General features: G+C 43.9%; 1 protein-coding gene across 1 annotated transcript; it reads right to left on the bottom strand.

Annotated features, from left to right (window-relative positions):
* Positions 1-72,846: 72,846 nt before the first annotated feature.
* LOC137374016 (cysteine-rich protein 2-like) lies at positions 72,847-126,321 on the bottom strand. Its single transcript, XM_068039785.1, has 8 exons — positions 126,201-126,321; positions 104,787-104,881; positions 93,136-93,193; positions 92,216-92,359; positions 89,277-89,345; positions 88,842-88,936; positions 75,261-75,318; positions 72,847-73,573 (listed from the first exon to the last, which is right to left on the bottom strand). Exons 1-8 carry the CDS (start codon positions 126,241-126,243, stop codon positions 73,509-73,511), a joined length of 627 nt encoding a protein of 208 aa, XP_067895886.1. The 5' UTR covers positions 126,244-126,321; the 3' UTR covers positions 72,847-73,508.
* Positions 126,322-144,179: the final 17,858 nt, after the last annotated feature.

The following is a 144,179-nucleotide window of genomic DNA, read 5'->3' as shown; positions in this document are numbered from 1 at the left end:
CACAAGTCTGTTGTGTGGCACTGTATCAAATGCTTTTTGAAAGTCCATGTACACCACATCAACAGCATTCCCTCATCAACCCTCTCTGTTACCTCCTCAAAAAACTCCATAAAGTTAGTTAAACATGATTTTCCCTCAAGAAATCCATGCTGGCTTTCCTTAATTAACTCGCATTTGTCAATGTGACAATTGATTTTGTCCTGAATTATTTTTTCTAGAGGTTTTCCCACCACTGAAGTTAAACTGGCTGGCCTGTCGTTGCTGGGCTTTACTTTGCACCCTTTTTTGAACAAGGGTGTAATGTTTGCAATTCTCCAGTCCTCTGGCACCACCCCCGAGTCTAAGGAAGACTGAAAAATTATGGCCAGTGCCTCTGTGATTTCCACTCTCACTTCCCTCAGTATACTTGGATGCATCTCATCCGGTCCTGGTGTTTTATCCACTTTAAGTACAGACAGCCTATCTAATACTTCCTCTTTATTAATGAGATAAATCTATATATATGAAAGCTCCTTATTCCCTCATCCTCATGCGCACACACATACATTAAAAACAGTTAACCAAGAAAACAGGGTTTTGGTTTACAGCTGTTTCTTAGGAATAGAAGGAATAATAACAATAAATCAGTTTGTCACGTTCTGGTAGGAAATTCTTTGGTTGTGTGAGCTGTCCCAGATTCTAATAGTCAGATGCCACTCGAAGCCTCTCCAGGCGAGGTTGATGAACTGTAGATGATGGGTAGGCATTCAAGACAATTCGACTACAGCAGGCGTCACTTAGGTCTTTCAGCAGGAGTGTAACAACAGGTCTGCTTTGGACTCACAGCAGCAGTATAGCAGCAGAAGCTTTCTTCAGATTCCAGGATTTCCCAAAACACAGGCGGAAACAAGAACCACACTGGATGCAGGAATTCTTCAGAGACAGGAAGCAATAGGAATCTGCCACCTTTCAAATACAGGGTTCCTTTTCAAGAGACGCAAATTTCCTATACAGAGAGAGGTCTTTTTCTCTAGTCTCCAGGCAGATCAGGTCTCAGTTTCAAAATTTCAAATGCCTGCTCTTTGTCCAATCACTGACATTTAAACGGTCCAAAAGAAGTAAATCTTCCCAAGCTGATCACATGACCAGACACAGAGCCTCCCCGTCATTCAAAGTGTTGCTCTGAGGAGGTCAAAAACCCCTGGCAGGCATCCTTGAAACTGCTTGCTTTCCTATTCTTGTCTACAAAGTCAACATCCAAAAAGCTCAGCTATTTGCAGGTGTCCATGTCCACTGAAAATTCTTTTTCCAGTGTTTTAAAACACACAGAATTGTTAGATTTAGTACAAAAATAAAACCCTTGCAACAAATATAAGAGGCATTAAAAGTTCAAGGTGTAAAAGTCTCCTGTTTTCAAGGATAAAAAACCTGTGGTATCCTCTTTGAAGGTAAGTTTTAAAGTTTCAGGTCTGTTAACTGGTTATTTTGCCCTTGCTGGGTTGCTGAAGTCTCCTGGCAGTTGACACTTCAGTTGAAGATGGTGCTGGTATCTCTTAGTTCAATTTTCACAGGTGGAGGAGTTGTTCAAAAGGCACTCTCTTACTTCTCTGCTGCAGTTGGTTTCCAACTCGTCTCAGCAGGGTTCAACTATCTTAGCTGGAATTGATCCCTCTCTCTCTCTCGTTCTCTCAGACTTGTGCTGGAATTCAAGATGGCTCTCAATGTTCTATCTCGAGATCCTATACTGATCTTGATGATTGATGGTCTGATGTTCTGAACTTGAATGACTTCTTTGTTCTCCAAAAAGGTTACCTTTAAAAGTAAATTCATAAATTGTTAGTTTTACCCATGTGACTTTAGGCTTTTAGTTCCTGAGGGGTTACATAATGACTTCTGATCTCAGCCCATTTTGATAAAATGAGGGATGTTCACACCTCATTGTAATGATTGTAGCCAGAAACAGAAAGTCTGCTAATGCCTTTGTTTTCGCTCACTTTGTGGATAACTCACATTCACATGTGATGAGCTGTTTAATGAGTTCCAGTTCTAATAGATGGATGTATATTTCAGCGCAGGAGGAGGTATGTTTCCTGTGATGTTTTCCTCCAACTTGTTGAAGGCAATAATGTACCAGTCTTTTTAAATTGTTCTTTTTTTCAATAACTATTCAGTTTATTTTTGTATTTTCATCACCACACTTCTCATGAGCATGACATGTGGGAGACAATAGGGATGGTTGCCCTTTTTTACCTCTCAACTGACCGAAGACAAAGGTTTTTTTTTAATGTGTTTTATTCTGAGCTCTTTAATAGTCAACAAACAGACAAATGATAGGTTTTCTCGTAAAGTTAAAAGATAAATGTTTATTATACAACACCCGAAAATGTTTGCAGCTTCACCCGCTCTCACATCATATAGATACATGCACAAGAAAAGATAGAGGCTAAAAGATAACATGCATTTAGGTCTGATGGTTTAAAAATGTCCGCTGTTTAACTTGTGTTTCTCCAGGCTGAAGATTGGGAATGGTGCAGGCCTGTATTCTTTTCCCTTTGTTCACTGAAGAAAGACTTGGGAGGTTTAGGAAGACAGACACGCTGCTGTGGACTGCTTTTATTATATTACAGCTGCAGGGTCCTGTTTCTTCGATGGCATAGATGGATCTCTCTCGCTTGTTCTCTGACTTTGTCTGCACAGAATGTCTCTTATTAAAACTCCTTATGAGAAATCTGGTTTCAGTCATGTAATCAGAGTTTCTCTCTCATTGCTCTCATAAATGCTGTCTGATGATGAGGCCATTGTTAGGCGATGGGTCTGGGTGTCACTCACCTTCATTCCGTCTAGATAAAGTGGAGTTTTTTCACACCCATTCACTTGAGTTTGAATTTGCATCGCCAAGTCTGCAATCACATTTTTAACCCAATTCATTGGAGAGAAATAGCCATTAACACCGAATGGGTCTTTTTAATTTAAATGCCTTCTCCAAAGCTTGTCCAGACATGAAGATTTGCTCAGGGCTCTTGCAGTTTCCATGTGTGTTCGTAGTACGGGATAAGGTCACCTGACCTCTCAACTCCATTTTGTTTTGTAGGAAATGTTTTGGATTTGTTTCATAAGTTCTTTATATAGTTCATAATTTCTACTTGCGTGAGCGTGACACAGTGCAGAGAGGCATTTTCAGTCTTAATGTATTGAATCAGCTCATTCTGGATACCTGTCACCATTGGAGGCTTTTTCTGAGCTCAGTTCTTTTGCTAAAAACTCAATGGAAATGCTCGCTGACCTAAATTGGCTCCTGGTCAAGCAACCTCTCGATTTTAAAATCCTCAGCCTTGTTTTCAAATCCCTCCTTGGCCTCACCCCTCCCTATCTCTGTAACCTCTCCAGCTCCACAAGCCTCAGATATCTGCACTGCTCTAATTCTGTCCTCTTGTGTATCCCCCACTCCCATCGCCCTACCATTGGTGGTTGTAACTTTAGCCGTCTCTGTCCTAAGCTCTGGAATTCCCTCCCTAAACCTCTTCAACACTCTGTCCTCCTTTAAAACCCTGCTTAAAACCTACCTCTCTGACCAAGACTTACTCTAATATCTCCTATTATATCCTAGTTAATTTTTACCTGCTTGTGTTCCTGTAAAGCACCTTGGGATGTTTTGCCACGTTAATGGCACTTTTACATATAATTGTGTTCAGCTGACATGAGGGAAGGTTAAAGTTCAGGATTGTTCCAGAAATGTATCATTGGAACTAGTCTGCTGAGAGGGAAAAGTTTACCCTGCAAATGCCCAAGGCAGAAAAAGTCTTGTTGTATAGTTGGCATGATCCCATTGCAAATATCAATTCTGTTTACACTATACCTTTAGGGAACACTCACAATAGATGAAATGTGAATATAATGCTGCATGACCAAGAGCCTGCGAGTAAATGGCCCATCCCATAACTCATCCCATGTAAGGTAAAGTGCAATTCCACGATTCCAAAGTTCTATGTAGTAATCCTAGTATTTACAGGGGTCACAGAGGGAGCTGGCAACTTTGGTTTTAAGGCTAAGTACTTATCCAGTATTTTAGATCAAAGGAACACATTCATTTTTGCACAGAATGACATCAAATTTACAGCACAGAAACAGGCCATTCGGCCCAACTGGTCTGTGCTGGTGTTTACACTCCACATAAGCCTCCTCTCATGCCACTTCATCTCACTTTATCAGCACATCCCTCTCTTCCTTACTCCCTCATGTGTTTATCTAGCTTCCCCTTAAATGCATCAATACAATTTGCCTCAACCACTCCCTGTGGTAATGAGTTTCACATTCTAATCACTCTGTGGGTAAACAGATTTCTCCTGAATCCCGATTCAATTTGTCAGTGACTATCTTATATTTATGGCCTCTAGTTTTGGTCTCCCCCACAAACAGAAGCGTCTTCTCTATACGTCTGCCCTATAAAACCCTTTCATAATTTTAAAGTCCTGAAGCACCTGAAGAGAGAAAATTTCAGGGAGGGGGATTGTGATATACTTAAATATATTAACATTGAAATGGAGGAAGTATTAGATGTTTTAGCCGGCTTAAAAGTAGATAAATCCCCAGGGCCAGATGAGATGTATCCCAGGCTGTTATGTGAGGCAAGGGAAGAGATTGCAGGAGCTCTAACACAAATTTTCAGATCCTTTATGGCCACGGGGGAGGTGCCAGAGGACTGGAGGACTGCAAATGTGGTACCATTATTCAAGAAGGGTAGCAGGGATAGACCAGGTAGTTACTGGCAGGTGGGTCTAACATCAGTGGTAGGGAAACTATTGGAAAGAATTCTGAGGGACAGGATTAATCTCCACTTAGAGAGGCAGGGAATAATCAAGAATAGTCAGCATGGCTTTGTCAGGGGGAGATCATGTCTAACTAACTTGATTGAATTTTTCGAGGTGGTGACTGGATGTGTCGATGAGGGTAAAGCAGTTGATGTAGTCCACATGGACTTCAGTATGGCTTTGGGTAAATTCCTGCATGGGAGATTGGTTAAGAAGGTAAGAACCCATGGGATCCAGGGCAATTTGCCAAATTGGATCCAAAATTGGCTTAATGGCAGGAAACAGAGGATAATGGTTGTTTTTGCGAGTGGAAGCCTGTGACCGGTGGTGTACCACAGGGATCGGTGCTGGGACCCATGCTGTTTGTAGTGTACATTAATGATTTCGACGTGAATATAGGAGGTATGATAAGAAAGTTCGCAGATGACATGAAAATTGGTGGTGTTGTAAATAGTGAGGAGGAAAGCCTTAGATTACAGGACGATATAGATGGGCTGGTAAGATGGGCAGAGCAGTGGCAAATGGAATTTAATCCTGAGAAGTGTGAGGTGATGCATTTTGGGAGGACTAATAAGGCAAGGGAATATACAATGGATGGTAGGACCCTCGGAAGTACAGAAGGTCAGAGGGACCTTGGTGTACTTGTCCATAGATCACTGAAGGCAGCAGCACAGGTAGATAAGGTGGTTAGGAAGGCTAACCTATAAGGCTATGGGATACTTGCCTTTATTAGCCGAGGCATAGAATATAAGAGCAGGGAGGTTATGATGGGGCTGTATAAAATGCTAGTTAGGCCACAGCTGTGTACAGTTCTGGTCACCACACTATAGGAAGGATGTGATTGCACTGGAGAGGGTGCAGAGGAGATTCAGCAGGATGTTGCTGGGCTGGAGCATTTCATCTATGAAGAGAGACTAAAAAGGCTAGGGTTGTTTTCTTTGGAACAGAGAGGGGGGGACATTATTGAGGTGTACAAAATTATGAGGGGCATTGATAGGTTAGGTAGGAAGAGACTTTTTCCCTTAGCGGAAGAGTCAATAACCAGGGGACATAGATTTAAGATAAGGAGCAGGAGATTTAGAGGGGATTTGAAGAAAATGTTTTTCACCCAGAGGGTGGTTGGAATCTGGAATACACTGCTTGAAGGGATGGTAGAGGCAGGAACCCTCACAACATTTAAGAAGTATTTAGATCAGCACTTGAAATGCCATAGCATACAAGGCTATGGGCTAAGTGCTGGAAAATGGGACTAGAATAGTTAGTGCTGGATGGCCGGCACAGACACGATGGGCTGAAGGGCCTGCTTCTGTGCTGTATAACTCTATGACTGTATGGCTCTATGAACTCTGATTGGTAGAGGCATTGCCATGGAGAATGCACCAGTTTATGGTGACTGACAGTTAACTGTCAAGCTTTATTTGAAATTTAAACCAGGCACCTTGACTCTTTTTGGTCAAGACATTGCCCTGAGGAATGAACCTTCGAATGGCTGTCACTTATTTTGCTTAGTTGAAACAGGCGCAATGTGTGTACATGTTCTTTCTGTCTGCTTCCAGTATGTGTAAATGTGCCACACTGCGAGCCCGACTGCCAATCTTAAATTGGTTGTCAGTGTAATTCTTAGCACACTGTGAATTATTTAGCAAATGTTGTCCAATCGCAGTATCACATCTAATGTTGGACACTGTGTTTTGAGTTTTTCAAGCACAGGCTGGTTTGGCACGACCTGTACCTTGACTATTGCGAATAGCGGAAGGGACATGTTGTTTGATACGATCTGCCAGTCTTTGGGACTTACGGCCTATATACCTAGCATCACACTGGCATTGAAATTCATATATCATGTTACTCATTTGTGTATTAGGCAGGATGCCTTTTAAGCTTGAAGGCAGCATCCTGTTAGTGCCTGTTCGCAACAGTCAAGGTACAGGCCACACCCAACCAGCTCATGCTTGCAAAAACTCAAAACACAGTGACCAACATTAGATATAATTCCTCTGTGTGCTAAGAATTATGCTGACAACCAATTTAAGATTGTCAGTAGGGCTCGCAGTGGGGCACATTTGTGCATACTGGAAGCTACATATGTTCATACACAGGGCTCTGTTCTTTGCAGACAGAAAGAACATGCACACACATTGCGGCTGTTTCAGCTGAACAATATAACTGACAGCCATTCGCAGGTTCATTCCTCAGGGCAATGTCTTGACCAAGCAAAGTCAAGCTGTCTGGTTTAAATTTCAAACAAAGCTTGACAGTTAACTGTTAGTTGCTATAAACTGGTGCATTCTCCATGGCAACACCTCTACCAATCAGAATTCACTTGCCAACCAATCATCACTCTCATACAGTGTAAAGTACCCTTACATTGGTATTCTTGCAGATTGTCCTGATGAGAGCAAGATGAAAAGCTTCGACAACATGTCTCTATTTTCAGCAATACTCAAGTTCTGTACTATCAAACAATGATTTAAATATATGTTGTGACCAGTGGAGTAGTGGAACTGGAGAAAGACAGTGCATTTCTCCAACCTCGGTCATAACAAGTTGAACTCCAAAGGTGAGATGAGAATGGTTGTCCTTGTGTAACAACCGACCATTCAAGTCAAAGCCCCCAATCAAAATATACAATTCTGATTGTGGTGGGAGAAATGCACTGTTGATTCAGTCCAGTCCCTCCACAGATCGCCTAATGTATCATTTTTAAACTTTCCAAACTAAAGAAAGACCCAGCCAAATTGTACCATCTATTAATCCCTGAATGAGGCTAACCAAACCAGGTGTCTTTAGATCAACAAATTAACTGTTTAATTAGAAAAACTAAATTCTTAAACACTACTAAGATATACACAACATTTAAAATAGAAAAAATTCGTAGTCCTTGCATATTTACACTCCTGCCAAAGTGAAATCTTCCAATGTGGAATCGTCCAAGGTTGCTTGAAGTCCTCACAGCATCCAATGGGGGAAAAAACGTTCTTCAACAATAGAACAGTCCATAGTCTAATTCAGCATTTGAATTGATACTCTTTTCCAGCAATGACTTTCAACAATTACAGTTCAGTAGTTAAAGGAATTGGCTAGTTTCTTTTCAGAAATTTATCTGGCTTGGCATCAGAATTTTGAGAATATAATAAATAGGGTTTAAATAAACCAAGAGAGAGCTCTCATTTCCTTAAGTATATGTTGGCTGACAGTCTGTGTATCTCTGTTAACTGTGTCTCAAAAGCCAGTTTTTCAACTAGTTTCCAATGTCAATTGGCAGCAATGTATCTCTCGATCCTCAGTCTCTGAGTGGCTGTATCCCAGGGCAACCAGAATGCACTCTTTGAATCACAGTCTCTGAGTCGCCGTATCCCACGGCAATGAGAATACATTCTTTGACTCAAATAAAAACAAGAAACGCTGGAATTACTCAGCAAGTCTGGCAGCATCTGTGGAGAGAGACGCTGGGTTAATGTTTCAGGTCAGTGACCCTTCCTCAGAACTGGTTCTGAAGCAGTTCTGAAGAAGGGTCACTGACCTGAAACGTTAACTCAGCTTCTCTCTCCACAGATGCTGCCAGACTTGCTGAGTATTTCCAGCATTTCTTGTTTTCATTTCAGATTTCCAGCAGCCACAGTATTTTGCTTTTATTTTGCTTGCATTCTATGATTCAGTCTCTGGAGCTTGTTGCCTTCAAGCAATACTGCTCCTTTTCCAACCTTAAAGGCACACTGCATTCTTCCTGGGGAAAAACCTCTACAGGATCCATAACACTTGACCTCAAGGCAGCATTTGACCGAATGTGGCAACAAGGAGCCCTAGCAAAACTGGAGTCAATGGGAATCCGGGAAAATTCTCCACTGGTTGGAGTCATACCGAGCACAAAGGAAGATGGTTGTGGTTGTTGGAGGTCAATCATCTCAGTCCCAGGACATTACTGCAGGAGTTCCTCAGGGTAGTGTCCTCGGCCCAACCATCTTCAGCTACTTCATCAATGACCTTCCTTCAATCATAAGGTCAGAAGTGGGCTGCTCGCTGATGATTGCAATGTGTTCAGCACCATTCACGACTCCTCAGATACTGAAGCTGTCTGTGCCCGTATGCAGCAAGATTTGGATAACACTCAGGCTTGGGCTGATAAGTGGCAAGTAACATTCACGCCACACAAGTGCCAGGCAATGACAATCTCTAACGAGAGAATCTAACCATCTCCCCTTGATGGTCAGTGGTGCTACCATCGCTGCAGCCCCCAAATACACCAGAAATGGTCCTAACACTTTCCGTCCCAGAGGAGGAGGACACAAAAACTGTTAAAATGATCAAAAAACAATCCAAGGGAAAGGTCCATGCTGCCCACAGTGAAGACTGTGGAGCGACACAGGTATGAATGAGCCACACCTAGCCTGAGTATCTGTGTCCACTTCAGTACAATAATTACAGTAAATCCTATGTAGTGGGAAAGAAAGGAAACTATTTGATTGATACTGGAGTATCTAGCACAGTGATACACTCACCCTCTCCAATGAGGTCACCTTGGTGCAGTGGCAAACCATATGCTTTGGGTGGATTTACAGACAATTTGGTGTCTGGGGCGGTGTCTAAACTCTGAAATTTTAAAGTAGGACCCCCCCAGACTAAGTGGAAATGAGTATTATTAAAATGGAATTAGCTGGGATTGGGAGCTCTGAGCTCAGATTGGACGTTAACTCATAATGTGATCATGGATGTGCACAACAAGTGTTTAAGCGGGGGAGTAGAAAGTAATGAAGAAGTAGCAGTAATAGCATTGAGGCATGGAGAAGCCTGGACTATAGCTCCGATAGGTCCCAGTGATTTGGAGACGCTGACAGCCAGAGTGTCGGAAAGCTAAGCGTCTGTAGTCCAGACTAATAAAGGTGTTTTTGCCACCCAGAAACGCGATTGTGGAAAGGTGACAAGAGTAGAGGTCAGAATAGGAGGACAGCCTATGTCCCATCCACAAAAACAATACACCTTCCCTAAGGAAGTAGAAAAGGACCTGGAGAAATCATCAACATCCCTCGTGGAACAAGGGGTCTTGAGAGTCTTGGCCACACACGTAAATTCCCCTATAAGGCCGATAAAGAAGCCAGACAGTTCCTGGCGAATGGTGTTGAATATGAATATTCCAGCTTGTGCCCCTATGATGGCTACTGTAATAGATCTGATTAGTAACATACCGAGGTCTGCCATGATATTTACAGTCTTAGATATATCAAATGGGTATCGGTATATCCCATTACACACAGATCAGTACCTTTACCTTTAAGGGACAGCAGTGAGCGTGGACTTGTTTGTCACAGGGATTTCACAATAGCCCAACCATTTTCCATCTAACAGAATTCAGTCAGCTAGTCAGCTCATACAATATGCGGATGATTTACTGTTGTTTTCAGATCGTAAAAGGGAGCATGAGGAATTACTGGAACTGCTTAAAACAGCAGGCTTTAAGGTTAAACCTGAAAAGGCTCAAGAAGAGGTTCAGTTTCTGGGGCTAACTATTCGACCAGGAGAGCCCGCAATAGATGAGACCAAGCACAAGGGATTGCACCGACCAGGCTCAATAACTGTTCTTCGATCATTTTTGGGTCTGACAGGTTACTGTAGGGAATTCATTGAGAACTATGCAGCCATGATAGCTCCTTTGTTGCGATTATTAAAGAAAGGAGTAGAATGGAAATGAAACAGAGAATGTGAGGCAGCTTACATCCAATTAAAACAAGACCTGCATACAGCTCCGGCTCTGGGAGCTACAGATCCTGGAAGTGGCAGTTACAGATAACTGTCTGAGTGCCATCTTCAAGCAGGAAGTGCGCCATCACATGAGACCGGTAGCTTATGCATCCAGAGTTCAGTCAGGGATGGAGAAAGGTTACTCTGTCTATGAGCGACATCTGCTGGCCATTGTTTGGGCTGTGAAACACTTTGTGGTGTTCATGGTGATCCAGTCCATCATCATATTAACCCATCACACTCCAATCCATCTGCTCTTAGATGGAAAAATTAAAGTGAGACCAGTGTCTATTGAATGCATAGTTAGATGAACAGTACTGTTAGAAGGCAGGGATCTGAAGGTTGGTGCAACGGGAGACTCTAAATTAGCTGCCAACATAAATTACGAGGGAGAACCTCATATTTGCACAGTTGAAGAAGTTTGGGAAACGGAAGGAAGTTTTAAATCAGTCATACATCCCAGAGGACGAGGCATCTATGTGGATCGCTCAAGTCTTGTGGAAAAGGGAGAAAGGAAAACTGAATGCGGAATTTATGATCCAGATTAGAATGTGGAGATGGCTCTGTTACTCCCCACTACACTTAGTGCTCAGCAGGCAGTATTAGCCGCAGTCACTTCTGTGGTTACACACCCCACTAAAGTCCCCCCTCCTTATATCATTTGCTCTGACTCTGATCACCTGTAATTACTGGACAGAATACTTGGCCATCTGTCCCAGACAAGGGTTTAAATCAGCAGAAAAAAAGACTTTGATCGCAGCCCAGAGTTTGGCCTCCATCTTAGATACTGTGAAGAAAGGGGAACATGATTACTACAAGATTAAAGCCACTTGAAAACCGAGCTCAAGTGGGAAGGCAATCAGAAAGCTGACAAATTAGCTCAGAGTGGTGTGAAGTAAAGTTTCCTATGGGATCCTTACCAGCAGGAGTGGTGGATACTGCTGCCCCTACTCAGAATGCGGTACCTCACCCGCCAGATCTTCAAACCATTCAGTTAAAAGATGTAGTACTAAAGGCAATCATGAAGGAAAAGGAAGAAGGCAAGGAAATAGAAGAACCCTATGGAGCTAGAGATGTAGAAATCAGAGAGGGAAATGCCATTTAAAGGTGACAAATGGATAGTTACAGATTGAGTGCAGCTCCAACAACACTCAAGAAGCTCAATACCATCCAGGACAAAGCAGCCAGCTTGATTGGCACCCCATCCACCACCTTCAACATTCACTCCATCCACCACCAATGCACAGTGACAGCAGTGTGTGCCATCTACAAGATGCACTGCAGCAACTCACCAAGCCTCCTTCAACAGCACCTTCCAAACCTGCAACCTCTACCACCTAGAAGGACAAGGGCAGCAAATGTATAGGAACACCACTACCTGCAAGTTCACCTCCAAACCACACACCATCCTGACTTGGAACTATATCGTCATTCCTTCATTGTTGCTGGGTCAAAATCCTTCCTAACAGCACTATAGGTGTATCTACACCACATGGACTGCAGCGGTTCAACAAGGCAGCCACCAACACATTCTCAAGGGCAGTTGGGGATGGGAAATAAGTGCTGGCCTAACCAGCGATCCCACATCCCATGAACGAATAAAAAAGGGACTTTGTGCGAGTGTGGTGTGGAAGTAGGAGGTTTTAGCTAAACTGGTATTTAATAAAGGTTTAGTGTAATTTCCTGGTTTTGCCCCAGGATTCCATATGTTCCACTGACTGTTTCATTAACCTGGCCTGCCAACTTTTAAAGATGTGTATTCAAACATCCCCAGGTCTCTCACTGTTCTTGCACCTCCTTTAAAATGGTTCCATTTAGTTTGTATTGTCTTTCCTTATTCTTCCTATCAAAATGCATTGCCTCACACTTTCTGTGTTGAATTTCATCTAATATGTATCCGCCCATTCCATCAGGTTCTCGATGTCCCCTTGAAGTCTATTCCTGTCTTCCTCATTGTGTATTACACTTCCAAGTTTTGTGTCATCTGCAAATTTCGATATTGTACCTTGTACCCCAAATCCAAATCATTAATGTATACCAAAATCAGCTGTGGTCCAAGTACTGAGCCCTGGGGAACTCCATTGTATTCTTCCCACCAGTGTGAAAAACAGCAATTCACCATTCTATCTCTTAGCCAATCTTGTATCCATGCTGCTATTTTCCTTTTCCCTAACACGCCTATTATTTGGTACTTTATCAAACATAGTTTGAAAGTTCATAAACACAACATCAACCATATTACCCTCATCTACCCTCTCTCTCACCTCATCAAAAAACTCAATCAAGTTAATCGAACATGATTTCCCCTGAACAAATCCTTGCTGGTTTTCCTTTAGTAATCCAGACTTGTTAAGAACAAAGCACAAAGAACAGTACAGCACAGGAACAGGCCATTCGGCCCTCCAAGCCTGCGCCGATCTTGATGCCTGCCTAAACTAAAACCTTCTGCACTTCCGGGGACCGTATCCCTCTATTCCCATCCTATTCTTGTATTTGTCAAGATGCCTCTTAAACGTCGCTATCGTACCTGCTTCCACCACCTCCCCCGGCAGCAAGTTCCAGTCACTCACCACCCTCTGTGTAAAGAACTTGCCTCGCACATCCCCTCTAAACTTTGCCCCTCTCACCTTAAACCTATGTCCCCTAGTAACTGACTCTTCCACCCTAGAAAAAGCTTCTGACTATCCACTCTGTCCATGCCACTCATAACTTTGTAAACCTCTATCATGTCGCCCCTCCAACTCCGTCGTTCCAGTGAAAACAATCCAAGTTTATCCAACCTCTCCTCATAGCTAATGCCCTCCAGACCATTAATTTTCTTCCTGCTCATTGTAAAAGCTTCCCATCACCGACAGGAAACTGACTGACCTGTAATCGCCAGGTTTATCCTACAAGGGTGTAACATTTGCTTCTGCACCATCCTCTCTAAGGAGAATTGGAAGATTGTGACCAACGCCTCTGCAACTTCTACCCTTATTTCCCTCAGCCACTTAGGATGTATCCCACCTGGATCGAGTGACAATATGCACTGCCAACCTTTCTCATACATTCTCTTTAACTATTTTTTTTATCTCATCCAATATCCTGGCAATCCGCTAATCTACCATAGCTTTGACAAAGTCCTCTTCCTTGGTAAACACAAAATCCAGGCTGACACTCTCTGTGCTGTACTGAGAGAGTGCTGCACTGTCAAAAGTGCCATCTTTCAGATGAGATGGTAAACTGAGGCCCCTTCTGCTGTCTTAGGTGGGCATAAAAGATCCCATGGTGCTATTTGAAGAGAGCAGGGGAGGTCTCCCTAGTGTCCAGGCCAATATTTATCCCTCAACCAACATCACTAAAACAGATGATATGGTCATTGTCATATTGCTGTTTGTGGGAGCTTGCTGTGCACAAATTGGCTGCCACATTTCCTACATTACAAGAGTGGCTACACTTCAAAAGTCCTTCATTGGCTGTGAGGCGCTCTGGAGTATCCCAAGGTGGTAAAAAGTGCTATATAAATACAAGGCTTGTTTTTTTCATTAGGACATTGATGGGACAAGTTCTGGCTCAGCTGGCATTCCCCTCCTCATGCTCAAATAGCTGGAGAACACTCACCGCCCAGGCTCAGACATGAAGAACAATGATTGTTTACCAGAGGGGCACCTGGCAACTGGACAATCATGGACCCGTAAGGATGCAGCACTTAAGGGAAGTAGAAAGATATATCAATAACAAGATAAAAGAAAGGCAAATGTCTGCAATTAGTTTCAAGTCATAAAACGATTTAGGCAAATCCTTATAAATGGGCTGCTTTGTACCCCAATTTTACATGAAATTAAATCTGCAACTTTACATAACATCCTGAGATCACAAGATTGTGATTTTGTCCTGACATGTTCTGAATTCAACAAAAGAGCGTTGTGCATGCAAGTATCTAAGAATGTGCTGAAAGTTCTTTGATGTGCTGACTTCAGAAGTACTTCAGTGGATTCCTACAGAAGAAAAGGAATTTTAAAAGTTGACAGGTGGGGTTGGAAAATGCTTGGGCATAATGCTTTGAGTGAATGGACATGCCAGGTATTCAAAGCCTTGACACAGGACAGCAGACTGAGCACTGGCAATGCAATGGCTCATTTAGATACAGTTATTTTGGCTGGATGTAGGAGGAGTTGAGCTCTGTTTACAGCACTAAACCATAGCAGATGTTGTCCTGTTTAGTTTAGTTTAGAGATACAGCACTGAAACAGGCCCTTCGGCCCACCGAGTCTGTGCCGACCATCAACCACCCATTTATACTAATCCTACACTAATCCCATATTCCTACCAAATCCCCACCTGTCCCTATGTTTCCCTATCACCTACCTATACTAGGGGCAATTTATAATGGCCAATTTACCTACCAATCTGCAAGTTGTGGGAGGAAACCGGAGCACCCGGAGAAAACCCACGCAGACACAGGGAGAACTTGCAAACTCCACACAGGCAGTACCCAGAATTCAACCCGGGTCGCTGGAGCTGTGAGGCTGCGGTGCTAACCACTGCGCCACTGTGCCGTCCTGTAAAAATGGTTGTGAAGAATTAGTTAATGAGGATGAAATTGGGGTCAGTGGCGCACATTTTTGGATGCTAAGGGGCCCCTTAAGGTCCACGCACATTTCTGATGCAAAGTGCCCTGGATGCCATCTTGGCAAAGGCATTATTACACATGTACTTAACGCCCAACTGTAACTTGCAGAGCAGATAGAACATGATGTCAATTAGCATGCAACACAATGATAAGCTGTGTTAAGATGAAGGGTCTCTCCCCCACCGGCTCTATTTAATGGGATTATTGACTACATACAGGTTAGTTGCTTATTTATTTCTTCTGGTTGTTGCTGCAATTCTACATGCTTTGAGCGCTTCCTACACATGTTTACAGTTACAGTAGTCCACAGGGAGTCGGTGGGGGGTGGTGGGGGGGGGGGGGGGGTGTTTCTGGCAGATGCTGAAGTAGCTTTTCTCCTGACTTCAAGGCTTCTGCACACACTAGTTGCTCCCAGACAATGGTACACTAGTATGCATTCATCTTTGAATCAAGCATGATTGAGAGAATTGACAGAGGTCACAGAAAGCAGGTCAAGCTGCCTGAAGAGGGAGGAGGAGGACAGAAGGGCTTTCAGCAGGAGGCCATATCTGTCCAAGGTATTCAGGGAGCAATTTTCTTACCTGAACGTCAGCAATGATCAATGCTTGAGACATCTGCACTTCAGTAAGGAGGTTGTCATTGAAATTTGCCACTGCTGCAGCCACATCTCCAACCCTAGGGCAAGGCAGGCTGCTGCTGGAGATATTAGCAACATCTCACAGTTTGTAGTGCAGTGCTGTAAAAGGGAGGTCACTGAGGCTCTCTATGCAAAGAGGCAGCTTCATCTCATTCCCTCATGATGGAGAAAAACAGGCGGAGTGAGTATGAGGGTTTGCTACAATTGCAGGCTTCTCCTTGGTTCAGGATGCCATTGACTGCACGCACATTGTTTTGTGGGCGCCGCATGTCAACTTTGCTGTGTACGGGAACCAAAAAGGTTCCACTCCCTCAAAATGCAGCCGTCATGTGACCTTAGGCAGTGCATCATGCAGGTCAATGCCTGGTCTCCTGGCAGCAGTCATGGTGCATTCATTCAGCGACACTTCTCTGTGCCAAGCTGTATTTCAACAGTAAGGACACTGGAGAGAGGACAGCAGGTTTGAGACACAGCCACTCCTCCAGGGAAACACCTTAGCAATCCTAGTAATCTGTTGGAGGACAGATTGCTGGACTGTTATGAGAGCCTGCAAGCCCCTGATATCCACAATCATGATGACAGCAGTCTGAGCTTCCACTGCAACACTCAGATGATGCATGGCTGCAGCTTGTGCTGCATTGGAAGCTGGGACATCGACCATCATACCCTGCATCATGGTTCAATCCACAAGAGCTCTCATGGCCACCATGCCCACGCTGGAAAGGATAGGCTCCAAGCTCTGTATCAAGCCTCTACCAAGTTGGTGCCAGACTCTTTCACGACTCTGGACAATATCAACAGGCTTTCCAGCAGGCCAGCCAATGCACCAAGAATTTTGGTGTCTAACCCATCAGCCTTCTTTTATAGCCTGACCCATCAAAGTCTTCATCTGAGTCCTCTACAGCAAAACCACTGTGCAACCTCGCTCTCTGGCAAGCTGATATCTGCACTTTCCTTTCTCCCTGCCCAGACTGCAGGCCTCTCAAGTAGATCCTCTATCCTGCCCTCTAATTTATGCACAATGTCAGTATCTGAGCTGGTGGCTGTGACTGTGAAATTGAGTGACAATGTGTCTTCATCTTCACTGCCTTCTTGTTCTTCCTCTGCTGTCTGGGCAGGTTCCACTTCTAGGGTACCTGAAAGGAGAAAGGTACAAAGCTTAGGGTAGTGATGAGGGGAGAGGAGAAAGTAAGAAGTGTATTCTTACACCATCTGGAGTGTGAAAAGCAGAGACATTGTGGGATAAGGGCAAAGTGAGATGACAGAAGGAGGATTAGGTAGGGGATAACCTCATCTTCAATTGATTCAGCCCCGTTGGTGGCCATGGGCTTAGCAATGGTCCTTCCCATAATGGCCAGCACCATCTTCCCCTTGGGGTTTAGAACATGCAGGAGTACTTCTCCCCACAGTTGGTTTCTGCTGCCTCTGGCTGTGCTCCACCTTCTCCTGTAAGAGAGAGGGAAGTGTGTCAGTGAATGTCATGCACAAAGTTTGCATGCTGCCTGCATTCTACTTAACGGATGCAGGTTAATCATGCATCAGAGTCCCTGTGCCCATTCTTAGCATTGATCAATTTAACCCCCAATATATTTTCAGCTCGTTAATAGATTGCTGCATCTGTGAAACGCCTGAAATGAATGACTTTGAGGGTGATTTATGAGTGGGGTTACCCTAATGTAACTTCACCCAGAGAAAGCATTGAACAGTCCCTCTAGTTTCCTTTCCATTCCTGAAGATGCTGGTTCTATCAGTCTTTGTAGTTTTCGTTCCTCCTCTCCTGAATGTGCTCTCAGCTTTGAAATTTCCAATTGCCTGTCGGTATCCACAGCCTTTTGTAGGAGAGAGTTCCAGATTTCCACTACCCTTTATGTGAAGGAGTGTTTCCTGAATTCACTCCTGAACGGCCAAGCTCTAATTTTAAGATTGAAGGGGTTAGCTCTTCCAGGTAAGTTATAAATGGTTTAAAAACAAGAAATGCTGGAACCACTCAGCAGGTCTGGCAGCATCTGTGAAAAGAGAAGCAGAGTTAACATTTCAGGTCAGTGACCCTTCTTCGGAACTTTTAAGTTGCTTTTAAGTTATAAATGGTGATGCTTTCATTGTGTATTACAGCCAAGTTCCTGTTTGGTACCCTGAGCTACTGTTAATGGAAGACCCCATTGTAAGAAGGGAAGACAGCACAGAATCAAAGAAAAGGCCATTTCAGCCCTTTCATTTCACTTGAACTGCACTGGTGAATCGTATACCTAGGGCTGTAGAGAGGGCTTTACACTAAATAGTTGGGGGGTGGGGGGGAGGAGGGTTCAGGTGAGGGAAAATTTGGAAAGTTAACAAGAAAGGACGAGGTAATAGTGCAAGGTAGCGATACGGGTAATGATAACCAAAGTGTGACAGAAAGGGACAAAGCGTACAAACATAAGAATGCGCCAGCAAATAAGGTCAGAGTAGGGGAAAATGGTTAAAAGACAGAATGAAAGGCTTTATATCTGAATGCACGTAACATTTGTAACAAGACGGATGAGTTAATAGCACAAATAGAAATAAATGGGTATATGATTGAAGGACAGAGTATAAATCAAGAAATAATGGGGGTTTGTAAGAAAGGTCTGCAATAGTCATGGGTGATTTTAATCTTTGTATCGATAGGACAAATCAAATTGACAAAGGTAGCATTGAGGATGAGTTCATAGAGTGTATTCGAGACAGTTTGTTAGAACAATACATTCAGGAACTAACCAGAGAACAGGCTATTTTAGACCTGGTAATGTGTAATGTGACAGGATTAATTAATGATCTCATAATTAAAGGATCCTCTAGGCAAGAGTTATCATAACATGATGCATTTCACGTTCCATTTGAGGGTGAGAAACCTGGGTCTGAAACCAGTGTCTTAAACTTAAATAAAGGCAATTACAAAGGTACAAAGACAGAGTTGGCTACAGTGGACTGGGAAAATAGGTTAAATGGTAACACAGTAGATAAGAAGTGGCAGAGATTTAAGGAGATATTTCATAACTCGCAACAAAAATATATACCATTGAGAAAGAAAGATACACCATCCATGGTGAACTAAAGAAGTTTTTTTTTAGTGATACAGCACTGAAACAGGCCCTTCGGCCCACCGAGTCTGTGCCGACCATCAACCACCCATCCATACTAATCCTACACTATTCCCATATTCCTACCACATCCCCACCCGCTCCCACATTTCCCTACCACCTACCTATACTAGGGGCAATTTATAATGGCCAATTTACCTACCAACCTGCAAGTCTTTTGGCTTGTGGGAGGAAACCAGAGCACCCGGAGAAAACCCACACAGACACAGGGAGAACTTGCAAACTCCACACAGGCAGTACCCAGAATTGAACCCGGGTCGCTGGAGCTGTGAGGCTGCGGTGCTAACCACTGCGCCACTGTGCCGCCATTAAGGAAGATATCCAATTGAAAGAAAGGCGTACAATGCTGCAAAGATTAGTGGTAGGCCAGAAGATTGGGAAAATCATAGAAATCAGCAAAGGATGACTAAAAAAAGGGAGAAATTAAAATATGAGAGTAAACACGCAAGAAATATAAAAACAGACTGTAAGAGCTTCTACAAGTATATAGATAGGAAGAGAGTAGCTAAAGTAAACGTTGGTCCCTTAGAGAATGAGACAGGGAATGGGAAACAAGGAAATGGCAAAAACTTTGAACAAGTATTTTCTCTCATTCTTCATGGAAGAAGACACAATAAATATCCGAAGAATAGTAGAAAATCAAAGGGCAAAAGGGAGGGAGAAACTCAAAACAATCACACGAGAGAAAAAGTACTTGGAAAACTAATGGGACTAAAGGCTGACAAATCCCCTGGACTTGATGGCCTGTAACCTCGGATCTTAAAAGACGAGGCAATAGAGATAGTGAATGCACTGGTTCTAACTGTAGTATAATGTGGTATACTGGACATTGGGTTATTACTGGGTTAATATGGTAAGCATACTATATATCTCATCACAAGAAGTGATGTAATACCACGTGTGTGGATCCCTCGTGTACAGTCTTGGAAGATGTAAGCTATAACAGTAAGATGTGTTTCTGTTAACCTATCCGACTCTTTAGGTATTTTGTATTAGACTAACAATATTTGCAGAATATTACAGTAATCTTCCAAAACTCCCTAGATTCTGGAAAGATCTCAGCAGTTTGGAAAACTGCAAATGTAACACCTCTATTCAATAAAGGTGGGAGACAGAAAGGACGAAACTATATGCCAGTTAGTCATTGGGAAAATGCTGTATTCATTGTGAAGGAAGTAGTAGCAGGACACTTAGAAAATCATAATGCAATCAAGCAGAATCAACATGGTTTTGTGAAAGGAAAATCATGTTTGACACATTTATTAGAGTTGTTTGAAGATGTAACAAGCAGGGTGAATAGAGGGGAACCAGTAGATGCAGTGTATTTATATTTCAAAAGGCATTCGATAAAGTTACTGAACAAGATAACGGCTCATGGTGTTGGGGGTAATATATTAACATGAATAGAGGATTGCCTAACTAATAGGAAGCAGAGATTGGGGACAAATAGGGGCGGCACAGTGGTGCAGTGGTTAGCACCGCAGCCTCACAGCTCCAGGGACCCGGGTTCAATTCTGGGTACTGCCTGTGCGGAGTTTGCAAGTTCTCCCTGTGACCACGTGGGTTTTCGCCGGGTGCTCCAGTTTCCTCCCACCACCAAAGACTTGCAGGTGATAGGTAAATTGGCCATTGTAAATTGCCCCGAGTATAGGTAGGTGGTAGGGAATATGGGATTACTGTAGGGTTAGTAGAAATGGGTGGTTCTTGGTCGGCACAGACTCGGTGGGCCGAAGGGCCTGTTTCAGTGCTGTATCTCTAAATAAAATAATAAAAATAGGAAATTTTCAAGTTGGTAAACAGTAACTAGTGGAGTGCCAGAGGGATCAATCCTGAGGCTCAACTGTTTACAATCTATATTAGTGACTAGGATGAAGGGACCGAGTGCATTGCAGCCAAATTTGCTAACAATATAAAGATAGGTTGGGAAAGCAAGTTGTGAGGAGGACACAAAGAGTCTGCAAAGGGATAAAGATAGTTAAGTAAGTGGGCAAAAAATTGAGATTGTCCACTTTGGTGGGAAGAATAGAAAAGCAGAATTTTATTTAAATGGAGAGACACTGCAGAATGCTGCGATACAGAGGGACCTGGTGTCCTTGTACATAAATCACAAAAATTTGGCATGCAGGTACAGCAAGTAATTAGGAAGGCAAGTGGAATGTTGGCCTTTATTGCAAGGGGGATGGAGTATAAAAGTAGGGAAGTCTTGCTACAACTGTACAGGTCATTGGTGAGAATGCAGGTAGAGCACTGTGTACAGTTTTGGTCTCCTTATTTAAAGAGGGATATACTTGCATTGGAGGCAGTTCAGAGAAGGTTGATTGGTTGATTCCTGGGGTGAAGTGGTTGTCTTATGAGGAAAGGTAGAGCAGATTGGGCCTGTACTCATTGGAGTTCAGAAGAATGAGACGTGATCTTATTGAAACATGTAAGATTCTGAGCGGGACTTGAGAGGATGCTTCCCCTCATCGGGGAATCTAGAACTAGGAGGCACAGTTTCAAAATAAGGGGTCTCCCATTGTAAAATGGAGATGAGGAGGAATTTCTTCTCTCAAAGGGTTGTTAATCTTCGGAATTCTCTTCCCCAGCGAGCAGTGGAGGCTGGGTCATTGAATATATCCAAGGTTGAGTTAGACAGATTTTTGATCTACAAGAGAATCAAGTCTTATGGGGGCAAGCAGCTAAGTGGAGCTAAGCCACAATCAGATCAGCCAAGACCTTATTGAATGGTGCAGTAGGCTGAAGGGGCCAAATGGCCTACTCCTGCTCCTATTTCTTATGTCCTTGCATAAATGCAGTACTACACTGTGTCGTTACTCAAACTTATACAAAGACTATCGTTCCCGAAGGGAAGTGGGTCAGCCGTTGTTGGCTGAGACAATCGACAAGGAATGTTTAACTGATAAATTGGAGAAATTTGGCAGGGGAAATGTTTTTTTACTGGCCCAACAACAATCAGGGCCTAGCAACAAAACTAAGCTTCTGACCAAAAGGAAAGAAAAATAACCAATGTAACTCTTTCGGTCTCAAATATATTTTCTCAACGAAAATATCATTTGATAAGATCCATGGAATGGAGAGGTGAGCTGTCAAGCATCACAACTTCAGGGCGACACAGTGGCGCAGTGGTTAGCACTGCAGCCTCACAACTCCAGCGACCCAGGTTCGATTCTGGGTACTGCCTGTGCGGAGTTTGCAAGTTCTCCCTGTGACCGCGTGGGTTTTCGCCGGGTGCTCCGGTTTCCTTCCACAGCCAAAGACTTGCAGGTTGATAGGTAAGTTGGCCATTATAAATTGCCCCTAGTATAGGTGTGGGAATGTGAAAGGGTAATGGGATTAATGTAAGATTAGTATAAATGGGTGGTTGATGGTTGGTTCAGACTCAGTGGGCCGAAGGGCCTGTTTCAGTGCTGTATCTCTAAATAAATAGGTTGGTCATTTTATTGCACCTTCTATCAGCTCCTAGGGTTGATTGCCTATTTGACTAACTGGAGTAGTTCCTGAATTGGAGTTAGGTTGTATCAAACCACATTGGATTGTGTGAAACCATTCTGCTCTAGCAGCACTGAGAGAAGCAATTAATTTGAAAGCCTGACCAATCCAGTTTCATCACAGTAGCCGCAGCTAATTATAATTAATGATTCCAGAACAAGGTAGCATAGCCTTAAAATTTGAGCCAGGCCATTCGGGGTGATGTCAGAAAGCACTTCATCCTACAAGGGGTAGTGGAAATCTGTAACTTTCTTCCCTAAAAAGCTGTTTAGGCTGGGGATCAACTGAGCATTTCAAGGTAGACAGACAGAGTTAAGATATGGATCAGCCGTGGAGAACATTTACCTGGAATGTTCGTCAGGCATATTCTACTAAAATTAGCGCTGTGGCTAAAATGAAGTTGTCACAGCAACACTGGTGGCTGTAGTCCAAGGGTCTTAGAGGGTTAATGTTTGAGACAGTGAGAGTAACACCTCCCACATGTAATGATGATGACATAGTAGTCATATGGGTATTAGGCTTGTGAAAAGCTCTAGCATCATGAGAGGTGTTAGCTGGATGGGTTTAATGAGAGTGTAAATAGTTATGTGTGTAAAATAAACGAGTTACTATTTAGTCATACAAAGACTCCGAGACACTTGTAAACAATGATCGAATTATGCTAACAACAATACACAATAGTGGCTAGTCGTGGGGAGATGGTGGCATAGTGGTAATGTCACTGGACTAGTAATACAGAGGCCCAGGTTAATGCCGTGGGGACATGGGTTCAAATCCCACCATCAGAGTAGTTGGTGAAATTTAAATTCAATTCTTAATAAAAAAAATCTGGAATGGCAAGCTAGTCTCAGTAATGGTGCCATGAAACCATCATCACTTGTTGTAAAAACCCATCTAGCTCACTAATGTCCTTTAGGAAAGGAAATCTGCCATCCTTACCTGGTCTGGCCTACATGGGACTCCTGACCCACAGCAATGTGGTTGACTCTCAACTGCCCTCTGAAATGGCCTAGCAAATCACTCAGTTGTCAAGGGCAATTAGGGATGGGCAACAAATGCTGGCTTTGCCAGCGATGGCCACATCCCATAAAGATTTTTTTTTAAATCTGCAATTTCCGATTGGACGACACTGTGGCAAATCAGCTTCTCTGGCCTGTCGATGTGAAAGAGCAACAACCCTGTGAAGTTAGCTGTGGAAAGTTCAGATATAGAACAGAAGGTAATGAACGTGATTTTTTTGATGTGAAGGAGTGTTAAAAATATTTACATTGTTGAGGTAGGAATTTGTTTTTCTATTAGAGGTTAGTTTAATTCATCAGAAGAATTTTTCTAATAAATGAGGCTGTGGACAGTTATCAAATTTGGGAATATCTTTATCTCTTCTAGAATCATAGAGTAATTTATGGAACAGAAAGACGCAATTCAGCCCATCATGTTCATGCCATCTCTCCACGGAGCTATGCAGTCAGTCCCACTCCCTGATCAATCCTCGTAGTCCTGCAAGGCTATTTCTCACAGATGGACATCCAACTGATATCCTCCGCTTCCACCACCCTTGTGGGCAGTGAGTTCCAGGTCATCACCACACACTGTATAAAAAGTGTTTCCTCATATTCTCCCTGCATCTTTTGCCCAAAACTTTCAATTGTGTCCCTAGTCCTTGCACCATTGGAACAGTTTATCCTTGTCTACTGTAACTATGCTTGTCATAATCTGGTACACCTCTATTAAATCTCCCCTCAATCTCTAAGGAGAACAAACTCAGCTTTTCCAACCGAACCTTGTAACTAAAATCCTCTATCCCTGGAACCATTCTGGTGAATGACGTGCCGGAGTTTGAAAACAAAGTCAGCAGTGACATCACAGGAAAGCTGCAAGGTGATTGGTTGGTGAGTAACTGCTGTTAGGGAGTATCAGTAAATAGCTGGGTTAGTACACTACTGTTAGGGTGTGTGTGTAAATAGTTGGGTTATAGCATCTCAACAACTGGCAGACTAATAAAAAGTAAAAAATTAAATATTAATAATAAGAAACAAGTGAGTAGCTGGTGAGTATTATTTTTTGAGTAAGGTTTATTTGAACTAGTGACCTGTACTCATTTTTAGTAGGATTTATCAGTACTAGTAAGGTTTTATTAATAATTCTAAGGTGTTTGTAGTATTGGTAAGTTTTTTTTTAGCAATAACAAAGAGTCAACTGGTAAATAAAGGAATGGCAGGTGTGCCTCAACCTTGAGAGTGCACCTCCTGTGCTATGTAGGAGCTCCAGGATACTTCCCGTATCCTGGAGAACCATTTGTGCAGGAAGTGTTGTCAAATGAAGCAGCTTGAGCTCCGGGTTTTGGAACATGAGCGGCAGCTGGTGACAATGTAGTGCATTCATAAGGATGAGAGCTACGTAGATAGCACATTTACAGATGTGGTCACCCCACAGTTTAAGAGTATGCAGGGAGAGAGGGACTGGGTGACCACCAGGAAGTCAAAAAGAATCAGGCAGGTAGTGCAGGAGACCCCTGAGTGCATCTCACTCTCCAACAGGTATTCAGTTCTGAATACTGAGGAAATTGATGCTTCACCTGGGGAGTGCAGCCAGAGTCTAGACCATGGCACCACAGCTGGCTCAGCTAGACAAGGGGCAGGTGGAAGATTGAAAAAGCAATCATGATGATTCAATAGTTAGCAGAGGTGAATTCAGGAAGGTATGTTGCCTCCCTGGTGCCAGGGTCAAGGATGTTACTGAGCGGCTGCAGAGCACCCTAAAGGGGGAGAGCCAGCAGGCGTGATCCACATCGGAACCAATGACATAGGTAGAAAGAGGGATGTGGTCCTGCAGTCAGAATTTAGGGAGTTAGGTAAGAAATTGGCAAGCAGGACCTCAAAAGTAGTAATCTCCGGATTACTCCCAGTGCCACGCGCAAGTGAGTATTGAAATAGAAGGATAAGACAGATGAATACGTGACTGGAAAGATGGTGCAAGAGGGAGGGCTTTAGATTCTTGGAACATTGGGACCGCCTCTGGGGGACATAGGACCTGTACAAGCTGTACAGGTTGCACCTGAACAGACCGGGACTGAGTGCCTTGCTGGACGTTTTGCTAGTGCTGTTGGGAAGGGTTCAAACTAGCTTGGCAGGGGGATGGGAACCTAAGGGCAGACTCAGTTGGGACAAAATCAGAAATGAAAATGGAAGGCAGAAAATTAATGGATGAGTCTGGAAGAGAGAGGAAATGATGGTTAGAAAATGAAACAAAGAATTTGGCAGTGCTCAAGGGAATCTATTTCAATGCAAGGAGTATAGCAAATAAAGCAGATGAGCTGAGGGCACAGATAGACACGTGGCAGTATGATATCATAGCTATTACAGAAACATGGCTTAAGGAGGAACAGGAATGGCAGCTCAACGTTCCTGGTTAAAGGGTTTTCAGATGTGACAGGGAGGGGGATAAGAAAGGAGGGGGAGTGGCAATGCTGATCAAGGAAACTATTACAGCTGTGAGGAGAGTTGAAATGTTGAAAGGTTCATTAAATGAGGTCATATGGATTCAGTCAGTTTTAACATAATTATGGAAAAGGACAGAGATAGAACAGGAGTTAGAGTTCTCAATTGGGGCAAGGCCAATTTTACTAAACTGAGGAGTAATTTAGCAAAAGTGGACTGGAAACAGCTACTTGAAGGTAAATCAGTGTCAGAACAGTGGGAGGCATTCAAAGGGGAGATTCAAGGGGTTCTGGGTAAACAAGTTCCCACAAAGAAAAAGGGTGAGACGTCCAAATCTAGAGCCCCATCGATGCCAAGGAACCTACAGGGTAAGATAAGGCAGAAAAGGAAAGCTGATGTCCGACACTGAGAACTCAATACTACAGAAAGCAGAGAGGAGTATAGAAAGTGGAGGGGTGAAATCAAAAATGAAATTAGGAAAGCAAAGAGAGGGCATGAAAGAATATTGGCAAGCAAAATCAAGGTGAACCCAAAGATGTTTTATCAATACATTAAGAGGATAAGTAAGGAGAGAGTAGGGCCCATAACAGACCAAAAAGGTAACTTATGTGTAGGGACGGAAGATGTTGATATGGCTCTTAATGAATACTTTACATCTGTCTTCACAAAAGAGGGGGATGATGCAGATATTGGAGTTAAGGAGGAGGAATGTGAAGTGATTGGATGTGATAAACATAGGGAGAGAGGAAGTATTAATGGGATTAGCATTCTTGAAAGTTGATAAATCACCAAGGCCAGATGAAATATACCCTAGTCTGTTAAAAGAAGCAAGAGAGGAATAGCAGAAGGTCTGACCATCATTTTCCAGCCTTCACTGGATACAGGTGATGTTGGAGGATTGGAGAACTGCTAACGTTGTACTTCTGTTTAAAAAGGGAGCAAATGATAGACCGAATAATTACAGGCCAGTCAGTCTTACCTCAGTATTGGGAAAATTATTGCAGAGACAGCATAAACTGTCACTTAGAAAGTCACAGGTTAATCAAGGATAGTCAGCATAGATTTGTTATGGGAAGATCTTATTTGACCAATGTGATCAAATTTTTTGAAGAAGTAACAAGGAAGATAGATGAAGTTAGTGCAGTTGATGTGGTCTACATAGATTTTAGCAAGGTTTTTGATAAAGTCCCACATGGCAGACTGGTTAAAAAAAAAATCCCATGGGATCCAGGGAAATGCAGCAAGGTGGATACAAGATTGGCTCAGTGGCATCAAACAAAGTGTATTTGTTGACGGCTGTTTTAGTGACTGAAGGGCTGTTTCCAGTGGCATTCCACAGGGCTCAGTACTAGGTCCCCTGCTTTTTGTGGTATATATTAACGATTTGGATGGAAATGTAGGGGGCATGACCAAGAAGTTTGCAGACAACACAAAGATTGGCCATGTGGTAGATAGTGAAGAGGATAGCTGTAGTCTGCAGGAAGATATTGATGGTCTGGTCAGATGGGCAGAAAAGTGGCAAATGGAATTCAACCTGAAAAAGTGTGAGGTGATGTATTTGGGGAGGTCGAATAAGGCAAAGGAATACACGATTGTTGGGAAAATACTGAGAAGTGTAGAGGAAGTGCCTTGGAGTGAATGTCCACAGATTCCTGAAGGTAGAAGGACAGGTCGATAAAGGTAAGAAGGCATAGCTGGCACAGACACGATGGGCCAAGTGGCCTCTTTCTGTACCTTAAACGTTCTATGATTCGAATCTCCTTTGCACCCTCTCATGGACCCTCACATACTTTCTGAAGTGTGATGACCAGAACTGGATGCAGTATTCCAGTTCGGGCCTTACCAGAGCTTTATAAAGGTTCAGCATAACTTTCCTGCTTTTGTACTCAATGTCTCTATTTATGAAGCCCAAGATCCCATATGCTTTACTAACCACTCTCTCAATATGTCTTGCAACCTTTAAAGATCGATGCAGATGAACAGCCAGTTCCCTCTGTTCCTGTACACTCTTTAGAACTGTGCCATTCAGTACATATTGCCTCACCCCAATGCTGCTGCCAAAATACATCACCTCATACTTGGCAGGATTAAATTCCATCTGCCACCACTGATTGGTCACTGCCCCTGAAAAACACTGATTGGCCCTTGTCCATGATAATTCCTGATTGGCCCCTTTTGCTGATAACTACTGATTGGCCCCAGTCTCTGACAACCATTGATTGGTCCTGGTGCCTGATAACCACTGAATCCCAATCACTGAAAGCCACTATCAGCTCATAGTTCCAGACAACCACTGATTGGCCCCTGTCCCTGGCAGTCCCTGATTGGCCCCTGCTCCCTGACAATCGCTGATTGGCTCATAGTTCCTGACAAGCACTAATTGGCCCCTGTTGCTGACAGTCACTGATTAGCCCCTTTTCCCTGACAACCACTGATTGGCCCCTGCTCTCTGTCAGTTACTGATTGCCCCCTGCTCTCTGACAGCTACTGGTTGGCCCCTGCTCCCTGACAACTACTGATTGGCCCCTGCTCCGTGACAAACACTGATTGGTCCCTGCTCTCTGACAGCTACTGGTTGGCCCCTGCTCCCTGACAACTACTGATTGGCCCCTGCTCCGTGACAAACACTGATTGGTCCCTGCTCTCTGACAGCTACTGATTGGCTCCTGCTCTCTGACAGCTACTGATTGGCCCCTGCTCCCTCACAACCACCAATTGTCCCCAGCTGCCTGGCAACCACTGATTGGTCCCTGCTCCCTGACATCACTGATTAGCCCCTGCTCCCTGACATCCACCAATTGGCCCCTACTGCCTGGCAATCACTGATTGGCCCCTGCTCCCTGACAGCTACTGATTAGCCCCTGCTCCCTGGCAACCACTGATTGGCCCCTGCTCCCTGACATCCACCAATTGGCCCCAGCTGCCTGGCAACCACTGATTGGCCCCTGCTCCCTGACATCACTGATTAGCCCCTGCTCCCTGACAACCACCGATTGGCCCCTGTCTCTGACAGCCACTGATTGGCCCCTGCTCCCTGGCAACCACTGATTAGCCCCTGCTCTCTGGCAACCACTGATTGGCACCTGTCTCTGACAACCACTGATTGGCCCCTGTGCTCCCTGACAACAACCAAATTAGCCCCTCTCTCTGACAGCCACTGATTGGCTTCTGGATCCTGGTAGCCAGTAGTTGATGTGGTGGTGGTGCGAAAATATCATCTCTTATTGCCAAAAAGATGTTAGGAATATAAATAGGCTTTTCAGCCCATATGTTCTTCCGAGTCCATGTGAGAATTGCTCAATCATGGAGCTACCCACGATCAGAGACTCAGAATACAACACGACAGCCTCTTGACCTGGGATTCGGGCTCCAACACTGCAGTTCCTGAAGTTGTTACTCAGAATCCAATGCTTCATTGTGAGACTAAACTGATCTTATTGGTAACTGCCCTTTCAGGTATTCTCTGTTTAGAACTAAAGGATGTTTCAGTCATTGCATCAATCAGGAACCTTCCATTCTTATGTGCACTGAGTTAGGTTAGGTCCCAGTGTGTCTGTAATGTGGGACTTTTGTTGAGGACAGGTGTGTTATGGACAGGTGGGAAATGGTGTGGCTGGTATCCACTGGTCACCTCCCAACTGACCACAGGTAGTGTTTTGTTTAAATTATTGTTTCTGCCCCTGTGGTTTGTTATTCTCGTGAGTTTAAAACAGAAGATTAAATATTTATTAAACAACAGTCACCTGAAATGTTCACAATACCATCCACGCATGCATTCACTCTTTCATTCACCCTCAAGAAAAGATAGATAGAGTGTAAAGGGTGTTGCAATGAAGGTAGGAGAAATGCACTGTTAATTCAGTCCCACTTCTCCATGGGTCACAGCATATCAATGAATTTTTCCCACCTATGGAAAAATAGCCTATTAGATGCCATTTGTCCCCCAGAATAAAGCACACCAACCATGTTTCTTTAATCAACAACAACATTAACTATTTATTGGGGAAAACAAAGTCTTAATCACTATCACAGAATTGTTACAGCACAGAAGGAGGTCATTTTGCCCATTGTGTCTGCACCGGCTCTCTGAAAGAGCAACTCCCTCAGTTCTATTCCCCTGCCTTCTCCCCATAACCCTGCAGATTCTTCCTTTTCATGTAACTGTCTAATTCCATTTTGAATGTTTCAATTGAACCTGCCTCCAGCGTTCTCAGACAGCGCATTCCAGACCTTAACCACTCGCTGCATGAAAAAGTTTTTCCTCATGTCACTTTTGCTTCTCTTACCAAATATTTTAAATCTGTGCCCTCTCATTCCCGATCCTTTCATGAGTGGGAACAGTTTCTCTCTATCTATCTGTTCCGATCCCTCATTATTTTGAATACCTCTATCAAGTCACCTCTCAGCCTTCTCTTCTCCGAGGAAAACAGTCTTAACTTCTCCAGTCTATCTTCATAACTGAAATTCCTCATCCCTGGAACCATTGTTGTGAATCTTTTCTGTACTCTCTCCAATGCCCTCATGTCTTTCCTCAAGTGCGGTGCCTAGAATTGGACGCAATACTCCAGCTGAGGCCAAACCAGTGTCTTGTACAAGTTCAATATAACTTCCTTGCTCCTGTACTCTATATCCCCATTAATAAAGCCCAGGACATTGTATGCTTTATTAACCACGCTCTCAACCTGACCTGCCACCTTCAATGACATATGCACATATACAACCAGCTCCCTGTGCTCCTGCAGCCCCTTTAGAATTGTACCCTTTATTCTATATTGTCTCTCCATGTTCTTCCTACCAAAATGAATCACTTCACATTTCCCTGCCCATTCCACCAACTTGTCTATGTCCTTTTGAGGTTCTACATCATCCTCCTCACAGTTTACAATGCTTGCAAGTTTTGTATCATTTGCAAACTTTGAAATTGTGCCCTGTGCACCAAGTTCTGGTCATTAATATATATTAGGAAAAACAAGGGTTCCAACACTGATCCCTGGGGAACGCCACCACAAACCTTCCTCCAGCCCGAAAAACATCCATTAACCACTACTCTTTGTTTTCTGTCACTCAGCCAATTTCTTATCCATGTTGCTACCATCCCTTTTATTCCATGAGCTACAGGTTTGCTCACAAGTCTGTTGTGTGGCACTGTATCAAATGCCTTTTGAAAGTCCATGTACACCACATCAACAGCATTGCCCTCATCAACCCTCTCTGTTACCTCCTCAGAAAAATCCAGCAAGTTAGTTAAACATGATTTTCCCTTAGTGAATCCATGCTGGCTTTCCTTAATTAACTCGCATTTGTCCATGAAACTATTGATTTTGTCCCGAATTATTTTTTCTGTAAGTTTTCCCACCACTGAAGTTAAACTGACTGGCCTGTAGTTGCTGGGCTTATCTTTACACCCTTTTTTGAACAAGGGTGTAACATTTGCAAATCTCCAGTCCTCTGGCACCACCCCTGAGTCTAAGGAAGACTGAAAAATTATGGCCAGTGTCTCTGTGATTTCCACCCCTCACTCAGTATCCTTGGATGCATCTCATCCGGTCCTGGTGTTTTATCGACTTTAAGTACAGATAGCCTATCTAATATTTCCTCTTTATTAATGAGATAAATCTGTAGATATGAAAGCTCCTTATTCCCTCATCCTCATGCGCACACACATGCATTAAAAAAATAAGTTAACCAAGAAAACAGGGTTTTGGTTTACAGCTGTTTCTTAGGAATAGAAGGAATAATAACAATAAATCAGTTTGTCACGTTCTGGTAGGAAATTCTTCAGTTGTGTGAGGTGTCCCAGATTCTAATAGTCAGATGCCACTCGAAGTCTCTCCAGGCGAGATTGATGAACTGTATATGATGGGTAGGCATTCAAGACAATTTGACTACAGCAGGCATCACATAGGTCTTTCAGCAGGAGTGTAACAACAGGTCTGCTTTGGACTCACAGCAGCAGTATAGCAGCAGAAGCTTTCTTCAGATTCCAGGATTTCCCAAAACACAGCAGGAAACAAGAACCACACTGGATGCAGGAATTCTTCAGAAACAGGAGGCAATAGGAATCTGCCACCTTTCAAATACAGGGTTCCTTTTCAAGAGATGCAAATTTCCTATACAGAGAGAGGTCTTTTTCTCTAGTCTCCAGGCAGATCAGGTCTCAGTTTCAAAATTTCAAATGCCTGCTCTTTGTCCAATCACTGACATTTAAACGGTCCAAAAGAAGTAAATCTTCCCAAGCTGATCACATGACCAGACAGTGCCTCCCCGTCATTCAAAGTGTTGCTCTGAGGAGGTCAAAAACCCCTGGCAGGCATCCTTGAAACTGCTTGCTTTCCTATTCTTGTCTACAAAGTCAACATCCAAAAAGCTCAGCTATTTGCAGGTGTCCATGTCCACTGAAAATTCTTTTTCCAGTGTTTTAAAACACACAGAATTGTTCGATTTAGTACAAAAATAAAACCCTTGCAACAAATATAAGAGGCATTAAAAGTTCAAGGTGTAAAAGTCTCCTGTTTTCAGGGGAAAAATCCTGTGGTAACCTCTTTGAAGGTAAGTTTTAAAGTTTCAGGTCTGTTAACTGGTTATTTTGCCCTTTCTGGGTTGCTGAAGTCTCCTGGCAGTTGACACTTCAGTTGAAGATGGTGCTGGTATCTCTTAGTTCAATTTTCACAGGTGGAGGAGTTGTTCAAAAGGCACTCTCTTACTTCTCTGCTGCAGTTGGTTTCCAACTCGTCTCAGCAGGGTTCAACTATCTTAGCTGGAATTGATCCCTCTCTCTCTCTCGTTCTCTCAGCCTTGTGCTGGAATTCAAGATGGCTCTCAATGTTCTATCTGTGTCTCGAGATCCTATACTGATCTTGATGATTGATGGTCTGATGTTCTGAACTTAAATGACTTCTTTGTTCTCCAAAAAGGTTACCTTTAAAAGTAAATTCATAAAGTGTTAGTTTTACCCATGTGACTTTAGGCTTTTGGATCCTGAGGGGTTACATAATGACTTCTGATCTCAGCCCATTTTGATAAAATGAGGGATGTTCACACCTTATTGTAATGATTGTAGCCAGAAACAGAAAGTCTGCTAATGCCTTTGTTTTAGCTCACTTTGTGGATAACTCACATTCACATGTGATGAGCTGTTTAATGAGTTCCAGTTCTAATAGATGGATGTATATTTCAGCGCAGGAGGAGGTATGTTTCCTGTGATGTTTTCCTCCAACTTGTTGAAGGCAATAATGTACCAGTCTTTTTAAATTGTTCTTTTTTTCAATAACTATTCAGTTTATTTTTGTATTTTGATCACCACACTTCTCATGAGCATGACATGTGGGAGACAATAGGGATGGTTGCCCTTTTTTACCTCTCAACTGACCGAAGACAAAGGATTTTTTTTAATGTGTTTTATTCTGAGCTCTTTAATAGTCAACAAACAGACAAATGATAGGTTTTCTCGTAAAGTTAAAAGATAAATGTTTATTATACAACACCCGAAAATGTTTGCAGCTTCACCCACTCTTACATCATATAGATACATGCACAAGAAAAGATAGAGGCTAAAAGATAACATGCATTTAGGTCTGATGGTTTAAAAATGTCCGCTGTTTAACTTGTGTTTCTCCAGGCTGAAGATTGGGAATGGTGCAGGCCTGTATTCTTTTCCCTTTGTTCACTGAAGAAAGACCTGGGAGGTTTAGGAAGACACACACGCTGCTGTGGACTGCTTTTATTATATTACAGCTGCAGGGTCCTGACTCTTCGATGGCATAGATGGATCTCTCTCGCTTGTTCTCTGACTTTGTCTGCACAGAATGTCTCTTATTAAAACTCCTTATGAGAAATCTGGTTTCAGTCATGTAATCAGAGTTTCTCTCTCATTGCTCTCATAAATGGTGTCTGATGATGAGGCCATTGTTAGGCGATGGGTCTGGGTGTCACTCACCTTCATTCCGTCTAGATAAAGTGGAGTTTTTTCACACCCATTCACTTGAGTTTGAATTTGCATCGCCAAGTCTGCAATCACATTTTTAACCCAATTCATTGGAGAGAAATAGCCATTAACACCGAATGGGTCTTTTTAATTTAAATGCCTTCTCCAAAGCTTGTCCAGACATGAAGATTTGCTCAGGGCTCTTGCAGTTTCCATGTGTGTTCGTAGTACGGGATAAGGTCACCTGACCTCTCAACTCCATTTTGTTTTGTAGGAAATGTTTTGGATTTGTTTCATAAGTTCTTTATATAGTTCATAATTTCTACTTGCGTGAGCGTGACACAGTGCAGAGAGGCATTTTCAGTCTTAATGCATTGAATCAGCTCATTCTGGATACCTGTCACCATTGGAGGCTTTTTCTGAGCTCAGTTCTTTTGCTAAAAACTCAATGGAAAATTTTCCATGCTCGCTGACCTAAATTGGCTCCTGGTCAAGCAACCTCTCGATTTTAAAATCCTCAGCCTTGTTTTCAAATCCCTCCTTGGCCTCACCCCTCCCTATCTCTGTAACCTCTCCAGCTCCACAAGCCTCAGATATCTGTACTGCTCTAATTCTGTCCTCTTGTGTATCCCCCACTCCCATCGCCCCATCATTGGTGGTTGTAACTTTAGCCGTCTCTGTCCTAAGCTCTGGAATCCCTCCCTAAACCTCTTCAACCCTCTGTCCTCCTTTAAAACCCTGCTTAAAACCTACCTCTCTGACCAAGACTTATTCTAATATCTCCTATTATATCCTAGTTAATTTTTATCTGCTTGTGTTCCTGTAAAGCACCTTGGGATGTTTTGCCACGTTAATGGCACTATTTACATGTAATTGTGTTCAGCTGACATGAGGGAAGGTTAAAGTTCAGGATTGTTCTAGAAATGTATCATTGGAACTAGTCTGCTGAGAGGGAAAAGTGTACCCTGCAAATGCCCAAGGCAGAAAAAGTCTTGTTGTATAGTTGGCATGATCCCATTGCAAATATCAATTCTGTTTACATTATACCTTGAGGGAGCGCTCACAATATGAAAACATACAATGTTTTGGCCTCAACTGCTTTCTGTGGTAGCGAATTCCACAAGGTCACCACTCTCTGGGTGAAGAAATTTCTCCTCATTTCAGTCCTGAATGGTTTACCCTGTATCCTGAGACTATGACCCCTGGTTCTGGACTCCCGCACCATCGGGAACATCCTTCCTGCATCTACCCTGTCAAGTCCTGTTAGAATTTTATAGGTTTCTATGAGATCTCCCCTCACTCTTCTGAACTCCAGCGAATATAATCGTAACCGACTCAATCTCTCATATGTCAGACCTGCCATCCCAGAAATCAGTCTGGTAAACCTTCACTGCACTCCCTCTATAGCAAGAACATCTTTCCTCAGATAAGGAGACCAAAACTGCACACAATATTCCAGGTGTGGCCTCACCAAGGCCCTTATGCCACATCCATTGCATTGAGTTATTTCACATACTTTTAAGTAAAGGATAAAGTTTGAGTTAAATTGTGTTAGGGATATGATGGCATAGCAATATTCCAAGTACTGGAGTACCAACTGAGATTGTGAGAATGAGTGAAGCATATATGATGTTTCACACCATTAAGTTGTCAATCTAAGCATAGAAAATACTTACTGGGTGTGTTTGTTTTCCTGTTTAGTGGACTTTGTTTGTAAAAGAAGGAAATGTGTATGTGTGGAGTATGAAATAGAGCAACTGATGCTGCACAGCAACATGCTGCATCATTTCATCGTCTGGCAAGAACCACCAAAACTTGTATAATGAAGGGAAAAAGTGTTAATCTCAGATAAATCTGGGTTTGAACTTAGTTGTCCAATTGAGATCCCTGTCATTTTACCAGGCCTGCTGGAGAGGAACTCATTTCTGGTTCAGCCTCTCATTTCTACACATAGTCGAAAAGGCAGCAGCTCCATTGCTATGTCCAGCAACAAAGATTAATTTGTACATCTTTGGCCAGCATCCAGCATTCGTGTCAAAAAGCCATGGTTAAAATCGGAATTAATCAAAATCTGTTTACCCACAGAGTGATTAGAATGTGAAACTCATTACCACAGGGAGTGGTTGAGGCAAATTGTATCGATGCATTTAAGGGGAAGCTAGATAAACACATGAGGGAGTAAGGAAGAGAGGGATGTGCTGATAAAGTGAGATGAAGTGGCATGAGAGGAGGCTTATGTGGAATATAAACACCAGCACAGACCAGTTGGGCCAAATGGCCTGTTTCTATGCTGCAAATTTGATGTCATTCTGTGCAATAATGAATGTGTTCCTTTGATCTAAAGTACTGGACAAATACTTAGCGTCAAAACCAAAGTTGTCAGCTCCCTCTGTGACCCCTGTAAATACTAGGATTACTACATAGAACTTTGGAATAGTGAAATTGCACTTTACCTTACATGGAAAGAGTTATTCCTGGGATGATGGGACTGACGTATGAGGAGAGATTGAGTCGGTTAGGATTATATTTGCTGGAGTTCAGAAGAGTGAGGGGGGATCTCATAGAAACCTATAAAATTCTAACAGGACTTGACAGGGTAGATGCAGGAAAGATGTTCCCAATGGTGGGGGAGTCCAGAACCGGGGGTCATAGTCTAAGGATACGGGGTAAACCTTTCAGGACTGAGATGAGGAGAAATTTCTTCACCCAGAGAGTGGTGAGCCTGTGGAATTCGCTACCACAGAAAGCAGTTGAGGCCAAAACATTGTATGTTTTCAAGAAGGAGTTCGACATAGCTCTTGGGTCTAAAGGAATCAAAGGGTATGGGGTGAAAGCAGGAACAGGAGTTGGATGATCAGCCATGATCATAATGAATGGCAGAACAGGCTCGAAGGGCCAAATGGCCTACTGCTGCTCCTATTTTCTATGTTTCTATATTTCTCCTGTATCCCAATTCAATTTGTCAGTGACTGTCGTATATTTATGGCCTTCAGTTTTGGTCTCCCCCACAAACAGAAGCGTCTTCTCTTTACGTCTGCCCTATAAAACCCTTTCATAATTTTGAAGACCTCTATCGGGTCCTGAAGCACCTGAAGAGAGAAAATTTGCAGAGCTATGGAGAAAGGGTTAGGGAATGGGACTAGCTGATTTGCTCTTGCAGGGAGCTGGCACGGACAAGACAGGCCAAATGGCCTCCGTCAGTGCTAATCACCCTTTTATGTTTCTATAATAGGCCACCCTCAGCCTTCTGTTTCCTGGAGAAGCATCAGGACCCTAGTCTCAGAATCAACTACGTCACTCTCCATCTGGATGAAGAATTCTATCATATTATGGTCGCTCATCCCCAAGAGGACTTGCACAATTAGATTGTCAATTATTCCTCTCTCATTACACAATACCATGTCTAGGATGGCCTGTTCTCTAGTTGGTTCCTCAATGTATTGGCCCAGAAAACCATCCCATATACACTCCAAGAATTCCTCCTTTACGGTATTGTGACTAATTTGATTTGCCCAATCTATATGCAGATTAAATTCACCCATAATTACAGATGTTCCTTTTTCGCATGCATCTCTAATTTCCTGTTTAATTCCATTCCCAACATCACCATTACAGTTTGGGGGTCTATGTGCAACTCCCACGAAAATTTTTTGCCCCTTAATGTTTCTCAGCTCTACCCATACAGATTCCACATCATCAGAGCTAATATCCTTCCTCACTATTGCGTTAATTTCCTCTTTAACCAGCAATGCAACTCCACCACCTTTTACTTTTGTCTGTCCTTCCTAAATACCGAATACCCCTAGATGTTCATTTCCCATCCCTGGTCACCTTGCGGCCATGTCTCCATAATCCCAACTATATCATACCCGTTTACATCTATTTGCGCATTAATTCATCCACTTTATTGCGAATGCTCCGCACTTTAAGGCATAAAGCCTTAAGACTTGTCTTTTTAATATTACTTGGCCCCTTCCCACTATTTTTCACTGTGGCCCTGTTTGATTCTGGCCCTTGATTTCTCCGCCTGTCACATTTCTTATTCCCCTTACTGTCTTTTGTTCTTGTCCTTGATCCCACCCTCCTCTGACTCCTTGCAAAGGTTCCCATCCCCCTGCCATTTTAGTTTAAACCCCCCCAACCACTCTCACAGATACTCCCCCTAGGACATCAGTTCCGGTACTGCCCAGGTGTAATCCATCCAGTTTGTACTGGCCCCACCTCTCCCAGAACCAGTCCCAATGTCCCAGGAATCTAAAACCCTCCCCCTCATACCATCACTTCAACCACGTATTCATCCGATATATCCTGCTATTTCTACTCTGATTAGCACGTGGTACTGGTAGTAATCCTGAGATCATTACCTTTGAGGTCCTACTTTTCAACTTACTTCCTAACTCCCTATATTCTGCTTTTAGGACCTCGTCCTTTTTTTACCTACGTCGTTTGTACCAATGTGTACCACAACCACTGGCTGTTCACCCTTCCCCTTCAGAATGTCCTGAGACATCCTTGACCCTAGCACCAGGGAGGTAACATACCATCCCGGAGTCTCGTTTGCACTCCCAGAAATGCTTATCTATTCCCCTTACAATTGAATCCCCTATAACTATTGCAGTCCCACACTTTTTACACCTCCCCTGTGCAGCAGAGCCAACCGTGGTGCAACGAATTGGGCTGTTGCTGCTTTCCCCTGAGAGGCCATTCCCCCCCAACAGTATCCAACTCAGTATATCTGTTTTGCAGGGGAATAGCTACGGGAGATTCCTGCACTGCCTGCCTAGCCCTCTTGCTCTGCCTGGTGGTCACCCATTCCCTTCCTGCCTGTGGAGTTTGAGCCTGCGGTATGACCACCTCTCTATACGTGCTATCCACGATACTGTCCTCCTCACGGATGCTCCACAGTGACCCCAGCCGCCACTCCAGCTCTGAAACCCAGGCTTCCAGGAGCTGCAGCTGGACTGCTCTCCCAGAAGGTAGCAGACTGGGCCTCGATCCTCGGGTTCAATTTATAGGCTCCGCTCTCAGCGTTCTCCCCACAGGTCCGCTCTGCTCCTCTCCACTCTACTTCCGGAAGGAGGAATAAGCTGGTCTTTTTCCGAGTGACAGGCAGTGACTAGTGGGGTACCGTAGGGTCCCAGGGTGCTTGGGCCCCAGCTATTCACAATATATGTTTTTGACTTGGGTGAGGGAACTAAATGTAACATTTCCAAGTTTGCAGATGACACAAAGCTGGGGGGGAATGTGAGCTGTGAGGAGGATGCAAAAAGGCTCCAATGTGATTTGGACAAGTTGGGTGAGTGGGCAAATGCATGGCAGATGCAGTTTGACATGGATAAATGTGAGGTTATCCACTTTGGTTGCGAAAACAGAAAGGCAGATTATTATCTGAATGGTGATAGATTGGGAAAGGGGGAGGTGCAACAAGACTTGGGTGTCCTTGTACACCAGTCGCTGAAAGCAAGCATTCAGGTGCAGCAAGCAATTAGGAAGGCAAATGGTGTGTTGGTCTTCATTGCAAGAGGATTTGAATACAGGAGCAAAGATGTCTTACTGCAGTTATACAGGACCTTGGTGAGACCACATCTGGAGTATTGTGTGCAGTTTTGGTCTCCTTATCTGAGGAAGGATGTTCTTGCCGTGTGCTGATTCCTGGGATGGCAGGATTGACGTATGAGGAGAGATTGGGTCGATTAGGCCTATATTCACTAGAGTTCAGAAGAATGAGAGGGGATCTCATCGAAACCTAGAAAATTCTAACTGGACTGGACAGGCTAGATGCAGGGAGGATGTTCCTGATGGCTGGGGAGCCCAGGACCAGGGATCACAGTCTCAGGATACAGGGTATCCTGCCATTTAGAACTGAGATGAGGAGAAATTTCTTCACTCAGAGGGTGGTGAACCCGTGGAATTCTCTACCGTAGAAGGCAGTGGAGGCCAAGTCATTATATATATTCAAGGAGATATATTTCTTAATGCCAAAGGGATCAAGGGATATGGGGAGAAAGCGGGAACAGGGTACTGAATTAGACGATCAGCCATAATCTTTTTTGAATGGTGGAGCAGGCCTGAAGGGCCGAATGGCCTACTCCTGCACCTATTTTCTGTGTTTATATGAGGAGAGAGAGCTGGAGAGGTTTAGGAGGGAATTCCAGAGCTTAGGACCTCAGCAACTGAAGGCAGGCAGCCAATGGAGGAGGTATGGTCAACTAGCCTGTAATTTCTTGTTTTATCTTTCTCCATACTTGGAGACAGATGTATCATTTGTCACTTTCTGGTCCTTTGGCACAATTTCCATTCTGGAAGGTATTGGAGAATGAAATGCCTCCTCCAGTATTCTGGAATGTGAGTCTGGGGACCTTTCCATTTGCAATCCATTCCTTTTTTAACAGTTTCCTTTTGAATATATATCTACAGCCGTAACTCTCCCACATCTTCCTCGCGTACTCCTATCATCCTAGTTCTACTTTCAATTGACTGCTCTCTCATCCTCTTTCACTTCCTTCATCACACTTCAGTGCAGTAGTGAGGGAGTTCTGATGAAGAGTCACTGACCTGAAACGTTAACTCTGATTCTCTCTCCACAGATGCTGCCAGACCTGCTGAGTTTTTCCAGCATTTCTTGTTTCTATTTCAGTACTGAGGGAGTGTTGCATTGTCGGAGGTGTTGTCTTTTAGATGAAACACGAAATCAAGGCCTCATTTCTCAAGGCCTCTCAGGTGGATGTAAAAGATCCCATGGCACTACTTCGAAGAAGAGCAGGGAAGTTCAATATTTATCCCTAATCCAATATGTCGAATTATCAGGCCATTATCACATTGTTGTTTGTGGGAGGTTGCTGTGCACAAATTAGATGTCACATTTCCCACATTACAACAGATATGTCGCAAGATCGTGAAAGGCACTATATAAACGCAAATTTGTTCTTACTTTTTTTTCTGTTTTCACTTTTTTTGTACTTAGGTCATTGTTTAGACCTGAAGTGCAAATTAATAAGGTTCAAGAGAGACTTGAGATCAGAGGGATGTCTTCTTCCTCCAGGTAAACAACATGTGGAATGGACTCCCAGCCAGAACAGTTAATACTGGATCAAGTAATGCTGGATTCTTTGGCTGAATGGCATTTGAGAGTTAGCAGCCCAAATACAGATTAGATGAGGTGCTGTGAGTGTGACAAAGTCAAACCACAGAAGGCAAATAGTTGGGGATACATAATAACTTAGATAAGAGTTCAGGAGCTTTCCGCCATGGTGGGGGAAGAGTTTATGGAGAAACCTGGCATTATTTGTCTGTAGTGTAATGAGTTGATTGGAGTCCATGATGGAGCAGATAGTATGTGATAGGGAGATGGACTGCTTCTTGCCAAGTCCAGTACAGCCTTAAATTACATACCAAATCAATCCCACATTATTTATCATCCCTGCATTCCTAGTCTGCTTTGATTACCAAATTCACCTCTGGCATTCCAGAATTACACAGGGAGGTGATGCAGTCAAAGCCCTACTGCTAAAAGGCTTACTTTCCCCATGGTTACCAAATGTGCTGGATTGAGACCAAATATTTGGTTTTTGAACTACAGGAAACAGCATTGACTGCCCTCCATTCACCTTTGAATAGATCTCTAGCTTTATATGAAGTAAGTTAGAAGGCTCAGTACTGGGGAGTTGTTTGACTTTAATAGGGATGAAGGAGCCAATCATCTTTGCCTTGACAAGACAATTATTTAGATGTAAACTCCCAGACTCTTATTCATCTCCCCGAACATCTAGACTTCCATGAAAACTCATTCCCGACTTTGAGCAATTCACTAATTTATGTGCTTCCCAGTATAATGAGTTCTTTTTATGTTTTCTGATGTAACCAGGGGACACATTTTCAAAATAAGGGGGAAGCCACTTAGGACAGAGATGAAGAAAAATTTAATTACTCAGAGGGTTGTGAATCTTTGGAATTCTCTACCCCGGAGGGCTGTGGAAGCTCAGCCATTGAGCATGCTTAAAGCAGAGATTGACAGATTTCAAAATACCAATGATGTAAAGGGATAGTGTGGCAAAAAGGCATTGAAGTAGAAGATCAGCCATAATCACATTGAATGGCAGGGCAGGCTCGAGAGGCTGAATGGCTTACTCCTGCTCCTATGTTCCTTTGTCCTAATATAAATGAGATGCATAGAGTCCAGGTTGTTGAAGATCTCAAACAGGTTTATTACAGCTAACTATTATATATAGTACAGAGCTAACTATTTACATAACCTTCCTCTAGGTGTTACAGTTACAGAGTGAGACTAGCTTGTAGTCATATGACTGCATCCTGGTACTTAGCTCATTAGCATACTAAGATCTTAAAGGTACATTACTCTTAAAGGCAATCACACATACCCAGATATGTTTGGTGAGCAGGAGATTGATGGATTGCTCATAGAAATTTTAATGATTAGAGGGATTGTTTGCTTTAAGGGGTATAATAATCGAAAATTTGTGTAAAAGATTTTGTTTAAAGGTGTTTAAAGATGGAGGGGGTTAAACTGGGCCATGTAGCCCCCAATCTTAGGCACTATTTGGCCAAATAAGACTCGAAAATGGGATCTGAGACCTGTGTAGCTCCAGCACTACTGTGATCTCCACGGCTGTTTTCGGGGGTTATCCAATTTACTCCCCCCCACCCCGAGTCTCTCTAATGGGGCTCAAAAGGTTGGGGGAGGGGTGGAAATTGAGTTTGGTGGCACCCGATTTTTGGTGTTTGCTCAATGTTCCAAAATAACATTCGAGGCATGCGCATAGACATCGGACACAAACTGCGCTGGACACCATATTGGTAAAGGATTCAGCACATGTCCACTGGCCGCATTGAGAGCAGGTAGAACATGACATCAATCAGCATGCAACACCGATTTGATGCTAGCAATGTCATTTTGGACCCTTGCACTCCAGCCTATGCCCTCTCTTAACCTCACACAGCTGAACATGACATTAAGCAGCATGAAGGACCCCACATGTGCCCCCCCATCTCCGCCCACCACCACCACCACCAGCTCTATAAAGAGAGTATCAACTACTTAACAGGTAAGTTGCTAGTTTATTTCTTCTGGCCATTGCTGCAATTCTACATGTTCCTACAGTTGCTACAGTTTCAGTAGTCTACAGAGAGCGGTCTGACAGGTGCTGAAGTAGATTTTCTGCAGATTTCAGGACTTCTGCACAAACCATCAGCTTTCACAAATGGGTAGTCTAATAGGCCTTCTTTTTAGAATTGATCTTCACTGGGAGAATGAGCAGAGACCACACAGAGCAGGACAAGCTGCTAGTAGAGGTGCAGGGGTTGGAGGGGTAGGGGAAGAACTCTCAGCAGGAAGCCATATCTACAAAGAGCATTTAGAGAGCAATCTCTCCTTAACTTCAGGGATGACCAACATTTAAGATATCTGCACTTTGCAAAGGAGATCCTCACTGAAATCTGCAAACGCTACAGCCATAACTCCAACCTCCAAGCTGAGCAAGTACCACATTGCCAGTTATTGTCAAGGTGGGGTTGGCTATAAACATTTATGCTTCCGGTTCCTTCCAGGTTGCTGCTGGAGATATCAGCAACATCTTGCTGCATGAGGGAGGACACTGAAGCTCTTTATGCAAAGTGAGACAGCTTATCTCATTCTCTATCAGTGAGAAGCAGGTGGAGCTAGCTCAAGTATTTGCAAGAATTGCAGGTTTTTGCATGGTACAGGGTGCCAATGACTGTATCCATATTGCTTTGCATGCACCTCATGTCAACTTTGCGATGTACTTGAATTGAAGGGATTCCATACCCTCAACAGAGAGCAGGTGTATAACTATACACAGGTCACTGTATGTTGGCAACAGTCAGGATACATTCATTCTGTGGCAATCCTCTGTGCCAGCTGACAAGAGCTATCCACTGACATGGTTCACAAGCTGCACATGTGCATGCAGCATCCATACATTGAGAGCCATGCTGCGACAAGAAATCTGATTGAGCAGACTGTTTCCACGCTGAAGCAACGATTCAGAATGGGTTATAATCAGCCTGATATGTGAAGCGATTTCTCATATTCGAGGTTCTGAACATATGAACAATGATGGACAGGTAAAGATCCTCTACTGCATCCAGCCTGTCCCACACAATTGTGAAACCCTGTGTATCACAATATATACACTCCCCAACACACCCGAAACCAGGCAATCTCCCGGGAGAGGCGGTAAAACTGTTTAAAAACCCAGGCACTGGGAAATTCCTCTCCGATCCTCATAGAGGATCAAGATTAGCTCAGATGACTCTGGCTCTGTTCAGTGTTAGCAGGTACCTTGTGTAAGAGGTGATATCTACCCTGCCAGAAACAGGTCCAGCATTCGCATGAAGTAGATCAGCGAATTGCCGTTCATCACATAAACCCATAGCCTGTTCCAGAGATTGAACGGTTGATCTTCTACTTATCACTGTACACAAAGTCAGTGTCTGTTAGATATGCAACATCTCTCATCAGAAAAGTATTTATAAAGTTACCTCTTTTAAACTGATTTACTCTACAATGGCCTAACCCAGGTAAATGCTCCAGACTACCTCGGCAAAGTCTTTGACGCTCCCCCGATCCAGTTGAACAACAGTGATGGCAACAACAACAACAACTTGCATTTATATAGCGCCCTTAAAATAGTAAATGTTCCGAGATGCTTCACATAAGCATAATCAAAGAAAATTTGACAGTGAGCCATATAAGGAGATATTAGAACAGGTGATCAAAAGCTTGTTCAAAGAGATAGGCTTTATAGAGCCTCTTAAAGGAGGAGAGAGAAGTAGAGAGGTGGAAAGGTTTAGGAAGGGAATTCCAGAGCTTAGGGCCTAGGCAACTGAGGACGTGGCTACCAATGGTGGAGCAATTGAAATCGGGGATGCTCAAGAGGCCAGAATTAGAGGAGTGCAGATATCTCGGAGGGATGTGGGGCTGGAGGAGATTACAGAGATAGGGAGGGGTGAGGCCATGAAGGGATTTGAAAACAAGCTGAACATTTTAAAATTGAGGCTTGCAATGTCCCCATTAGTGACTTAAACAATGTTTTTAATATTGTTACGACCTCAGTTGAGATTGTTAACTTTAAACCATGAGATACAGACCTCATTACAGCCTTGGTTCAAGCATGGACAAAAGAGCTGAACTCAAGAGGTGAGGTGAAAATGACTGCCCTTGACATCAAGGCAGCATTTGACCGGATATGGCATCAAGGAGCCCTAGCAAAACTGAAGTCAATGGGAATCAGGGGGAAAACTCTCCGCTGTTGGAGTCGTACCTAGCGCAAAGGAAGATGGTTGTGGTTGTTGGAGGTTAATCATCTGAGCTCCAGGACATCACTGCAGGAGTTCCTCAGGGTAGTGTCCTAGGCACAACCATCTTCAGCTGTTTCATCATTGACCTTTCTTCAATCATAAGGTCAGAAATGGGGATGTTCACTGATGATTGCACAATGTTCAGCACCATTCGCGACTCCTCAAATACTGAAGCAGTCCGTGTAGAAATGCAGCAAGACCTGGACAATATCCAGGCTCAGGCTGATAAGTTGCAAGTAGCATTCACGCCACACAAGTGCCAGGCAATGACCATATCCAACAAGAGAGAATCTAAACATCTCCCCTTGACATTCAATGGCATTACCATCGCTGTTTCCCCCACGATACAACATCTTAGGAGTTACCATTGACCAGAAACTGAATTGGAGTAGCAATATAAATGCTATGGCTACAAGAGGAGGTCAGAGGCTAGGAATCCTGCGGCGAGTAACTCACCTCCTGACTCCCCAAAACCTGTCCGCCATCTACAAGGCACAAGTCAGGAGTGTGATGGAATAACCTCTACTTTCCTGGATGGGTGCCGCTCCAACAACACTCAAGAAGCTCGACACCATCCAGGACAAAGCAGCTCACTTGATTGGCACCCCATCCATAAATATTCACTCTCTACAAGATGCAACTCACCAAGGCTCTTTAGACAGCATCTTCCAAACCTGCGACCTCGACCACCTAGAAGGACAAGGGCAGCAAATGCATGGGAACACCACCACCTGCAAGTTCCCCTCCAAGCCACACACCATCCTGACTTGGAACTGTATCGCCGTTCCTTCACTGTCGCTGGGTCAAAATCCTGGAACTCCCTTCCTAACAGCACTGTGGGTGTACCTACCTCACATGTACTGTAGCGGTTCAAGAATGCAGTTCACCACCACCTTCTCAAGGGCAATTAGGGATGGGCAATAAATGCTCGCCTTGTCAGTGATGCCCGCATCCCATGAACAAATAAAAAATAAATATGAACTCCCCAGACCAATTAAAGAATTACATGACAAGATTTCACATTTTAAGACTTTTACTATAACAACTGAAATAAAAATCAACATTAACTAAACAGTATTTAGCAAGGAGCTAACACACTAAATTACAGAGAAAGGTATTTCCCAGTAACTTATTAAGACACGAAAATCCCACAGCACAGCTAGGATTTTAACTTGGCGGCGGGAGTCTCAGTGTCCGGAAAAAGCACCCTGCATCGCCTCTTCTCCAGAAGGCCCGCCGAATCTGGTGCCAATCAGGCACTTATGTGGATAGCGGTGGGCCTTCTACAGGACCTCATCGCCGGAATTTCCGCTCCTGGAATGCTGCCAACCAGAGGCCGGCAGCTGTAGCTGGAGGAGCACCTACCGGAGGCCGAGGCGCGTCACTGGACTGAGGTCACAGGTAGGTCAGGGAGGGAGGGGTCCTGTGGGGTGGGGATCGCGGGGGAGGGAGTTGTAAGGGGATTGGCAGCAAGGGCAGGGAGTGGCTCTCAGCGCGCCCACCCGTTCCAGTTGCTCAGTGGCCAGGATTTGCCTTTTCATGGACTCGAAAACGTTGCTCTTTTTGATCTTAGCCTTTTTTTTACCCTTGGACTTTACCTCTCAGGCTACTTCCGTAGGCGAGCTCTTGCTTGCAGTGTCCCCAAAACTTCCAGATATCGAGGGAAATTTGTAATGTGCTCAGTGATCAAAGCAGCCTTTCGTTCTCTCCATCTCCAATATTTTTAGAATGAATAAAAGCGTGGGAAGAAAATGAAAATAAAACTCATTTTCTTTCAATGCTATTTTTTGGCTGAGTTGCTGAAGACACATTAATCTTCATTTTCTGGAGATATGTGAACAATCCCTGGAGGGTTGGTAACCCTAATTTCTACAGACTGGGTCCTAGACTGTCCCTAGCAAGCAAATGTACTGATTGGTAATGTTAGACCACGCTTCTGGTTTCTGTATTTCAGAAAGATATAAAGGTACCGGAGAAGGCACAAAAAAAGATTTACAAGAATGATTTACATAACTGTCAGGAAAGACCGTCAGGACAGGCTGAGGACTCTTCAACAAAGAAATAGGTGAGGGGTGACTTAATAGAGGTCTTTAGGATTATGAAAAATGTTATTGCGTAGATGTAGAGAAGATGTTACCACTTGTGGGGAGTCCAAACATCAAAATAAGATAGTCAATAATAGACACAATAGGAAATTCAAGAGAAACTTCTTTACCCAGAGAGTGGTTAGAATATGGAACTCACTACCACAGGGAGTGGTTGAGGTGAATAGCATCGATGTTTTTATGGGGAAGCTAGATAAACATGTGAAGGACAAAGGAAGAGAGGGTTTTGTTGATAGGTTTGGATGATGTACAGTGCGAGGAGGCTCATGTGAAGCCTGGTGCAGCACAGAAACAGACCATTCACCACAACTGCTCTATGCTGGTGCTTCTGCCAACTTTCCTACATTATGACAATGACTAGGCTTCGAAAGTATTACATTGACTGTAAAATGTTTTGAGACATCCCAAGGTTGTGAAAAGCTTCCAGAATGGGGCTCGTGAAAATATTTCAACGGCAAGCCAGCCAGTGACTAGGGGCAGGATTTTGGCCCTGACATAGGGGTGGGAATGGAGGCGGGAAGGCGTGGAATTTCCCTACACCCCTGGCATGCCAGTTCCCCACATGGTGCAGACTCCAGCCATTTTCCCGGAGGCTGGATTGGGCAAGGAATTCCGCAAGCGGAAGGGAGCTTGTTAACTCAATTAAGAGGCCAATTAAGGCCAATGATGAAAGGCTGACTGGAATTTTCCACTTGGCCCAGAGGGCGTGCCCCCACCGCCCCCCCCCATGGCACAGGTAGATGGCCGAGGGCAGCTTCCTCACTATGAGACCTCCCCACAGCTGCCATACCTACTTGGCCACACGTGTAGCCACAGGCTACCCTGTGGATTGTCTCCCCCTCCACAATGGTGGTCCAGCAGCTGTGACCATTTTTTAGCTCAAATCTTTGAAAAATGCTGAGAAGGCACCCCAAGATGGAAACACCCACCCTCTCCCTTACCTACAATGGCAGGCTGCAGCTCCTTCCGTGCTGGAGGGTCTCCTATTGGCCCTCCAGCTTCGGGAGTCTGCCCACCATCCTTAATTGGATGCTGAGCATGCCTTCTGCCTACTAATTGGTCAGTCCAGCAAAAGTTGATATCAGGTGGACTGCTCCTGACACGGTGTGGGGTATGGACTCGCACTTGATCCCACTGTTGGGGTCCCGACCCCAAACGGAAATTCCTGCACTGGGTGACAGGACACTGACAAAAGCAGCTGCAAGGCTGATTTCTAGTTCGAAGCTGAGGTATTAAATTGGTGCTTGTCTCCCAGAAATGGGACTGAGCCAATGAAATGATGTAGTAGGAGTCAGGAATGTGGGGCTAAAAGCAATGCATTTTTGGCACAACGCGCTGGTAGAGGAATGCACTCTTATGTAAATGTAACTGATGGAGACTGCCAAAATAATTCTCTAAATAGATGTCTGGAAAGGTTCCTGGAAATGGGAGATTCTTTCAAAGCATGTGCACTCCAGGTAGCAAAGAATGTAACATGGTCCTTGACAGTTGATCAGAGTGTTGTGCATTCTATTACTTTCTCCCTTCGTCTGAACTGCTCCAGACTGTTCCTTAGCAGCTTTCAATGCTGCTTTTAACCTAGTGCTCAGAAAATTCGTTTGGCTGATTGATAGACTACTTCTCAGTCTCTTTCTGTTTGAATGCAGCTGCGTTACTCAGTAGTTTCTTGTGATAGTGTTATAGTGCTGTGTGGTGCAATGTGCTGGAGTTTTTGCAAGCAGCTTCTGCAGTGTTGTATAACAAACCTGCTGCTCTAATTGTACACCCCCTAAATGTTGAGGTTCTCCTTTCTCCTTCTACAACTTATGAAATGCGGCACATAATCAACCATAGTGTTGTTTCTGTCATTTATTGGCATATCATGTGGAATTAGACTTGATAGTTGCTGTTAATATGTATCTATGTTTGTGCATAGATATGGGGCAGGATGTCAGAAATGCTCCATCCATCAATATTGGCGACCACGCTCTGGAAGTGGTTCAAGAGTTCACCTACCTAGGCTCAACTATCACCAGTAACCTGTCTCTAGATGCAGAAATCAACAAGCGCATGGGTAAGGCTTCCACTGCTATGTCCAGACTGGCCAAGAGAGTGTGGGAAAATGGCGCACTGACACGGAACACAAAAGTCCGAGTGTATCAGGCCTGTGTCCTCAGTACCTTGCTCTACGGCAGCGAGGCCTGGACAACGTATGCCAGCCAAGAGCGACGTCTCAATTCATTCCATCTTCGCTGCCTTCGGAGAATACTTGGCATCAGGTGGCAGGACTATATCTCCAACACAGAAGTCCTTGAAGCGGCCAACACCCCCAGCTTATACACACTACTGAGTCAGCGGCGCTTGAGATGGCTTGGCCATGTGAGCCGCATGGAAGATGGCAGGATCCCCAAAGACACATTGTACAGCGAGCTCGCCACTGGTATCAGACCCACCGGCCGTCCATGTCTCCGTTATAAAGACGTCTGCAAACGTGACATGAAATCGTGTGACATTGATCACAAGTCGTGGGAGTCAGTTGCCAGCATTCGCCAGAGCTGGCGGGCAGCCATAAAGACAGGGCTAAATTGTGGCGAGTCGAAGAGACTTAGTAGTTGGCAGGAAAAAAGACAGAGGCGCAAGGGGAGAGCCAACTGTGCAACAGCCCCAACAAACAAATTTCTCTGCAGCACCTGTGGAAGAGCCTGTCACTCCAGAATTGGCCTTTATAGCCACTCCAGGCGCTGCTTCACAAACCACTGACCACCTCCAGGCGCGTATCCATTGTCTCTCGAGATAAGGAGGCCCAAAAGAACCAAAAGAATGTTTGTGCATCTATAAGATTTTGGTCTAGGCTGGCCTCCCTATCACTGTAACCTGCTCCAGTCTTATAACCCTGTGAGAACTCTGCACTCCTCCAACTCTGGCCTGCAGTCCAAGCCCCACTCCCGACTTAGTCCCTAAACTCTGGAATTCCCACTCTAAACCTCTCCACCTCTCTATCTTCCTTTAAGAGGCTTCTTAAAACCTGCCTCTTTTACCAAACGTTTGGTCACCTGTCCTAATGTCTCCTTATGTGGCTCGGTGTCTAATTTTGTCTGATTACACTCCTTTGAAGCAGCTTGGGATGTTTTCCTTTGTTAAAGGTGCTATATAAATGCATGGGGGCTGTTGTAGTAATCATTCAGTGTGAAATTTGAATGAGCTGTCAGCTTTTATCCATAAACACTATGCCCAGTTCATCCCCAATTTACAGACCTAAAGCAGGACGAATCGTCTAGTGTTACTTGGTTTCTGAACTAGGACAATAATTTAATCCATGTTTACATTCTCAGCAGAAACCTTTTGACAGAAACCTGTTCCTTGCTGTTGCTGGTGCTTGTCTAAAGAAGCCATAAGAAATATTCAAGGGTGAGACCGGAACTGAGAAGAAGCACGAGTTGGCTATGATGGATTGGGAAATGTTACTTAAAGGGATGACGGTGGATAGGCAATGGCAAACATTTAAAGAGCGCATGGATGAACTGCAACAATTGTTTATTCCTGTCTGGCGCAAAAGTAAAACGGGAAAGGTAGCCAAACCATGGCTTACAAGGGAAATTAGAGATAGCATTAGATCCAAGGAAGAGGCATATAAATTCACCAGAAAAAACAACAGACCTGAGGATTGGGAGCAGTTTAGAATTCAGCAAAGGAGAACCAAGGGATTGATTAAGAAGGGGAAAACAGAGTACGAGAGTAAGCTTGCGGGGAACATAAAAACCAACTGTAAATGTTTCTATAGGTATGTGAAGGGAAAAAGATTGGTGAACACAAATGTAGGTCCCTTACAGTCAGAAACAGGGGAATTTATTATGGAGAACAAAGAAATGGCTGACCAACAAAATGCATACTTTGGTTCTGTTTTCACAAAGAAGGACACAAATATCATACCAGAAATGTTGGGGAACACCGGGCTTAGTGAGAGAGAGGAACTGAAAGAAATCAGTATTAGTAGAGAAATGGTGTTGGGGAAATTGATGGGATTGAAGGCCAATAAATCCTCAGGGCCTGATAATCTACATCCCAGAGTACTTAAGGAAGTGGCCCTAGAAATAGTGGATGTATTGGTGGTCATCTTTCGAGATTCTATAGACTCTGGAACAGTTCCTACTGATTGGAGGGTAGCTAATGTAACCCCACTATTTAAAAAGGGAGGTAGAGAGAAAGCAGGGAATTATAGATCAGTCAGCCTGACGTCGGTAGTGGGGAAAATTCTAGAGTCCATTATCAAAGATTTTATAGCAGAGCATTTAGAGAACAGTGGTAGAATCGGGCAGAGTCAGCATGGATTTACGAAAGGGAAATCATGCTTGACAAATCTACGAGAATTCTTCAAGGATGTAACTCGTAGAGTTGATGAGGGGGAGCCAGTGGATGCGTTTATTTGGACTTTCAGAAGGCTTTCGACAAAGTCCCACATAAGAGGTTAGCGTATAAAATTAAAGCACATGGGATTGGGGGTAGTGTATTGCGATGGATAGAAAATTGGTTGGCAGACAGGAAACAAAGAGGAGGAATAAATGGGTCTTTTTCCGAATGGCAGGCAGTGACTAGTGGGGTACCGCAGGGATCGGTGCTAGGATCCCAGCTATTCACAATATATATTAATGATTTAGATGAGGGAACCAAATGTAATATCTCCAAATTTGCAGATGACACAAAACTGGGTGGGAGGGCGAGTTGTGAGGAGGATGCAGAGAGGCTTCAGGGTGATTTGGACAAGTTGTGTGAGTGGGCTAATGCATGGCAGATGCAGTATAATGTGGATAAATGTGAGGTTATCCACTTTGGTAGCAAAAACAGGAAGGCAAATTATTATCTGAATGGCTATAAACTGAGAGAGGGGAATATGCAATGAGATCTGGGTGTTCTCGTACACCAGTCGCTGAATGTAAGCATGCAGGTGCAACACGTAGTAAAAAGAGCAAATGGTATGTTGGCCTTCATAGCGAGAGGATTCGAGTACAGGAGCAGGGATGTCTTGCTGCAATTATACAGGGCCTTTGTGAGATCACACCTGGAATATTGTGTGCAGTTTTGGTCTCCTTATCTGAGGAAGGATGTTCTTGCTATACAGGGAGTGCAGCGAAGGTTTACCAGACTGATTCCTGGGATGGCAGGACTGACGTATGAGGAGAGATTGAGTCAGTTCAGATTATATTCGCTGGCGTTCAGAAAAGTGAGGGGGGATCTCATAGAAACCTGTAAAATTCTAACCGGACTTGACAGGGTAGATGCAGGAAGGATGTTCCCGATGGTGGGGGAGTCCAGAACCAGGGGTCATAGTTGAAGGATACGGGGTAAACCATTCAGGACTGAGATGAGGAGAAATTTCTTCACCCAGAGAGTGGTGAGCCTGTGGAATTCACTACCACAGAACGCAGTTGAGGCCAAAACATTGTATGTTTTCAAGAAGGAGTTAGATATAGCTCTTGGGGAAAAAGGGATCAAAGGATATGGGGGGAAAGTGGGAACAGGTTACTGAGTTGGATGATCAGCCATGATCATAATGATATAATCAGCCATAATCACTAATTTGATTGAGTTTTTTGAGGAAGTGACGAAGATGATTGATGAAAGAAGGGCAGTGGATGTTATCTATATGGACTTCAGTAAAGCCTTTGACAAGGTCCCTCATGGCAGACTAGTACAAAAGGTGAAGTCACACGGGATCAGAGGGGAGCTGGCAAGATGGATACAGAACTGGCTCGGTCATGGAAGACAGAGGGTAGCAGTGGAAGGGTGCTTTTCTAAATAGACGGATGTGACTAGTGGTGTTCCGCAGGGATCAGTGCTGGGACCTTTGCTGTTTGTAGTATATATAAATGATTTGGAGGAAAATGTAGCTGGTTTGATTAGTAAGTTTGCGGACGACACAAAGGTTGGTGGAGTTGCGGATAGTGATGAGGATTGTCAGAAGATACAGCAGGATATAGATCGGTTGGAGACTTGGGCGGAGAAATGGCAGATGGAGTTTAATCCGGACAAATGTGAGGTAATGCATTTTGGAAGGTCTAATACAGGTGGGAAGTATACAGTAAATGGCAGAACCCTTAGGAGTATTGACAGGCAGAGAGATCTGGGCATACAGGTCCACAGGTCACTGAAAGTGGCAACGCAGGTGGATAAGGTAGTCAAGAAGGCATATGGCATGCTTGCCTTCATCGGTCGGGCATAGAGTATAAAAATTGGCAAGTCATGCTGCAGCTGTACTTTAGTTAGGCCACACTTAGAATATTGCGTGCAATTCTGGTCGCCACATTACCAGAAGGAGGTGGAGGCTTTGGAGAGGGTACAGAAGAGGTTTACCAGAATGTTGCCTGGTCTGGAGGGCATTAGCTATGAGGAGAGGTTGGATAAACTCGGATTGTTTTCACTGGAACGACAGAGGTGGAGGGGCGACATGATAGAGGTTTACAAAGTTATGAGCGGCATGGACAGAGTGGATACTCAGAAGCTTTTTCCCAGGGTGGAAGAGTCAGTTACTAGGGGACATAGGTTTAAGTTGAGAGGGGCAAAGGTTAGAGGGGATGTGTGAGGCATGTTCTTTACACAAAGGGTGTTGAGTGCCTGGAACCTGCTGCCGGGGGAGGTGGTGGAAGCAGGTACGATAGCGACGTTTAAGAGGCATCTTGACAAATACATGAATAGGATGGGAATAGAGGGATACTGTCCCCGGAAGTGCAGAAGGTTTTAGTTTAGGCAGGCATCAAGATCGGCGCAGGCTTGGAGGGCCGAATGGCCTGTTCCTGTGCTGTACTGTTCTTTGTTCTTTGTTTGTTTGAATGGCGGAGCATGCTCGAGGGGCCTACTCCTGCTCCTATTTTCTATGTTTCTATGTAAGATGCTGCATTAACCCTCTTTGACCAAGCTGTCAACTGTCCTACTATTTCCTTGTGTGACTCGGTGTCAAATTTTGTTCGATATCCCTCCTGTGAAACACCTTAGGATGTTTTGTTATGTTAAAGGCGCTATATAAATGCAAGTTGGTGTTGTTGGCAAATTTCCAGCAGGTGATTTTGTTGACGGATTTCAGGTGCAGACAGGGAACCTGGGCAGGTATGTAACCAGATTGCCACGAAACCTTGTCATACCTCCATCTTCCACGCAGTCCTGGGCAGGCATTTGAATTTTCCACCGAAGGCTGGGCAGGACCTTTGTTACCATGCTCTCTCTAATGGTAACGCTCCATTTCCAGGCCACTAGGTGTGCTGGCTGCCAAATTCCCAGCTCACCCAGGAAAAATGGAGGGACTCCAGTTAGCTGGGCCTCCCATAAACCCACAGATATGCAAGCGGAGAGTTTTAGACTGGTACTGAGCACAGCTTGACAATTTGCATTTGCCATTGGCAGTTAATGACCCTTCAATCTGGTAGCCGTTAATTATTTAGTGTTTTCCTCCAGATCCCAAATAAGGAGAATGTGTTTTCACTGGCTGGGAATGGTGGAGGCAGATGCAGTCAGTGACCAGAGGTCACAGATTTCAGGTGATTGGTAAAAGAATCAGACAGGAGATGAGGAGAATTGTTTTACACAACAGGTTTTTGTGATCTAGAATGCTCTGCCTGAAAGGGTGGTGGAAGCAGTAAGTAGTCACTCTCGAAATGGAAACTGAATAAATACCTGAAGGGAACAATTTGCAGGGCTATGAAGCAAGAGTGAGGGTGGGCGGGGGTGGGGGTGGGGAGCGGGACTAATTAGGTAGCTCTTTCAACGAGCCAGTACAGGCACGATGGACCAAATGTCCTCTTCCTGTGTTCTATCATTCTGTGATCCCTTTACTATCTTCTGTAGGTTTGCCAATGGGGATCTTCTGGGTTGACATGTTCAGAGGAAAAGGTATCAAGCCTATCAAATCATTTAATCATTTTCATCATCTCAATCAGATCATTCTTCAGCCTTCTAAACTCAAGCAAATACAAGTCTATTCTATGCAATCTGTCCTCATAATTTAATCCTTTCAGTCACGGTATCATTGTGGTGAATCTGCACTGCACTCACTCCAAGGCCAATATATCCTTCCTGAGGTGCAGTGCCCAGACTGAATGTAGTTATTGCAAATAGAGTTTAACCAGAGCTCTGTACAATTGCAACATCACTTCCATCCCTTTGTACTCCAGCTAACATAAAGGTCAACATTTCATTAGACTTTTTGATTACATTCTGTACCTGAACACTAGCTTTTAGTGATTTGTGTACTTGGACACCTAATTTCCTTTGCTCCTCCACCAGCCATTAAGAAAATATTCCGATTTGTTTATCTCGGATCTGAAGTGGCTGACCTCACAGTTCCCCATATTGAACTCCATCTGCCACAGTTTTGCCACTCACTTAATCTGTCTATGCCACTTTGTGACTTCCTGCTCCCAAACACTCAACTGTTCGGCTTGAACAAGGAGTCGGTTGATGCCTTTAGAAGATAAAAAGAAATTGGAAGAGCTTCCACTCTCCTTGTCAGAGGACCCTTTACTTCAGATGTGGTTTAAGTCTTGTTAATTAATCTTTGCTGACTTCTGCCACAGTGTGAGTCTGACTGTATGGGTCTGTGTATACAAGATTAGTAAATCAGAGAGAGAGAAACAAAATGCCTAAGGGTCCTATTGAACCTTTAACAGGACTTTTGACATCTGATCTCCCTAGCAGCACATTATGTAATGAGCACACATTAATCTTTCAAGGAAAAAGATATTATGTTCCTTCATTCCAATGAGTAACAACAACTCATCCCAATCACTTCAAGCCATTTTCAAACAGACAACCAACACTTGTCTAGCTGGTGCAATCTGACCTATCCCTCTGGGGAGGCCTACACTCTAACGGGGGAGACAGTAACTATTTACCCAGGCTCCACACAGGCCTGGAAGAGCACTCACTTATTTTTAAGGAAATTAGATTCAATTTTCACCACCCACCCCCACCCCACCCCAGCCCCTGGCCTGGGGTGAATGGGTCAGTAACTTGGCCTGAGAATGGGGTCAGTCACCTTACCCTCCACCATTTTGAAAACGGCCTCCTACCTGGTTCAGACAATGGGCCTTGCTGCCATGGAAACCAGGGGCCCATGCAGTAAATGTTATACTCCAGAAAGCTTGTTGTTGAAGATTATGCTGGAGTCAATCTTTACTCAGTCTTGCATTTATTTTACAAAGTAAAAAGATTACAAACATGCAAACCTTCAGCCAGTTTCAGTAAGCATCTCCTTACATATACTCAAGTGAGACCATCATTAATGCCCTCTCTACCTGCATACGATTCAATACAATTAACAGATTCCCTTCTTTTTCTTTAAATAAAACTTAGAGTTTAACATGCACAAACATTTGAAAACAAATCAAAGTACATTCTATATTTTGTACTGACTGGGTAAACTGCAAATTCACTGACTTTCCAAAAACAATTGCCTTATCATGCTCCATATCGCTTCATTTATGCCTTTTTCATAGAAGGTTTACTCAACAGTAAAGGTATCTCGCTAGAGACTCCATCAGTACTAATAAAGTGGCTTACCCCAGTTATTTTACATGGAATTAAAACTCTCTTTCATTACTTTAATGTGTTTCATCACCAAACCTAAAACAGGTAGTACTTTTATGCTCCTTAACCTTACATTGATCCTCACTACTGAGTGAATCCAGATAACATTTTAACTAAAAGCAAAATACTGCGGATGCTGGAAATCTGAAACAAAAACAAGAAATGCTGGATTCACTCAGCAGGTCTGGCAGCATCTGTGGAAAGAGAAGCAGAGTTAACATTTCGGGTCAGTGACCCTTCTTCGGAACATTTTAACTAAGCTGCTCCACATACTGTCGATGTGCAAGCACTATTCAACACAGCACAGTTGAATGAATCTGTGACTAACACATTCATCACAGGACTAAAACTCCTTGTGCAGAGTACAATTCACTCAGATTCATCATTATCTTCCTCTTCTGCCTTGGAATTCTCTGTGTCATGTGTCATTTTGAGGACTCTGCCTCTCCACTTTGGGCAGTTCATTGCATAATGATACTTTGAGTCACATATATTGACACTTATTAATTGTTCCTCGGGCATTCCCGGGATTCATTTGCCTATAAGTGCTGTTCCAATTCTGTCTTCTGCTGTAATAGCCAGATTTGCTAAAGGTACTTTCATTCTCATTCCTGCAGTCTTCAACTTTTCCATTGTACTGGGTGTCTGCGTCCAGTATCCGGACCATTTCGAAATCCAGCAATCATTGAGTCCTCCATTCTTTGTCTCACCACAGAATGTCCCATTTGTTCTACCAAGGCTATAGGAAATGACTGTTTTCCCAGAAATCATTTTTAAGGCAGGAGATATCTGATCCAACAGGGAGTCTTTTTCCGAGAACTGAACACCAGTTAGAACCAGCAGCCTGTCCATATGTGAACCCGAGCAGAATCTAACAATTTAAAAGCTAGCACTGAACCAGGATCTCTGAATTGAATTTTCTCAATCTTCTATACAGTCCATGATATATTCCTCCATTGAATAACCGTATGTTTTCTGAAATATATCAAAGTCTGACCATGTCTCATAGGCATTTAAGATATCATATTTTTTGTAAATCTCATCCAAGAATTCTAACAGAAGATTCAAACCTTCATCAGTATCCAACTGACGAATGTCCAGTTCACAAAACATTTTACTTCTGATTTTATGTTTGGGAGGAAGTGACAACGCCAAGGCCATACCTTGTTTTTTCTTTTGTAGGGATGTAACTTGTGTCCACATATCCACTTTATTCTTCCACTGGTCATATGGTTCAGACTCAGAGAACATTTAAAAGTAATCATATCCTGACAATTTACACTTTCTTTCTGCCATTTTCCACAATAGCCACTAGGATTCTAATTTCTACATGATTTTATTTCTTAGTTCCCAACCTTCATCTTTTGGCAAGCATCCTCCGCTGCCATATTATACTCCAGAAAGCTTGTTATTGCAGGATTATGCTGGAGCCAATCTTTACTTAGTCTGTAAAATAAAATGATTACAAACATGCAGCTCCTCACTCAAACCTTCACCCAATTTCAGTGTCTCCTTATATACACTCAGGTAAAGACCCTCATTAATACCCTTCACCTGCATATGATTAAACACAATCTGTGCCGCGTCACTGCGAGCAGTCCTGCGGGCAATGGGGAAGAGAAGGCCCAGCCAAAGGTAAGTGCCGAATGATATTTGTGGGCCTCAGGATAGCAGGAGTCCAGAGCTAAGTCTAATATCAGATGTTTGACAGAGGAACAGATTGTTTCCACCACCTTCAACATTCACTCCCTCCGCCACTGACGCACAGTGGCAGCTGTGTGTCTACAAGATGCACTGCAGTAACTCAACAAGGCTCCTTTGACAGCACCTTCCAAACCCACGACCTTTACCAACTAGAAGGACAAGGGCAGCAGATGCATGGGAACACCACCATTTGCAAGTTCCCCTCCAAGCCGCACACCATCCTGATTTGGAACTATATCATCATTCCTCCACTGTCGCTGGGTCAAAATCCTGGAACTCCCTTCCTAACAGCACTGTAAGTGTACCTACACCCCATGGACTGCAGCAGTTCAAGAAGGCAGCTCAGCACCACCTTCTCAAGGGCAATAAAAACAGAAAATGCTGGAAATACTCAGCAGGACTGGCAGCATCTGTGGAGAGAGAAAGATAGAGTTAACATCTCAGGTCGATGACCTTTAGTCAGAATCTCAATAAATGCCAGCTTTACCTGCAATGCCCACACACCACGATTGAATATAAAAAGTATTAGCTACAACTTGATCCTTCATCCTTCTAGGTGATTGAAAATTGTCTGTAATATTGTCAGAAATTACTTGCATTTACATAGGACCTTTCCTGACCTCAGGATATCACAACAGCTTCACAGCCAATTAAAGACTTTTGCTGTGTGGTCTCTGGTGTAAGGTATGAAATGCAGCAGCCAATTTGTGCACACAAGCTCCCAAAAACAGTAATTAAATAAATAACCAGATAATCTGTTCTAATGATGTCGGGTGAGGGATAAATATTGGCTAGTAAGCCAGGAGAATTCACCTATTCTTCACCAAACAGTGCCATGGGATCTTTAACATCCATCTGAGAGGGCAGACGGGGCCTCAGTCTAACCTCTCATCTGAAAAACAGTGCCTTTGACAGTGTTGCACTCGTTCAGTACTGTACTGGAGTGTCAGCCTGCATATGTGCTCAAGTTTCTGGAGTTGGGATTTAATCCAAAGTGGTAGCAACAGTTGAATTTGAGGAGGTAGCTCAGAAACTGCAAAATGAGACAGTTGAAATATGAAAGTGGGCAGAACATTGCGAGAACAAATTTAAGACAGACAATTGTAAAGTACAGCTCTGAAGAACAGGCAAATGAGCTCAAATTATGTTCAAGTAAATTCAAGCACAACAAATGGCATTTACATAGCGCTTTTAACATAGTAAAATGTCCCAGGGTGCGTCACAGGAGCATTATCAAACAAAATTTAACACTTGGACATATACGACGATATTAGATCCGGTGACCAAATGCTTGGTCAAAGAGGTTGCTTTTAAGGAGCATCTTAAAGACGGAAAGTGAGGTAAAGAGGCAGAGAGGTTTAAGGAGAGAATTCCTGAGTTTAGCTCCTCGGCCACCAATATGTTGGAATTGGTGGAGTGCAATTGCAATAGGAATTGGAGAGTCATTCCGCTGAAGGAGATTACAGAGATAGGGAGGGATAAGGTCATGGAGGGATTTGAAAACAAGGATGATAATTTGAAAATTGAACTGTTGCTTAACCAGGAATTAAGGGCGGCACAGTGGTGCAGTGGTTAGCACCGCAGCCTCACAGCTCCAGGGACCCGGGTTCGATTCTGGGTACTGCCTGTGCGGAGTTTGCAAGTTCTCCCTGTGTCTGCGTGGGTTTTCGCCGGGTGCTCCGGTTTACTCCCACATCCAAAAGACTTGCAGGTGATAGGTAAATTGGCCATTGTAAATTGCCCCTAGTGTAGGGAGGTGATAGGGAATATGGGATTACTGTAGGGTTAGTATAAATGGGTGGTTGTTGGTCGGCACAGACTCGGTGGGCCGAAGGGCCTGTTTCAGTACTGTATCTCTAAATAAAAAAAATAAATAATGTAGGTCAGTAAGCAGTGATGGTGAACGGGACATGGTGTGAGTAAGGACATGAGCAACAGGGCTTTGGATGACTTCAAGTTTACAAAGTGTGAAAGATGTGAGACCGGTCAGAAGTGTGTTGAAATAGTTACGTCTGGGTGTAACAAGGGCATGGATAAGGGCGTCAGCAGCAGATGGATGAGCCGAGGCAGGGCTGAGTCGGTATATGCTATGGAGGTGGAAATAGGTGGTCTTAATATTGTCTAATTACGGTGGAGCAGCAATCAACAAAGCAAATAGAACACTGGACTATCAAGCTATAAGTCAGAAGATATACTGACCAAAGTGTGCAGGGCGTCTGGTCAGACCACATCTTGAATAATGTGTCCAGTATTGGGCACTGATTCACAAGGCAGAGATTTCAGCACTGGAGACAGTTCAGAGAAGGACAGCCAGGTTAATGTCAGAAGATGGGCTATGAGGAAAGGATGGAGAACATGAACTTTTCAGCTTTGAAGATAGAGGGGAAGGATAGATCGGCCAGATTAAAGTCTGGAGCAATAAAAAGGGGTATACGGTCTGTGGAGTTTGGTGGTGGTTGGTTGTGGGAGATTATGTGATGATGCTTCCCAGAATATCAACCCAGTAAGAGTTGTCAACCCTCATCCCATGGTCTGGTGAAACGAGTGCCCAGCCCCCCCGATTCCTCACCGGGATTGATGCATTGATACTCAGCAAAAGGGGAAAGAAGAAAATAAACAAGAACTTTCTAGAAAATAATCCACTGTCACAGGGTTAAATTTTAGTTCCAACAATTAATAAAAACATTTCAAACTCTCAGGCAGACAGACTTAGGTCAGTCTCGTTTGTTTCATTTCCAAAGAAATAGGTTTGCTACCACGTCCCAATTTGGAAGCTCTTTTCTGCCAAAAATGATTACACAAAGCACTCCATCTGCTATAGCAATCAGAGTGCACAATGTAACCTAGGCAACACAGACAAATAAAACTTACTGTTGAATTCCCACAGATTCTGTACCGTGTAACACATTGTTCAGTACACACAGCTCTCAGCTCTCCCTGTGTAACACACTGTTCAGTATACACAGCTCCCTGTGTAACACACTGTTCAGTACACACAGCTCCCTGTGTAACACACTGTTCAGTACACACAGCTCTCTCTGTGTAACAGACTGTTCAGTACACACAGCTCAACCTGTGTAACACACTGTTCAGTACACACAGCTGTCTCTGTGTAACACACTGTCCAGTACACACAGCTCTCCTGTGTAACGCACTGTTCAGTACATGCAGCTCTCCGTGTAACAGACTGTTCAGTACACACAGCTCTCCCTGTGTAACACATTGTTCAGTACACACAGCCCTCTGTGTAACAGACTGTTCAGTACACACAGCTCTCCCTGTGTAACAGACTGTTCAGTACACACAGCTCTCCCTGTGTAACAGACTGTTCAGTACACACAGCTCTCCCTGTGTTACACACTGTTCAGTACACACAGCCCTCTGTGTAACAGACTGTTCAGTACACACAGCTCTCCCTGTGTAACAGACTGTTCAGTACACACAGCTCTCCCTGTGTAACAGACTGTTCAGTACACACAGCTCTCCCTGTGTTACACACTGTTCAGTACACAGAGCTCTCCCTGTGTAACAGACTGTTCAGTACACACAGCTCTCCCTGTGTAACAGACAGTTCAGTACACACAGCTCCCTGTGTAACACACTGTTCAGGACATGCAGCTCTCTCTGTATAACAGACTGTTCAGGACATGCAGCTCTCTCTGTGTAACAGACTGTTCAGTACACACAGCTCCCTGTGTAACACACTGTTCAGTACACACAGCTCTCTCTGTGTAACAGACTGTTCAGTGCACACAGCTCTCCCTGTGTTACACACTGTCCAGTACACACAGCTCTCCCTGTGTAACACACTGTTCAGGACATGCAGCTCTCTCTGTGTAACAGACTGTTCAGTACAAACAGCTCCCTGTGTAATACACTGTTCAGGACATGCAGCTCTCTCTGTGTAACAGACTGTTCAGTACACACAGCTCCCTGTGTAACACACTGTTCAGGACATGCAGCTCTCTCTGTATAACAGACTGTTCAGTACACACAGCTCTCTCTGTGTAACAGACTGTTCAGTACACACAGCTCTCCCTGTGTAACAGACTGTTCAGTACACACAGCTCTCCCTGTGTAACAGACTGTACAGTACGCACAGCTCTCTCTGTGTAACAGACTGTTCAGTACACACAGCTCAACCTGTGTAACACGCTGTTCAGTACACACAGCTCTCCCTGTGTAACACACTGTCCAGTACACACAGCTCTCCTGTGTAACACACTGTTCAGTACATGCAGCTCTCTGTGTAACACACTGTTCAGTACACACAGCTCTCCTTGTGTAACAGACTGATCAGTACACACAGCTCTCTCTGTGTAACAGACTGTTCAGTACACACAGCTCTCTCTGTATAACACACTGTCCAGTACACACAGCTCTCCAGTGTAGCACACTGTTCAGTACACACAGCTCTCCCTGTGTAACACTCTGTTCAGTACACACAGCTCTCTGTGTAACAGACTGTTCAGGACATGCAGCTCTCTGTGTAACAGACTGTTCAGTACACACAGCTCTGTCTGTGCAACAGACTGTTCAGTACACACAGCTCTCTGTGTGTAACACACTGTCCAGTACACACAGCCCTCTGTGTAACAGACTGTTCAGTACACACAGCTCTCTCTGTGTAACACACTGTCCAGTACACACAGCCCTCTGTGTAACAGACTGTTCAGTACACACAGCTCTCCCTGTGTAACACACTGTCCAGTACACACAGCCCTCTGGGTAACAGACAGTTCAGTACACACAGCTCCCTGTGTAACACACTGTTCAGGACATGCAGCTCTCTCTGTATAACAGACTGTTCAGGACATGCAGCTCTCTCTGTGTAACAGACTGTTCAGTACACACAGCTCTCTCTGTGTAACAGACTGTTCAGTACACACAGCTCTCCCTGTGTTACACACTGTCCAGTACACACAGCTCTCCCTGTGTAACACACTGTTCAGGACATGCAGCTCTCTCTGTGTAACAGACTGTTCAGTACAAACAGCTCCCTGTGTAACACACTGTTCAGGACATGCAGCTCTCTCTGTATAACAGACTGTTCAGTACACACAGCTCTCTCTGTGTAACACACTGTCCATTACACACAGCCCTCTGTGTAACATACTGTTCAGTACACACAGCTCTCCCTGTGTAACAGACTGTTCAGTACACACAGCTCTCCCTGTGTAACAGACTGTTCAGTACACACAGCTCTCTCTGTGTAACACACTGTTCAGTACACACACCTCTCTCTGTGTAACAGACTGTTCAGTACACACAGCTCTCTCTGTGTAACAGACTGTTCAGTACACACAGCTCTCCCTGTGTTACACACTGTCCAGTACACACAGCTCTCCCTGTGTAACACACTGTTCAGGACATGCAGCTCTCTCTGTGTAACAGACTGTACAGTACGCACAGCTCTCCCTGTGTAACAGACTGTTCAGTACATGCAGCTCTCCCTGTGTAACAGACTGTTCAGTACACACAGCTCCCTGTGTAACAGACTGTTCAGGACATGCAGCTCTCTCTGTGTAACAGACTGTACAGTACGCACAGCTCTCCCTGTGTAACAGACTGTTCAGTACATGCAGCTCTCCCTGTGTAACAGACTGTTCAGTACACACAGCTCTCCCTGTGTAACACACTGTTCAGGACATGCAGCTCTCTCTGTGTAACAGACTGTACAGTACGCACAGCTCCCTGTGTAACACACTGTTCAGGACATGCTGCTCTCTCTGTGTAACAGACTGTACAGTACGCACAGCTCCCTGTGTAACAGACTGTTCAGGACATGCAGCTCTCCCTGTGTTACACACTGTCCAGTACACACAGCTCTCCCTGTGTAACAGACTGTCCAGTACACACAGCTCTCCCTGTGTTACACACTGTCCAGTACACACAGCTCTCCCTGTGTAACACACTGTTCAGTACACACAGCTCCCTGTGTAACACACTGTTCAGGACATGCAGCTCTCTCTGTGTAACAGACTGTACAGTACGCACAGCTCTCCCTGTGTGACACACTGTTCAGGACATGCAGCTCTCTCTGTGTAACAGACTGTACAGTATGCACAGCTCCCTGTGTAACAGACTGTTCAGTACATGCAGCTCTCTCTGTGTAACACACTGTTCAGTACATACACAGCTCTCCCTGTAAAAATTAAGCCAGTAGATTTTCTCCTATTATTTTTACTGTGGTAAAACACTTAAAGCATGGCCACTTTCAATGCCAAAGTGTTTGTAGAACAGGGAGAGTTATCTTGGGATGTGGTAAAATCATTAAATATTGAGGACTTAAAAGCTGCAGCTAACCAAAAGGGAGTCACTTTAAGGCCAAATCAAGAATGCCTGAGATCCTTAAAACACTAACTAGTCATTTTAATATTGTCTCAGAAACAGAAGAAACAAGCTGGGAAACTGAGTCTGACAAATTAACCTTGGCTAGAATTCAAATAGAAATGTGGAAAATGGAATTCGTGTTTCAAAAGGAAAAAGAGGAAAGTGGGATGCAAATGCAAAAAGAGAAAAAGGAAAGCCACAGTGGTGCAGCAGGTAGCACCGCAGCCTCACAACTTCAGCGACCCGGGTTCGATTCTGGATACTGCCTGTGCGGAGTTTGCAAGTTCTCCCTGTGATCCCATCGGTTTTTGCCAGGTGCTCCAGTTTCCTCCCACAGCCAAAGACTTGCAGGTTTATAGGTAAATTGGCCATTATAAATTGCCCCTAGTATAGGTAGGTGGTAGGGGAATTGTGGGGATGTGAGAGGGAAATGGGATTAATGTAGGCTTAGTATAAATGGGTGGTTGATAGTTGGCACAGACTCAGTGGGCTGAAGGGCCTGTTTCAGTGCTGTATCTCTAAATAAAATTTAAAAAAAATAAAGCGAGATACAAATGCAAAAAGAGAGGAAAGAGAGATGAAAAGGAAAAGAGAGCATCGGGAGAGAGAAATGCAGAGGGAAAGAAAGGAAAAGGAGAGAGAGATGCAAAAGGAGATATAGGCAAGGCGGTTTGAATTAGATAAGGAAAGACAGAATTGCTAAGTGAGGGTACAGCCAGCAATTCAAATACTGACCCTGATTCGGAGCAAAACTATGATTTTACAAGATACTTACAATTAGTGCCAAAATTTAATGAGGATGAGGTTGAATCGCATTTTATCTCTTTTGAGAAAATTGTCGACAGGCTAAAGTGTTTTGGACCCTCCTTTTTCAAGGCGAATTCGTGGGAAGAGCCCGTGAAGCTTATTCCATGTTGTCAGAGGAAAGCTGTTTAGATTGAGTAAACCAAAATTGCTATTTTAAACACCTAGGAGTTAGTCCCTGAAGCATACCGACAAAAATTCAGAAATAACTGAAAAAAGGCCTGCACAAACCTTCATTGAATTTGAGAAAGTTAAACACATGGCTTCCGATCGCTGGATGAGATCTCTGAAGTTAGAACCCTCATATGAGAATTTACGAGAGGTGATCCTGTTAGAGGCATTTAAAAATAGTATTTCCATTAATGTAAAGACTCATGTTGAGGAACAAAGGGTCACAAGGGTGAGGGATGCTGCTGCAATGGCAGACAATTATGAACTGACACAAACCCTTTCATCAGGGAAAACATATTCCTAATAATCCTTAGAGGTCTGGAAAAGACAGAAAGTGGGATAGCAATAGGCAATAGGGGTGGTAGTGAAAGGGATAATAGGAGTGAGAATGCAAAGGGGCCCTCCACAAGTCAGGAAAGAAGGTGCAGAGGGTAGAAGACTTGAGTGCAAAGATGGTACAAAGCAGAACTGTATTAGCTCCAAGTAAAAAGTGAATGAATATGAATGTGAGAAATGTGTTTTAATATTTTTTCCTCTTCTGTTTTTTTTTCACACATTGTAATGAAATGCATTTAAAAATGGCATTTCATTTCCCCAAGGTTGGAGATGTTACGAGAGCACTTCTTTTTAAAAACATACATTTTTGAGGACTTATATTTAAACTGTGGCGATAAATTCATTGGAAGGCTGAAGATTTCGTAGAAGCTGGACTTTGCTATGTTGTTGACAGTTCATTGAAAGGACACTGAAATGTTGTTTAAAAACAATCTTGTTGGAAGTCATGTGCTTTAAGCTTAATAAAGAACAGAAACCTTGGTGACCTGGGGAAGATGTTTACAGAGAAGCCACATGTCAAGGTTTATGGAGGTCAAGAGGTTAACTTTCTGTTTTGGGGTTTTGGATATTGTTTTCAGTTCTGTTCGGGTGTGAACTGTTTTGAAGACAGTCGGTGTTTTGCCTGCCAAGGAAAAAGAAACCACCCAGCTCACCTCCTTCTCTACCTCATTGAAAGAACCCCTGCATATTCAGTGTGACAACTAAAATGCCTGGTGCCACATTTCTCCTGGAAAGCCTACCAGATGATTTCTCGGCATCTCCAGAATGAATTGCTTCGGAAAAGATCCCAATGGCCCTTCTCCGTATACCCAGACGCCAGACAACAAAGGACAACTAACATCCTTCCATATCTTCTCTTTTCTCTTCAAGAATTAGCAAGCATTTAGCCAAAAGTATACTTTTTTTTGTCTTTTTTTGTAACAGAGAGAGAATTTCTGTATTTTTTCTAGTGTGTTTATGAGTGTCTGGGGGGCGGGGGGGAGGAATTTAAAAAGGGAACTTCCATAGGTCAATCTGTGTGTTAATGCTTTGCTTCATTGCTGGATAAGACTTGATTGATAAACTGATAATTTTGTTGTTTATTAAAGAAACCTGGTTGGTGTATTTCATTCTGGGATAAAGAGTAGGGTATATGATTGATCGAATTGGTAACTGGGTAAACATTTAAAAATATATGTTGTGACCTGCGGAGAAGTGGGACTATAAAAAACAGTGCACTCCTCCCACCTTAGTCATAACAGCGGTTTTATAGAAAATTTGCCCCTAGTTTCAGCATCCCAGCTGCCCCATTGACCGACCTATTAGAGAAAAATGGAAAGATAGTGTGGTCAGACCTGTGCCAGATGACTTTCAAGAAATTGAAAGCTATCCTAAAAATGAATCTGTATTAGCAGCACCAAATTGTAACAAATTCTTTAAGGTGGCTCTTGACGCGAGTGATATGGGAGTAGGAGTTGTCTTACTCCAAGAGGATGACTCAGGTATTGAGAGACCAATTGTATATTTTTGAAACAAATTATGGTCACAGGGAAATTTTAATATAAACTGACCACAACCCACTAACCTTCTTAGACAAATTCAAATTCAACAGTGCCAGGCTCTTCAAATGGAGTTTACTCCTCCAGCCATTTAACTTAAAATCATACACATTGCTGGAAAAAATAATGTAATTGTCCAGAGTTTAAATAGACAATACCACCAGCAAGCTAAGGAAAATCTAGTGACAGTGACTGAGGAATGCATGTCAATGAATGCGTGTGAATGTTTACTATCGTGTTTGCTTTTCTTTCTTGCCAGAAACAAAAAAAAATGAAATATCAAGGAATTTCATTTTTTCCCCTTTTTGCAGGGGAGGTGTCACGCTAACGCAGGAAGGAATTATAAACTAAATAATGAACTTATGAAACAAACCCAAAAATGGGCAGTTTCCCTGAAAAACAAGATGGGGTTGAGTGGGCAGATGACCTTATTTTGTATTGCCAATTGGAACCTACAAAATCCAGGAGTCAATCTTCATGTCTGGACCAGCCTTGGAGAGGCATTAAAATGTAAATGGTACATTCTGTGTTAATGGCTACCTCTCTTCAACAAATTGGGTTAGCAATGGCATGGCAGACATGGAGTCTCAAAATTCAAACTCAAATGAATAGGTGTGAAAAAAATCCACTTTATCAAGATGGGATGAAGCTGGGTGATACCCAAACCCCATGGTCTAACAATGGCCCCAACATCATTTTGAGGACAATGGTAAAGAAAAGCCATGGTCACATGATAGAAACCAGGAACCTGATAAGAAGCTTAATAAAAGTATATGCTGGGCAGACAAAAGCAAAGCTAGAGAGAGATTCCAGCTCCAGTGGAAGAAGAAGGACCCTGCCTAGAACACCATTTTTAAACTATCTATAGGCAGAGGTGGGAAGTGGCTTGCAACTCCCTACCTGAGAAATTGTACCAGAAATTTCAACACTGAACTGTGACTGAGATATAACAAACAAAGTCTGCAACAACACATTCACCCTCATGAAACTTTCCAAGTTTTGTCTTCAGTCAACATGGAAAAAAGGAAAAACAGGCCTGCACCATTTTTAAATCTTCACCCCCCAGGGGAAGAGCATAAGGTTTACAGTGAGCTCTTGTAAAATCCATCAGACCCAAATGCATGTTATCTTCTAATCTCTACCTTTTCTTTCGTGTGTGTATGTGTGTCTATATGCATGTGAGTGTGGGCGAAGTAGCAAATATTTTCAGGTATTGTACAATAAACATTTATCTTTCTTTGTGCTTATGAGAAAACTTGTCATTTATCTGTTTGTTGACCATTAAAACACTCAGGGGTTAAAACACATTTCTAATAAAAACACTGTTTTTGGTCAGTTGAGAGGTGATAAAGGGAAACTACCCCTATCATTTCCCACCTGTATGTAAGAGAGGTGAAAGTGTTACCAACTGAGCCACAGCTGACTCATATTCTGACAAAGCTGTCCATAGCTCTTTTGTCAATTATCTTCACTCTGGGTCCTCAGGTGACTGACTGTCCTGCCTTGGAAACAGTTTCTCTCTATCTACTCTATCAAAACCCTACATGACTTTGAAAACCTCTATCAAAATCCTGACTTCTCTAGTCTCTCCACATAACAGATGTCCCTCATCCCTGATACCATTTTAATAGTCATTGAATAATGTATTTTTATTACCTACAAGTGTCAACAGCCAACTCAGTTTGTACCTGTACGTTCTTGAAGGTACTACATGCAATAGATAGGAGCCATGATTATTACTCTGTGCTGCTAAGTATGGGAGCATTAGCGCCAGATGGTAAGGGATGTGGGTGGTTCCCACTGTTCACCTCCCAGCTGACTACCGCAAGTGTTTTCGTTATTAGGGTTATAACCCCTTGTGTTTTATTTGTCAAATAAATAAGTGACAGGTTTTCTTTTAGGTTTAAAACAAAACATTAACTATTTATTGAACAATATTTATTCCCAAAATAGTTTCAACTGCACCCACACACACATTCACTCGTGTGCGCGCGCTCACACACATACACACAATAGACAGATAGAGAGGAAAAGGGTAAGTGGGTTTGAAGTGAGGTAGGTGTTCGGAGTTCACAATAAACCTGTTGAATCTTCTCAGAGGTCACTTTCTTGTTTAAAGTTGCAGGCCTGGGTTGTTTGTATACTTTTCTGGTGGTTGTGACTTCAGTCTGGCAACTGTGGTCACTTTCAGTTCTCAGCTGCAACAAGTTGAAGTGTAGAATTCACAGCAGGGCTCCTTCTTTGACTTTTGCTGGTTATCTCACAGCTCTTGGCTGGACAGGTACTGGAGTTCAAAATGGCTTTTTTGTTGTTGTACTGTGAGAGCTAAGGACAGACCAGACTGATGTTGTTGTCTGTAGTTCTGTGCTGAAAAATCTCCCCTTTTGTTCCTCTTTACCTTTTAAATGTGAATTTTTACAAGGGTTGGCTTTACAGGTTTCAGTCCTGACTGGGCTATATAAGGCCTTGATTATGGTCCCATTCTGAGGAGATGAGGGTGGTTCACACTCCATTGTAATGGAGTTTATTCACGGACATGAAGTCTGCGAGAGGTCTTGTCTCATTGTGTTTGAGTAGAGCTCACATCCAGGTCTGATTATCTGAGGCATTTCCATGCAGACGGGGCTTAATTTGTTTTCAGTTTTAGTGGACATGGATGTGGATTTGAGTGCAAAGGATGCTGAGAGCCATATGTCTTGTCCTCCATTTTCTTGGCAGCACATGTACCAGCCCCTTTAAAACGTTCCTTTCTTCATAATTCTTCAGTTTGGTTCTGTATTTTCATTGCTGCACTTCTCATGAACGTGACACTAACCAAGGACCTCATTGTCCTGGGCAACCTGTGGAACTTGCACCCATTATACTATAACCAGCACTTGATGAGTTAAAGCAGCTTTCTGCTAAACTATCAGCCTTGTATTGTGTAAAGGGGCACAGGGACTGGCATCTCCTCAGATAAACAGAATGATGCAATGTCTGAAAGTAAGTGCTCAGAAATGTGTAATGATCTGGAATACGTTTATCTGATCACTGGTGCTTCTGAGAAATTTTACTGAGCTAATTAAGGCAACATAACCATGGTAAATGGGTTAATCGGAAGGTATTGAGAAGGATAAAATGTCCTTTAGCTGTGTGCATGAGTCTTACTACAATTAATTGGTTATGCCGTCATCTGCATGTATCTTTGCTTCATGATTTATTGATAATATGCATGAAAAATAATGAGCAAAGGGAAAAATAGTATTTAAGTGTGAGCAAATCACTGGATAGGGCCATTCACACTGGAATCATGTAGAGCAATTTCTCAAGTGGGCCTAACTGATTTGCTCGTGCAGAGAGCCAGCATGGACACAACAGGCCGAATGGTCTCCTTCTGTGCTGTAACCATTCTCTGATTCTATAAAGACCTGATTCTATGTTGTTACAACTGCATGCGTATGTACTCAGTGTTTAAAACAATGAGATGAATTAGAACAAGAAAGCAGCCCACAGCAAGCTGGGTGATTTTAACAAGCTAAACTCCAGCAGTAACTCTGCACAGTTAGTGGCTCCCAAACATTGGCAATGTCTACTTGTACCAAATATCTCTGTACTTGGGTACATGTGCCATGTCTGTGTCATGAGAGTTTTGGAGTTCATGTTGGGCAAATAAATCTCTACAGGTAGATGTGAGGATTTTTCAGTAGCTTGACTTGGAGATGTTTAAACAGAAAGACTTGCATTTGGAGACGCAAGGATCATTCCCCATAGAGCAGAGAAGATACTGCCAGGGCCAATTGACTCCAGATCTTATTACAGCCATGGTCCAAACTGGGCAAAAAAGCTGAATAGCAGAGGTAAGGTGAGACTTTGACATAAAGGCAGCATTTGACTGAGTGTAGAATCAAGGAGCCCTAGCAAAATTGAAGTTGATGGGAATCGGGGGGAAAACTCTCCACTTAATGGAGTCATACCAAGCACAAAATAAAATAGTTGTGTTGTTGGACACAATCCAGGACAAAGCAGCCCGCTTGATTGGCACCCCATCTACCACCTTCAACATTCACTCCCTCCGCCACCGATACACAGTGGCAGCAGTGTGTACCATCTACAAGATGCACTGCAGCAATTCAACAAGCCTCCTTAGTCAGCACCTTTCAAACCCGTGACCTCTACCACCTAGAAGGACAAGGGCAGCAGATGCCTGAGAACACCACCACCTGCAAGTTCCCCTCCAAGTCACTCACCATCCTGACTTGGAACTATATCGCCGTTCTTTCACTGTCACTGGATCAAAATTCTGGAACTCCCTTCTTAACAGCACTGTGGGTGTACCTATGCCACATGGACCTCAGCAGTTCAAGGCTCACCACCACCTTCTCAAGGGGAATTAGGGATGGACAATAAATACTGGCCTAGCCAGCAATGCCCACATCCCATGAATGAATAATAAAAAAGTTGAGGAGACCTAATAGAAGTAAAATTATGAAATTCTTAAAGTATCAAAATTATGAGGTTGCTTGACAGAGCAATTAGGAAGAAACCGTTTCCTCTGGAAAGTGGTCACAGATGAGGTTCTGATCACATATCTGCTCTATTACTTGGACTGCTTACTTTCCCCTCTAACATCGCCCGATTCCACCCCTGCCTCAATCCATCTTCTGCTGAAACCCTCACTCATTGTTGTTACCTCCAGACAAGAGTTCCCCTCCAAGACACACACCATCCTGACTTGGAACTATATCATTGTTCCTTCATTGCCAATGGGTCAAAACCCTGGAACTCCCTTCCTAACAGCATTGTTGGTGTACCTTCACCATGTGGACTGCAGCGTTACAAGAGGTCAGCTCACCACCACCTTCTCAAGGGCAATTATTGGTAGATAGATTCTTGATAAGCAAGGGGGTGAAAGGTTATCGGAGTAGGTGGAAATGTGGAGTCATCAGTTTAGCCATGAACTTATTGAGTGGCAGAGCAGGCTCGAGGGGCTGAGTGGCCTACTCCTGCTCCTAATTCGTATGTTCGTATGAACGAATAAACAAAAAAAAAAATCAGGATGCCCTCTATAGTCACTGTCTAGAGTCACCCAGGTGAGAGAGCAAAGGGGTTTGCACCTACATAAATGCCCTCAGCATAAATCAGTGCCCTGAGGAGGGGGCAGGAGTGAAAATGTATATTGGCAAGTGTGCACCACAACTTAAACTAGCCGCTGAAAAGGAAATAAATAAAACTAAGAGGCGTCTAAAAACGTTTGGCAGAGTTTATTAACAGTAAAAGATAACAGAACAGCATTTAACTTTGTTGATGCTTTTTAGAAAAAGAACAGGATTTTTAAAATGTACTTTGCACAATATAATACTGTAGTTACAGGAACCCCCATCCCCTTTTCCAAGGGGAAATTGTAATGCACAGTGAGGGTGATGGGATAGACAGCTTATTTCACAAGACTTCATAAAACAGTGGGGTGGGGGGCAATCACAGAGACATCAATACATTGTTACTCAGGGATTGGTATTACTGCAGAAGTGCTCAAAAGATATTCTAACTGGTACTTGGCTTTTGAGTAGGGTGCTGACTCAGCCCTGACCATCACTCACTGGTTCAAGACCTGATAACAGCTTTGGCAAATCTGCAGTTGTGTTAAAAGCTGTCAATAGCTTGTTGCTAGATTAAAATTTGAGAGATAGCAACAGGAGGCCATCAGGTACTGAGAGCTGCGTCCCTGCTCCATGACAGCTCACATAAATTGCACACTACAGTTCAAACTACATTTAATACCTCTGAACACACCTAGTTCTAAACTATTGTTACTGTGTGTTATGATAAATACAGTGTCGGTGCGCTTAACATTAGCAATGGAGAAACAGCACAATGTTGACTTGGATTCTCCCAGAGTCTGGTAATCCCATCACTGGCCGCCAGCGGTGTCACTCTTCTCGTAGATGTAGCTCCCGACAACTCCAGTATTGACCCCTGTAACCACAGCAAGGAAATGATATGGAAGATGGAAATTGAGGAAGATGCATTGCTATACAGATTGAAACTGCAGAAGGACCCTGCTTTCCTACTTGAAATGAGTTGTCCTCAAATCTCTCCATGGCCTCACCCCTCCCTATCTCTGTACCTCCTCCAGCCCCCCACCCACCCCCCCACACCCCCAAGCCTTTGAGATATTTGCGCTCCTCCAATTCTGGCCTCTTGAGCATCCCTCATTTTAATCGCTCCACCATTGGTGGCCGTGCCTTCAGTTGCCAAGGCCCCAAGCTCTGGAATTCCCTCCATAAACCTCTCCACCTTTCTACCCTCCCATAAGACGCTCCTTGGAACCTACCTCTTTGACCAAGCTTTTGGTCACCTGTCCTAATATTTCCTTATATGCCTCCCTGTCAAATTCTTGTCTGAAAACGTTCCTGTGAAGTGATTTGGACATTTTACTCTAACACCAACTGGTAATTATGTGGCGCCTTTAACTTAATAAAACATCCTGTGGAACTTCAGAGGAGCATAAAAAGATGCTATATAAATCTAAGTTTTTTTAAATTTAGAGATACAGCACTGAAACAGGCCCTTCGGCCCACCGAGTCTGCGCCGACCATCAACCACCCATTTATACTAATCCTACACTAATTCCATATTCCTACCACATCCACACCTGTCCCTATATTTCCCTACCACCTACCTATACTAGGGGCAATTGCTAATGGCCAATTTACCTATCAACCTGCAAATCTTTGGCATGTGGGACGAAACCGGAGCACCCGGAGGAAACCCACGCAGACACAGGGAGAACTTGCAAACTCCACACAGGCAGTACCCAGAATTGAACCCAGGTCGCTGGAGCTGTGAGGCTGCAGTGTTAACCACTGCGCCACTGTGCTGCCTTGTTGTGATGGAAGGAAAGAGAACAGGCTGATGAGGTTTCACAAGTTGCTCCTCCATCTCCAAACTGTCTTGTACCAGTGGGGCACAACATGCTGACAGCAGGAATGGAAATGGCCTTGAGTTTCTGATATTTAGAGGATAGAATTGTTTACAGACATCATAAAGTACTGACATCCCCTGCTTATTAATAAGCACAGATATGGTAGAAGTGAAGAAGGACTGCTCAGGCCAATTTGCAGAATAAAGAATGAGTGTTTTTGTATGTGAGTTGGTAGTGTAAGCACAATACTACTGTACTAATTCTGTTCAATATTCAGTCTGATATACAATAGTGTACTGTCCAAGTGTACAGGCTGGCAATGGGTAGGGGAACCCAATTGATGATCGAGGGATATTTTCAGGAGATCATATAGCTTCTGGTAGATGGCAGTACAGGACAGAATGATGCTTAATTGCATCAGGCCTGTATGGATCAGCTTGTCTTTTCTTGATTATCCATCGTTTCTGGATTTTGGGGAAACATGGATCCATCGATTTTTTTTTCTGCTCTGGATTCTTGCACCATTGGAACTCCACATTAGAACAACAAATATCCAGAGGATATCTACACACAGAGCACTGGATGCCAGAGGGGATCACTTCTACACACCAAGCACTGGATTGCAGTCAGACGGGATCACTTCTACACACCAAGCACTGGATCCCATTCAGAAGGGATCTGTAGCACCCAGGACAAATTCCATCCCCACTTTGTCTCCTTTAACATAACTCCTATTACCTTTTGGTCCAAACAGGATTCCGTAGCAGGGCTTGTGGCAGTAAGGCTGTCCATCATGCTGCATGGAGACAAAGAGAAAGGCCATTTTAGTGTGCAACACCCCCACTCTGTTTATATTCAAATACCAGCTGCTCACAACAAACATCACTTTAAAAAAAAATCCAGTCGTGATCATGTTGCTGCTTGTGGGAATTTGCTTTCCCAAAATTGGCGGTTACAACAGTGACTACACTTCAAAAAGTACTTCATAGGCTGTGAAGCACTTTGGGAGGTCCTGAAGTCATAAAAGTGCTTTTTAAATGCAAGTCTTTCTTAACCAAAAACTTTACAAATGCATGCTGAAAGAGCAAGGTCGCTCACCAGTACCATTTATAAAGTCCACTCTTAATCTAGAGGCCCAGGCCAATGCCTCAGGAACATGGGTTCAAATCCCACCATGACAGATGGTGGAATTTAAATTCAATTACTTAATAAATACAATTTATTAATAAAAAATCTGGAATTGAAAGCTAGTAATGGTGCTATGAAACTATTGACTGTTGTAAAAACCCATCTGGTTTACTAATGCCCTTTAGGGAAGGAAATCTGCTGTCTGTACCCAGTCTGACCTACATGTGACTCCAGACCCACAGCAATGTGGTTGACTCATAACTGTCCTCTGAAATGGCCTAGCAAGTCCCTCAGTTGTCAAGGGCAATTAGGGATGGGCAATAAATGCTGGCCTTGCCAGCGACGCCCACATCTCATGAAGGAATAAATAAACAAGAAGCTATGTCTGTTTGATGCTAAATGTTCATGATAATATATACAGCAGAGAGCTCCATCCAGTGGCATAAAGCATAACACAGTTGACACCTCACAGCAGATTCCTCACTCTAATCACTAGTGCTTGTAACTTCTTGGAACGTGGAAGAACATTACGTGAAGGCACCAGGGCATTGCCCTTCCAATATATTGCCCATGTTCAGTGTCCTGTAATTAGGACAGACCAGTGGCGGTAGGGATCATAGCAAGCCTGAGTTTTGATCTCCCACTGGGTGGGTGTGAGCTCGGCCTTGTTTACTAGCACAGAACAGACAATAGTGAATTGGGCACAAGTACAACACTCCCTTTACCTTTCTTTTTGCACTTCTGCCCAAGGCCAATCTGACGAATTGGTATTTAGAGCTAGCACTTGACCAGAAAGTAGCCAATGATTACACAGACATTTCCCAACAACGCCCCAAGAACAAATTACTCACTCCCCCGCACAACCCCCCAAACACCAGCTCCTTCCAGCTCCAGAGAGTCCCGAGAATAAGCCATTCACTCGCCTTCACAAAGAAGTGGTAATGAGATAGCAAGAGGAGGAGAAGACTCAAAGTGGGCCAAAAAATAACCTTCATCAAAGTAGAGATGACTTTTATCTTCCTTTACCTTTTTAAGAAGCACACATTTAAGTATAAACCAAAATTCACAACTGTGAAAACTTTACTGTACGCACATATTATGCTATGTAAATGTTACGACCCATTGGCTGATGGAATCCTCCTAATCTCCTGGCACAGATGAGAAACAATCCTGATATTTTAGAAGAATCATTCAGGAAATTGGCTCTTGAGACGTTGACTGACAGCACATGAAGGTATTACCAGAAACATCTGCATCTATCTGATCTGTCCTGGTGCCCTGAGGCTACAGATACTCTTAACTTGCACAGTTAATGAACCAACATGCCGAGAGAGGATCAGAGCTTCACTAGTAAATATTATCCATGGAGAGGCTGTATATTTACTGGGGTTTCTATTACCCTGTCTCATCCATTTTTATGCCTTAAAAATGCTGGTGACGTGCTTTGTTCTCTGCTCTTCTGTTGAAGATATTGCTTTCTACTGGCGGTTCTCTATTACTTCTGCCATTGATCAGCACCTGAGCCCAGACTTCAACCGGCAATCCTACTGCAGGGGGCATCACATACAAACTGATCTGCATAGGTGTCAGCCTTGGTTCAGAGGGAGCACTCTCACTTGTGTTACGACCAGGTGAGAAAGGTGTCTCGGGGTCTTTCTCAGCCTTCACCTGATTTTATTGTAACAGGGTTTAATTTTAAACACCGTGTTTTGAGCTCCCCCTTGGTGAATCCTTGTTCACCGCTTATAAGGCAAAGAAATGAGCACAGACAGGCTTACTTAGGTTTAAAGAAAAAAATGAAATTTATTAAACTTAAACCCTAATTCGGTTGACGTTTACGGATACAAGCTGCGCCCACGCTAGCATGCATACGTAACATGCACATGCAAACAGAGACAGAAAAGGAGCAGAGGAAAAGATAAAGTTTGAGGTAATATTTTGTTACTGTGCTTCAAGCTCACTGTATAGTCCTTTTGTAGGTAGTTCTTGCTTGTAGGTAATTCTTGCTTTTCATTGGGGACCAGTATGCTTCTTAAACCTTGTTCACTGCAAGAGAATTTTCTCTTTTGGGTTCAATTCTGGGTACTGCCTGTGTGGAGTTTGCAAGTTCTCCCTGTGTCTGCGTGGGTTTCCTCCGGGTGCTCCGGTTTCCTCCTACAAGCCAAAGACTTGCAGGTTGATAGGTTAATTGGCCATTATAAATTGCCCCTAGAATAGGTCGGTGGTAGGGAAATATAGGGACAGGTGGGGATGTGGTAGGAATATGGGATTAGTGTAGGATTAGTATAAATGGATGGTTGATGGTCGGCACAGACTCGGTGGGCCGAAGGGCCTGTTTCAGTGCTGTATCTCTCTAATATGTCTTCAATGGATTCTTGGAGTTCCGTGAGAGCGAGATGGCAGTAGACAGGAGAGAGGTATTTTCAGTCCAGGAGCACAGACCTTTCTCAGTTTCAAACAGTGGCAAGTTGAAATACAAAAGACTTCGCTGGCCAGTCAGTCATGTGACTAAATTGGTCTGACCACATCTTCTGTGCACTGGGGGAGCAGGGACTGGTTCCTTTGTTCCAATCCTGTCTGCCAGGATGCAAAAATGTCTTTCCGGTGAGTGGCCTGGCAATTCCTTGTGATTGGCCCTCTTTTCTTCCCAGCAACAATTTTAAGTTTAATGTCCATGTGGCGAAATATACACGCCTCATTCTTGGCAGGTGGGGGCCTGCATGACACGTGAGTCAGAACGTTCAAGTCCAACTCCAGAGACTTGAGCACATAATCCAGACTGACAGTTCCGTGCAGTACTGAGGGGGTGCTGCATTGTCAGAAGTGCCGTCTTTTGGTTGAAATGTTAAACCAAGAGCCTGTCTGTTCTCAGGTGGATGTAAAAGATACCATGGCCACTATTGGAAAAAGAGCAGGGGAGTTCTCCCCAGTGTCCCAAAAGAGAAAAAGACTTGCATTTATATAGCGCCTTTCACAACCACTGGACAGCTCAAAGTACTTTCGAAGTGTAGTCACTGTCGTAATGTAGGAAATGTGGTAGCCAATTTACACACAGCAAGATCCCACAAACAGCAATGTAATAATGACCAGACAATCTGTTTTGGTGATGTTGATGGAGGGATAAATATTGGCTAGGACACCAGGGAGAAACCTCTGCTCTCCTTCGAGATAGTGTCATGAGATCATTTACATCTACCAGACAGAGCAGACTGGGCCTGGATTTAACAGCTCATCCAAAAGATGGCACCTCAGACAGTACAGCACTCCCCCATGACCTAGAAGGGGACTTGAACCCTGGGCCAATATTTATCCCAAGACATCATCAGTAAAACAGATCACACTGCTGTTAGTGGGAGCTTGCTGCGCGTAAATTGGCTGCTGCATTTCCTAAATTACAAGAGTGACTACACTTCAAAAGTAAAACGTTTTGGAATGTCCTGAGGTTCTGAAAGACATTATAGAAATACAAGTCTTTCTTTCTTCCTAACTCGTGCAGTATTAAGGGGTAAGCAGACCACTTGACTGACCTGCCATGACACTGCGTGAGAAGAGAAGGTTTAAAATCAGCACTGGTGAATGTTAGGAGTGAGATTGATGGCGTATTTGATTACAAACCTCCTGAAACATTCACAAGTATCACAAAGATATGTACAGATATGGCTGAATCATTGATATCGCTAATAATGTCAGCACAAACTCTCCTAAGGTTTCTGGTTCCAGCTGCCCAACTAAATAAGGCCACCTGTGGTGTTAATGGCTCTCACCTCTTGAACACTGTCTCTTAAGCACTCATGGAGAGATTTTTGAACTTTAAATCTTGGGTGGTCTGCAATCTTCTGAAATTCTTACAACTACACATTTAATTTCCCAAAACTAAAAGTGACCTCTAAAATATTAATGCAAACCATGAACCAGGTGATCATAACACCACAGCGACTATATTTCAAAGTACTTTGGGATGTCCTGAGGTTGTGAAAGGCGCTATAGAAATGCAAGTTCTTTCTTGCAAGTTGGGAGGCTGGCCAGCACTGTGCTGCAATATTGGAGTCTGGCTCAATATATTTATTAATATTAACGAGTGCAACGTAGAGTCTGTTTGCTTGTCTGCTGTGAGGTCACATAGTGAGCTGTGATAACACCGCTTGGGGTGGACTAAGGCTGCCACAATGCCAGCACCCAGGGGGAAACTGGTGGTCAATGTCTGGGGCCATGACCCTGGCGTCGAGAGGGGGGGGAGCACAACCCCGTGAGTTGGGGGGGGGGGTGGGGGGGAGCATTGCCATGGCCCTGGGAGTGGTGGGGGGGTGGGCATGGAATTGCCCCGGCGCTGGGAGGAGGGTGCAGGGGGGCCACGGCCCCAGCGCTGGGAGAGGGGTGGGGGGGGGGGGGGGGGAAAGTGGGGGGGGGTGCACACAGGAGCCAGCATTGCAGCCTTGGCCCCCTCTTCAGGGCATGGGGGCTCTGAAAACCAAAGACCCACCCACTCTGCAAATATCCCTTGGCAGCGCAAACACGCCAAGCTTCCCTCCTGACGCGTTCGCTGCCATTTTCCAGCCCCTCCTGCCTCCAATGGGCTGGTAAAATCCTGGCTTATGACTCTTATTTGGGTATTTTTCAATTCCGTCTATGATCAGAATGGGGAAACATTCATTAGTAAAATTATTTTACTATCATCAGCAAAGCAATCTTCACTCATTGGCCTCAGGACCACTCCATGTCTACACAGGAACACCATTTATTGAGAAAATTGCACAATGGTATCCCTCTCTCTCCCTTGCTTATTGTTAAGCATCCAATTCCAGTGTGTCATCTCAATCAGCAGTCACTGTGGAATCTGGCAAAGCTCACTCAACAGAGAACATCACATCCAAACGTGACCTTTAACCGTTCATGACCTGAGTTAGAGGAAGGGATCCCCTGTAAAATCTCTCTGTCCTTGTGTGTTGGAGAGTGAACTGCTAGGCTCTGTGAGTCAGCCTCCCAAGTTGGTGAACTTTAGCTCATCTCTGCACTGGCTCTGATAATAGGTGTTAGGCAAAAGCCACCTGAGTACTGTGTACATTAGTGGTGTCCTTATTTAAGGAAGGATGTAAATGTGTTGGAGGCAGTACAGAGAGAGTTTACTAGACTAATACCTGGAATGGGCAGGCTGTCTTACGAGAAAAGATTGGACAGGCTAGGCTTGTATCCACTGAAATTTAGAAGAGTAAGAGGCAACTTGATTGAAACATACAAGATCCTGAGGAGTCTTGGCAGGGTGGATGTAGAAAGGATGTTTCCCCTTGTGGGAGAATCTAGAACTAGGGGTCACCGTTTAAAAAGATGGGGGTTGCCCATTTAAGACAGAGATGAGGAGAAATTTTTTCTCTCTGAGGGTTGAGAGTCTTTGGAATTCTCTTCCTCAAAAGGCGGTGGAAGCAGAGTCTTTGAATATTTTTAAGGCAGAGGTAGATAGATTCTTGATCAGCAAGGGGGTGGAAGGTTATCGGGGGTGGTGGAAATGTGGAGTAATCAGTTCAGCCATGAACTTATTGAATGGCGGAGCAGGCTCAAAGGGCCAAGTGGCCTACTCCTGTTCCTAATTCGTATGTTCGGGGTGCGCCACTCCCAGGGAGGTACATTGTGCTCAGCCTGCGGTTAAAGAGACAGTACCCAACGCTATTCACCTCCAAACTGGCAAATGAAAAGACTTTAGGTGCTAGCTTCAACTTTTCTCACTACTCAAAAAACAATGAGTGATGAAATTGGCAGTTTGTTCTACAACTTATGTTGAGTCATAGAGTTATACAGCACAGAAACAGGCCCTTCGGCCCATCGTATCTGTGCCGACCATCAAGCACCTAACTATTCTCATCCCATTTTCCAGAACGTGGCCCATAGCCTTGTATGCTATGGTGGTTCAAGTGCTCATCTAAATATTTCTTAAATGTTGTGAGGGTTTCTGCCTCTACCACCTCTTCAGGCAGTGTGTTCCAGATTCCAACCACCCTCAGGGTGAAAATTTTTTTCCTCAAATACCCTTGAAACCTCCTTCCCCTTACCTTAAATCTCTGCCCCCTGGTTATTCATCCCTCCACTAAGGGAAAAAGTTTCTTCCTATCTAACCTATCAATGCCCCTCATAATTTTGTATACCTCAATCAGGTCCCTCCTCAGCCTTCTCTGCTCTAAGGAAAACAACCCTAGCCTATTCAGTCTCTCTTCATAGCTGAAATGCTCCAGCCCAGGCAACATCCTGGTGAATCTCCTCTGCACCCTCTCCAGTGAAATCACATCCTTCCTATAGTGTGGTGTCCAGAACTGTACACAGTACTCTAGCTGTGGAGTACTGGCAAATTTCATTTTCCCATCTTAGCAGCCTATCTATATTGTCCTGTAATCTAAGGCTTTCCTCCTCACTTTTTACGACACCACCAATCTTCATGTCATCTGCGAACTTACTTATCATACCTCCCTATATTCACATCTAAATCATTAATGTACATTACAAACAGCAAGGGTCCCAGCACTGATCCCTGCGATACACCACTGGTCACAGGCTTCCAATTGCAAAAACAACCCTCGACAATCACCCTCTGCCTCCTGCCTTAAGCCAATTTTGGATTCAATTTGCCAAATTGCCCTGGATCCCATGGGCTCTTACCTTCTTAATCAATCTCCCAAGTGAGACCTTATCAAAAGCCTTACTGAAATCCATGTATACTATATCTACTGCTTTACCCTCATCTACACATCTAATCACCACCTCGAAAAATTCAATCAAGTTAGTTAGATACGATCTCCCCCTGACAAAGCCATGACTATCCTTGACTAATCCCTGCCTCTCCAAGTGGAGATTAATCCAGTCCCTCAGAATTTTTTCCAATAGTTTCCCTACCACTGATGTTAGACTCACTGGCCTGGAGTTACCTGTTTATCCCTGCTACCCTTCTTGAATAATGGTACCACATTGGCTGTCCTCCAGTACCTCTCCTGTGGCCAGAGAGGATTTGAAAATTTGTCAGAGCCCCTGCTATCTCCTCCCTTGCCTCACATAACAGCCTAGGATACATCCTATCTGGGCCTTGGGGTTTATCCACTTTTAAGCCTGCTAAAACAGCTAATACTTCCTCCCTTTCATTGTTAATATGTTCAAGTATATCACAATCCCCCTCCATGATCTCTACACCTACATCGTCCTTCTCCATAGTGAACACAGATGAAAAGTAATCATTTAAAACCTCACCTATGTCCTCCGGCTCCACACGCAGATTGCCACTTTGGTCCCTAATGGGCCCTACTCTTTCCCTGGTTATACTTTTGCCCTTAATAGACTTATAAAATGCCTTGGGATTTTCCTTTATTTTGCCCGCCAGTGTTTTTTCATGTCCCCTCTTCGCTCTAATTACTTTTTTAAATACCCCCCTACACTTTCTATACTCCTCTAGGGCCTCTGCTGTTTTCAGCACTGCCATAAGCCTCCTTCTTTTTCCTTATCCAATCTGCTATCAGAAGTAAGAACTTGCTTTTATATAGCACCTTTCACAACCTCAGGACATCTCAAATGAAGTAGAATGAAGTGCATCTGAAATGTAGCACCCTGTGTAATGTAGGAAACGTGGCAGCTAATTTGTGCACAGCAAGCTCCGACAAACAGCAATGTGATAATGACCAGATAATCTGTTTTTGTGATGTTGATTGAGAGATAAATATTGGCCAGAACAAGGGGAAGAACTCTCCCTGCTCTTTTACAAAATACTGCTGTGGGATTTTGTTTTACTGTCTGCCATTTAGCTTTAAAAAAAAACATAGATGGTATGTTGTATTTTGGTAAAGTGTGGCAGGGGATATTGAAAATATTCTTGGAGACCTGGATTGACACAGAATGAAGTTACTTTGTCACCAGACTGATATAACCAGAGAACACAATCAGGGAGAGCTGCGACAGGGACAAATATCTGAGGCATCTGACTGTGGCTGAGGCTGGGGACACAGAATGACCTGCATTCTGATACAAAAGGGCAAAATGCAGGCTTCCCACGGCCTCAAGCTCACTCCACTGATACTGCTCTGGTTCAGTCTTGGCTCATTCTTAACTTCCATCCTAAAATTAAACCACTGCCCTTTGGAAGAATTTGCCAAGTGATGGCGCGCTGGCTGAAATGCAGCTAGGCGGCTTACTGGATGTGCTGATCTCAAAGACACACGAGGTTGTCGTTGAGCTGCATCACAAAAAACAACAACTTGCATTTATACACCACCTTTCATGTTGTAAAATATCCCAAGGCACTTTACAGGAGAGCTATCAGCCAAGATTTGACACCGAGCCAAAAAGTTTGCAGAGTGACCTGGAATATTTTAAAACATTAAGGGCATTTGATAAATGCCAGTTGTTGTTGCTGGGTTGACCCAGTTCTCCCAGTCACTCTACAGCTAAATACCCTTTCAAAATTGTGCAACTTTCTACTGGATTATAAAACTAAGCCAGCTCCAGCAAGCAACATCTGCAGCTGTTAAGATGGAAGTTTCATTTCCGACAGCACATCCTGGAGCCTGATTCATATTCCAAGTAGCTGAGCAAATGAAACGGATTCACAAAAATTCCAGGCCTGGAAAGCATGCTGTGTGAGCAGTGTATGAACGTACTGAAGCATTTGTAAGAATTCCCTTCACCCACTATTTTAACTCAGGCGTTAAGTCATCAGAATGACAAGACAAGGAGCATCATCAAGATTTGGCCAGTGTCCCAGATTGTTTCAAGGCCAACATTTATTTTGGTCACTCACCAAATCGAATTACAAAGCCCAAGGCACAAAGAGTCAGTTTGTGAGGTGGTGGCTGCAGTCGGAAAGCAGTTTCTCTGTGATTTTACAGAAGGTGAAGGAATGAGAACTGATGATCCCAAACACTTGGTCAGAAAGGTAGGTTTTAAGAAGCTTCTTAAAAGGAGGAAAGGGAATTAGACAGGTGGAGAGGTTTAGTGAGGGAATTCCACAGCTTAGGGTCTTTGCAGCTGAAGGCACGGCCACCAACAGTGGGGCAAAGGCAGTGGGATAAGGGTGTTGTTGGACCAGGAGCCAACATAGATCAGCAAGCATAGGGATGATGGGTGTTTAGTGAAAAATTAGAGATTTAGAGTATATACAGTATATCCAGTTAGTCAGTGGATAGATTATTTTCTGTTGCTTAGGCAGTCAGAAAAAATGGGTCACTTTCAGGTTGGCAAACTGTACCTAGTGGAGTGCCACAGGGATCAATGCTGGGGCCTCAAGTGTTTACAATCTATATTAATGAGTTGGATGAAGGGACTGACTGTATTGCAGCCAAATTTTGCTGATGAGGAGGACACAAAGTCTGCAAAGGAAGATAGATAGGTTAGGTGAGTGGGCAAAAATTTGGCAGATGTGGGAAAATATGAGGCTCTCCACTTTGGTAGGAAGAATAGAACAGCAAAATATTATTGAAATGGAGAGATATTGCAGAAGGCTGTAGTGCAGAGGGGTCTGGGTGTGTTCATACATGTATCACAAAAAGTTAGCATGTACGTACAGCAAGTAATTAGGAAGGCAAATGGAATGTTGGCATTTATTGCAAGGGGGATGGAGTATAAAAGTAGGGAGGTCTTGCTACAACTGTACAGGTCACTGGTGAGACAGCACCTAGAGCACTGCGTACAGTTTTGGTCTCCTTATTTAAGGAGGGATGTACTTCCATAAGAAGCAGTTCAGAGAAGGTTCACTAGGCTGATTCTTGGGATGAAGGGGTTTGTCTTTATAAGGAAAGGTTGTGCAGGTTGGGACTATACTCATTGGAGTTCAGAAGAATGAGAAGTGATCTTATTGAAACATATAAGATTTGAGAGGGTTTGACAGGGTAGATGCTGAGAGGATGTTTCCCCTCATGAGGGGATCTAGATCTAGGAGTGTGTTTCAAAATAAGGGCTCTCCCTTTTAAGATGGAAATGAGGAATTTCTTCTCTGAGGGTCATGAATTTTTGCAGTTCTCTACTCCAGAGAGCAGTGGAGGCCGAGTCATTGAATATATTCAAGGTTGAAATGGGCAGATTTTTGAACTATAGGGAAGTCAAGGGTTACGGGGAACAGGCAGGAAACTGGAGTTGAGACCAAGATCAGATCAGCCATGATCATACTGAATGGCAGAGCAGGCTCGAGGAGCTGTACTCCTGCTCCTATTTCTTATGTTCTTATGCCCTGCTCTCTCCTGCACTTTGCTAGTGTTGCAGCTTGTGAAAATAAACAATTCTATTAAAATCGTGGACAAATATAGTATATACCACATGGACTGCAGCAGACCAAGGCAGTGGCTCACCACCACCTTCTCAAGGGCATTTAGGGATGGGCAATAAATGCTGCCCTAGCCAGTGATGCCCACATCCTGTGAACGAATAAAAACAATCTATGTTATTCTACAAATATTTCCCTTTATAACTGCAATTTACTCCTGGTAATATTGACTGAAGCCCCCAAAGGGGGATCTGTCAACTAAAGAGTAACATCCTGATCCCATAAACCACCTCTGAAACCTCTGGCCTTTTACCGTTTTGATTTTGTATGACGTTTCTCCATCCCCCCCACCACACCACCCCCAACCTTGGGATTTTTGATTTTGTTTTGTTCTTCACACAAAAGTTGGAATTCTGAAATGAGCAACAAATTGATGTCAAACACCACTGAAAACAGAGTAACTGGGCATTCACCTCATTTGCTATTTATGGTATCATGCCCTTTGCAGAATGGCTGTTACTTTCACCCACAATTACAGCAGCGACAAAGAAAGGAGAGACTTGTACTTCCATAGCAACTGTCACAACCTCAGGATGTCCCAAAGTGTTTCACAGCCAAGCACTAGTGTAATACTCTCACTTATCCTGGTCAATGTTTATTCCTCAACCCCAGCTGCCCTCTCAGGTGGTTGCAAAAAATCTCATGGCACTATTTGAAGAGCAGGGGAGTTGTCCTTGGTGTCCTGACCAATATTTATCCCTCAGCAAACACCTCAAACAGACTGCCTGGCCATTATCTCATTCCTGTTTATGGGAGCTTGCTGTGTGAAAATTGCCTGCCGCATTTCCTACATTACAAAAGTGTCTGCACGTCTCAAGTACTTTGTTTTAAAGTGCTTAGGGGTGACCTATGGCCGTGAAAGGCACTATAGAAATCTAAGTTCTTTCTTTGTACTGTCAGGAGCTATAATAAGGGCCTTAGCTTTCATTTGCATTCCGTCCTTTGTCATGGGACATTTCCTGTGTTTGCGGTTTGCCTCATTATAACACATTGGGCCCCCGTGGTGCTATCATATTGAGATGGGGTCCATTAGGATTTAGGCTATGTTTCTTCTAATCATTTCCATTTTTATGGTCTAGCAATGTAATCTTTTATAAAAATCCAAAACTGCCGGTCATTAGCAATTAGGTTCTCGCAGTGTGCCAGTGTGAAATGTATTCATTCTTTGGCCTAGAAATTTGGGCATGCCCACTTTTGAGCAGAGTGGGGTGATCCCTTTGGCTGAATAGTGAGGCCTCATTATCATGAAGCATGGGATAAGGAGGGAAGGGGAGGGTGTGATGGATGATGAGTAGCCAAGATGGAAGTGGAAAATCAGTAGTGAGCAGCAGCAGTGCTCTTTCTTTAGATGTGAAGTCGAGGGTGCAATTCAGGTGGATGGGGAAAGGATGTTTCCCCTTGTGGGAGAATCCGGAACTAGGGGTCACCCATTTAAGACAGAGATGAAGAGAATTTTTTTCTCAGAGGGTTGTGAGTCTTTGGAATTCTCTTCCTCAAAAGGTGGTGGAAGCAGAGTTTTTGAATATTTTTAAGGCAGGAGTAGATAGATTCTTGATAAGCAAGGGGGTGGAAGGTAAGTATCCTTTAAAACCTTCACTTGTTGATTGCTGTCTAACAGGCATACCTTTAAGGAACTTTATGTCCTGATAAGCGACATATTGGTCTGGTTTTCCTGAGGCTGCAAGAAACTGTAATATTCCCGACTAACTTCAGCACTTGTGGTTGAGAATTATGGAAGCTATCCAACCCAAGGGCATCAACAGTTTAGAGGAGATGCAAAGTGCTGTTTACTGTAGTTGTACAGAAACTTGACCAAGTTTACCAGCATGCTTTGCAAGACCAAAAGGGACTTTTCAAAGTAAAGTAATCTGCTAAAAGCTGCAGGCTGCTTTTTCATAGATAAACAAGAACCACTGGTCCTTGACGAGAAACGACAGTCAAGACCATGGAATGTTTAGCCATGAGGCCCACTGTCATAAAAAGAGATCTAACAAGACAAAAGAGAGCTAAGCAACAGACAACCACACTTCAAAGCTGTGCTAAGTCTTTCTGTTAAACATTGCCTAATTAAGAATTGCTTGCTGGAATGCAAAAGTTAATTAGTGTGTAGGCCTTAGTGAAACATTTCTACTTCAATAGTTTAATAAGAAATGAGAAGGACTGGATTGAATAACCATTCTGAACAGTCCTGAACAGAAATAACTGATAACTTGTCAATACAAACAATGAAATCCCTGAAAGTTGGTTTGAGGGTCCAGAATGGGATGTTACAAGGGAGTCATAAAAACTATTCATGGGAGGTGATACAGGATGAGATAAGGAAAAACCTGATTGATTATGGCCCCAGAAACTTGTAGAAGGTGGATAATGTCAGGATGGGCTTTCACCCCATGGTTTAAACAAAGAACTTAATTCCCTATTTGGATATGTTGTATTAAGAAGAACTCTGATAGGATAATAAGGCCTTGTCAATGTGGCAACTCAGGTCCACCCCTGAAAAAGGGTATACAACATATCTCAAAAAAGCACTTTTACTGCAGTTAGGAGGTAGTGGATGGGCCGGTCATCTTGCCAGGAGGATCTGCAATCAACAAGGACTGATCATCCATTGATGGTTATCTCTTGAAACATTACTGATGAAACCTGTAAACTCCAGGGAGTGCGGTTGTACAAGGGTAATCCAGTGGAGGCCTCAAACAGGCATTATGCCACTTATTTGCATATGCATAGGGTCAAACAGCTGCTTCAGATGTGGGTAAAGGATCTTTGGCCTTTACCTTTATGGTGGGCAGTGAACTCCCTGCCTGCCATATTGGAGGTTTAGTAGGCCAAGCTCTTTCTTTCCCTTTGATGATACTCAGACATGAATTAGTCATCATCTGTTCACCACAAGGTCATCCTCCACTCACCTCTGCATGGCCTCCTGGATTCAGAGTCTTATTGCAACGTTCACAGCGCAGGCAAGGACGGTGCCAATCCTTGCCCAGCGATGTCACCTTCTCAGCTGTGAATAAAGAGACCACAATTTAGAAAATGCATTCCTTCTAATGTCTGCCATAACCCCAATCGGAGAGAGAAGGAAAAGTCTTATTGTCAAGTGTTGAGGCAAAGCAAGCTGTGGAGATCTGTCCACTTGGAGGTGGGATCAAAAGGACATCCCTCCCTGCCATTACAACTTAAAGCATGACCTATTCTCAAGCTCCAGTGATATCGATCTACAACCCAGATTCTCCGACTCCGCACTCCTGCAGAACCCGTCTCTCCCTGGAGACCGTGGGATCACTTCCAAAGTCCGTGCCTGCTTCCTGCCAGTGAACAGTTGTCCATACATGTTGGGGACTCACCAAAGTAGACCTTCTTCCCACACCTTGGACACATATTGGGTTCCCCGGCAAAGGTGGTCATGCTTGATGCTGAGAAAGATTAGAAGAAACCTATTAAAGGGTTTGCAAAGTGTGTTGCACTTACCATACACTATCAAGCTCAAAGAAACACAACAACAACAACAGCTTGCATTAATAGCACACCCAGAAAGTAGTACAACTCCACAAGGTGCTTGACATGATTGTTATCAAACAAAGTTTGACATCAAGACACATAAGAGGATATTAGGGCAGATAACCAAAAGCTTGGTCAAAGAGGTGGTTTTAAAAAAAGCATCTTAAAAGGAGGAAAGGTAACGAGGTTTAAGGAGGGAATTCGAAAGCATAGGGCCACAGGGGCTAATGATGGGGCAATGAAAATTAAAGATTGCAAGAGTTCAGAATTGGAGAAATGCAGTGATTTTGCGGGATTGTAGGGCTGGAGGAGATTACTGAAATAGGGAGGAGGGCGAGTCCATGGCAGGTTTCAAAGACAAGGATGAGAATTTTAAAATCAAGGCATTGCCAGACCAGGAGGCAATGTAGGTCAGTGAGCACAGGGGCGATGGATGAACTGAACTTGGTGCTGGTTACGGTACGGGCAGCAGAGTTTTGGATGAGCGGAGGGTTATGTAGGGTGAAAGATGGGAGGCCGGTCAGGAGAACCTAGAGGTGAGAATCGCGTGGATGAGGATTTCATAGGCTGAAGCGGAGTGGAGTTGGGCGATGTTATGGACACACTGCCATCATGAGAGTGGGAGAGCAAGACGGGGCAAATTGGTCCAATTTCTCCATAGCAAACAGTTTGGAAAGGACATTAACGGTACAGTCAAGAATCTGGTCTTTTTGGGTGGAAAGTACTGGTTAGCGTGACTGAGGGATCCAGTTCTCATTTGTCTAACACTGTCAGCTCCATAGATTTATCCACATTATATAGTTTCAGACACCGACTGGTGGTTTATGATAAATCGACTTGGTGGTTATATTAATCGACAGAAAGCACATGCGAGTTATATATCAATATACTTACTCATTGGCTGTCTATCAGTTCTGCAAACTACTAGCCAGTATGAAAACAGCTATGTATTTCCCAAACCCCAAAGATAAAGGTTCATATATTGTCCTGGCCCCACATCTTACAGTCAGTTTCCCAAATGGCAGCGTTCATTGCCAGAGAAATCCTGAATCGGATACACCTCTCTTTCTTTCACCTCTCAAGAACTGGAGACGGGGAAAGAGATGGTTAGCACCCAGGGTGAAGTCAGCAGAAGATTGGTAGTGTGTTTGATGGCATTTCCTCAGCCTGAATACACAAGTCAATAATCAACTATCCTCTCTCTCTCCCACACATACCCAAGCCAAGAGGCCAGTGACAACACACTGCCTTTTTGAAAAATGAATTCTCAGAATGTAGTTGTGATGGTGACAAGCCTTCTTCTTAAACTGTTGTTGCAGCAGATTGATGCAATTGAGTGACTCCAGAGGGCAGAGGTCAACCACTTTTGGAATTGGTCAAAACTAAAGTGGGGAGTGGCAAATAGGCGAAAGGAAACGCATCAAGTGCATTTACAAAGGCAGTTCGGGGGTGGGGGGGGGGGGGGGGGATGTTGTTAACAGGAGAAAGAGCTTGTATAAACAGTCATCCAGTGTGGGCCTGGAGTCACATATAGGCCAGACTGAGTAAAGACAACAGGTTTTCTTCAACGAACATTAGTGAACCCGTTCGATTTTTATGACAATCCAATAGCTTCACTATCACTTTTAATGATAGCCGCTTTTTAAAACTAAATTCACATTCTGAAGCTGCTACAGTGGGATTTGAACTCATGTTAGTTACGTAAGTCAGGGCCTCAGGATTACTAGTCCAGTAACATAACCATTACACCACCCTACCTGACAGCAATTACCAACTACTGGTCACAAGCTGTAATGTTTTCTGCGCAGTAAATGTTTAATGTCCCTCCTGGGTTTCTATAGCAACTCAAGGATTCAAAACAAAAAGCCAATCACAAATAAATAAAGGAATCTGTCACCGCACAGTAACAGGTGACTGTTGCATTTTGTGCTTTTAGTCATGTAACTGGACTTTCAACATTCATTATTCATCTTGCCTTCCATTTCTTTGATGCGCAGAATGGAGTCACCAGGTTGGAATGAAAACAAAGCTACAGTTTGGGTTATATGAGAAGCCAGCGATAAGCAGGGCAATGACGAATGCAGGAGATGCACAGCAAGTTGCTGAGAAAGAGAGAGAGAGAGAGAGAAGATGACAGAGAGGTTGACATGACAGACAAGACCCTTCATCAGACCTGTTACTGCTGGAGGTAGAGGCCTGCTGATGGGACTGACCCAAACTAAAGTAAGAAGTAGCAAATAGTTTATGGTCAAAAATACAGACCTCTATAAAGGCAGTTGATGGGGTCAATGCAATTATATAGCGCCTTTCACGACCTTACAATGTCCAAAGCACTTTACAGCCAACGAGGTACTCTTGAAATCTAGTTACTTCTATAATGTAGGAAATGCAGCCGTCAATTTGCACACGGTAAACTCACAAGCTGCAATGTGCTGATGACCAGATGGGCAGTCTTAAATGATGTTGATTGAGATATAATTATTGGCCCCGGGAGAAATTCCCTGTTTTTCTTCTAAATAGTGACATGAGATCTTTTATATCCATCTAAGGAGGGCTGATGGGGCCCCAGTTTAAAGACCCATCTGAAAGACAGCACCTTCAATAGGGCAGCACTCCCTCAGCAGTGCAACAGGAATGTTAGCCTGAAGTAATGTGCTCAAGCCTCTGGAGTGGGGTTTGTACCCATGACCTTCTGACTAGGGGCAAGTGTCATGGCTGACACATTGTAAAATCCAACAAAGCGGCTGTAGGCCCTGCACTAGAATGGAAGCTTGGGTCCTCTTACCTTTGCTGGGGCCCTTCGGAGGGGCTGTGGCTTTCAGCGCCACTGTCTTAGGAGCTTGATCCTCAGGAGCCATAGCAGGTTGTGCATTGGAGGCTGGAGGAGGCTGGTCGTAGATGAAGGAGCCGAAACCTCCAATGTTCACGCCTGAAAACAAGAGGCATGAACCAAGTGTGAAACAATGAGGGCAAAATCACAGTAGCCCCCAAACAGAACACTGACATTGCTGTCAACTATGTTATTTTTTCAAAGGCTGCAGACACTTCGCTTGAATTCCCTTCAGTTTAGAAAACTGGCTGACCTGATCGAGGTATTTGAAATGGAACAGGATTTGATCGGGAATAGACAGAGAAGCTATTTCCTATGGTTGTGGGAGTCTAGAACAAGGGGCATAACCTTAAAATTAGAGCTCGGCTGCTCAGGGGTGATGTCAGGAAACACTTCTTCACACAAAGCATAGTAGAGATTTGGAATTCACTCCCACAAATAGCTGTGGATGTTGAGGGTCAATTGGAGTTTTCAAAACTGAACTTGATAGATTTTTGTTAGAAAGAACCAGAGGGAATTTTTTTTCTTAAAAACAGCAAGTTGCTGTGATCTGGAATGCACTGCTCAAAAAGACAGCAGTAACAGATTCAATCCAATAACTTTCAGATAAAAACTTGGAGAAAAAAAATCTGCAGGGGCTATGCGGAAAGAGCAGGGGAGTGGAACTAATTGCATAGCTCTACCAAAGAGCCAGCACAGGCATGACGGGCTGAATAGCCTCCTTCAGTGCTGATTCTATGACTGACTACAAATGTTGGACAAAGGAATTTTCTAAAGCTATGAGCCAGTTGGCCAATAGTGGATATTAAACACCTCAGTCTCTAGCGCCTGGTTTATATACACCTTCCTGCTATGAGTACTGATTCACTACTCACCTTTAGGTCCAAACAAAGTTGCATAGCAAGGCTTGTGGCAGTACGGCTTATCATCATGCTGTAAAACAGGAACAGAAACATATGTGGTGACAAATAATTCAAACAGCACATTAGTTCATAATGTAGCAGAGAACAAGAAAGTATACAAAATGAGACTCTTGGTGGAAGACAAATTAAATAGATCTCTTCTGTTAATGGAGGGAAGGCAAGGAATGAAGCACATTATCCTAATTCACCATCGCCCAGCCTGGCAACGTCACATTGTCCACATCATGCTGCCTTGCAGAAAGACAGCGTCTAATTGTGTGGGAGTGTGGTTGGAGGAAAGAGATGAAAAGCCTCTTTAGTGGCCAGCATTCCACCGTATAATTTTGGGGTGCAGAAGTTTTTGCGGAGGTTTAAATAAGAATTTGCCTTTGGAGGGGGATTCTCCCAATCAGCATTAATATCAACAGAAGGCCCTGAGAAACTGGACCCCCAACTTAATGTTCCTCAGCTATTTGTGCACTCATTTCCTTGAGGACTCCAGGACCTAACCTAGGGGCCCCTGTAGAAATCAAATGCTTCAGTTTTGTCGCGCACAGACATAGTTGGCTGCTGCACCTGTTACACACTCCAGAGACAGTGCGAATCTGTCAGAAATTTGCCCACACTCAAGATTGACTAAGAATTTGCAAAATGCATCTCAAATTTCCAGATAATTCCCTCTAAATCCCTTAAAAGGAATCATAGAATCTCGCAGCACAGAGGAGGCCATTCAGCCTAACGTGCCTGTGCTGGCTTTTTGAAAGAGCTATCCAGTTAGTCCCACTCCCCTGCTCTTTTCTCCCATAGCCCTGCAAATATTTCCTTTTCAATTATTCATCCAATTCCCTTTTGAAAGTTATTACTGAATCTGCTTCCACTATCCTTTCAGGCAGCACATTCCAGATCACAACTCAGTGTAAAAAAAATTCTCATCTCCCTTCCAGTTCTTTTGCTAATTATCCTAAATGTGGGTCCTCTGGTTACTGTTGAGATTACCTTAAGGGTGGACCACCTTAAGGACTGCAAGTGAACATCATCAGAGGAAGTGATATCAAGTCACACATGGAGCCCGACATAGTAAGGCACATTCAAGTATCTCTCCTGCAGTTAATATAGATTAAAAATGTATATATGTTCCAGTTCTATTATAATAAAATCCCACATTTATTTTGAATATTACTTGTATTCCTATGATTCCTAACAAGAGATCACACACCAAAGGACATGTAATATTAGTTACCAAACCTCCTGCCAGTGGAAACAGTTTCTCCTTATTTTCTCTATCAAAAACCCCTCATGATTTTGAACATCTCTATTAAGTTTGCCCTTAATATTCTCTGCTCTAAGGAGAACAACCCCAGCTTCTCCAGTCTCCCCGCATAACTGAAGCCCCTCATTACAACAGTGACTACACTTCAAAAGTACTTCATTGACTGTAAAGCGCTTTGAGACATCCAGTGGTCATGGGAACCATTCTAGGAAATCTCTTCTACACTCTCTCTAAGGCCTTGACATCTTTTTCAAAGTGTGGTGCCCAGAAATGGACACAATACTCCAGCTGAGGCCTAGTAATTTATAAAGATTGACCATAACTTCCTTGCTTTTGTACTCTATTCTTCGAATAAAGCCAAGGATCCCATCGGTTTTTTTTTAACAGGATATAACAGACTCATCTACTCCTTTATCATACACTGTAGCCTTGAAATTACAGTTGGTGGGATTAACATATAAACAAGATTCCTTCATGTGCTGGGTTATGTGAATCATTAACTCACTTAAAATAAACAGGATAAATACCTGTGTTAACATTATGGTCCAAGAATTATCACATAACTGAGTTAAGCTTTCATTCACCAATGGTGCCCACAGTAATTTCTAGACTTCCATATAGATAGCTACAACAGAGTTATCTGGGACTCTCTTGTGCTGTTAACCCTTCTAATACTTGCATTCAAGTATATTTGTTCTGTTTAATCTTCCCTACACGTCATGCCTGTACCTGTCAAAACTATTTTTTTCATCCGTCAGGTCCAACATTGTCCTTCAGATGCAAACATTGCTTTTGCAATCTTAAGGACACCATTTCATCCTTGGACGAGACCTCAGCTTGTCACGGTGTCCAGTTTTGGTCTCCTCAAAATAGAGGCTTTGGAAAGGTACACAGGAGAGTCAAAAGACTAAATCCCACTTTAAAGCATCTTCGTTATCCAGATGGGTACTACACTGAAGTGTCAGTGTGGATTATGTATTCACATTTCTAGAGTGGGACTTAAACCCCATGACTAACTCAGAGGCGAGAGCCACGGCCAACACCATAGTTACCAGCCTCCTGAAGGCAGAGGTAAATGGGACTTCTTGGAGTTGAGGCAACTCCTGATTGACACACTGGACAATGGACATTCAAACCAAGTCAACCGACTGGCAGACTCGGTTACCTCATACCTTTCTTGCTCAGATCCACACTACTCCAGTTGCCGATTGGCCAGCCAGTCTGGCTCATTAAAGGGACCTGGAGGGTTAGACCTGTCGCTTTGGGGAGCGGGTCTGGGAGTTGGCATACTCACCTCCAGATAACCCTGCCAGCAATGGCCTGATTGATCAGCAACATTAAAAATATTGAAAAGTATGTGCAATTATTAAATAAATAAAACAGCAAGGATAAAGTATGCTGCAGGTCACAATATAAATATGAAAACCATTGACTCGCCAATCTCAAACAGTGGTGGAGAACTTTCAAGCAAATGGCCCGCCACCCCCTTCTTGAGGGCAACGAGGGCTGGGCAATAAATGCCAACCTCGGCAGCGACGCCTACATCCTGAGAATATATTTAAAGCAAAACATTGCTGAAATGATAGATCAATAGCCTTTAATACAAGACAATCTATCAGCAAAATAGGAACAGAGGAACACGAGGAGGCCATTTAGCCGCTCGAGCCTGTCCTGTCACTCAATGAGATTGTGGCTGATCTGTGACCTGACTCCATCAACCTGCCTTTTCCCCATGTCTCTTAATACCGTTGGTTCACAAACATAACTCTCTTTAATTGATTTTAAAACTTCAGAACATTGGACCTCATCATATTTTCCAATAAAAGAGCAATAATTTCAAACAATGCGATCGAGTTAGTGATATGCAGCACTTCTCTGTCTCTATGTCATTGACATCTTTTTGCCCTTTTCTGTACTGTTCAGCTACACTGGTTGATTTAACATATTGCAGATTAGCCCTGTCAAAAACATTTCAAGGCAGGCCTTAAGAATGCCAAAACTAATATTATAGTTGGGATTGGAAACACATGCCTTCCATTACTAAGTACTGCAACAGCCCGGCAGTCAAGCAGGTTCTCTTCCTGATATCCTGGGGATTTAGTCCATTTATCATCAGCACAGCGAGCTATCTAGGTAACATGATAAGCAAGGAGCCATGGGTGGACTAGACAACCACTCCAAATCTCAACTGAGAAAAAGAACTTGACAGCGCCTGATACAGTCAATCATCTTGTTTTGCAGTGAGCAGCAGACCATCAAGCTCAAGCTCCGATACAAACATTAAAAGCTTCTGCACTTCTTGGGAGACTAGTAGCTCAGCTCTCCAGACATCCAGTGCTCCAGTTCAGGCTCTGTGTTGGGCCTTGTTTTCTGGGTCTTTGGAGGGAGCCAAGCTGCTGAATGTTCTAGGCAGGCCCAGTAAGCAGAAATCCCAGAAGATTCAACTACCACCCTACCATACTGCCACCAATGTCCTCCCGTGTGCCAACTCCACCCCCTACCACTCATCAGTCGTCCAATTCCCTCCAATTCAGAACAACCATATGCATTCCTCATGTTGACAGCAATGACTCAAATCCCCATTACAGCGCATGAAGGAGAAAGGGGGAGGCAAAGAACTAGTTTTGGAAGGACTGCAAATATAAAAGTCAAAGAGAAAGGTTTTAAGGAGGCTTCTGAAAAGAGCAGCAGCTTCCTAATGCTTCTTATTGATGACATCTTCATAAATACATAGATTTACAAAACATTTACAGCACAAGAGTTGAGGGATATAATCAGCCATGATCTTATTGAATGGCAGAGCAGGCTCGAGGGGCTGTTTGACCTTTTCTAAACAGCCATTTGGCCCAACTGGTCTATGCCAGTATTTATGCTCCACACAAGCCTTCTCCCACCCCTCCTCATCACACCCTATCAGCATATCCTTCTATTCCTTTCTCTCTCATGTGTTTATCTAGTTTCCCCTTAATGCATCTACATTATTCATCTCAACTACTCCTTGCGCTAGCAACATTCCCATTTTAATCACTAAGTAAAGAGGTTTCTCCTGAATTCCCAATTGGATTTATTAGTCACCATCTTATATTTATGGCCCCTAGTTCTGGAACCCAGCCCCCAACAAATGGAAACATCTTCTCCATGTCTACCCTATAAAACCCTTCATAATTCTAAAGATCTCTATCAGGTCACCCTTTAGCATTCTCTTTCCTACAGAAAAGAGCCCCAGCCTGGTCAGTCTTGTGTAACGACCAGCTATTCACACTTAATGGTCAATAATCACATCCAAATCATCTTTATGAATGGATAACTATTCATTGCATCAACGTTTAATAATTCTTGTCCCAACATGCATCTCTCAAATTGAATTCTATCTCCCAGGCCTGAGCTTATTGACTTAACTTCGTCAGCTCTCTTTGCACAGTTCAATCTCTCCTTCACCGGTCAACTAGTCCTGAAGTTGGTGTTATCGTGCATATTGTACAATCTCAGCAGAAGCACTTTGCTCATTGTTTATCATGGAGGATGAGAACTGTAAATGGGTCGAGGCTAAATCAGAAATACATTTTCCAGAGGACTCTTTCAACCGGCATGAGGCCCCTAATTAGCACAGGTGAGTGGCCTGACAATAGTTTCAGGCAGCTGTCTGGGCGCCTGAATAAGTGGACCCAACAGCTTTTAAACACATGCCCAGACTGAGCACAGGCCATTCCACTGCTAAGTTTGTCAGTGAAATGCCCAAGGAACAGCTACAACACAAACCAACTTCTACCTCCACCATCTCCAGGTTACAAGTCCAGTACCTGAACCACTAAGCCACCATATTGTGTACTTACAGCTGCCCCTCAGTAAAAACATCAATTTAACGGCATTTCATAAGAACAGGAGCAGGCCATTCAGCTCTCTGAGCCTTCCCTGCCATTAAATAAGATCACGGCTGATCTTTTACATTAGCTACACCTTCCTGCACTATCCCCATAATCGCATAATTTCCTTAGCACCCTAAAAAACCATTGATGTCTGCCTTGAATATACTGAACGATTGAGCATCTGCAGCTCTCTGGGGTAGAGAATTCCAAAGATTCGCCTCCAACACCAGCAAGTCAAATTAAAAACTGCTTTACTGCAAGACAACATTTGGTGAACTGTAACTACAGAAAGCAAAAGCTTGCTCTTATTTCACTGAAATTTTCAGGCTAATTTTAACAATTAGTTGATAAATAATCTATTAAAGGTGATTGGAAAAAGAACCAGAGTTGAGGAAAGATTTTTTTTTTTTTGCAGTGATTTCTTATGATCGGGAATGCACTGCCTGAAAGGGTGGAGGAAGCAGTTTCAACAGTAACTTTCAAAAGGGAATTGAAGAAACACTTGAAAGGAAGGATATTTGCAGGACTATGGGGAAAGAGCAGGGGAGTGGAACTAATTGGATTGCTCTTTCAGAGAGCCAACATAGCCTTGATGGGCTGAATGGCCTCCTGTGTGTATCATTCTATGATAACTGTTATATAATTATAACTTTAAACTGGCAGCAGTCTACTGCCCCAGTCCTCTGGAGTGCTAGGTGTAACATTTTTATTGTTTGCATCATGGTGCAATAACATCCAGGCTCTAACTCTCACACTTACATCCCTAAAACCAGCTCCCTTATCCTGACATCAGAATTCTACTCTCAGTTTTATAGCTTCATGATTCTGCCACTGGCTAAATCAAACCAGTTTTAGCAAGCCCAAGGAACCAAGAGGTTCCAAACCAAGGATACAGCATGCCCAAAAGCATATCTTAACTTGACTGGGGGGTCAATGAATTCAGAGTAATAAACGAGATAAAATGAAGTCTTCCCCATTCTATGTTACTTCATCATTCATTTTAGCAACCCGGGCATTTTCTCTTGAGCAAAGTGAGAGGGGTTGCAGGTGCAACACAGACTGGCTGCAAACATCTGGTCCATTTGTCACACATCTGGTGAAGTTCTGTGGGCTGCAAGAGTCACACAGCTGTGAACCAGAAAGGTGCAAAAAGGACCCAAGAGATGAGCAGAGCCAAAAACTGTTAAACCTGATAGTAAAACATTTTGCCAGTTATATGGACGCTAAAGACCAGTTAGAGGAGAAGGTAGAAATGCAAAAGAATCATAGAATGGTTACAGCACAGAAGGAGACCATTTGGCCCTTTGTGTCCGTGCTGCCTCTCTGCAAGAGATGGTGGGCTGAAGGGCCTGTTTCAGTGCTGTATCTCTAAAACTAAAAACTAAGAGCAACTGAGCTGGTCCCACTCCCCCCGCCCTTTCCCTGTATCCCTACCAATTTTCTCTTTTCAGGCGCTTATCCAATTCCCCTTTGAAAGCTCCAATTGAATCTGCCACATCCAAACCACTCACTGCATGAAAATGTTTTTCCTCATGTTGCCATTAGTTCCATTACCATTTGCTTTAGATCAGTTTCCTCTGGTTCTCAGCGCTTCCATCAAAGGAAACAGTTTCTCTCTATCTACTCAATCTAGAAACCTCAGCATCTCCAATTTATCCACATAATTTGGGCGGCACAGTGGCGCAGTGGTTAGCACCACAGCCTCACAACTCCAGAGACCGGTTCAATTCTGGGTACTGCCTGTGTGGAGTTTGCATGTTCTCCCTGTGTCTGCGTGGGTTTCCTCCGGGTGCTCCGGTTTCCTCCCACAAGCCAAAAGACTTGCAGGTTGGTAGGTAAATTGGCCATTATAAATTGCCCCTAGTATAGGTAGGTGGTAGGGAAATATAGGGACAGGTGGGGATGTGGTAGGAATATGGGATTTGTGTAGGATTAGTATATATGGGTGGTTGATGGTTGGCACAGACTCGGTGGGCCGAAGGGCCTGTTTCAGTGCTGTATCTCTAAACTAAACATAACTGAAGTCCCTCAACCCTGGAACCATTCTCGTGAATTTTTTCTGCACCGTCTCTAAAACCTTCACATCCTTCCAAAAGTGTGGTGTCCAGAACTGGACACAATACTCCAGTTAAGGCCAAACTAGTGCTTTATAAAAGGTTCATCATAACATCCTTGCTCTGGTACTCTACGTCCCTATTTATAAAGCCCAGGATCCTATATTCTTTATTAACAGCTTTCTCAACTTGACCCGCTACCTTCAATAATTTGTCCAAATATACCCCCAGGTCTCTCTGTTCCTGCACCCCTTTTAGAATTTTACTGTTTAGTTTATATTGTCTCTTCTCGTTCTTCCTACCAAAATGTATCACTTCTCCATATTAAATTTCATCTGCCTTGTGCCCACCCATTCCACCAGCATATCTATGTCCTCTTGAAGTCTATCACTATCCTCCTCACACATCACAATACTTCCAAGTTCTGTCATCTGCAAAATTTTGAAATTGTGCCTTGTACACCCAAGTCTAGGTTATTAATATAGATCAGGAAAAGCAGAGGTCCGACTACATACCCCTGGGGAAACCTTCCTCCAGTCTGAAAAACAACCATACTCCACCACTGTTTCCTGTCACTCAGCCAATTTCATATCCATCCTGCCACTGCCTCTTTTAGTCCTCAGGTTTCAACTTTGCTTGCAAGCCTATTATGTGGCACTTTATCAAATGCTTTTTGGAAGTCCATATACACCACATCACCTGCAATACCCTCTTTAACCCTCTCTATTACCTCATCAAAAAAAACTCAAATCCCATAACAAATCAGTGTTTTCCTTAATTAATCCACATTTGTCCAAGTGACTTAATTTTCTCCCAGATTATCATTTCAAAAGTTTTCCCACCACCGAAGTTAAAATGACTGGCCTGTAGTTGCTGGGTTTATCCTTACACCCTTTTTTAAACAAGGTGTAACATTTGCAATTCTCCAGTCCTCTGGCACCATCTCAGTATCTAAGGAGGATTGGAAGATTATAGCCAGTACTTCCACAATTTCCACCCTTACTTCCCTCAGTAACCTTGTATACATCTCATCCGATCCTGGTGACTTATCAATTTATCTAATCCCTCCGCTTCATCAATTTTTAGCTCATCCAATGTCTCAAGTATCTCCTCTTTCATTAGGACTTTGGCATAATCTTCTGCCTCGGTAAAGACTGATGCAAATTATTCATTTAGTACCTCAGCCATGCCCGCTGCCTCTATGTGTAGATCCCCTTTTTTCTCCCTAATCGGCTCTGCCCCTCCTCTTACTACCATTTTACTATTTATATGCCTATAGAAGACTCTCTTTTTGAAAGAGGATTCTCTTTTTGTGTTAGCAGCCAGTCTCTTCTCATACTTACTCTTTGCCTCTCATTTCATTTTTCGCTTCCCTTCTGAACCTTTCACATTCAGCCTGGTTCTCCCTTATATTATCAAACTGACATAAGTCATATGCACCCTTTTTCTGCTTTGTCTTATCCTCTCCCTTACATCATCCAGGGAGCTGTGGATTCGTTTGCCCTACCTTTCCCCATCGTGGGAATGTACCTCATCTACACCCAAACCATCTCCTCTTTAAAGGCAGCCTATTGTTCCTTTACAGTTTTACCCACCAACCTTTGATTCTAGTTGGTGGCCAATAGAATGCAGTCAGTAATGTAATGGCAGTGAAGTGGAAGAGGAGATGGGTTTCTTGAAGGATGTCGATAATATGAATATATTACACAATTTAGTTTAGAGATACAGCACTGAAACAGGCCCTTAGACCACCGAGTCTGTGCCAACCATCAACCACCCATTTATACTAATCCTACACTAATTCCATATTCCTACCACATCCCCACCTGTCCCCATATATTTCCCTACCACCTACCTATACTAGGGGCAATTTATAATGGCCAATTTACCTATCAACCTGCAAGTCTTTGGCATGTGGAAGGAAACCGGAGCACCCGGAGGAAACCCACGCAGACACAGGGAGAACTTGCAAACTCCACACAGGCAGTACCCAGAATTGAACCCGGGTCGCTGGAGCTATGAGGTTGCGGTGCTAACCACTGCGCCATTGTGAGGTATAAGCCCCAAACCGGAATCAGGTGAATGGAAAAGGATCTGTGTTACTATTCAAATCAGGGGGAGTTCTCCCTGGGGACAGGGGCGGGGTCATGGGGGTTGATGTGTATTCCTTCTGATATCCTTGTTTTTCACCCCCCCTCAAAATCTGGCCCAGGAAAAACAATGCAGTAAAAATTCTCTACTCTCTTGTATCAGCTGTGGCTCAGTTGGAGCACAGTTGCCTCAGAGAGTTGGTATGTGGTAGGATCAAGCCCCACTCAAAAGACTGCAGCACAAAATCTAGGCTGACGTTCCAGTGTAGTACTGAGGGAGCCAGCGCGGGAGCGCCGCTCCGTCAGAGGTGCCATCTTTCAGAAAAGTTTGTAAACCGAGGCCCTGACTGTCTTCTCTGGTGGATGTAAAATATCCCATGGCACTATTTGAAGAAGAGCAGAGGTGCTCTCCTCAGCGTCCTGGCCATTATTTAATCCTCAACCAGCACTGCAAAAACAGATCATCATGATCACACTGCTGGTATGGGCTCTTGCTGTGCATAACTTGTCCAATGCGTTTTCTCTATATTACAACAGTGACTACATTTCAAAAGTAACTCATTGGCAATAAAGCATTTTGGGATTTCATAAGGTCATGAAATGTTCTATATAAATGCCAATTTGTTCTTCTTTTCTCTCTCAGGTTAAAAGTTAAAACAATATTCACTATCAGCAAAGTCGAGGTGGATGCAGCAAAGCACAGTGATATCTCATCAACAGGAATAAGGGCTTCCAAGGGTTAAACTATGGTTTGGTCAGGGCACAATCAGACCGGAGTTCAATTCCACAAAACAAACTCATTGGGAGAAGTAATAGATAGATAGGCTTGGATGGGAAAAATATTAACTGCCTAATTTGTGTGTGGATGCAGTGCGTTGTATAGCATATGCATTGTGCAATGTGGTGTAGGCGGGTGCACGTACAGTTTGTGTGGCATGAAGACTTTTCCGAGGTGTGCATTGTATGTCAGCATGCGGTGTGCAGCATGATGCACGGTGGTCAGGAGTGGTTAGCCGTGTGCGGGCTGTGTTCTGGACATGGCACATGGTATTGTGTGTGCCGTGCTGGGTGTATGCAGCACGTGGCGTTGGGTGCGTCTTGGTGGGTGCATATGACGCTCAGTGTCCTGTGTACCATGGAGGGTATATGCAATGCACAGTGTCCTGTGTACCATGGCTGGTGTACGTGGCACTCAGGGTCCTGTGTACTATGCTGGGTGTATACAGTGCACAGTGTCCTGTGTACCATAGTGGATGTACATGGTGCGCAATTTCCTGTGTACCATGGTGGATGTATGTAGTGCTGTGTCCAGTGTACCAGGGCGGCTATATGCAGTGCACAGTGTCCTGTATACCGTGGCGGGTTTATGTGGTGCTCAGTGTCCTGTGTTCCATGGTGGGCGTATGTGACACAGTGTTCGGTGTACCATTGCAGGTGCATGCAGTGCACAGTGTCCTGTGTACAATGGTGGGTGTATGCAGTGCAGTTTCCAGTGTACCATGGTGGGCATATGTGATGCTCAGTGTCCTGTGTACCGTGGTGGGATTATGCAGCAAACAGTGTCCTGTGTACCGTGGCGGGTGTATGTGGCACATAGTGTCCTGTGTACCGTAGTGGATGTATGTGGTGCACAGTGTCCTGTGTACTGTAGTGGATGTATGTGGCGCACAGTGTCCTGTGTACGGTGCAGGGTGTACATGGCGCGGTGTCCTGTGTATCATGGTGGGTGTATGTGGTGCTCAGTGTACTGTGGAGTTTAATTGGTGCTCAGTGTCCTGTGTACCATGGTGGGTGTATGCGGCGCACAGCGTCCTGTGTTCCATGGCAGGTGTATGTGACGCAGTGTTCTGTGTACCATTGCGAGTATATGCAGTGCACAGTGTCCTGTGTACCATGCTGAGTGTATGTGACGTTCAGTGTCCTGTGTACCATGGTGGGTTTATGCAGCAGTGTCCTGTGTACCGTGGAGGCTGTAAGTGGTGCTCAGTGTCCTAGGTACCCTGGAGGTTGTATGTGGCGCTCAGTGTCTGGTGTACTGTGGTGGGTGTATATGGTGCTCAGTGTCTGGTGTACCATGGTGGATGTATGTGACGGTCAGTGTCTGGTGTACCGTGGTGGGTGTATGTGGCGTTCAGTGTCCTATGTAACCTGGAGGTTGTATGTGGCGCTCAGTGTCTGGTGTACTGTGGTGGGTGTATATGGTGCTCAGTGTCCTGTGTACCGTGGTGGATGTATAATGTACATGAGCGTCAAACAATAATTCGATGGGGAGGTGATGCCTGCCACAATTGGCCTTCTGCTCATTACCAGCTGAATCCACAATTCCTGGTTGAGAGGTACTCACCGCAGCGTGACTCCCTGGCGACAGGATTTTATTGCATCGCTCGCATTTCAGACAGAACTTGTGCCAATCCCTCCCCAGTGAAGTCACTTTCTCAGCTGAAACAATAGAAGCATCAGTCAGTCAGAACCATTGCTCAGTTATTCAATGACTGAAAACAGGCACATTAACAGCACAGGCAGCAAACTCATCTCTATTAGTTTGGTACATGTAGGACTTCAGCTCCAAAAAGAGAGGGGCAGGGAACTTAAAGGATAAACATTCTCCATGTTATCTCCTTAATCTGAATAACCCCTCACTTTTTATTGTCTGCCTTTAAACCCTCTCATTTCTCCCAAAGCAGAGAAGAGGGCAAAAGTCCTATCCCTTCGGCACCTTTCAGTGATGCTATCTAAAAAGGATTTGCATTTATATAGTGCCTTTCATGAACTCTGGATGTTCTAAAGCACTTTACAGCCAATGAAGGACTTTCTGAAGTGTAGGAAACACAGAAGCCAATTTGTGCACACCAAACTCCCAGGAACAGCTGCGTGATATTGGCCAGATAAATTGTTTTGGTGATGTTGGTTGAGGGTTAAATATTGGCCAGAACAACAAGGAGAACCCCCTGTTGCTCTTTGAGATAGTACAGTGGGATCTTTTATGTCCACCTGACAGGGCAGACGGGACCTCAGTTTTGAGTCTCACCTGAAGAACATGATCTCCAACAGAGCAGCACTCTGTCAGAACTGCACAGGAGTGTCACCTGGATAACATGTACAAGCCTCTGGAGCAGGACCTGAGTCCACAACCTACTGACTTGGAGGAAAGAGTGCTGCCAACCGAGCAAAGCAGACACTCACGAGGCAGGTAAAAATGGATTTCATTTCAGATTTCTTGCCTCTCTCCCCATAAGAGAATGAATACAAAGCAACCCCAACTATCAATATTGGAAATTCAAAGCATCCAGAATGATGGGGAGGGGAGAGGCAGACTCATACTCTCTCTAATCCATAACCATGAGACATATATATATATTAGAAACTAGTAATGCAGAGTTCTGGGGGTGTGGGTTCGAATCCCACCACAGCAGATGGTGAAATGTGAATTCAATTATAAATCTGGAATTTAAAGCTAGTCTAATGGTGACCACAAAACCATTGTTGATTGTTGTAAAAACCTGTCCCGCCTACATGTGACTCTGGACCCACAACAATGTGGCTGACTCTGAAAAGTGCAAGTTTTTTGTTTTTCGAATGTCACTGCATGTACTGGATTCACACTTGGTGAAAGGTCTCTTTTCAGACCAAGGTGGGCAATGAGGTTCTCCCAGTATCCTGGCTAACATTCCCCGCACATCCGAACCAGGATTAACTTCAAATTCCAGTTTGCAGCATCTAACTGTTACCAGAATGATGACGCCATTTGCAGACATATCAACAGTCCAGAGTATAATTCATTGTTGTGAAATGCTCTGAGTGTAAATGCAAGTCTGGTTAGGGTGGCTCCTTTAAAAAGATCTATGTCAGGCTGTCTGGTATCAGCAGATTAGCTCAAGGATTAATAACAAATGCTATTCACTAAATTATCCCTTTCAAGAAATGTTGAGGCTAAAGAATTGCATAAACAAGGCTCCGGCAATCATTGTTCTCAGTGGGAGTGCTGAGACACACACAGCTTGATCCAAAAGGAAGCACCTTTCAATCCCCAGCTCCTGGTTAATTGATTCCAGGGGAACTGGAATCCCATCACTTGCTACAGAATTTGCTTATGATGCTGAGACAGACTTCCCACTCCCTGCACCCTGAAAGTGCCAACATTTTGTTTATATCCAGGATGGATTTGCAAGGGTTACAGAACCAAGGCTGGTAAATGGAGTTCAGATACAGACCAGCCATGATCCAACTGAATGGGGACACAGGCACAAGGAGCTGAATGGCCTCCTCCAGTTCCTATGTTCCAATGCTGAATGAGCTAGTAGAAATAGGAGGTGCACACAGGGAGCAAGGGTGGTGAAACCCCTATAACACCCTCGCTTGAAGGCACTCACAGACCACAAGCAGAGGGAGCCTCCAACTGAGCGAGGCCTCAAAGCCCACAGCCTTCAAAACCTAGCAATCCTCAGAGTCAAAGGGTAAACTAACCCTGGACAAACTACTAACTATAGTAATGAAAACAAAATACTTCAGATACTGGAAATCTGAAATAAAAGCAGAAAGTGCTGGAAATACTCAGCAGGTCTGGCAGCATCTGTGGGGAGAGAAACAGAGTTAACGTTTCAGGTTCGTCAGAACCCTGCCCTCCCCTCGCAGCATTCTGAAGGTATTATTCCCTCCACGATACCCTGGTCCACTCCTCAGTCACCCCAACAATCGCTCCCCTTCCCATGGCGCCTTTCCATGCAAGAGCAGGAGATGCAACACTTGCCCTTTTACCTCCTCCCTTCTCACCGTCCACGGCCCCAAACACTCCTTCCAGGTGAAGCAGCAATTTACTTCTTTCAAGTCAGTATACTGTATTCACTGCTCATAATGCAGTCTATCTAAACTGGGGAGACCAAACGCAGATTGGCTAATCACTGTATGGAACACCTCCACTCAGTCCAAAAATGTGACCCTGAGCTTCAGTTTGCCTATCGTTTTAATTCTCTGCCCCACTCCCATTCTGACCTCTCCGTCCTCGGCTTCCTGCAATGTGCTAATGAAGACTAATGTAAATTTAAGGAACAGCATCTTATTTTTGATTAGGCGCTTTACAGATTTCCAGAATCAGCACTGAGTTCAACAATTTTGGATCATAACCTCTGCTCACATTTTCTCAGATAGCTGCTATTGGCAATGATTCTGCTATTCAGCTTTACTCCTCCTCAACCCATCTTTTGTTTCAGGGTGGTTTGTGACTTGAAGGGGAACTTGCAGATGGTGGTGTTCCCACGCATCTGCTGCCCTTGTCCTTCTAGATGGTAGAGGCTGTCGAAGGAGGCTTGGTAAGTTGCTGCAGTGCATCTTGTAGATGGAACACAGTGCTGCCACTGTGCGTCGGTGGTGGAGGGAGTGAATGTTGAAGGTGGTAGATGGGGCGCGAATCAAGCAAGTTCCTTTGTCCTCAAACTTCCTTAGTGTTGTTGGAGCAGTTATCCCATTAGCCTAGCACCTGTTGTGGGGAAGCTCCTAGAATGTCTCATGAATTTGATTCAGGTTTTTGAGGAGGTGACCAAGAGGATTGACGAGGCAGGGCGATGGACGTTGTCTACATGGACTTTAGCACGGCCTCTGACAAGGTCCCGCATGGTAGGTTGGTCCGGAAGGTTCAAACACATGGGATCCAGGCTGAGCTAGCCAATTGGATTCAAAATTGGCTTGTTGATAGGAGGCAGAGGGTGGTAGTGGAGGGTTGCTCTTCAGATTGGAGGCCGGTGACCAGTGGTGTGCCACAGGGATCGGTGCTGGGCCCTCTGTTGTTTGTCATATATATTAATGACTTGGATGAGAATGTAGGGGGCATGATTAGTAAGTTTGCAGATTACACCAAAATTGGTGGTATAGTGGACAGTGAAGAAGGTTGTCTAAGGTTATAACAGGATATAGATCAACTGGGAAAGTCGGCAAGGGATTGGCAAATAGAATTTAACGCAGACAAGTGCGAAGTGATGCATTTTGGGAAGTTAAACCAGGGCAGAACATATACAGTGAATGGCAGGGCCCTGGGGAGTGTTGTTGAGCAGAGAGACCTTGGGGTGCAAGTACATAGTTCCCTGAAAGTGGCAGCACAGGTAGACAGGTTGTTGAAGAAGGCTTATGGCATGCTTGCCTTCATCGGCCGAGGCACTGAGTACAAGAGTTGGGACCTCATGTTACAGTTGTACATAACGTTGGTTAGGCCACACTTGCAGTACTGTGTGCAGTTCTGGTCGCCGCACTACAGGAAAGATTTGATTAAGCTGGAGAGGGTGCAGAAAAGATTCACAAGGATGTTGCCTGGTTTGGAGGGCTTGAGTTATAAAGAGAGATTGGATAGGCTGGGTCTGTTTTACCTGGAGCATAGGAGGCTGAGAGGGGACATGATAGAGGTATATAAAATTATGAGAGGCAGAGATAGGGTAGATAGCCAGAGTCTGTTTCCCATGGTAGGGGTGACTAAAACTAGAGGGCATAGATTTAAGGTGAGAGGGAGGAGGTTTTAAGGGGATCAAAGGGGTAAATTTTTCACACAAAGAATAGTGGGTATCTGGAATGAACTGCCTGAGGAGGTGGTGGAGGCAGGAACAGTAGTGACATTTAAGAGGCATCTGGACAGGTACTTGAATGAGCAAGGCATAGAGGGATATGGAATTAATGCAGGCAGGTGGGATTAGTGTGGATAGGCATTATGGTCAGCATGGACGCAGTGGGCCGAAGGGCCTGTTTCTATGCTGTACGACTGTATGACTCTAATATTATTAGGGACAGAATGACTGAGCATTTGGACAACTTGCAGCTGATCAGAGAGAACCAGCATGGTAGCTCATATTTAATGACCCTTGTTGAACTATTTGAGAAGACACGAACATGGTAGATAAGAGAACATTTATGGATTTTATTTATATGGACTTTCAGAAAACTTTCTACAAGGTTCCACATATGTGATTATTAATAAAAATGAGCACACATGACATTGAAGGCAACCTATTGGCTTGGATAGGGAGTTGTTTAGGAGATAAGAGTGCAGATAATGGGTGCGTACTCAAACTGGTATGTAACTAGTGACATTCCCCAGGGATCTGCACTGGGGCTACAACTTTTCACTATATTTATTAATAACTTGGTTGAAGGAATAGAGAGCCTTATATCCGAGTTTGCTGATGACACAAAATTAGCTGGTAAAGTCAATAGAGTAGATGACAGCATAAAATTGCAAAAGGGACACTGACAGATTAAGAGCGTGGGCAAAACTGTTCAGATGGAGTTCCATGTGGAGAAGTGGGAGGTCATCCACTTTGGACCCAAGAAAGATAGATCAGCGTATGTTCTAAATGGCGAGGAACTAGGAAGTGTGGGCAGAGCAGACAGATTTAGCCGTCCATGTCAGGAATCACTAAAACCTAGTGCACAGGTACAAAAAAATAATGATAAAGGCTAATTAACGTTGACCTTTATCTCAAGAGGGCTGGAATACAAAGGGATGGAAATGATGTTGCAGCTGTCCAGAGCTCTGGTTAGACCCCATCTGGAGTAACAGTGTTCAGTCTGGGCACCGCACTCAGGAAGGATATACTGGCCTTGGAGGCAGTACAGCACAGATTCACCACAATGAAACAGGGCAGAAAGGGTTAAATGATGAGGACAGGTTGCATAGACTGGGCTCATATTCCCTTGAATATGGACGTCTAAGGCGAGCTCTACTTGAGGTGTTTATTACAGGATTTGACAGGTTCTCTCTACCTGCCCTCGTTCCTCTAGTGGAGGAAAATTAAGAGCTAGGCCATTCAGGGGTGATGTCAGGAAGCACTTCTTCATGCAAAGGGTAGTGAAAATCTGGAAGCCTCCTCCATAAAGCTGATTACCCTGGGGGTCAATTCAAAATTTCAAAACAGAGTTTAATAGATATCTGTTAGGCAAGGGTATTAAGGGCTACAGAACAAAGGCAAGTAGATGGAGTTCAGATGCAAATCAGTCATGATCTAATTGAATGATGGAAAGGGCTGGAGGGGCTGAATGGTCTCCTCCTGCTCCGATAAATGTAAGTTCCTCCTTTCATTCTTTGAAACAGAAATGTGCAGGGACAAGGTTGGGGAAAGCTCACATATCAACAGACCACACCTGCCATTAACAGCCCAAGCCTTAGAAACCAAAGTTTATTTAAAAACTAAAATATCGTGCCAGGATGTAGTCACTCATCTCCTAAAATAGAAGCTGACGAATGGTGTAATGATGGAATAGCAGTTAAACTACTGGAAATAATGGAAGGAAATAGCCAAGGGAAATTGGTGCACCAGTGCTCCAGACTGTATTGTTCTCAGTGGAGAGTTAAGTGTGCAATACACTTGAACCATCAGGTTGCAGAATGAAAGAGAGGGGGGACAGGACTTTCCGAACACGGTTGCTACGGGTGATCAGTGGGATGACTGGAAGAGCTCTGAACTGCTTGGGTCTGTGGACCTTTCACAGACATCAGCAATTCTGAAGTAATGGTGAGATTTTGTTTCATAAAAACTGTGCTTCGCCCGGTACTTTTAACTTGAAGCCCACTTCTCTAAATGAATAATGTGGCCTTTTGTTCACTGGGCTGCACAGAACAACTGGCCTAAGGCAGCTGTTGCCCTCCTACATATACTTGAACACAGATGCACACACAACTCCCTGTTCCAGTCTTTATTCTGTATAGATATCTGGGAAAGAATGACTTGCATTTCTATAGCACCTTTCACAACCTCACGCCACCTCAAAGTGCTTTACAGCCAATCAAGTTTTTTTGTTGAATGTATTCACTGTTGTGTCAATTTAAGGTCCCAAAAACAGCAATGTGATAATCTGTTTTAGTGATGGTGATTGAATGATAAATATTGGCCAGGGCAGTGGGGATAACTCACCTAATCTTCTTTAAATAGTGGCCATGGGGTCATTTACATCCACCCAAGAGGGCAGCCAGGGCCTTGGTCTCAGTTGAAAGATGGCAGCTCTGACAGACAGAGTGCAGCTGCACTCTATCACTGCTGCACTGAAATGTCACCCTAGTTTGTAGGCTAAATTCAATGGAGTGGGACTTGAACCCACAACCTCCTGACTCAAAGATGAGTGCGTTACCCACTGAACCACATCATGGCAGAGTTAAGATATTAAAAGAGTAGTGACTGGCCAACTCAGAGACCTTCACCGTGTAATAAAAAAAATAATTCTTCCCCACCCCACCTACGCATAACCTGTGGGCTGCTGCTGACGAGACAAGTCACCTGAAATTTCATGCAGCAGAAGGCCGAGCTCCTACTGGAGAGGTGACAGAGGACAGCGGACTATTTAGGTGAGGCCCAAGGCCCAAATTTCAGGCCTCCTGATTGGTGGACAATGGATTTCCTGCAGTAGACAAAACAGAAGAGCCAGAATAGATGAGGCAATGTTGCCGGCTGGCTGGTTTCACCAAGAAACAAAAACTTGTTGGCATATGTGACAAAGCTAATGGCTCAAGAGACATATCTAGATTCTGCTTTATGGCATCAGGAATTCTGACCTCAACTAGACACCATTGGGTGCAAAATCCTGACATCTTCCAGAATCTGTCAACATCCCTCAGTGGTAGAACAGCTACTCAACAGGGCATGAATTCCAAATTAGCAAGCTGCACAAACCTGTCACTTTAATTGTTAATGATGCTTGATGGCAGCTCAACCTAAAGGGAAAATAACATTAGCAATGTGCTTGTGTGATGTGATAGAGGTATTTAAAATTATGAAGGGATTCAATAGGGTAGACATGGAGAAGATGCTTCCACTTGCGGTGGGGTGGCAAATTAATAAGCCATAAATATTAGCCACTAATAAATCCAATAGGGAATTCAGGAGAAACTTCTTTACCCACAGGAGTGGTTAGAATGTGGAACTCACCACCACCGCAAGGAGTAGTAGAGGCGAATAGCATAGAAGCATTTAAGAGGAAGCTAGATAAACACACATGGAAAAAGGAATAGAAGGATAGGGTTATATGAAGTAGGGTGGGAGGAAGTTTGAGTGCAGTATAAAGACTAGTATGGATCCATTGGCCCAATGGCCTGTTTCTTTGCTGTACATTATGTGAGAATTCTTGAGCTTTTAATTCCAGTTTCTTAACACAGTGGGAGTCAGCAACTGGAGAATTTCACGCACACACACGTACCTCCAGCCCACAGCTGCATGCCCCACCCATCTTCCAGCACAGTCAAAGTCTCCTCCTAGACACAGTCGGCACTTAACATCAGCTGTCCTTACTCCTTACACAAGCCACCATTCCCACGGTCAAGAATTTCTTCCAAACACCAGTCAGCTCACCACCTGCAGTTCCTGGGCACAACTGGCAGCAACTTGATCCCCTCTGACGCCAGGGTGCCCGTCCTGATCTGTTGAGTCTGCCCAGTTACAGTGCCGGGGGTGGTGGGTGTGGGGGAGAGGCACAATAGAACCGGAACCAATCTAAGGGCTCAAGTGCATTAGACCTCGAGTAAGGCTTGTAAAGAATCAGCAATACTGTTAGATGTAGTGTCCTTTTACAAGAGAATAGCTCACTTTAATGCACCAGGCATCTTGGAAAATGCTGACTGGATGGATCAACTAAAGACAGAACACACACCATTGAACTCCAGCAGCAATTTCTGCCTTGTGTTGCCAAAGGTTTTGCTTATTTGCCTATTCATTTTTTTAAAAATAAGAATGGTACAAGTGTAACATACACTTTTCTTGTGGAATTGTTTTCCATCTGTAACACTGATCAGCATAGCCATTTACAATCCCCTTATTCACATAGTGTAGCGGTTATGTTACTAGACTAATAATCCAGAGAACATGAGTTCAAATCCCACCATGGTAGTCTGAGAATCTGAGTTTAATTTAAAAGAAAAACTCTGAAAATAACATACTGGTATCAGTGACCATGAAACTGTTGGATTGTTGTAAAAACCCAACTGGTTCCACTGTTGCCCAGTGTTGTAACTAGAGTGATTTCTCCTGCACTGCACCAGGCATGGTCAAGCTCCACAGTCAATGCCGTTTAACAGCCTCAATCTCTCTCCCTCACTGTCTGGACTCCAGCTGCGAGTGATAACTCTGAACTGGGAGCATCAGTCAGAACTGATCTGTTATTCCAGTGAGAATGACTGTATCAACCCATTGTTCCCTATTCGCCCACCAGTGGAAACAAATATATCCCCATTTACCCATAGTAAGGTCCCCAGGTTTCACCCACCCATTTACTGGCTGCTCCTCTCTGTCACTCCCACTTGCCCCTTTACTGGTTGTTCCCAGCTCTGCAGAAAATGCTGATCCCCCACACCCACCCCATTCCCCAGTCTCCTAATCTCCACCCTGCCAGAATGCCAATCCCCGACCCCCATCTCTCCCTCTCCCCCATGCCCGACCCTCAATCCCTGACCCATAGTTTCTCTCTCTCTCCCAATCCCTGACCCCTGGAGATTGGGAGGTGGTGACGGGGGTGAGGAGCACTGGGATAGGCAGTGGTCCTGTGGAAAGTCAGGGTCGTAGCTAGGGTAAACAAGTTCTCGATACCTTTGACTATTCACTCTGCTGTCAGATGATCAGTCACATTTCCGATCTTATCTTTACCAACTGACAGCAACACACACCCAAGAGTCTGAACATAAGCTGCAAAACAGCAGTTGATGCAGATCATACTATCTTTGACAGTTCCGTGCAGACTTGGCGACGGTCTTACAAGTCCTGTACTTTATCTTATTATTCACTCTGCTTTCTCTATCTGCTGGGGTGGAGCAGGTTCCTTGCACCATCTTGTTTCAATCTTCTTGTAATCACATCTGCTCTTTTCCACAAAGTATTCTTTACTCAGTGATCTGTTTTGACTTACAAACAGGATTCTGGCTCTGGTGCTTTTAGTTTTTTTTTAAAGTTTGTTTTCCTCCCTTATTCCCAAACGCTGGAGTCGAATAGGATGTAGGAATTTCCAAACTCAGATTTTATTATATGTTACAAGTCAACTATAATAAAAGGAACAAGTTCAAAACTCAGCCCAGACTCTGGTGGGCTCATTCTGCCCTGAATAGTTTGATTTTGTGATTAGGGAACCAGAAACAGCCACTTATCCCTTGGCCCTGCCACCCAGTTCTGATACTTCCATCACAGCCTGCAGTCCCATAAGTTTCTCAAACCCAATTGCTACAGAATGATTTGTCGCCTTCGATCCCGTTCTGCCTTGTGTTAGGCTTTCACCACTAGTGGTCCTGTCACTGTGTGAGAACTGTGCCCTATCTTGATAGTTGGCATTCTGTGTGGTGTAAACCTTGCTTCAACTATTGTGAATATCTTCACATAGAAAAAAATGCAGCAATTTAGGAAAGTTCAATAATGTTTTATCTCAGAATAGATATAAACCAGATGCTTTGAAGCACAGTGTGCACCCAGTGTTGAAAAGGATCTATTGGCTACAGAGGGCATCATTCAGGCAAATTCTTAGACAGTTCTCTTGCCGTTGTGAGCCTTACATCAGTGGTGGGAAAGTTATTGGAAGGGATTCTGAGAGACAGGATTTATATGCATTTGGAAAGGCATGGTCTGATTAGGGATAGTCAGCATGGCTTTGTGTGTGGGAAATCATGTCTCATGAATTTGATTGAGTTTTTCGAGGAGATGACCAAGAGGATTGACGAGGGCAGGGCGATGGACGTTGTCTACATGGACTTTAGCAAGGCATTGACAAGGTCCCGCATGGTAGGCTGGTCCAGACGGTTCGAACATATGGGATCCAGGATGAGCTAGCCAATTGGATACAAAATTGGCTTGGTGATAGGAGGCAGAGGGTGGTAGTGGAGGGTTGTTTTTCAGATTGGAGGCCGGTGACCAGTGGTGTGCCGCAGGGATCTGTGCTGGGCCCTCTGTTGTTTGTCATATATATTATTCACATCCAAGTCATCGTAGGGGGCATGATTAGTAAGTTTGCAGATGAAACCAAAATTGGTGGTATAGTGGACAGTGAAGAAGGTTGTCTAAGGTTACAACAGGATTTAAATCAACTGGGAAAGTGGGCAAGGGATTGGCAAATGGAATTTAATGCAGACAAGTGCAAAGTGATGCATTTTGGGAAGTTAAACCAGGGCAGGACATATACAGTGAATGGCAGGGCCCTGGGGAGTGTTGTTGAGCAGAGAGACCTTGGGGTGCAAGTACATAGTTCCCTGAAAGTGGCAACACAGGTAGACAGGGTGGTGAAGAAGGCGTATGGCATGCTTGCCTTCATCGGCCGAGGCACTGAGTACAAGAGTTGGGACGTCATGTTACAGTTGTACAGAACGTCGGTTAGGCCGCACTTGGAGTACTGTGTGCAGTTCTGGTTGCCGCACTACAGGAAAGATTTGATTAAGCTAGAGAGGGTGCAGAAAAGATTCACAAGGACCATGCCTGGTTTGGAGGGCTTGAGTTATAAAGAGAGATTGGATAGGCTAGGTCTGTTTTCCCTGCAGCGAAGGACGCTGAGAGGGGACATGATAGAGGTGTATAAAATTATGAGAGGTATAGATAGGGTAGATAGCCAGAGTCTGTTTCCCTTGGTTGGGGTGACTAAAACTAGAGGGCATAGATTTAAGGTGAGAGGGAGGAGGTTTAAAGGGGATCAAAGGGGTAAACTTTTCACACAAAGAATAGTGGGTATCTGGAATGAGCTGCCAGAGGAGGTGGTGGAGGCAGGAACAGTAGCGACATTTAAGAGGCATCTGGACAGGTACTTGAATGAGCAAGGCATAGAGGGATATGGAATTAATGCAGGCAGGTGGGATTAGTATAGATAGGCATTAAGGTCGGCATGGACGCAGTGGGCCGAAGGGCCTGTTTCTATGGTGTACGGCTCTATGACTCTAAAACAACGCTAGAGAAACCGTAAACCAGGTATGAGCAAATCTGTCGAAACATACTATTGTCCAGTGATACCCCATGATCCAGGATAAAAGATGATAAAAGATTTATCCCAGGAGATAAATGTTTCTCCCTATTATTCTGTCAAAACCATTTATGATTTTGAACATCTCTATTAAACCTCACCTTAACTTTTCTGCTGCAAAGGTAACAATCCCACTTTATCCAGTTTCTCCACATCCAGACCTCCATCTTTCATCCTTGACAATCTCCACTGGATCACAGATCTTTCAGCACACCATTCTCAATATCCTCTGTCTTCAACTCTTCCCCAACTCCATTCTTCCCTGACCATTTCCACACTAGTTAATCACAAATGACCATCCAGCCCATTGCTCTCCGAGCTCCTACATTACAACCTTGGTATCTGACCGGAATCTAGAATTCCACTCAGTTCTTCCACAAGAGCCCACTCAAGGGTTTAACACCCCTCCCCATGACCCCCACTCCCGAGATGCTTTGGCACCCCCGATATACGAGTTCAACTTCAAAGCCTGATTGTACCAGTGGACCTACTGTACAGCACAGAGCCACATGACAGCTTTTACCACAATTGAAAATCACATGATATCCTGCACTATAACCTGAATCCCCACGAGAACTGTAGTCACCACCCAATATCCCACGGGAAGGCCAGCACGGCCCAATATCCCAAGGGAGGGCCAGCAAACATCCTGGGGTTACCAATGACCAGAAACTGAACATGACCAACTATAAGAGCAGGTCAGAGGATAGGAATTCTGTGGCAAGTAATTCACCTCCTGACTCCCCAAAGTCTGTCCACCATCTACAAGGCACAAGTCAGGAATGTGATGGAATAATCTCCACTTGCCTGGATGGGTGGGGCTCCAACAACACTCAGGTAGCTCAACACCATCCAGGACAAAGCAGCCTGTTTGACTGGCACCCCATCCACCACCTTCAATGTTCATTCCCCTCACCACTGACGCACAGTGGCAGCAGTGTGTACCATCTACAAGATGCACTGCAGCAACGCACCAAGGCTCTTCGACAGCACCTTCCAAACCCACGACCTCCACTACGTGGAAGGACAAGGACAGCAGATGCATGGGAACACCACTACCTGCAAGTTTCCCTCCAAGTCACACACCATCCTGACTTGGAACTATATCACTGTTCCTTCACTGTCACTGGGTCAAAATCCTGCAACTCCCTCCCTAACAGCACTGTGGGTGTACCTACCCCACATGGACTGCAGCGGTTCAAGAAGGCAGCTCACCACCACATTCTCAAGGGCAATTAGGGATGAGTAACAAATGCTGGCCTAGCCAGCGATGCCCACATCCCATGATGTAGCACTGTGGAGTGCTACATAACTTGTAATTATTTATTAACAATACCACAAGTGACATCAATGAACCCAGAAGCAAAGGAATCCAGATATAATGTGTAAAACTTTTGCTGTCTCCAGAAGATTGTAGATGGTAATCCAATCCCATGGTGCAGCAAAGCTCTCATGGTTTATGGTTTCATTTGAACTCCTTCATTGGGAGTAAATGGATTTATAAGGCTACATTCCAATCAGTCTCTTTTATCTGGCTCCATACACAGCCCCTCTGACTTACTCTCCTGCTCCAAGCTCCATTCTACTTTAGCAAACCATTTTGGCAAGAATCATGGAAAAGTCAAGTGTGTATGATAACCCTGTTACCCGATATAATTATGCATTAACACCAGCTGATGTAGATCTCAACTTTACGAGAAGTTCTTGACAATAAAGAGAGAAAGTGACGGGGTGGAGGGCAAATGTAGAGCACCAAACGGACAAATTATGCATTTCAGTCAGGTCCAGAAAGAGAAATATTAAACAACCTTTCACCTTTCTCTAATTCTGGCCTCTTCACTTTCCCGATTTTAATTAATTCACCACTGACAGCCATGCCTTCAGCTGCCCAGGCCCGAAACTCCAGAATTCCCTCCCTACACCTCTCCGCTTCTCTACCTCTCTCTACTCCTCTAAGATGCTTCTCAAAACCTACTTTATGACCAGGCTTTTGGTTACCTGCCATTACATCTCATGTGGCTATTTTGTTTGATAACACACCTCTGAGGTGCTTTGGGATGTTTTACTACATTAAAGGCACTACATAAATACAAGTCGTTGTTCTTCTTTGGATCCGGTTATTTAAGGGAGGTGGGTGGGAGAAACAGGGAAGGAGCGCAGGAGTCCAGGGGCAACCTAGAAATCCCAGGGACACAGAGGTCCTGCTGGTATTGACGATAAGACCGCCATCATTTAGCTATTTTATTTCCCATCCTGCAGCCGGCCAGATTGCCAGCTGGCCAGTGGGAAAACCAGAGGCCTTGGGGCCAGCTGATCGCAGAAGGGTTAATATTAACCCTATTGATTCTGGCAAAAGGGCAACACCCAAATCCTTAACCTAAATTTTTCTTTCAGGTGCTGTCTGCCCGGCTGTGTATTTCCAGTGCTGTTGGTGGGTTATGTTAAAATGCCATGCAGAAAATGAAAAAGAACAAAGCAAACTCATCTTCAGAAACTGCAGTGTGCAAACCATTGACACAGGAAAGGGAAGCAGTGAAGTCGCTCTGTTTCAGTGGCATTTATAACCTCCCACACCCTAGCAACGGGACATGAAAAGGTCATCTGTGTTCCTGCACAATGCCGTCTTGTTTATTCTTTCCCCATTGGAAATTGAGATGGGAGCAGAGATTCCCACTGGAAAAATGAGAAGCATGCCAGCTCTAGTCACAAGGAGACCATATGACAGGTGTGTGATAAAAGACCCCTTGTACTCTTCCTGCCACTCTGTCTGGCACGTCCCTCACAGGACACCCACTGTCCATTGCATTGAGCTAGCATGGTTTAATCAAAAAATGTTAATATTTTACTGTGTGGAAAACATTGGCAGCTTTACTCCTAAAATAAACTATTCCTCACAATGAATAATAGATTGCCAAACCCAAACATTTCCACTCACCTTCCACCGTTACGTGACTCTGCTTTGAACCAGTGATTTTGTTTCACTATAGGACATTCATTTAAAAATATTTGGACAGGACTCAATTTGGTTAGAGCTCAGCTGTTGTACTATGAAAACCCTCGCACTAAATGCTAATAGCAATATCATAAATGCAACATTCCCAAGAGCTCTGCAGTTTTCACTCCCAGCCCTAAAATAATCCCTCATTGTTGTCTCCTGTAAATTGAGCTATTATTAATTTGCTATTCTGTTGTCATGACAACTCAGTACAGCCCATCAGCTCCATCTCAACACTGTTTAGCATTCCTGAGAGATTGGAATCATCTATCTAGTTATTATAAGTATACCAGATGGCAGGATTAACTCAAAATCCAGAGGTTTCAATGGCATTCACAACCCTCTCAATCTTTCATAATCTGCCCTGTACATTACAATAATGACTACACTTCAAAAGTACTTCATTGTCTCTAAAGCACTTTGGCACATTCTGAAGTCACAAATGACTCTGTATAAATGCAAGTTCTTTCTTCCTTTGGTCTATAGCTATTGGGACCTACAACCTCCATCCTGCCATGTAGTGAAAGAGTGTAAAACTGTGCTTGGTATAGCAGTTTGGTTAACTACTGAGCTGGAGTTCCATTGAAAATCAGCACAAGCTTTAAATTCTTCCATGGCAGTGTTTCCCAGCACAGCTCCGCATCTAGAGCTTATTAAAATAAAAGAGTTTTACCAAAATGCTAAGATGAGATCTATACTGTTCGCACTCCTCATACACACATCCATCACTCCCTCAATCTCTCCAACCTTTTCTAACTAACTAAAGAGAAATAGGGGGAAATTTATGTTCTCCCCCATGTCGGGTTTGGAGGTGGGGAGAGCGTAAAATCAGGTGGGATGGTGGCAAGCAGGATGGGGGAGGTTCCCGCCACCATCTCGCCACTGCCAAAGGTTATTCTGGTGCGGGAAGGCCAACGGAGGGCCTTAACAGGGCAATTAACACCCCCATTAAGGGCCTCTTCCAGCCGCAGCTGCAATTAGCTATTCAGCAGGTGGCCCTGTCGCCGCACAGGAAGCACACCACAGGAAACCATGCATGCTGCTTCCAGGCTTCTGGGTTGGGTTGGGTTGGGTTTGGTTTGGGGGGGATGATCTCCTTTGTTAAAAGGCACTTAGTGCAGGGCTATGGGGTAGATCAGAGGAATGGGATTGACTGGATTGATCTACAGACAGCCAGCATGGAATTGATGGGCCGAATGGCCTCCTTCTGTACTATAATGACTTGCCATTATATAGGTCCTTTCCTCGACCCCAGGATGTCCCAAAATGATTTACAGCTAATGTAACACTTTTGAAGTGCAGTCACTGTTGTAATGTAGGAAATGTCGCAGCCAATTTGCACACAGCAAGATCCCACAAACAGCAATGTGATAATAGAGTCAGAGCCATAGAGTTGTACAGCATAGAAACAGGCCCTTTGGCCCACCACATCCATGCTGACCATAATGCTGATCTATACTAATCCCACCTGCCTGCATTAATTCCATATCCCTCTATGCCTTGCTCATTCAAGTACCTGTCCAGATGCCTCATAAATGTTGCTACTGTTCCTGCCTCCACCACCTCCTCTGGCAGCTCATTCCAGATAGCCACTATTCTTTGTGTGAAAAATTTACCCCTTTGATCCCCTTTAAACCTCCTCCCTCTCACCTTAAATCTATGCCCTCTAATTTTAGTCACTCCGACCAAGGGAAATAGACTCTGGCTATCTGCTCTATCTATGCCTCTCATAATTTTATATACCTCTATCATGTCCCCTCTCAGCCTCCTTCGCTCCAGGGAAAACAGACCCAGCCTATCCGATCTCTCTTTATAACTCACGCCCTCCAAACCAGGCAACATCCTTGTGAATCTTTTCTGCACCCTCTCTAGCTTAATCACATCTTTCCTGTAGTGCGGCAACCAGAACTGCACACAGTACTCCAAGTGTGGCCTAACCAACGTTATGTACAACTGTAACATGACGTCCCAACTCTAGTACTCAATGCCTCAGCCGATGAAGGCAAGCATTCCATACGCCTTCTTGGCCAGATAATCTTTGGTAGTGATGTTGTTGAGGGATAAATATTGGCCAGGAGGTGGGGAGAACGCCATTGCTCTTCTACCAATAGTGCCGTGATCTTTTACATGTGCCTGAGGGAGCAGACAGGGCCTCGGTTTAACAGCTCATCCAAACGAGGACACTGCCAGCAGTGCAGCACTCCCTCAGTACTGCACTGAAGTGTCGCCCTGGATTTTATGCTCAAATCTCTGGAGTGGGGTTTGAACCCAGGACCCTCTGACTCAGAGGCAGGAGTGCTGCCCACTGAGAAGAGTTAAGATCGATAAGAAATGTTTTAAGTGATTGACTCACCCACGAGCAGATAACTGATCTATTGATCAGTAATTGCGGATGGCAGTTGAATGGACATCCACAGCCTCCTTCATTAAGGTGCCTCTCCCCCAAACAGCCTCCCAAAGTCCCACTTTATCCATGTGAATTACTGCTGAAACAAGTTACTCAGATTTGATTTTATAGGCTAGTGACAAGGCTGGATGGCTTTATGGGAAGTACTGAAATTCTGCAATGGCAAGGTTTCGAGCTAAGAGTTTTAAAAAGTTACTCTTACTGTGATAATGTCCCAAACATTTTGACGATCAATGCTACAGATTTTTAAAAAGTTGAAAGAACAATTTCTCTTCCCCTTAGTTCCATGTTAATTGATGCAGCATTTCATTGTACTGGTCAAAATAACTGCAGCTGTGTTTCAACAACGAGGCTGCAGCTTCCCACTGACTGCAGTGACAAGTGTAAGCAATGTTGGGGAAGGTAAAAATCTCTGGTTACAGTGTTAAATTAGTGGTTTTCAAACTGCTCTTTGTGGGGGACCCACTCCCAGGCAGCCCGTGTAAACCCTGACACGCCTCCCGGGATACCCTGTAAATCCTAATACGCCTCCTGGGACACCCCCTTCCCACCCCAAATATTTGCACACACCCAGGGAGCCCCTGTAAACATTAACACACTCCTGGACAAATCCTGCCAATATGGACATACTGTAAAAAAGCTCTTCAAATTGACTCATTCCTCCACTGGGTGGAGTTTGACCCAAGCTCCTAGAGTCAGTCTCCGAGCAACATGGGGATTACTGGATGAAGAAAGGTCCGTTCACCTTCCACCATCCTGGTAGTCACATGTTACAATGATAATGGAGTTATTGACTGATCACTGTAATCAATCTCTATTAATGAGTCTACACCAGACCCAGACATGAGGGGAGGAAAACCCCAGTGCTGGAGAGCTTTGGGAACCATAGGTCCAAATCACCTGTTCCTCCCAAACATACAATACTCACCACATCATGTTTCAAATTACTCAGATAGTGGATTGAAAAATCACAAAATAAACTGAGGCAGAAAACTTCTTGTGGCATTTGAACATTTAAATAATGCAGAGAATAATAATAATAAAAGTCAGAGAATACCTGACAATTTGAAATGGCTACATTCTCTATTTGGCCCTTTGCTTCCTCCACACTCCGCATGACTCCATTTTTCTGTCATCAGAACTTCTCCCCTAATGGTTTGCTGCAGCTCTTTAAGAGCTGCTGCCTTGCTAGATTTTGAACTCTGCATGGTTCCCCAACAGCATTGTTATTTACAGCCAAATCACTGTGTAAAAAGTGAGAGTATTCAGTTAATTGGGCACTGTTACACTGTGCAAAACCTGCACTCTTGCTGATTTATCCCACCCCAGCAGGGATCACTAATAGTGTGTTTATTAAGTGATGTGCTGATCCATAGAAAATAGGAGCAGGAGTAGGCCATTCGGCCCTTCGAACCTGCTCCGTCATTCATTATGATCATGGCTGATCATCCAACTCAGTAACCTGTTCCTGCTTTCTCCCCATACCCTTTGATCCCTTTAGACCCAAGAGCTATATCTAACTCCTTCTTGAAAACATACAATGTTTTGGCTTTACCCACTTTCTGTGGTAGCGAATTCCACAGGCTCACCACTCTCTGGGTAAAGAAATTTCTCCTTATCTCAGTTTAAATTCAGCCTTTTATTGTGGTGGGATTGGAACCCATGTCCTGAGAGCAACACCCTCAGTCTCTGGGTTATGAGTCCAGTCACAATACCACTACACCACCACCTCCCCACATCCCTGCTCTTTTGCTGCAAAATGCAACAACAAAAAATGAAGAGCAGGCACCAGGAGCATCCAACAGACTGGTTCTGACCCTGAACTAAGGAATTATTTTTAACAGAGCAGTTTGCCTATGGAGCTGCTCATGGCGAGCTCAACTGGTTTGGGAACAATAGGTGCAAAAGAGAGTGACGGAGAAAGTTTAATGGGAAAAATATCAGAGGCAAAGTGAGACTCAAAGTGCATGCTGTCTACAAGACTTTTAATATATCTACACACAGATATATATCTATATATACACATATATACATTATATATATATAAATATTATACACACAGATTGTGTCTATGTATCTACATAGTGCAAACAATATATACCATAGAACAGGAAGTACCTTTAGGTGAATGACAGTTGTTATTATGGCATGGATGAAACGAGATTGCTGAGGCAGTCTCAGAATAGACTCTCTAGTTAGTAACATACCAACACAGATAGAGCCGATAGGAGGTTCTGCATGCTGTACAAAATTGCATAGAAATTTAATTTAGCATCATCCTGCGTCTAATTGCTGAAAGTGATTTGTTTGGTTCCACACTGCTCAATCTATTTGACTACCAAGTAACAGGCATGGCAATATCAGAAGGGCTAAAGTCTGCAATCAAGCCCCAGGGACAGGAGTATCAGGCGAAGAGAGGGGCAATGCCCTGGGGAGCGTGGAGGAAGGGACACCTCAGGCAGACTGTCATTTTTTTTTCTTTTTTCCTGCAAGCCTTTCCTTTATCTTATGAAAGTTACTCTTGAATCTGCTTCCACCACCCTTTCAGGCAGTGAATTCCAACTCGTCACATTAAGAAAGAATCTTATTTGTGGGTTTTTTGCCAGTTACATGTAAGCTATATTCACGCTTATTCAGCTCTCTCATGGTGCTGGGCTGTAGACCAAAGCAAATGTTCATATCCAATATCACCCCACCCTCATTCCATATCACAGAATAGTTACAGCACAGAGGGAGGCCATTCGGCCCATCGTGTCTGTGCTGACTCTCAGAGTAACTTAGCTACTCCCACTCCCCTGCCATTTTCCCATAGCCCTGTAAATTCTCTCTCTCCAGAATTATCCAATTCCCTTTTGAAAGCCATGATTGAACCTGCCTCCACCACACTCTCAGACAGTTCATTCCAGATTCTAACCTCTCGCTGCAGAACATTTTTCCTCATGTGGCCATTGGTTCTTTTTCCAATCAATTTATATTAGTGTCCTCTGGTTCTCAATCCTTCCACCAATGGGAACAGTATATTCTTAAAATCCAGAGACTGTGATAGGTGCAGGAATCACTTGTACCGAGGCATCCAAGAAACTTAGCAGAAAGTAGAATGGTAGACTTAAATCAGAAAGTGTACTGTATTTGTTCAATTGTGTGGAAAGTGATGATTAATAGCAGAGACAGATAAAACCCACAAATATCCTGCCCAATAATGAGGTTCGGGATGGGGAGGGAGCAGGGCAAGCGTGCCACATACAATCTCAGCTACAACATGAGCTGAAATTCCTCTTGTGACTAACAGGAAATTAGTTTTTTTTAAATAGCAAGTTAAGATCTGGAATGCACTGCCTGAAAGGGCGGTGGAAGCAGATTCAATAGTAACTTTCAAAAGGGAATTGGATAAATACTTGGAAAGAGAAAAAAAAATCATTCCGGCTTATGGGGCAAGAGCAGGGGAGTGGGGCTAATTGGATAGTTCTTTCAAAGAATTGGTACAGACATGATGGGCTAAAAGGTCTCCTTCTGTGCCACAAGATTCGAAGCAATTATCAATCATTAAAAACCCTGCTTAGCCATCTGAAATTGCCTTTTTGAACACAATTTCATCAATGGTTCGTTAATCACAGAGAAAACTGGGGCACTCTCCCATTATCAAAATAATTTAATTCCCATCACATGGAATAATTACAATAGGAGTGAGCAAGGGCTGGATGAACACAGACTGCTTTCTCTGACGCCCAATGTCCCTCAATAAATGTGAAGCGCCTTATTGCAAACAAACAGAGCCCTACCCCACTCTCAGTCTCTGATGGATCACCGCTATGCCTTTTGAAGATGATTCCCCAGAGAAGATTCTATTGTCGGGATAAAGACCCACCCCATCCCAGCGCCCAGCAATTCAATGAATGACAATTTTTCATGCAGGTGCAAGTGCCATGTGTCTGTTTCAGGTCGGTATCAGCTATTCCTAGACACCAGTCGACAAAGCAGTTACAAAACCCAACTGCAAAGGCGATTCTGTACATTTTCATGCAAACATCACCCATTCCACATAACAGCCCAACCGCCGCTGTCCAAAAGCCACAATAACACTACAGCAGAAACACTTGGTACATTTACATTGTTAACGCATCTCTCAACTAAATGCGAGTCAGGCGCCTCATACATCGCAGGCTCCTTGGGTTTGAATATTGAAGCAGCCTGTTTGCGAGTGTCTCACTCAGCCACTGCGCCTTGCTGTCTGAAAGATGCCCTTCGCATTCTGAAATGATCTCTTAATAAACGTCTCTCACTAAAACTGCCTTAAAAAAAGGAAACGTGAGTGCAACTGGGAGCCCATCATCCAAGACCCTTCATCAATAGAGACCAGACTCTCCTATTCCACATTGCAGACTCTCCGCAACAGGGGAATAACTGACTCTTACCGAAATAGACGGTTTTATCGCATTTGGGACATTTGGATGCCATGCTGGGTGATCCTGATGTCACTCGAACTCTTGCTGCCTCCTGTCTCTGGAATGATTCTGGTTCTCTGCACTCAGCCAGCGACACCAAACTCCCTCCCCCTCCACCCTCACTGGCTCCCTACAGCAGTCCTGCCCTCCACCCTCTGTCTTGATTCGCTTCCTGCCCCTGTCAATCTCACAAGCTTCCCACCCACTGCCTCCCAATGACAGGGAAATTATTGGTCCATTTTGGGAGGAGCTGGATTAAAGCAGCAGATAGCAGTAGAGTGACGATGTCTACTCATCCTCCTACAACATACAATGGTACCTGGGGGCACAGCCACCTGCTGCTCCCCTTTATCACCCCTTCACTCGAATGTCTGCATTTCCTGGGGGGGAAGGATGCTGATGGCAACATGATCTCGCATCACACACCCATACTGCCCAAAGAGGGAGGAGGAACTTGTATTTCTCTGGCGCCTGTCACAACCCCAGGACATCCCAAAGTGCTTCAACAGCCAATGAAGTGCAGTCACTGTTGTAATGTCGGAAGCATGGCAGCCAATTTGCGCACAGCAAGCTCCCACAATCAGTGAGGTGATAATGACCAGATAATCTGACCAGATGTGGGTTGAGGGAGAAATATGGGCCAGAACTCCCCAAGCTGTTTTTTTAAAATAGTGGCATGGGATCATTTGCTTATTTATCAAATATATTAATTTTATTTAATTAAATAAACAATTAATTAATCAATCAGGAATTAAAAAGCTAGTCTCAGTAATGGTAACCATGAAACTGCCAGATTCTCATAAAAGCCCATCTCGTTTACGAATACCCTTGATGGAAGGAAATCTGCCATCCTCAACTGGTCTGGCCTACATGTGACTTCAGACCCACAGCAATGTGGTTGACTCTTAACTGCCCTCTGAAATGGCCTAGCAAGCCAAAACCGCTCTGCAAATGTCTAATAAGAATAAAACTGGATGGACCACCAGGCATAAACCTAGGCCCCGGATACAACAAATGTTTCAACAACAACCTTGCCCCGTCGACCCTGCAAAGTCCTCCTCACTAACAACTGGGGGCTCGTCCCAAAGTTGGGAGAGCTGTCCCACAGACTAGTCAAGCAACAGTCTGACAGTCATACTCACTGAATCATACCTTACAACCAATGTCCCAAACTCCCTGGGTATGTCCTGTCCCACCGGCAGGACAGACTCACCAGAGATGGTGGCACAGTGGTATACTGTTGGGAGGCAGTGGCCCTGGGAGTGCTCAATATTGATGCTGGACTCCATGGTCTCATGGCATCAGGTCAAACATGGGGACGGAAACCTCCTGCTGATTACCACCTACCCACCACCACCCCCCCAGCCCAGGTAATGGATCAGTACTCCTCCATGTTGAACACCAATTGGAAGAGGCACTGAGGGTGACAAGGGCACAGAATGTACAGTGTGTGGGGGACTTCAATGTCCATCATGAAGAGAGGCTCAGTGGCACCACAAGTAACCTAACTGGCTGTCTCAGATGCATCTGTCCGTGACAGTATTGCGAGGAGTGACCACCGCACAGTCCTTGTGGAGATGAAGGCCCGTCTTCACATTGAGGATACCCTCCATCGTGTTGTGTGGCACTACCACCGTGCTAACTGAGATAGATTCAGAATTGATCTAGCAGTGAAAAACTGGGCAGCAGCAGAATTATATTCAACCACAATCTGTAATCTCATGGCCTGGCATATTCCCCCCTTCTACCATTACCATCATGCTGAGGGATCAACCCTGGTTCAAGAAGTGTGCAGGAGGGCATGCCAGGAGCAGCACCAGGCATATCTAAAAATGAGGTGTCATGGAATACTCTCCACTTGACTGGATGGGTGCAGCTCCAACAACAATTAAGAAGCTCAACACCATCCAAGACGAAGTAGCCCACTTGACTGGCACCCAATCCACCACCTTCAACATTCAATCCCTCCACCACTTGCACACAGTGGCAACAGTATCTACAAGATGCACTACAGTAACTCACCAAGGATCCTTCAACAACACCTTCCAAACTTGCCACCTCTACCACCTAGAAGGACAAGGGCAACAGATGCATGGGAATGCCACCACCTCCAAGTTCCCATCCAAGCTACACATCCTGGACTTGGACTTGGAACTATATCGCCATTCCTTCACTGTCGCTAGGTCAAAATTCTGGAAATCCCTTCCTTACAGCATTGTGAGTGTACCTACACCCCAAGGACTGCAACGATTCAAGAAAGCAGCTCACAACCACCTTCTCAAGGGCAGTTAGGCATTGGCAATAAATGCTGGCTTAGCCAGCGACACCCACATCCCATGAATGAATTTAAAAAAGAAGCATCCACTAGACAAGGCCTCGGTTTAATGTCTCATCTGAAAGACACCATCTAGGTCAATGCTGCATTCCTTCAGTATTCGACTGAGGGTGTCAGCCCAGATGATTCAGATGTGCTCACATCTCTGGAGTGGAACCTACCCACAACCTCCTGCCTCAGAGGCTAGAGGACTACCTACAACTGATGCAGAAAAATTACAGATAACTTTTACCATGAGAAGACAAAAGAATGTGGGACAAGAAAAGGCCATTCAACCCATCCAGCTTACTCCATACAGAGTCCCTGAATGATTACTGTAACATAGACCTGCCACACATACCATCTGTTGAGTCCCTACTTCAGGGAACATTAAATCCTCTCCCCAATGGTGTTAAATACCTCTATAAGCCATCATCTTCCAATCTTCCTTAGATACAGGAGTGGTGTCAGAGAACTGGAGAATTGCAAATGTTACACCCTTGCTCAAAAAAGGGGTAAAGATAAGCCCAGCAATTACAGGTCAGTCAGTTTAACCTTGGTGGTGAGAAAGCTTTTTGAAATGATAATTCAGGACAAAATTAACAGTCACTTGGAGAAGTGTGGATTAATTCAAAAAGTCCAGCACAAATTTGTTAAAGGCAAATTGTGTTTAACTAAAATAAAAGCAAAATACTGCGGATGCTGGAAATCTGAAACAAAAACAAGAAATGCTGGAATCACTCAGCAGGTCTAGCAGCATCTGTGGAAAGAGAAGCAGAGTTAACGTTTCGGGTTAGTGACCCTTCATTGGAACTGGAGTTCCGAAGAAGGGTCACTGACCCGAAACGTTAACTCTGCTTCTCTTTCCACAGATGCTGCTAGACCTGCTGAGTGATTCCAGCATTTCTTGTTTTTGTTGTGTTTAACTAACTTGCTTGAGATTTTTGGTGAGGTAACAGAAAAGGTTGATGAGGGGAATGCAGTTGATCTGGTGTACATGGATTTCCGAAATGTGTTTGATAAAGTGCCACATAATAGTCTTGTCAGCAAAGTTGAGGCCCATGGAATAAAAGGAACATCGATACAAGGTTGGTTGAGGGACAGGTAACAAAGAGTAGTGGTAAATGGTTATTTTTCAGACTGGAGGACAATGTACAGTGGTGTTCCCCAGAGGCCAATACTCAGGCCACTGCTCTTCTTGATCGATATTAATGACCTTTTTTTTCCTTTTTGGCCTCCTTGTCTCGAGAGACAATGGGTAAGCACCTGGAGGTGGTTAGTGGTTTGTGGAGCAGCGCCTGGAGTGGCTATAAAGGTCAATTCTAGAGTGACAGACTCTTCCACAGGCGCTGCAGATAAAATTGGTTGTCGGGTCTGTTACACAGTTGGCTCTCTCCTTGCGCTTCTGTCTTTTTTCCTGCCAACTGCAAAGTCTCTTCGACTTGCCACGCTTTAGCCCCGCCTTTACGGCTGTCCACCAGCTCTGGCAATTGCTGGTAACTGGCTCCCACGACTTGTGGTCAATGTCACAGGACTTCATGTCGCGTTTGCAAACATCTTTAAAGCAGAGACATGGACGGCCGGTGGGTCTGATACCAGTGACGAGCTCGCTGTACAATATGTCCTTGGGGAACCTGCCATCTTCCATGTGGCTCACATGGCCAAGCCATCTCAAGCGCCACTGGCTCAGTAGGACGTACATGCTGGGGATGTTGGCTGCCTCGAGGACTTCTGCGTTGAAGATACGGTCCTGCCACCTGATGCCAAGGATTCTCCGGAGACAGCAAAGATGGAATGCACTGAGACGTCGTTCTTACATAAGAACACAAGAACTAGGAGCAGGAGTAGGTAATTCAGCCCCTCAAGCTTGCTCCGCCATTCAATACAATCATGGCTGATCTCATCTCCACTTTCCCGCCCATTCTCCATAACCCTTCAACCCATTTCTAATTAAAAATCTGTCAATCTCCTCCTTAAATTTACTCAATGTCCCGGCATCCACCACACTCTGGGGTAGTGAATTCCACAGATTCACGACCCTTTGAGAGAAGTAATTTCTCCTCACCTCTGTTTTAAATCTGCTACCCGTTATCCTAAAACAATGACCTCTCATTCTAGATTGCCCCACAAGAGGAAACATCCTCTCTCTGTCTACTTTGTCAATCCCCTTAATCATCTTATATACCTCAACTAGATCTCCTCTCATTCTTCTGAACTCTAGAGAGTAAAGGCCTAAACTGCTCAATCTCTCCTCATAAGACAAGCCCCCCATCTCTGGAATCAATCTAGTGAACCTCCTCTGAACTGTCTCCAATGCAACTACATCCTTTCTCAAGTAAGGGGACCAAAACTGTACACAGCGCTCCAGGTGCAGTCTCACTAATGCCTTGGCTGACATACGTTGTCCAGGCCTCGCTGCCATAGAGCAAGGTACTGAGGACACAGGCTTGAAACACTTGGACTTTTGTGTTCCGTGTCAGAGCGCCATTTTTCCACACCCTCTTGGCCAGTCTGGACATAGCAGTGGAAGCCTTTCCCATGTGCTTGTTGATTTCTGCATCGAAAGACAGGTTACTGGTGATGGTTGAGCCCAGGTAGGTAAACTCTTAAACAACTTCCAGAAACACTCCTACAGGGGATGCAGAGACCAAGTGGGCCCGAATCAGAGACGCCATCTATGACTCAGCAATGACCACCTACGGCAAACATGTGAAGCAGAATGCAGACTGATTTCAATCTCACTTTGAAGAGATGGAACCAATCATAGCCGTTAAGCGTACTGCACTGCTGAACTACAAGAAAGCCCCCAGCGAGTTAACATCCTTAGCACTTAAAGCCGCCAGAAGCACCACGCAAAGAACAGCCAGGCGATGTGCAAATGACTACTGGCAACACATATGCAGTCATATTCAGCTGGCTTCCAACACCAGAAACAAGGAATGTATGATGGTATTGAGAGAGCTTTTGGGCCAACCGTCAAGAAGGTCGCCCCCCCACTCAAGAGTAAATCAGGGGACACGATCACTGACCAACGCAAGCAAATGGACCACTGGGTGGAGCACTACCTAGAACTGTACTCCAGGGAAAATGATGTCACTGATACTGCCCTCAATGCAGCCCAGTCTCTGCCAGTCATGGATGAGCTGGACGAACAGCCAACAAAATCGGAGCTCAGTTACGCCATTGATTCTCTAGCCAGCGGAAAAGCCCTTGGAAAGGACGGCATTAACCCTGAAATAATCAAGAGTGGCAAGCCTGCTATACTCTCAGCACTCTACGAACTGCTTTGCCTGTGCTGGGACGAGGGAGCAGTACCACAGGACATGCGCGATGCCAATATCATCACCCTCTATAAGAACGAGGGTGACCGCGGTGACTGCAACAACTACCGTGGAATCTCCCTGCTCAGCATAGTGGAGAAAGTCTTCGCTCAAGTCTTTTTAAACAGACTCCAGAAGCTGGCTGAGTGTGTCTACCGAGGCACAATGCAGCTTTCGAGCAGAGAGATCCACCATTGACATGCTGTTCTCCCTTCGCCAGCTACAGGAGAAATGCTGGGAACAATGGATGCCCCTCTACATTGCTTTCATAGATCTCACCAAAGCCTTTGATCTTGTCAGCAGACGTGGTCTCTTCAGACTAGCAAAGATTGGATGTCCACCAAAGCTACTAAGCATCATCACCTCGTTCCATGACAATATGAAAGGCACAATTCAGCATAATGGTGCATCATCAGACCCCTTTCCCAGCCTGATTGGTGTGAAACAGGACTGTGTTCTCGCACCCACACTGTTTGGGATCTTCTCACTGCTACTCTCACGCATTCAAGTCTTCAGAAGAAGGAATTTTCCTCCACACAAGATCAGGTGGCAGGTTGTTCAACCTTGCCCGTCTTAGAGCGAAGACCAAAGTATGGAAAGTCCTCATCAGGGAACTCCTCTTTGCTGATGACGCTGCATTAACATCCCACACGGAAGACATTCTGCAGTCTGCAGAAACTCATCGACAGGTTTGCGGCTGCCAGCAATGAATTTGGCCTAACCGTCAGTTTCAAGAAAACGAACATCATGGGACAGGATGTCAGAAATTAATATAAAAGCAAAATACTGCGGATGCTGGAAATCTGAAACAAAAACAAGAAATGCTGGATTCACTCAGCAGGTCTGGCAGCATCTGTGGAAAGAGAAGCAGAGTTAACGTTTCGGGTCAGTGACCCTTCTTCGGAACTGACAAATATTAGAAAAGTCACAGATTATAAACAAGTGAGGTGGGGGTTGGGCAAGAGATAACAAAGGAGAAGGTGCAGATTGGACCAGGCCACATAGCTGACCAAAAGGTCACGGAGCAAAGGCAAACAATATGTTAATGGTGTTTTGAAAGACAAAGCATTAGTACAGATTAGGTGTGAATATACTGAATATAGAACATCAGCAAGTGCAAACCTGAAGAAAAACAACCTGAAAAAAACAGTGGGTAAGCAAACTGAACAAACTAAGATGTCCCAGGGCACCTTCCCTTGCAATCGCAGGAGGTGTAATACCTGCCCATTTACCTCCTCTCTCCTCACTATCCCAGGCCCCAAACACTCCTTTCAGGTGAAGCAGCGATTTACTTGTACTTCTTTCAATGTAGTATACTGTATTCGCTGCTCACAGTGTGGTCTCCTCTACATTGGGGAGACCAAGCGCAGACTGGGTGACCGCTTTGCGGAACATCTCCGCTCAGTCCGCAAGCAGGACCCTGAGCTTCCGGTTGCTTGCCATTTCAACACTCCCCCCTGCTCTCATGCTCACATCTCTGTCCTGGGATTGCTGCAGTGTTCCAGTGAACATCAACGCAAGCTCGAGGAACAGCATCTCATCTACCGATTAGGCACACTACAGCCTGCCGGACTGAACATTGAGTTCAATAATTTCAGAGCATGACAGCCCCCCACTTTACTTTCATTTTTAGTCATTTTTAGTTATTTTTTCTTCCTTTTTTTTTTTTGCATTCCTTTTTACATTTTTTGCATTTATTTCATTTCATCTTAGTTTGTTCAGTTTGCTTACCCACTGTTTTTTTCAGGTTGTTTTTCTTCAGGTTTGCACTTGCTGATGTTCGATATTCAGTATATTCACACCTAATCTGTACTAATGCTTTGTCTTTCAAAACACCATTAACATATTGTTTGCCTTTGCTCCGTGACCTTTTGGTCAGCTATGTGGCCTGGTCCAATCTGCACCTTCTCCTTTGTTATCTCTTGCCCAACCCCCACCTCACTTGTTTATAATCTGTGACTTTTCTAATATTTGTCAGTTCCGAAGAAGGGTCACTGACCCGAAACGTTAACTCTGCCTCTCTTTCCACAGATGCTGCCAGACCTGCTGAGTGAATCCAGCATTTTTTGTTTTTGTGTCAGAAATTAATGACCTATATTAATGGATATATAGGGCACAATTTCAAAATTTGCAGATGGCACAAAACTTGGAAGTGTTGTGAACTGTGAGGAGGATAGTGATAGACTTCAAGAGGACATAGACTGGCTGGTGGAATGGGTGGGTACCTGGCAGATTAAATCTAATGCAGAGGAGTGTGAAGTGATGCATTTTGATAGGAAGAATGAAGAGAGACAATATAAACTAAACGGTAAAATTCGAAAGGGGCTGCAGGAACAGAGACACCTGAGGGTATATGTGGACAACTCATTGAAGATGACAGGGCAGGTTGAAAAAATGCGCAGTACACAGACCAGACCAGAGGGAACCTCTGATAACTACACAATTTCCAACCAGACCATGGAATCCTGGGCTTTATAAATTGAGGCATACAGTACAAAAGCAAAGAAGTTATGATGAACCTTTATAAAACACTGGATAGGCCTCAACTGGAGTGTTGTGTCAAATTCTGGGCACCACATATTAGGAAGGACGTGAAGGCATTGGAGAGGGTGCAGAAAAAAATCCAGGGTGAGGGATTTCAGTTACGTGGATAGATTGGAGAAGCTGGGACTGTTCTTGTGTATTGTTGTTAGCATAGTTTGAGTGTTGTTTACTGTTGTCTCGGAGTCTTGGTATGGCTAAATAGTAACACGTTTATTTTATATACATAACTATTTACACTCTCATTAAGCCCATCCAGCTAATACCTCTCATAATGCTTCTAGCTTCTTCCAAGCCTAATACCCATGTGACTATGACATCATCATCATCACTACAGTGGGATGGGTTACTGTTACTGTCTCAAATAAAACCCTTTCAGACATCTCCCCCAAGTCTTTGTCGGTATATATTTTCAATATATATATACATTCATTCATTTTGACTTTACATACTACCCCATCTCCACCACCCCCACCCCACCACCCCCCCGACCGCAAGTCTCCAACATCACAGAGTCAGTCCAGCGTGTTCTTGTCAGAGTTGCAAGATCTGTAGTTTTTCTTGAAGGTTTTGTTCGACAGCTTGGATGGCCTTGACCAATGTTTGTCATATCCTGTTGTCTGGGTTTCTTGATCATCATCTGGTTCTTCCAGATCTATGACTGGTTGTTGTGTTTGAGGTATAGGGATAAGGTTTCTCCAATTTCAATGTGAGTTCTACATAAGATCTCAGCTGAAATTTGTCTCTCTGGATGACTCTACATTTATGTCCTAGATCTCGTATCCATACCTTCTCTCCTTTAAGATTGGTAGGTTTCTGGTATGAAATCTTTTATTGTAATTGCGAGCTTGTTGGTTCCTGTAAGATTTCTCTCTGTCTTGAACTTTTTTGTAGTCTTGTACGTCTCGCCCCAGAAGTAGTTTTCTGGGTAAAATAGGAAGTTGAGATTTTATCTTCCTCCTCATCAACAGCTCTGAAAGTGAAAGTCCACATAACAATGGAGTAGATCGATAATCCAATAATGCAGTTGGAAGATCTTCGTTCTTCTGCACCAATGAGTTAATAGTTTGTAATCCTCTCTCCCATTCACCATTCAATTGAGGTAATGAGGGGAACTTGTGAGATGTTCAAATTCCCACTTTCTCCCAAATTGTGTGAAGTATTCATTTGCAAACTGCGGTCCATTGTCTGACACGACCTCACCAGGAATACCATTTGTTGCAAAGATCTCTTGTAAAGCTCTAATAACAGATTCTGTTGTTGAGTGCAATCTTTTCACTTCAATCCATCTTGAGAAATAATCGATCACTATGATGCAATATTTTCCATTGTTCATAAATAAATCCATTCCTAGACATTCAGATGTAAATGTGTTGGAAGCAGTTCAGAGAAAGTTTACTAGACTAATACCTGGAATGGGTGGGTTGTCTAATGAGAAAAGATTGGACAGGCTAGGCTTGTATCCGCTGGAGTTTAGAAGAGTAAGAGGTGACTTGATTGAAACATATAAGATCCTGTGGGGTCTTGACAGGGTGGATGTAGAAAGGATGTTTCCCCTTGTGGGAGAATCTAGAAGTAGGGGTCACTGTTTAAAAATAAGGGGTTGGCCATTTAAGACAGAGATGAGGAGAATTTTTCTCTCTCAAGGGTCGTGAGTCTTTGGAACTCTTTTCCTCAAAAGGCAGTAGAAGCACAGACTTTAAATATTTTTAAGGCAGAGGTAGATAGATTCCTGATAAGCAAAGGGATGAAAGGTTATCAGAGGTAGGCGGGCATGTGGACTCAAGGTTACAGTCAGATCAGCCATGATCTTATTGAATGGCGGAGCAGGCTTGAAGGGCCGAGTGGCTTGCTCCTGCTCCTAATTTGTATGTTCGTATGGTCTGGTTGGAAATTGTGTAGTTATCAGAGGTTCCCTCTGGTCTGGTCTGTGTATTGTACATCCCTGGCAATCCAAGATCATATTTTCTATGTCTTTGGATATTCCTGGCCACCAAAGAGATGATTGAGCCCAGGCTTTACATTTTGTGATTCCCATGTGGCCTTGATGCATTCTTACCAAGGTATTTGATCGAAGAGAAATGGGAATGGCAGTCTGTCGTTATACACCAGCAAATCATCTATGATTGTGAAGTGTCTCCTAAATTCAAAGAAAATTGGCAATATCTTCCCATTAGGACATTCTTGTGGCCAGCCTTGTGTACAATACTGGCATATCCAAATGCATTCCTCATCCCGCTTTTGAACGTAATGAAATCCTTGAAATTTCTGCATGTTTGCCAGCCATTGTGATGCTGTGTACTGTGTATATGACTTTATCTCTTCAACAAAGTTAATATCCTGTTGTGTAGGCTGGCCAACAGCTGTTCTTGATAATGCATCAGCAGAAGTTTGCATCTTTCCCTGAGCAAATACCATCTCGTAGGTATATCTCAACAACCTCAATTGGAATCTTTGAATTCACAGAGGCATCTTTGCAATTTCCTTCTCATCCAGTAAGAAAAACCAAGGGTTTGTGGTCTGTCTCAATAATCACTTTCAGGCCAATAATGTAATCAGAAAACTTCTCGCAAGGCCACGTGACTGCAAATGCTTCTTTTTCAATGACAGCATACCTTGTCTCTGTCTCAGATAAAGCATAGATGTGTAATTGATCAGTCTTCAACATCCATTTTGCTGTTCATGAAAGAGGACTGCACCTAACCATGTAGATGAGGTGTCTGCTGTGATTATTGTTGGTAATGAAGGGTTGTAATGTGCTAATATCTCTGGCGAGACTAGCATCTCCTTAATTCTTCAAAATGCTTGTTCTTGATGTGTGTTCCAACACCACACCTGATCTTTTTCACGAGTTGTCATAATGGTTCTGTTATCTGAGCCGAATTGGGTAAAAATTTTGCCAAATGTTTCACCATTCCAAGGAATCTTTGGATATGTTGGGCTGAGGTGGGAGTTGGAAACTCATTAATGGCTCCCGTCTTTTGCAGGTCTTCTATTATACCATTACTACTTAGTACATGTCCCAAGAAACGAGTGGGTATTTGAGAAGTCACACTTGTCATTAAATGTTAGCCCTTCGACTTGAAGACAATGTAGAAACGCTTTAACTCTCTGGTCATGTTCCTCAATGGATTCCCCATGGACCAGGATGTTGTCCATGTGACAATTCACCCCCTTTTAGGCCTTGCAGAATGTTGGACATGGTCCTTTGGAAGATTTCAGGTGCAGATTTTATACGAATGGTAAACGTTTGAAGCAAAATCTTCCGAACGGTGTGTAAATGTTGTGAGTAATCTTGACTTCTCGTCCAATGGAACCTGCCAAAAGCCACTGTTTGCATTGAGTTTAGTGAACATTATGCTTTTGGAAAGCTTTGTCAGGCTGTCATCAATCAAAAACGCAGGATGGATTTCCCTCGCCCTGGTTTTGTTAAGCTGTGTTAAGTCCACACAGTTATGAAGAATACCATTTGGTTTCAGAACTGGAACCACAGGTGAACACCACTCTGTTTGCTTCGTGACAAGAGAAATGACTCCCATTCTGATCATCTCTTCCAGCTGATTTTGTACTTGGTTCCTCAACAGGGTTGGTCTGGCATCTTTTCTTAACATTATGCTATACTCAGTCTTCAATCTTCCGAGACCAGAAAATAGCTTTGGAAGATCTGCTTGAAAGTCACTGTTGGACTCTGGCTGTTTGATTTTATCCACTTTTTAGATTAAATGTAGGTCTAAGCATGCTTTTCTGCGTAACAGAGTGAATTATTGTTTTTTACAATGTATAGAGTTTCCATTATCTGTCTTCCCCTGTATTGAAGTGTAGCATGTAGCTTTCTCTTGACTTTCAGTTCAATCCCCCCCCGACCGTGTAACTGAGTGTCAGCAGGTTGTCAGCAATTGGTCAACAGCCACGGCTCTTTGGTCTGACAGAACTGTGACACTTGCACCTATGTCCAATTTGAAATGAGTAATATGTCCATTGACATAAATGTCTGCCATCCAGAATGCCTGATTGGGGTCATTAATTTCCCCTCAGAAGTCTCCTGGTTTGTCTTCTCATGGAAGTTGTTCCACTTCATTCACAGCTCTATGTGTGACGGCATTTTGCTTGGCATTTCTGTGAGAAGAGGTCTTGCTCTGGCTCATCTTTCCAAAATGGCCTGTCTTATTGTAATTAAAGCATTCAGCTTTATTAGCAGGACACTCTTCACATCTGTACGGTTTTCTGGCTTTGCAGCGCTGGCAGGGTTTCATGGCATCTTGCACGTACCCCCGAGTGTACCTTCTTATCTGTAGAGTGCTTTTTCATCCTGAGCTTCAGGAACTGTACCGTCATTGGATTTTTTCTGATCCAAGGCCTGCAGAATGGCTCTATTTTGTCTTCTGATCTCTGCCTGTCGCACCATCTGAATCACTTTCTCAAGAGTGAGGTCCTCTTTTGACTGTAAGAGATCTGATAAAGACTCGACAGCTATTCCCATTACTATTCAGTCCCTGATCAACTCAGAAATCCGTTCTCCATAGTCACATCCCTCAGTCAATCTATACAAATCATTAATGAAAGCTTCTGCCGATTCGCCTAACTTCTGGACTCTTTTATTAAACTTTGCTCTTTCCAGGATCTTATTACTTCTTCAATTAAAGTATTTGTCAATGGCTTGTGTTACAACTGAGGTGGGAGAGTGCCCTGTTAATTCAGTCCCGCTTCTCCACAGGTCACAACATATATTTAAATTTTCCTACTTACCAAAACAATCAATCAGATCCTCTACTTTTCCCCAGAATAAAGCACAACAACCAGGTTTCTTTAATAAACAACAAAAATTATCTGCTTATTATACCCCAAGTCTTAACCAATAATAAAGTAAACATGCACGTGAATTGAAATATTAAAGCCCCTTATTTGATCCTAGCCCTCACACACACACTCACATACACATCCAGTTAACTGGGGACTAAAAAGGATTTTTTGTTTACACCTGTTACAAGGAAATAGAAGGAATAAAAAAAAAGACACTTAGGCTTAAAAGAAGGGATGGAAGGAAGTCCTTTGTTTTGGCGAGGTATCCCAAAGGTGAATAGGTGGGTGCCACTAGGAATCTTCCTAGAACAGTCTTTCCAGGCGATGTTGATGAACAGTCTGGGTAGGCTTTCAAGAAATGCAGCTACAGATGGCTTCATATAGGTCTTACATCAGGCGTGCAGCAACAACGGCTTCTATTCTCACACATTCGATGCAAAGTTCCTTCAAAGATGCAAGGTTTTCTGCAAACTTTCAGGATTTCTTCAAATACTGGAGGCAACAGTACAACTTGATGCAAGATTTGTTTTTCAAGAGAGAAAGATGGGGCTGAATCTTTTGTTCTCCTGACAGCTCTGGACCTCTTTGCAGTCTCCCTTCAAGATCTGCCATCTTCTTGGCGCTACTGTGAGAGGTGAGGTCTTTCAATAATTTTTGGGTGTTTTCACCATTGCACCGTATTGTGTATTGTTGTTAGCATAGTTCAAGCATTGTTTTCAGATGTCTTGGAGACTTGGTGTGGCTAAATAGTAACTCATTTATTTTATATGCATAACTATTTACACTTTTATTAAGCCTGTCCAGCTAACACTCTCGTGATGCTTCTAGCTTCTTCCAAGCCCAATGCCTATGTGATTATTACATCATCATCACTATAGTGGGAGGGATTACTCTCACTGTCTCAAACATTAACCCTTTCAGACGCTTATACTACTATTCTCCTTAGAGGAGAGAATGTCGAGAGGAGATTTGATATATTCAAAATCATGAGGGGTCTAGACAGAGTAGATAGGGAGAAACTGTTCCCACTGGCAAAAGGGTCAAGAACCAGAGTACATCGGTTTAAAGTGAATGGCCAAAGAACCAAAGACAACAGGAGAAAACATTTTTTTACACAGCGAGTGGTTAGGATCTGGAACGCAGTGCCTGAGAATGTGGCGGAGGCAGATTCAATTAGAGCTTTCAAAAGGAAATTGGATAAGCACCTGATGAGAAAAAACTGCAGGTTTATGGGGAAAAGGCGAGGGAGAGGGACTAATTAAATTAATTATTAATTCGTGAGATGTGGGTGTCATTGGGTAGGACAGCATTTATTGCCAGTCCCTAATTGCCCTTGAGAAGGTGATGGTGAACTGTCTTCTTGAACTGCTGCAGTCCATGTGGTGTAGGTACACCCACAGTGCTGTGAGGAAGGCAGTTCCAGGATTTTGATCCAGCCACAGTGAAGGAACGGCGATATAGTTCCAAGTCAGGGTGGTGTATGACTTGGAGGGGTACTTGCAGGTGGTGGTGTTCCCATGCGTCTGCTGCCCTTGTCCTTTTAGGTGGTAGAGGTCGTGGGTTTGGAAGGTGCTGTTGAAGGAGCCTTGGTGAGTTTCTGCAGTGCATCTTGTAGATGGTACATATTGCTGCCACTGTGCATCAGTGGTGGAGGGAGTGAATGTTGAAAGTGATGGATGGGATGCCAATCAATCAATTGCTCTTGCAGAAACATGACATGGACATGACAGGGCCAATGGCCTCCTCCAGTGCTGTAACCATTCTATGATAATACTCTAACCATTTCTTATAATAATGACACAATTGATTTAACACTGACAGTCTGACCCCTAGAGAATCCCTGATTTTAATCACTCCATCATTGGCATTGCCTGGGCCCTAAGCTCTGGAATTCCCTCCCTAAACCTCTCTGCCTCTCTCCTTCTCTCTCCTCCTTTAAAATGCTCCCTAAAACTTACTTCTTAGTGTCAGACTTTGTTTGATAATGGTCCTGTGAAGCACTTTGGCACATTTTACTGCATTAAAGCGCTATATAAATACAAATTGTTGCTGTACCAGTGATAGCCTCTTTTCCTCCATAAACCTCGATGCCAGATAAACTCTCCTTTAACCTTTCTGTCTCATGAGGCCTCTCCAATCAGATCACTATCTACATCACCCCCACCCCCTTCAAACCTCACTTCCTCCAGGCACATTGTGTATGGTCATTTGAAGAAATGAGCTAGATGGTACAGCAGCCTTTTATCATTCCATACTTAGCAATGGATTTCACTGCTTCTGAATGAATTCATGCAAATTAAAGAGTTTAACAAAGAAATGAGCTGCTTAATCCTTGCCTATGACTCTATCTAATTTTGCACAGATGATAACTGAAGCAAAGTGGCTCTTCAAACCCACTTGAGGCAACTGTACTTGAACATTCTGCTTTCGTGAAAGAACCTATTGACAAAATAGTAATTTAGAGAATGGGTACTTAACTCACAAGCTCAAATTGTCCAAAGCTAATCTTCACATTTTGAAAATATGAAGAGGGCTGCAGGTCTAGAGAGGGAGAAAATTGGAGCAAATCCTTAATATGAGGCTATGAACAGTGCTGTTAATTCATTCTGGGGATGTGGATGTGACTCATTTATTGCCCATCTCTTAAGAAGGTGCTGCTGAGCCTCCTTCAGAAGCTATTACAGTCTATGGGGTGAAGATATTCCCACAGTGTGATTAGTAGGAAGTTTTAGGAGTTCAGAAAGTCTCTGGAGTGGGACGAATCCAAAACCTTCTGATTCTGAAGGGAGAGGGCCACCACTGAGCCAAGGCTGACACAGTGTCCTCACCTACCTGGTTCATTCCCCGACTGGGTTCAAGCATTGCTGATTAATGAAGACACATAAAAAACCTCCAATTGGATGGGCTGTCACCACTTGGAGTATTTGTTGCTGCTGCCCCTTTAAAAAACTAAACTGGTGCCATCCTTCCTAACCACAAATAAATATTTCTATAAATCACTGGACTTTCATATCCTGAAGATTAAATACATAGCAAATTTGTGAGTCCCCATGTCTCTTACACATGGGACATATTAAACTCTCCTTCAAACATGTCTTAATTGTACATATGTCAGTGGTTGGCTTGTCTTAGTAACATCCAGTCCTAATAATTGGCTTAAATGTACACCAGATCACTGCCCTGTAATTAACTGTCCAGAATACAACTCTATAATAATCACACAAAAAGTACGATCAATGGCAAAAATAATCATCCAATAAAAGTGTCCAGTGATAGCAACAGTCCCAGAGAGGGAGGGCAATTCCACATCTTGTGATCTACAAACCCAGCAAGGATATTTAGCATCAATACATTCACTACAGTTCTGGAACTCGAGCACGTCATCTCTGCTGATGTACCAGTGCAGCAGTGAGGGGGAGTGCAGCCCTCTGAGTGAGATATTACTTCAGAACACTGCTGCTAACCATTCAGGTAGATCTCAAAGATCCACTGGTGTTGTTTGAAGGGAAGATCAGGAGTTCTTCCAGTGTCCCGTCCATCCGTCTTTCAACAAAAGCTAGAATAACTAGTGGTGAATGGGGGTTTGGCAATTGTCACAGAGTCATAGATCTTTGTGGGATCTTACTGTGTGCAGCTTAGCTGACAGAAGTGGCTGCACCTCAATAGTTGTAATGTGTGCTTTAGCAGGTCCTGAGGGCTTGAGAAAATGCTATACCAATGCAAGCTCTATCTTTCTAACTGTGTATATTGTTATAACCAAGTGAGAAAGAGGTCTAGAGTTCCCTTTCAGCTTTCACCTGGTTTAATTTTAAACACACCGTGTTTTTAGTTCCCCCTTGGTGAATCCTTGTTCACTGCTTTCCAATTATAAGGCGAAGAAACCAGCACAAACAGGCTTTCTTACGTTTAAAGAAGAAAAGTTGAAATTTATTCAACTTAAACTCTAATTCAGTTGATGCCTACAGATACACGACACGCCCACACTAGCATGCATATGCAATACACACATGCAAATACAGACAGAAAAGAGCAGAAGAAAAATAAAGTGGAAAAATTTGAGGCAATATCTGAAGAGTTGTTGTTCTGGTTCTTCAAGCTCACTGCAGAGTCCTTGATTGTAGATAGATCTTGCTTTTCGTTGGGGCCCAGTATTCTTCTTAAACCTTGTTCGCTGTAGAAGACTTTTCTCTCTTGGGGTTCATGTGTCGTCAGTGGATTTAGAGGCTTGTGAGAAGGAGATGGGAGCCGATAGGAGAGATTTTCTCAGTCCAGGAGCAAACAGACTTTCTGCCTTCAAACTCTCTGTGGCCAGTTCAAAAGAAAACCGTGCAACAGCCAGGTAGTCATGTGACCATCTGCTCTAACCAGCCCTGCTCCTTGTGGACTATATCCTCCTTAGCAGGTCCTGGAATGCGCTTCCTCACCATCGATGTCTGTTAGTTTGTAAAAAAATTTTCCAGCCACGGCTAATCTGTTTAACAAGTCATTTCCTCACTCCAACAACAGTTAAAAAAATCAATGTTCATGCCAAAATTGATGTGCTTCATTCTTGGCAGGTGGGGGCCTAGCACGACAATATAAAGATATTGGGAGCCATTTTTACTTTGGGCAAAGGTGAAAGGTATGCGATAAGCATTTAGCCACCCATTGTACATCCTGTCTGATTTTCCTTTCTGGGTGGGGTATGTTACAGATGGGCAATCCCTGCCCAAGGTTAAAATGCCCCACCCACTCAGTGCCAGAGTCAGTTAGTCACTGACTCTGATTTAGATGAGGGAACTAAATGTAATTTCCAAATTTGCAGTTGACACAAAACTGGGTGGGAGGGTGAGTTATGAGGAAGATGCAGAGAGGCTTCGGGGTGATTTGGACAAGTTGTGTGAGTGGGCAAAGGCATGGCAGATGCAGTATAATGTGGATAAATGTGAGGTTATCCACTGTGGTAGCAAAAACAGGAAGGCAGATTATTATCTG

Source organism: Heterodontus francisci, chromosome 9 (genome assembly GCF_036365525.1).
Source record: "Heterodontus francisci isolate sHetFra1 chromosome 9, sHetFra1.hap1, whole genome shotgun sequence".
In the NCBI taxonomy this organism is placed as follows: Eukaryota; Metazoa; Chordata; class Chondrichthyes; order Heterodontiformes; family Heterodontidae; genus Heterodontus; species Heterodontus francisci.
Note: the sequence above shows the minus strand (reverse complement) of the source record. Positions and strands in the feature narration are given on the sequence as shown.

Bases quoted from the DNA above. Each gene is read 5' to 3' on its own strand.
- LOC137374016 (XM_068039785.1), bottom strand. From the start codon at position 126,243: ATGGCATCCAAATGTCCCAAATGCGATAAAACCGTCTATTTCG. The intron at 89,346-92,215 runs GTAAGAGGACCC...AATCTTTCTCAG, and splicing joins TCCGAAGGGCCCCAGCAAAG to CATCAAGCATGACCACCTTT. The intron at 88,937-89,276 runs GTGAGTCCCCAA...CTTTATTCACAG, and splicing joins TGGGAAGAAGGTCTACTTTG to CTGAGAAGGTGACATCGCTG.